Source organism: Tachypleus tridentatus, chromosome 1, assembly GCF_004210375.1.
Source record: "Tachypleus tridentatus isolate NWPU-2018 chromosome 1, ASM421037v1, whole genome shotgun sequence".
Lineage (NCBI taxonomy): Eukaryota > Metazoa > Arthropoda > Merostomata > Xiphosura > Limulidae > Tachypleus > Tachypleus tridentatus.
Window position 1 is genome coordinate 142,846,839 of NC_134825.1, and position 144,179 is coordinate 142,991,017.

At 32.9% G+C, this 144,179-nt stretch overlaps 1 protein-coding gene across 4 annotated transcripts; it reads left to right on the forward strand.

Annotated features, from left to right (window-relative positions):
- The first annotated feature begins 21,760 nt into the window (after positions 1–21,760).
- LOC143225892 (uncharacterized) lies at positions 21,761–61,278 on the forward strand. 4 transcript variants are annotated; one of them, XR_013014192.1, is made up of 3 exons: positions 21,761–22,491; positions 26,347–26,465; positions 27,109–27,738. XR_013014192.1 is itself a non-coding variant. In XM_076456083.1 (3 exons), the coding sequence occupies exons 2-3, from the start codon at positions 26,462–26,464 to the stop codon at positions 61,276–61,278; spliced, it is 1,575 nt and encodes a 524-aa protein (XP_076312198.1). In that variant the 5' UTR covers positions 21,798–22,491; positions 26,347–26,461. The 4 variants fall into 4 exon arrangements, 3 of the variants coding, with proteins under 3 accessions (XP_076312198.1, XP_076312188.1, XP_076312181.1); XM_076456083.1 differs by lacking the exon at positions 27,109–27,738 and adding an exon at positions 59,708–61,278 and having other exon boundaries at positions 21,798–22,491; XM_076456073.1 differs by lacking the exons at positions 26,347–26,465; positions 27,109–27,738 and adding an exon at positions 59,708–61,278 and having other exon boundaries at positions 21,799–22,491.
- Positions 61,279–144,179: the final 82,901 nt, after the last annotated feature.

The window sequence follows — 144,179 nt, forward strand, 5'->3', positions numbered from 1 at the left end:
CACTGTTTGTTCCTTTTGTCCAATTTCGCGCAAAGTTACTCGAGAAATATTTACACTAGTCGTGCCATATTAAGAGAAACAGACTTGAGGAAATGCAGCGATTCAACACTACCAAGTCAAGAGCTACTCGTTATCAATAAATGGTGGGACTGACCGTCACATTATAGAGCTCCTACAGTTGAGAAGACGAGCATGTTAGATGTCACGATAAGAATTCGCTCTCGCAGATTGTGATTTGAGTACTCTAACCACCAGGCCATGACAAGCCTTTTTACTCTCTATCTTGACATGTCATAAAATATTGAAAGATATGTTGAGACCAATTCAATGTATTCTCCAGAACGTGGGTAACTGAGGAGCATAGATAAATCGTGTGTTTGTCTTATAAAAATATTAGGTCATAAGGGCAGGATCAGTACAAGAATAAGAATAAGAGATCTTCCACAAGAACAATTTCTCTTATGAACTATGCTTAAGATTAGAATTCGATCTCTTTCTTTTAAAAACACAATGAAGCTCCCAAATGTTTTTGTTTTGTTTATGAAAAACCTTCCCATAGCAAGACTATGTTGCTCAGTGCTATAATATTATAACTGTTATTCACATTGTAAAATCAGTTTGATTATTTCTGAGACATCTAGAACAATGCACATCTAGTAGAAACAATACTAAATGTTTATCAACTACTTCTTTCGGTTTTCATTGGTTGATGTTTGATCAGACATATCCATATCTGCCTGTCACAGAATAGTTTAAGACAATCAAATTGGTTACAATGAAAAGATCAAATAATTTTATTGGTACTATTATTCCTGCTTTACAATATTTTCTTCTTATGATAGGAATCTAATATATTTGGATGATATTTTTTTCTGATCGCTTTAACTTTCAGAGGAACTGAATTAAAATTACATCCAAAACGTTTCAGGCAGACATCACACGTTCCAGCATGGAATGCGCAACTCAGTGTAGAGCAAACTTGAATTTCATCCATTTTCCTGTGTCTGTTGACTACTTTAACACTAAAAACGGGTTTTCTATAGGGAAATTACCTGTAAATACCAATAGACTTCAAAGTCTTGACAAAAAATGTAGAATAATTCGTTTTCAAATGATAACATTTCTATAAGATGTGAACCAATTTCAACAAGAGTTATATTGTATAAAAACTCTAATAATGGGTTATTGGCAAAAGTTAATTTTAGTGTTTTTTATAATTTGTCATATATTGTACAATTAACTCCCATATTCAGTGTTGAGTAATATAAAAACGGGTTTTCTATAGGGAAATTACCTGTAAATACCAATAGACTTCAAAGTCTTGACAAAAAATGTAGAATAATTCGTTTTCAAATGATAACATTTCTATAAGATGTGAACCAATTTCAACAAGAGTTATATTGTATAAAAACTCTAATAATGGGTTATTGGCAAAAGTTAATTTTAGTGTTTTTTATAGTTTGTCATATATTGTACAATTAACTCCCGTATTCAGTGTTGAATTGTATAAATAAAGAGTTGTTCGCATACTAAATTTGCTTTGTTTTGAATTTTCGCGCAAAGCTACACGAGAGCTATCTGTGCTACCCGTCCCTAATTTAGCAGTGTAAGATTAGAGGAAGGCAGCTAGCCATCACCACCCACCGCCAACTCTTGGGCTACTCTTTTACCAACGAGTAGTGGGATTGACCGTCACATTATAACGCACCCACGGCTGAAAGGGCGAGCATGTTTTCAGAAAAATCTATGTATTACTCTGTTTTCCATTCAAACGTAATATTTTCATGTCATACGTTAAGCTTTTGTCAATTTAGGATTTTTCTTTAGTTTTTGATGGGGGGTACTTGATAGCCAGATAATTGATATTTTATGCTTTAATCTGAAGATCTTATGTGATAGCTAGTATATGTGTTATCACCACTCAGGTAAGTCGGAGATTTTACATCAGATGAATAGGAAATCCTTCAAGTAGTGACACAGACAGGTAATTGAACATCATTGACTTTCTTGAGGTTAATGTATATTTTATTATCCTGTTATTTTTATCTCATTAAAATTCATTTTATATTTTATTAGTTTTTTTTTGCTATGTGTAAATAAAGATTTATTTTGAATTATCTCTGTTTTTTCCATTGTTCTCTCTATTCCAATAAGGATCCATACACTAATCCTTGACCGTATCATTTCATTAGTTAGCACCTGTTTCAAATATTTGCGAAACAGCAATCTACCACTTTATATTTTAAAATAACATATCAGTAGAAGGTGAATCGAGAAAAAAAAACACCAAAGACATTAATTAACACTTATACGATGATTCTATAGTGGTTCTTGAAAAATCAACGAACATAATTCTGAAAATCAAAAGAACCCTGATCTAATACTGAAACATCGAGTTATTTGATGAAAATGAGAAATAATTTTACTATATGTTTTCTTTATATAAATGAAATATTATAGTAATAAGCACTATACTTAAACTATTAAGACCTTTTTAATGAACTCAGTACAATAAAACGTGTTTGTATAGTAGTTAATAATTCAGTTTAAGCTAAATAACTTCGACCTAAGGAAATCCAGCTTTGTTATGAGAATGGCTATAAATGGATCGTCATGTCTAAATGTGCTGATAAATAGGTAACATTAGAATACAAGTAGTAATTCATTCCTTTAAGTTTATCTATCTGTTTAAATAGATCAGTTAAGACTACATCAAAGTTATAAACTTTAAATGAAACTAATTGTTTTCTTTTGTTTATTACGTAAGAGGTTAAGCTTACTTTTTATATGTTTGCAAATTTTCAATGTGTTTGCTGCATCCAAAAAATACATATTTTTATCAGAAACGTTTCGGCCTCATTTCTACATAATGTAGATATGAATCATGCATTATAAATGGTGGAAAAATCAATATCGAGGCATAATAAGAATCATACAACAAAACATTAATGTATTTAAGATATATTTCTGTAGACATAAGCCAATTAAGGTAAGACCTTTTGGGCTAGGTTAGAAAATTAGTTGTAGCCAAACATACATACACCTATGTACAGTTACAACATTATAGAAGTAATTTAATACAATAACATACACGAATCATTAAATTGAAACAATACCTCATATTTCTAGGTTTACTTATTGGTTTCTTGAGCCGTGATAGACAGCAAATTAAGCTTGTTGTTGACCTGACAGCTAAAAAAGCCTATTTTTATACATTTGTTTACAAATGTTCATAGCTTTTCTGTATCAACAAAAAATAGAATTCTTTATCAGTTTTCTTTTATAAATTTGCGTATAATTTATAAAGATTTGTTTTAAAAAGAAGTTTTGTGTTTCTCTTTATTTTTGCCCCTTTCTAATAACACAGATATTTACTCTATGGCCATTTAATCAAATCTCTCATTACTGTAGATTATAGTAATTATATTAGAGTTATAGACTTATTTTATTTATTGTTTATGAATATGTTTGGATCTGTGGTTAATATGTTTATTCATTTAGTTGCGAAATAAATAACTAAATCAATAACAAAGCATGGTGAGATATATTCGGTAAAATTCCTTTTTCTATTCGTACAAAATGATACAAACAAACACTACATGTGCTATTCGTTTCTAATTTTCAGTTTATAGGTTAAAGGTAAAGAACTTAAGTAACAGCTGCCAAAGTTTGGGTTACTCGTTCTTCACTGCACAGTGAGACTTGACTATCAAACTTATAACTCACCCACGGCCCTAAAGCAGAGTCCATAAATTTGAAATAACGGGATTTGAACCATGATTTTGTGGATTAATCAGTGAAACCAAATATGTAGATTAGAAAGATCATTTGGAGACCAGTAAAAAATGATAGAAGAGCAAGTTATAACGTTACAATTTTTTCAGTCGATTGCATCATATCTAAGTTTCTTAACTGGTATAGAGTCATCTTGGTCCACATAAGCCTAATTGAAATTCATATAACATCTGAAATGGACAAATTCGTGTTTTGCATATCAAGAAAACTTTCTATTGAAACGCTGTGCAGTGTTTCTCAAAATCAATTACAAATTATATATTGGTTTTAATACTTCATCACGAAAACTCAACTGAAAAATGTCCTGAACATTCATGCAAATATTATTAAAAATTCATTCTTCGAAACTAATATTGTAAATTAATACAATTTTATCACAGTGGTAACACCGTAGATGATAATCCCTTTCCTGATGTGTTCATTAGTATGTGTCAGACCTGAGCAGAATGTTACGAGTAAGAAACTTCTGTTACAATTTTCTACCGAATGATGGTAAAAATATCCTGAATCACAGTACTTTCTGCTTCTAATTTTGCCGAAGTGAAGACTAAAAAATTTGCTAAAATGACCGTATCTGTTACAAGCTGTAGGGGTTCCCCCCCCCCCGCCTCGTACACCTTGTTTCTATTTCGGTTGTAGAATATTTATACGTCTTCTTACCTGAAGGATACGACTTCTGGGTTTTATTAAAATATTAAACCATAGTCATCTGGCTAAAGTTGTATAGTATACATTTATATGTACTAGCTTGAAAGACATTCAAAAATGTAGGAAACTACTAAAAACTAAAATTTCTCCGTATAAAACTAGCAACACAAAAAATAAACAAAAGAGATGTAAAATTTCCATTCCTAGGAACATGCCGCATATTGCTTCTGAATCCACGAACAACTATATTGGTGTATTTGGATAAAAGATTAAAATATACGATGACCATGTGATTGCATACAAACCTGTTCTTCTTCTGAGTAAAAAACCGTCATCTTCCTTAGAGATAATGGGTATATTTAGTCTGTTTTAGCAAAGTATTCTCTGTAATACTTCCCAAGTATATATATTTGTTCTAAGTTTTGGGTTATTTTTTAGGAATTTTTCTTAACCTTCTTATTCGAGTTTTGCCTATCTTGACTTCATAATGAGGTTCATTGTGTTGTGTCATAAACATAACGCCATGCCTGATTGGATCCTCGGAACACCCTCTTTGACAGGCTGTTATATAGCAGAAAAAGTACCGAGATTTAAGAACTATTTTCTCCTACGTTAGCTATTAAATTCAACTAAAATGGGAATGGGCGATCAAAACAGGAAATATTAAAGGAGAAAAAATATGAAATTGAATTTTTGTAACTCACGGAAATCTGAGGAACTGAGCGCGACCGACGAACACTTGGTTTTTATATATGTATTGGTATACTTCGAAATGAAAACAAGATTTCCAGGCAAGAACAATGGCGTATTTATTACGTAAGTAATCTAAATATCTATTGAGAGCAGCGTATACCATTGGCTGGCAGTTTAAATTCGCAGTCGGAAGTTTCCAAGTTTGTGGCTGGTGTATAGTGTTCTTGAACAAAACACATTGGTATCAGTCAAATATTTTGTTTATCATTACCATCTGTATTTCAGCACTAAGTTCTTGGAAGTCTCGGAATAAAATGTATTTGATTTTGACTTGAATATGAACACTCAAGACACCTTTATTATTCATAATGTCTTCATTGTTGTTAGTATTGATTTTTAAACTATGAGTTTGTGGATTATATATTTAACTTTATTTACCAATTTTATAGATTGGATTAAATTTAATGAGTTACCAATTACTTCTGTAGCAAGTTTTCCAATTTATATCAGAACATTTCCAGAATTTAGGACTTTTGCTCATTAAAAGTGCACATTTTCATTACTTACGATGCCAAAGAGTAAGTGAAAGTGCAGTGAGAGGCTAAGACATGCAAGTCCTCAACGATTATGTCATCCAACACTATATTATAATTAGATATTTTAATGCCAATTTTCCTTTTGTAAGGACACCAACAAGTTAGATATCGGATTTTCTAAGTAATAACTGTTGTATAGAAGTGTTCCTGACGATAGGTTCTATTTTTATTAGTTCTGCACTCTCTCAACGAATGGGATTATGAGATCGACATTTCTCGTATACTTACGTTGTATAGAAACAATATCAAACACTTTATTAGTAAATGTTTGTTAAGCTGGAGAAAATTACTTTGACCAAGTCCTCTTCAAAGTAAATAGCGAAAAACAAAATAAAAGTATACTCAGAGAAATCAGTCATATAACTAGAGCTATGCCTTAAACACGATTGTATAAGGCTGAATTAAGTAAGGCTTATAGTGTGAACGCCTTTCCTAAGATGGCGGAGTCATGTTATAACCAGTTATATTTATCATAAGATATAAGTATTATAATTACAACATTTGAACACTAAATTCTTTATTCATTCTCTCAGAGTTTTTCAAAGATTACATATGCTTTCTGTATTTAACAACAATGTATCCGCCATATCCATACGATATAGTTTGGTTTGCCAGGACTAACATAAAATGTTTAAACAGAGATGATTATAGATTCATTTTTATGTTCAAGGTTCAAGAGCAAAGTGTTGTGAAGTATGTTTACTACACCGCAAGAATGGTGAGCTATTTTTAGTTTTGTTCATATGGTAGATCATAAAGCACCCGCCAGTTGCTTATAATCAATTGAGCTTAATCAAGCATTGCTGTCATGTTACTAATACGAATATATATATATATATATATATACAACTTTGCTCTCTCAATATTTTTTATGACTTAAAACATCCAAATTAATATTTAAAAATAGATGTGAAACACAACATATCATTAGGTTTCACACTTTTCACTGAGTTATACTGGTTTCGGATAATTCCACCCATCATCAGTAATTGTGGAGAAACGCAAATCGAAAGAACAAGTCTAAGCTTCATATTGTGATGAAGTAAGTATAATACGTAAGGTGTTTTAAGATATATTTTACCCCCACACATTATACGTGCCCCACACCCTCCTGGCTGTTAAGTAATATTTAACTGTTACTGGTTAACAAGATTAGCACATTACTTTGTTACTTAGGAGATATATGAGATATTTCTCACGTGATTCTTATGATAAAAATCAATCCCTTTATGAGTTTTAAATGATCTATACAAGTCTTTCATTGTATTTGAGATATCTGATACTACTAACTGAAATATAGAAAAGGGGAGTCATTTCATCTACGAGTATGTTTTATTGTACTGATTTTATCTTACTTTCAGGATTTGACTAACAAGTTAGTGAAATAACTATTAACGTTATTTCCTAATCTCTTACATATCATTAAGTTGTACAGCATATATTTACATTTTCGTAACAACATAGTTTTTATTATTTATTTATCATATTATCAATTTATCATATTAATTAAGCTAGGAGTTGGAATAATCTCAACCTTCAATGATAATAAATATTTGAAGCAATATTTATGGTATAATAGCAACAAAATAATCGACAATGCCTTAGTGAAACTAACCAAAATGTATATTATCTGTGAGAATAGCAAATGAAGTAGTATCAACATATTCATCAGTTATAATAATCTACAACAGAGTTAGCTTGTTATCTCACCAAATACAAATCAGGTATCATCATATTTTATGTACTTTACCCTCAAAGAAGCATTTCAGGTAGTCAGTATTGTTCTGTACAACATGAAAGTTAAACTACAGAGCACACCACAACAGAGAAATGAGACATCTCTTTCTGTAATGGATTACGTGTGAGTTACCAACATTCTGTCACAAGATACACTAAACTACATTAAAATCAATGATCAAACCATTAGAGTGCTATTATGGTACTTTCCAAAAATTACACCCTAGCGAAATGACGGTCTATTTCTGTTAGATATTACTTGCGTAATACGCAAATCATTAGCAAAGTTAGCCTGTTGTTACATGTATGCAATAATAAAATAAGAGAATATAAGCGCTGCCAACTTCTTGCTATTGGAGGGTAAGTATTCGTCATTTTTGGAATAGGACTGAAAGTTATCCATTTTGTAATTTACTACGCTTGCAAGTTGGCTTGAAATGACACTCAAAGTCTGAAAAATTTTGAATTAATTTAAGTAATTATGAAAGGTAACACTACAAGATTTTAGGTTTCCTGTAAAGACCACCTACTCGAAACTTGTCAATTACAGCCAAAATGGACTTATCATTAACTTAGTGAGAATGCAGACCTAAAACAATGAAATTTCTGATCACGTGATGAGAACAGAAATCAGCCAAATAACAATAGTCATTGGTGTGGATGATTTACTGTTAGTCAACATTAACTCTTATGTATTAGCCACTCTTTAGGACAACGGTAAGTTTAAGGACTTACAACTCAAAAATCAGGGGTTCCATTTCTCTTGGTGGTCTCAACAAATAACCCAATATGGCTTTGCTATAAGAAAAAATACACAAACACACATTGTGAAATTCCCGTCAATTCACTAAAATTTTAAAGATTCTCGAATGTAAGAAGTGTTGTCGTTTTAGCTTAAATTTCTAGAATCTCGCCCATCCATATCATCAGAGAAAATTAAAACTTCATCATATATTTACATTTTATTACAATGAGTAAAAGATTATTATATATATATTGAACTTTCGTTTATAATTTATATTCTGAGAATTTGAGGGTCGATGAAAACTTTATGAGATCTTCAAGGAGTTGAAAACTCAAAAAGGTTTAGGAAACCCTGACGAAAACCTAAACTGTTTAATGGAGAATCTAAGACAATAGTTATATGGCACTCAAAAATTCAATATTTCGTTCCATTAAAAATTACAGAATCTCCTCGAGTTTTAAAATCAGACGAAATTAATGCCTTCTATGTGGTTAAAAATTTCTTTGTCTCCTCGATTGACACGCACAACGATCTTCCTTTTACTTATGAGTAAGCAATGGAAACATTATTAAGTAAAAAGGCTCCAATAGCTAGCTATTAAAACTAAATTAAATAAAACTGAAAACGAAACTAAACACGTAATAAAATACTTCAACGGTTATAAATTAGCACGATACCAAATTAAAAGGCCCGGCATGGCCAGGTGGTTAAGGCACTTGACTAGTAATCCGAAGGGCGCGGGTTCGAATCCCACTAAACATACTCGCCCTTTTAGGCGTGGGGGCGTTATAATGTGACGGTCAATCCAACTATTCGTTGGTAAAAGAGTAGTCCAAGAGTTGGCGGTGGGTGGTGATGACTAGCTGCCTTTCCTCTAGTCTTACACTGCTAAATTAGGGACGGCTAGCGCAGATAGCTCTCGTGTAGTAATTCAAACCAAACTAAGAATAACTTCAAAATCACCAGAGTTCACAGTACAGGTTGAACTAATATTCATTCAAAGACCAAAAAGTACAGTAAAATACAAAGTCAAACAAAATGGTGAATAGCAACATTTAAACGAATTTTAAAATAAAATCATAGTTAATTCACAATTACAGAGACTTGTAGATAATGCAAATCATACAGTAATGATACAAAATAAATTCAAGATGAACAGGATCAAATTAAAACATAGGTATAAACAACCTCAAAATAGTTTGGATATTTTTTTTTTACGTACAATAACTTTCATCGAATTTTGCTGTAAAATTAATATCAATTAAATTATATGTCTTGCTTTATATCTACAATGGGCGGAAAGTCATAGTTTAGATCACTGTACATTATTTTTTTTCCCTCAGCAATAAGATTCGTCAAAAAAAAGGAAGATAAATGATCGTCACTCAGTTGTCCAACATGCCACGATGACATATGATAGAAATTCATTCTAATGAATTTGATCAGGGTTGGAAAATCTGAAATGTGTTCACTTGACAGTTTGTACTGTTTGTTCGACAAAGCAATCACATTGAAAATGATGAAGTGCAAACAGTGCAAACTATTGGCTATTAAATACAGATAATTCTTTGATATATTACTAATATGTTACTATTCTTTCAACATGTCAGCGATGGACTGTGCTAATCTATAGAATATTAGATAAATGTCAGTCACTCTGTATATTTATGAATAACGACTAGCACGTTACAATTATCTTTATTTTCAAGCAAAGAAAAACAAATATAACTGGGAATATGTTTTATATAAAAATATACGTTATTGCTCAATGTTGTTATGTAGTTCTGGTCAAAAAACAAATCTACCTCATGTGTGACTCTCCCTTTTGCTTTGCAGTCTTCGTATTAATCGAAATACATAATATCCATTAGGAACCATTAGTTGCATCATAGGTCTGATACCACAGGACTGATGCTAATTTAACTGTAACACATAGCATGCTTATGAATAGTTATATACATTTCTATTCAATTCACTTCTCTGTGTCTGTTTGTTTGATTGAAGTTAAACACAAAGCTACACAATGGGCTATCTGTACCCGTGGTGGTATTAAAATTCGGTTTTTAGTGGTGTAAGATAGTGCCACTAGGGGCGCACTATTTATGATCGTCTTGTTTTGCTTTAATAATAGTTTGTTGGCTCTAGAGCTACTAAATTTTTGAATGCTATACGGTGCCCAAGATACAGACTTTGGTGCTGGTTGCTAATATGTTAGTATTTCTCCAATTATGACCAAAATGGTTTTATACAATAAAGTTACATTGCAACAGAATCATTACCGAGTTTACAAAACCACACGTGTGAAATTCATTAGCTAATTTGATGTCACATAGGCTGTTTGATAATACATTTATTAAAATAATAGCAGCGATTATATTCTTTTTCAATATTCTATTTTCAAATAATACAACTGCTAGCAGTTTTTCCTTTTATGTATAGTTTCAAAATTCAGAAACCATTGATGTAGATTTGTGTGCATTATGGATGTAATGACATGCTTAGTACCATAATGCAACTGTGACAATACATCTCTACCTACGTTATATCCAGACTCAGTATCTAGGATGAATGGAAATTATTAATAAAGTGAAGTCAACAAATCTAGCTACAGGATCCAAGACCATTATTTTCCAACCATGTTCTTGGAATTACTGCAATATTTTTTCAGAAAAACTTGCATACAAGTACACTGCCTTACTTACACAGTGGCCTGGTAAGCCACAGTTAAAGAAAAAACTGTATCCCTGAGGTAACGTCTGAAGTATCAGTATCACATCAATATTTATAATTTATGGAATAAAACAGTAGTTAAATACTTCTGTTGAGTATTTGTGGTCTTTGCATGATATTTGTTCTTTAATTACAGCATCCAATTCAATGCAGCCACCTCAAACTGTACCACCATAAAAACAGCCACTGAGACGCGTATAGTGCCTATATGTGTTTTTAGCAACACTACCACGCACTTGTTAATAAAGGCTTCCTTATAATTAATCAGCAAACTACAATTAAATTAAATAAATGTTTTAACTGTCGCATTTATCACGATTTTAAGCCTTGAAATGAACTATATTGGTCACTCAGTTCAACATATTGTAAAAGCGGTGATACAGCTCAACATCGAATATATCAAAGTAATTGAGTCGTCCCTTAGCTACATGATCCAGATTCAAGAACGTCTAATACTGAACAGCTAATCATTGCCTGTCACAGCACTGTCTATCCCTGAGTCCAACTAATCTAGGAACAAACTTCTTATAAAATAAAAATATCTCAGAACAAAATGTACTGACCAGAAGATGTCTCTAGAGTTTCTATTTAAAATTGAAATGCAACCAGAATATTCTACAGAAAATAATACAATGTTTCAAATAGTGAGTATGTGTTATTTAAACAGATAGTATCTACAAATTTATTTTTAAAGTTATAAGCTTATTTAATGTAATATATTTCATAAAAAATTGTGTTAATACTAATGTAGTGCGATGTATACAGTAATAACCGCTATCATGCTGTTATTTTATATCTAACTCATCAGGTTTTAAATAATGAGGTATATAAGCATACCTTGCGTTTTCTGCTTTTTTTATATTGATATAGCATTATTTGAAACTTATAAATTATTCTGTGTGTGCGCGCGGTCTTCACATAACGTGTAGTCAATAAAATCATCAAGTCGATTATTCTTTCTTTAGTATTTTCTGCAGATAACACCTACTCATTCAAGGGACGCATGTGAAACAGTAGTTAGTGTATGAAGGTTGACGGCAGTTTTCTTTCTTGGTTGGTCAAATAATACAAAATCTTGACGCTAATATTATAGAATTTGGTACGTAATACATTATCTCACACTATCTCTTTCGCTTTCAAGCTTGAGTCCTAAGTTCGGTAAGAGAAGTTTAAGTTATTTCTGTTAATGGTAATACTCTTTTGAAAAGTTTAACCTGTATCGTCAACTAGTCTTAATGAGCCTATTCATAAGTTGTTGGAATAGTTTAGAAACTGTCAAGTAAAGGCACGTGCCTATGTCTGGTGCACTTATTTAACTTTGATTGTTTAGAACGTTAAATAAAGATTTGTATTCCTTTTTTTTACATTATTTTAAGTCATTTCCTTTTCTCAATCTCAAAGTTAGATTATTCAGAATTAATTTGTAACAACTATACTGTTAAACCTCATTTTATTCTGTAATCTTCTCAGGTTAATTACAATGATCTGAATGTACCACAGAGTAGTTAGAAAGAAGAAACTTTTAATGCTGTAACCACAGGATATACTGTTTTGCTCCTACTCTTATGTTATCAAGTTTAACAACCTTCAGGCTTTGTGCTTGAAGAAATGGCATTTTCTATTAATTTAATAGCTTTTAATTAAAATGAAAAGTCAGTTGTTGAAAGGAGGCAGGTGTCTTAAATGGTTACCAGCCTTTGTGAAAAATATTCTAGACCCACAAACTGATCTTATTTAGGTCCGTGACTACTTTTTCATTGCTGCTGCAAACAAAGAAAGAAAAACTATCAGAATCTGGCTTACTAACAACGCGGATCGAGTCCTCTTTTTGAGGATTTACGTCAACTTGAGAGTCATCGAAATGTTGTGATGCCTTCAGATCATTATGAAATATGAAACTATCTAGTTTAAACTTCTAGGCCTATGCCAACAAGAGTCCAACTTTAGCTCTGATAAAAGTCACCCAACGCCAGTTGGGAGAGATTGGAGATCCCATTAACGTACGAAGCCCACCAGCAGTAGACGTTTCACCTACAAGTAGGATGGTGGACACTAAAAGTCGAAGATAAAGGTGGTGAATCATATGATAGCCATTGGGCTCTTCAAGGCAGAAAATATCCTGCTAGGATGACCATGGACTACAATGAGATATGGGATAAAACAAAGCCGATGCATGAGTTGCCAAATGCACTTCTTTATTCTCGCCACAGAGTCCTGACTTTCTGCTCGTCAAAATATGAGGGACTTTACGAACGTCCACCATTTGTGTGCCACCGATGTTTTGGGTATTTCAGCCCATTGTTGATCCCTGTGACTGAGATTATGTTTAAAGTTATAACCAACAAAGGTAAGAACAACTGTCTTAATCATTTTAAACAAGTCTTCGTCTGGAATGAGTAGGTTCAAGCACAGGCAGTGCAATACTTGATGTTGAATACATGGTTTAGTACCTGATGTGATTAAGATTTGGGTAAGAAGAAAGGAACTAAGAGACCTTGTAGTAACGACAAACAATGCCGACAGCCGGAAAATCTGTAGATGACAACATTCTGATTCATACTCCTTGGATTAACCGATCATCAAACAGGATGATGATGTGTTTGAAAGATAAATAACAGAAATAAAGTATCATTTCTTGTTTTTTGAACTATTGGGGTTATTGTAAGTTATAGTATATCAATACATTGTATAATTATAGGTGCAAATATACGCAATGCCTAATGCAGCAACAGTTTACAAAAGCGAAGATGACAGCTAGAAGCTCGAACACTTGGCTGAAATGGCACTGTGGTCTTGTTTTTATAATATATGGGGTAGTATTGTAGAAAATGGTTTGAGTAACACTTTTTCAGCAGAATTAGGACAGTTTGCCCATCAAAAGATCAGCACGACCAAAAGGGTTTTATGATTTCCTTTTGGAGCTACGGAACACTGTCACTTTAAGTGTTGTTCAATTAACTCATTTTAGAATGAATAGTACCAGTATATATGTTGCTTGATACATCAATAGTTAAAAAAAATTTAAATTGAGAGTTTGGAGTTTGAAAAATCAGTTATCACTTGAATGAGTGTTGCACTTTTAATATCCCAGTTATTTAGTGATTTTATATGGTGAAATATCATTCAACATTTCTCTAGAATCACTCACATGAGGCCCCACATGACCAGGTGGTTAAGGTGCTTGAGGGGTCGCAGGTTCCAATCTCCGTTACACCAAACATGCTGGCTCTTTCAGCCGTGGGAGCGTTATAATGGTACGGTCAATCTCACTATTCGTGGGTAAAAAGAGTAGCCCAAGAGTTGGCGGTGGGTGGTGATGGCTAGCTGCCTTCCACCTAGTCTTACACTGGTAAATTAGGGACGGCTGGCGCAGATAGCTGTCGTGTAGTTTTGCGCGAAATTCAAAAAACAAATAAACACTCACCTGAATTAGTTGAGTAGTGAAAGTTCTACTGAGAACTCCGCATAGTTGTCTTTACTTATTGTGTTTCATCTGATAGTACATTGGTATATTTTTTCTAAAAATAACACTAACATTAAGTTCGACTTTTAACTGAAAGTCTTAGTTTAGATAAAATGAGTAGTTGATTATTTATTTTATGGTGCCTGAACATAAAAACGAGACAGAAGAATTATTTCCATTAGGTAAATTGCATCAGGTTCTTATCGACCCAATGTACTCAACTATATTAGTCGAGAGCTTGGTATCACCTGAATATTAATATGATAATCGTAGTTTCACATTTCCGTAAAGCAAAAGAACAAAATAGCATTTTTATTACCTGACTTAGTAGCGTATTTCGCTACCTCTGTATCACTGAAAGTTTGTAAGTTTGATGGTAAATGGGCAGTTTGTACGAGTGTAGCAGCATGTCTGAAGGCTTACAATACTAAAAACTGGGTTTCGATAATTGTGATGGACACGGCATAGATAGCCATTTGTGTTCCTTTGATTATCTGCAAACAAACAAATATATCACATTGGCAAATGTTATTTTCACAACAATATTTGAGTAGACATAAGCATTCCAAACAGAAAGTTTGTAACTTTTGTTTATTTGACAAATACAGAGCCCGACATGGCCAGATAGATGGTTAAGACGATCGACTCGTAATCTGAGGGACGCGGATCGAATCTCCGTCGCACCAAACATGCTAGTCCTGTCAGCCATGAGGGCGTTACAATGCGACGGTCAATTCCACTATTCGTTGGTAAAAGTGTAGCCCAAGAGTTGGCGGTGGGTGGTAATGACAAGTTGCTCTCCCTCTAGTCTTGCATTGCTAAAGTAGGGACGGCTAGCGCAGATAGCCTTCGTGTAGCTTTGTGCGAAATTAAAAAAAACACAACTATACTAACAAAAAAGTTTATTTATTTTGGTTGAAATTATATAACCTTAGCTAACTAGTAGGTTATAGTAGTCTCCCTATAGGTTTGTGGTGTGCATATAAATTTATAACAATAAAATTCGTGGTACGTTTCGTCGTGGTGTACAAATCGCATATAGCACAATATGTAGCTTTGCGCCGAAACAATACCAACAACTAATTACAGAATGTTAAAAAAAAGTCAAAACGCGTCTTTGATCTGAAGAATATCTCGTATTTTTTATTAATTTCGTAATTTTCGCTATTTTTATCTAAAAACAGCTTATACTTAGACCCTAAAATGTAAAACTGTATTTCAATAAGAAATGTTACGCTTGCCACAAACAGATTTTGATAGAAAAAAATATCTATGATATGTTTTGGCATTCGTGAAATTTATCAATGATAAATTTCAAATTTATCGTTATGAACGATATTTGTAGTCGCTACAAAATTTGTTCGATCACACTGCTGGGTTAGATCCCGGTTCGATTCTTCTCTGGTAATATTGTTTGTTTTTTTTTTGTTTTAATTGAAAATGACGGTTAGGAACTTTCCCTTATTCTTAAAATTATTATAATATCACTGAATGTCAAAGGTACTATAACTCAAATTTTCTACGTGATAAATATCTTGATTATATTATAATATTATACGAGAGAGACAGTATTTCAGCTGGTATAAACCTGGCACGGCTTTATGGTTCGGACACTCGACTCGCATTCTGCCGGTCATGACTATAATGCATTTTATTTTTTGTTAATTTCGCCCAAAGCTACACGAGGGCTATCTGCGTTAGCCGTCCCTAATTTAGCAGTGTAAGACTACATGGAAGGCAGCTAGTCATTGCAACCCACCGCCAACTCTTGGGCAACTCTTTTACCAACGAATAGTGGGATTGACCGTCACATTATAACGCCCCCATGGCTGAAAGGGCGAGCATGTTTGGCGCGACGGGGATGCGAACCCGCGACTCTAATATTTCGAGTTGAACGCCTTAATCCACCTGACCATGCCGGGCCCGCGTAATGTATTACATAATATAATTTATCATGTTACGTATGTTGAATTATTGTTATTTCAAATAACCACAAATTTGAATGTAGAAGTTAATTAAATGTTAATATGTTTCAAATTTATGATGTTTGTCATCAAGACTGATACACCAGCTTTCTTTTTTAACACAATTACATTTCAATATACAAATAGCAATACAACTGATATTAACTGTTATTACAAATAATAATTTAGATATACAAATTTTAAAAACTTACAAACACCACTGAGTTTTATATCCAGTCTAGAACTAAATATTGTCTTGACGATCCAGGCCAACAACGAGCAAATTAATTCTGAGTTTATGCTGTCACACCTCGTTTAAACTAGCTAGCTTGGTTGGCCTTGCATCGGTTACAAGCTGAATTTTCTCCGATGATGAAGATATTTAACTTCTTTTAGAAATACTAACGTACGAAGTTAATTCACTGAAATTGAACGGTTTTTAATGTTCGAAATCTATAAACGTTTCTAGTCCAGTTCTGTAGTTTCTCGATTAACAGGTGTTAATCACAGTAATCGCTTTCGAGACGCATAGCACACTGACTGTAACTGCCCAATAATAATAATTGTATCTATGCGTGTCGGTTTTTATGTACCAGTCACGGGAGTTTCTAGAAATTTCGACAACAATGTTCTGGCATGCTAGAGTTTTCGTAAAACAAATATTTTCGATTCTTACTCTCAAGAATCTTTTAAAAACCCTAAGAACCGGTAGAAATTTTCGCAATACATAGTCAAGAATATAAGTCATATGTAAAAAAAGAAAATTATTTTGAAATAAGCGTAGATATTAAAATAAGAGTAAAACGGTTAATACGTTACAATCTACTATATAAGTTTGTACAAAACTTATCATCACGGTAATTGGAGGAGCAGTCTAAAATATGAAAAAAGCTTACAGCATTCTTTAAATTTAATTAAGATTATAGGTTATACTGGAACCACCACTAGTTGGCTTCAAACGCTCTAGCAAAGAAATAGAATATTGGAAACGAAAACTCATTCTAATAATTGCCTGCATTTTTTTTCCTTGAATGCATTTACAAAATGGTCTCTGAAATATCCTATTTGAAGTTTAAAAAAGGAATTACTTTTGTACATACATATGGAATGATTGATAAAGATAAAGATAAACAAATATTTAATTTTTTTTTCTAAGATTTGAGTCAGGTCGGACACATCTGAGACAAAACTTGTGTTTGATCCAATAGTGAATCTGATAATCTCGTGTAAGACTCCAAATTCCATCAAACTTTTCTTTCACTTAAACGAATATAATTTCAAGCAATTTTAAGTAATTATACTCTCAGCTTTAAAAACCAAAGGAAGAAATTCAAATAGTTTTACTCAAAAAATCCCTCGCAACTGATGAAATGGTGTACAAGTCAACACTCAAAAGTTGTCTAAAACCAACACCAAACCTCTCAAAATAATATTTGTGCAGAAAATGAAATGTAATTTATATAAAAAAAATTATAATATTCATGACGTTGGTAAATTTCTTAATAAAAGAGATAAAGTTCAGAGTGCTTGAGTACTTTCAACACTTGAAAATAATTTGTAAATAAATTCCATATTTCACTTTTGAAATTTCATAGTTCGATAATCATATGTTTTAATACCAATTTTGACAGTCAGAAAAAAAAAATGTTTTTGGTGGATTCATTCCAAAATAAAGATTTCCGGTACTCTAATGTTTTTTATTCCTGAGTGACACAACGATATGTCTACGAACTTATAATGCTAGAAAGAGGGTTTAGATATCTGTTGTGGGCAAAGCAGAGATAGCCCTTTTTTACTATTGTAAGATGACTAAATGGGGTAATTTTCTGAACTTGCGCGCTTAAATATTTTGTGCGAGAGAGGCACAGACCAATTAACTCCTTAAACTTTACGTCTTCATGGCTGAACACTCTTTAGAGGTGAATTCTTTTGACGTAACTTCTTATTTTTGAGATTAACAGATCGAACCTTTTATCGGAGTACATTTCAGGAGCTCTAACTTGAATACAAGAAATTGTAACACCTGCTGTAGTACGTTCAATTCTCCAGAAGTAGTTATCATCAAATAGTAGCCTGGATGTTAGAACAATACATGTAGAAACAGCACTAACGATTATTGTATTTTGTTTTGTGCATTTTAATTGTTATTTTAAGTCGATTTTATCTTACCACTTAAGCATTGCATGAAAATAGCTTTGTCTCACTCATAAAAAAATGACGCTTATCTCATGTTTCTAATTAAGTCATATAATCTAAAAGCTAAAGTTTTAAACATCGAAAAAATATGAAGCGCCCAAAACCAATGGGTCTGAGGTTTACGATAAAGATTCTGTCTCAAAGTTTACACCTAAAAGTTAATTTCAAGTACCGTAATTAGTTAAGGCAATACAATCGGGAGAAGACAGAAAGATGTGTTATCCAAAAGAAAAGTAATAATAAAAGTGAAAAACATCACGCAACCTAATAAACAAAAATACACGAATTATGGTCAGTAACTACTAACTTAGGCGTTTTTAAAACTCACCAGGAATTTCACAGTGTTCTTATTAAGCTAAAAATGTACATAAACTAAAACCTGAAACGATCTAAAAAAAGGAAAATTCAAACCAGCCTTTGTGATCGTTCGATGTATCATATACATACTTAAGACTACAATTACAGGTCAAAGTTTTGTTACGTAGTCCGAACAAAGCGTTACCAAAATACATCTTGTTTTTTTACATATATTAGATTATTTCGTCTTCCCAACATATACCCTACTTCTTACTTTTTAGAAGAATTATAAAGAATTAAGATGTAGTTATGAAATGTTGTTTATTGTTTATACTTATCAATTAAAAGAATTATCTTAACTTTTATAATACAATATGAAGAACATAAAGTATGACAAGTTTTATTAGGAATGGCATACTCTTACGTTTGACACTTTTATGTTCTCGTATTCTCTTCGGATTTATAGTTTTAGACGTCTATTTATTAAGTTATTTTTGCGGTTTATAGAATTTTAATATTTGCAAAATATTTCGTTAATTTTGTTTTATTATCTGATAATAGTGTTTTTTTTACTATTTAAAATATTTTAGAATAAGGTTTTCTGAAAATTAACCTAGCTCTGTTGAATAGTAGTTGAAATTAGATCAGATTCTACTATGGGTTATTGAATGCTTTCAACTTCACATTGGTTTTTGTTAACGACAAGATTTTAAAAAAATAGTTATTCAGCAATCGTATCGTTGTTCTGCTAAGAAAGTTCTGGATATTTGAAATGCAGAGAAGTGGTTGCGATTTGCTTATTAATTTAAACATTTTCAGAATACGTTGCGAAAGGACGTTATTGTATATATAGAGAATATCTAGTACGATATTGTGAGACAAGTGCTATTACGATTTTAGTCTTTACGATTACACACTGAGGCTGTTAGTAGTGAATCAGGGCATCATAAGCCCTAAATATTGTTAACACCCTCAAGAATGTGTTGATAGGAAAAAAAAGAACATTTGGTGAATTTCAAAATAACTTTTATTCTACTAACATTGTTCATTATATGAAACAAACGATAAGACTCAGTAATATGTCGGATTCAGAAACGAAAACTAAATGCAATTATGTTTGCCTCTTCTATGACAGGTTTTATTTTAAATGGTCAAGGGGATAGTAAGGTGTCTAGGACTATAACTAAAGTGTTCATATACAAGTCTTTGGAAGCATAATAGGAAACTTTCACCTCAGCTGTAACTCAGACTAGAGTGCTCCTTGGGTGATTAACTCTCCTTCTTTCACGTAGGGTGAAGTCATTCTTAAGCACATAACTCAAAACTGGTTGGGCAAATTGAAACTTCACACGTTGTTTATGGTTGAAGAAACCGTGTAAGAGGGGCTCGAAGGTCCAAGTAATATTCCTTATCTTATCATTCGGTTGGCTTCTCCATTCCTTATGAAGTCTTTACTGTATTTTACTTTGATCGGTGAATAAAAATACTTCTACTGCTAGTAGTGAAGGCTTTAGCGTTACAGGAATATTATTACGAATCTCTGTCTAAACGAAAGTAATGTTATGCCTCCTACCTATAGCTTTTTCCTTGTCATTCTTCATTTCCAGGAACAATTCTATCTTAGAATTCTAAAATCTCTTGCTACTAAGCCAAAAAAAAAACAAACCAGTTCATAACCAGGAAATCATAGAACTACCACTACAGCTTCAGTTGGGGAAAAAAAAAAACAGAACATGAACTTTGATCTTTGAACACGATGGGGATTAAAAACCTTATTTTGTTTTGGAAGAGCATTTGGATTTAGTCATCACAGGTGACTCTAATTTTGAGTGAGTAACCATATGTTGATATTCACATCTGATTTGCCTTTATTATATTATACTTCGTTATTTAAAACATCACTATTATTTGTTCGATTATTTTATATTGTTCTCTTTCTTTGTTATTTGAATTCTTACATATTTGCGACTGGATTCACAAGTTATAGTTTATTCAGGTAAACACCCACATGGATGTAAAGAAGGAAGAAATAACCTGAGAACACGGCACATCAACAAGTGAAGGCCACCACAACATACTGTATTTCAATGGACATATATAAAAAAATTATAACGAGGTCGTATATTTCAACGGCTTACTGCTGTTAATATAATGATTATGCAGTTAAAATTTATGACTGCGAAATCTACTTAATGTTAGTCTTGACTTTTAGTATCTCTACATTTGAAATAACATCTGAGATATTAATATTAAGCTGTAACTGACGTCAAATACATGTAACACTATGACACTATATTTATATTAATTAATATTTCTTCATCTTTGATCACGACTTCGCTATAAACATATATAATAGGCACTTCACACATAAAAGCCGTAGGCTAGAATGTTTTTATTTGAGGTACTGTGCGTGACGAGATGTGTATCCGAAGATCCAAGGTTCTAGCTGCGGTTCGATTGAACACGGTGGACTGTTATAAAAGTGACAATCCGTTGCTTTGTTGAAGAACCGGGAAAATCCTTTGTGATGGCTGTTAGGGCTTCTACCTCCTTACCCTACTGGCTAGTAGTCTAACATTATGGATACTACACCCGAACCGTGGGGGTTTGTAACTTGACCTTTTACAACGTGTGTATAGATGCTGCTATAGTTGAAAATATCAATAACTTTGTTTCGTATGAAGGAAACTTTTGGTCATCAAATCTGCTGTCGTATTTCAACGTTTTCATTTTATGGAACATTCGTGCACAAACATCCTGTATACAACGAATGAGCAATTTAAGCAGTATGATTATTTTCAAAACTCTAACAGAGATTTTTACTGATAAACTAGTTGCGCTCTGTTTAATTTTACGGGCAAATTGTTTTTTAGTAAAACAATGTATCTGTGTCAACCTTATTAACAACCGGTTCAAATTTGAGAAAGGACTAGACATAAGCTTCCTCGAAATAACAATGAATTATTATCATTCCGAAATTCTGGCTTCAGGCATCATGACTTATGTTTAATAGTCATTTGTGTAAAGGAGAGAGAGAGCGAGAAGTCTCCTTATCTAGCAACCGAGGAAGATTGAAGATCCAGCCGGTTATGAAATATTCAATATAGTAAATAATTCCAGTGTTGACCAAGGTTACAAGAAAGAGGTTGATCAGTGATTTTTTCACGACAGCCATTCGAATAGCCATAGTATGGACGTCTACATTTGGCAGGTATTTGTCGGGAAAAGCTGTGACAGTGGTTTGTCCACGCGTATGTATTGAGAAAGAATCGAGAGACCAAATTAACCTATTATTTTTATAAAGGCGAGGTATTAATAAAAATAAAAAGTTGGTACATAAGTGTATGAAGTATCATAGTGTATAAGATTAGACGTTTAATAACACGTCTTTAGCATCACATGTCCTTTCCTTCCCCTTTTAAAGAGTGGAACAATCTAGCCCACATGCACAATTCACTGGATTACGTTGCTTTTATAGCTGACGTGTCGGCCGACGGGTAAGAGAACCGTGTGTCGGTGTTAGACCGTGAAGGGTTTGATGGTATGAATCGTCAATTGTTCTCAGCCACTTCAGCTATTACTGCGGCTACAAACCAGGGTCATGAATGTTTCATATCGTCGTAAACGGTTTGTTATTTCTAATGCTTGTAATAGTAGTTATAAAAAAGTTATAAAAGTTTTTATTTATTTATTTACATTTGATAGGTTTTCAGTTAGCTGGTTGAATAAAACCATGTTGTTCATAAACAGCCCTACTTAATAAAACGTATGCATAGAAAGATAAGTTTCAATACCCAGGTTTCTTGTGATGTGTCGGGAGCAAATAAAATTATTCAGCTCTAGACTAATGAATAAATATATACATAGGATGTAGGAAGCGGTGAGGCCGCTTCATGACATATATAACATAATTTGTGCAGTGAAACTAACTTTTAATTCAATACGCTACGTCATGTGTAAGAAGTATTTGTAGGTTGTGAGTGAGTTACTCAGTGTATGCTTGTCTTTCTAATACACGGATACAGAGATACATCTTAAATACAAGAATCTTTTTTTTTTTCTCCTTAAATATACTTATTCGTGATTTTATATGTTTAAGTACATCAATGTATGCGTGTTCAATAACCAAGAAATATTCGTATTTTATTGTATTTCTCATAAAACGTTGTTTTGTTGTTATCCATGGTGTGGAGGTGCCAAAACGTCTTTTCTGTTTCAAATTCAATATCTACATGATCTTAAGTGTTTGTTAAACTTCAACAGTGATAAAGTGTACTTATAAAATTATTTTCATTTCTCACTAGCAACAAGCTTTTCTTACGTCGTCCATGAAACTCAACATGTAATTAGGAATAATTGCAGATATCTTACGTTAAGTTTTATCTGTGTCTCCCTTTGTTTTGTTGTTATTTCCATTTGTCATTTCTATATCATATAAACTTGGTTTTGCACGTTACTTTACGTCATTACATCAAGCTGTTAACCAAATGTTACAGCTAGTGGACAGTTTGGTGAAGCTTTTAATTTACTTTCGTATGGAAATTAACGGTTACATTTATGTGGGAAAACACTAACACAGCTTAATAGGAGAACTAATTGTTGCACCTACTACAAATCCTTAACATTTTACGTTTACAAACAAACCTTCAGTTTGAAAAGAATCAGTTTGAAGCCCAGAGACTGTTCATTAATCAAAGTTGTGATATAATATATTTTGTTATAAAATAAATTGATTCTCATTGTTAAAGAATTTATTTTTGTTTCAAGTATGTGTTTAAAGTTATTCAGGTCAGTTTCCCACTTGTGTAAACTGTTGCTCATACAAGGCAGGCTTTACTTTGGTAAAGTTCCTCAATTTCCACTTTAAAATATTACTGGGGAATCTGTTGCCAGGTCATCAGTGATATCTGGACGTAATATGTGTGTTTTTTAAAAAAAGTAACGGACTAAATATTTCTATATCTGTGGTAATAATTGAATTCCTGTAACCATTACGCAGTATAACAATGGAATCCAGATCAAAACCATTGTATTCTTGTGTCGTTCACTTGCAATTCACCAGTAAACTCTGTACAGATAACGTTATTTATAAAATGCTTTTGCAACAATCTTGTAGTTTATGCTGAAAAATGATATGTCACAAACAACAAAATCTCAGAAGCTGGTATTAAACACTTTTATTTTTCTAATATGGATAGTATCTTAAAATGTATTTCTTATTAACAGTATTTTAGTTTCTTTATTTGGCGAAACCACAACCTATTGTCTTAAACTTAGCTTCAAGTTTGTATTTTTCTTTGATAAGCAGCATTACTATAATAAGCTGTTTCCGTTTGTTGGTTGGTGATGAAATGTTTTATTAATTCTCCTGAAAACCGGTTTTCAGGAATTACAACTCCATATACAATACATAATTGGACTTGCATAATAGGAATTTTTGTTGTTGTTTAAATCCAGTGTGCTCAAACTATTTAATAGTTACATGTAATAAAAAAAATATATTAATTTTCTTGAGGCGCCGTCTAAGAACAAAGTTTATTTTCAAGATATGTTCAAAATCTACAGAAAATATTTGGTTAAAATTATATTCACAGAAGTAATTTAGGCCCGGCATGGCCAAGTGTGTTAAGGCGTTCGACTCGTAATTCGAGAGTTGCGGGTTCGAATCCCGCTCGCACCAAACATGCTCGCCCTAACAGCCGTGTGGGCGTTACCTAATGACGGTCAATCCCACTTCTTCGTTGGTAAAGGAGTAGCCCAAGAGTTGGCGGTGGGTGGTGATGACTAGCTGCCCTCCCTCTAGTCTTACACTACTAAATTAGGGACAGATAGCCCTCGAGTAGCTTTGAGCTAATTAAAAACAAACAGAAGTAGTTTAATTTCTCGAAATAGGCCGGGTGTGACCCCTTCTTTAGCATACCGGACTGTGAATGGTTTGCAGCTCTTTGTAGCAATAACGTGCTACGCTCTTTGTCGTCATGCATTTGTTACGAAACTGATAGACAAACCTCACTATATTCAGTCAGTCAACAATTAATAGTTTTCAATGGTCTCCTACTTCAATTCTATAAAATCAAAATTAGTAACAACTATGCGTAAATGGCTCTTGTTTAGAAAATTATGAAAAACAAACAAACAATTAGCAATCAATCTGTCTGGTATTATCTGTATTGTCTCTACTTTTGAATTATTTACAAGTTCTTTAGAACAACTACAACATAATTAGTACTTTTAGAAAATATCTGCAAACAGGATTACTTTGGTTTTGACATGAGCTCACACACACACACACACACACACACACACACACACACACACACACACACGCGCGCGCGCGTTCTCTAATTCTTGCACTAATTGTGCAGCAGATACGAATTAAAGTTAATTGTTTAGTAGTTATGACAGTTGATATGAATGTCTAATTTTATACTGACTACTTGTTTGTAGTATTAACTATAAAAATTCATTACTCGTGATGACGAGAGACCCGCTTGAAGATGACCTAAGGTCGAAACGTTGCTCCGTAGTTTATTTTAATTAGTTTTAATACCCTTGCCAGCCATCTTGAAAATGCAAAATTCGTTACTGTTGGTTCGTCTCCAAGTGATGACGTTTTCCTAAATTATCATTGAAATAGCATAACAGAAGTTTCGATAATAAGAACAGTGTGTGTATGTGTGACAAAACTACATTTCTGTTAACTGTTTCTTCATATTTTTAATCGAAATTATGTTGAATGGGACGATTCATTTCATAAGATCTTATCTCAATGCTGTGATAAACTAATATTTTTCAAAGTTGAACAGTTTTATTAAGTTTATCTTCAGATCTATAACTACATTTCGCCTTAAATAAAAACAAAACACAAATATTATACTTATCGAATTAGATTTCAAAATCTCTGTTTGACATAAAAATAATTTGAATTGATGCTGAATGTATTTACCCTCGACTGTGTAGTAAAGTATGTTGTATAAATTGTAAGAACGTTTGAAATTGCTTGAATATGAGATCGTATTGTTCTTTAACTTAGAAAGCACTACTATGTAGCTGAAATTCTTACTTATTCACGAGAATTACGTTAATTACGTCCTATTTGATTTTTATTATATCTAGGATTTTCAGGAAACTGTCTGAATAGTCACTATTTTAAGCTATTATTAATCATCTGACAGACAGCACCGGTATATTTTACTCCACAATGCAATTATAAGAAATACATAGTAGTATGAAAGTGTGTTTCTATAGCATTAAAAATAATATATTTATTTATTTATTTACAGTGCAATGTTAATAATTTTTTTTTATGATCGATGTAATCTGATACCCTAATTATTTTGTGGTAACGTATTTTTTTAATCCATTGTTTCTGAACGTATGCTGCTGAATATTTTGTATATTAATTTAGATCTAGTTATTTGGTTCTATTGTTATTGTAGACTCGTTACTTTTTTCTGCGCTTTTGTTTTATTTGTTTTACAGGTATGAGAACCTGAGCAGGAACTGTTTTGAATTCTTCCTCTATACATAATAAACATTACGATTCCTGCGTCTGTTGTTTGAACTCTAATCAAGATGTACGCAAAATCGCCAAAAAATGGGTAATATTTTTAATTGTACGTAAAATAAAACTAGTTACATTATAAACATCCAGTGAATTTATAATTTACAGCTGTTCAAAAAGTGCAGTTAAACTAATCTGTGAAAACACGTATATAACACTGACCTACGATGGTTTTATTGTCTTAATTTTTACATGTTATTTGACAATTTCTGTACACTGCATCCGAAAATCTTTTTTTCCCCCATTATGTACTGATTTTTCACAAAACGTCATATTCTTTTACATAAGTGAATCATTTTCAATAAAATAATAACATTTTATGCTTACAATATTGGCAACCACTGGCTATAGATTTCTCTAGACCAATCGCGACGTCTTATCGATCGTTCTAGAACCCACGCGAAACAGCTAGTATATAAACTGTTAACGAGATACATGTCTAACTTCCGGATGTATTTGATTGTGCGTGAACTTTTTTTATCTTCATTATTATATACATAAATGTGACAACAAAAGATTGTGTGACTCAAACATGTTCTGTTACATATGTGGTAAATTTGAACTTGGTGTCAAATGCAAATAACATGACTGGCTACTTTAAGAAAATGCAAGAGTTTTGTATGCTGTTTGGTCAACAATTCGGTTATACAAATTTTCCTTTGTTTTTCATGTGTGAATAGGACAGCAGAACACGAAATCAACACTGAGTAAATTAGTTGTTGCACGGTCAGCCTGATATCAGAATCGAAAAACATTGAGTGTGAAAGTTAGGTTGAAACAAAGAAAGCCCTATTACCTCTGTTTCACATAAAACTAGGCTTAATGAAGAAAGAAGCCCAAGACAAAGATAGTAACTGTTTGAAGTATCTATATGAGCAAATTTTCAGGAAACAAGAATGTAAATAACATGCTATATAAATTCAAAGAGTCTGGATGTAATGTAAGTTTAAGTTCATTCTTACACTTGCATATTGAATATTTCTCTGAAACTCTTGGTGCCGTCATCAAAGAACAAGGGGAAAGATTTCATAAAATCATTGAAATAATGGAAAGTTGCAAAGTGGAACATCAGAATAATGGCTGATTACTGTAGTTTTGATACTTAAGTTTAAACTTCCCACGCACAACAAAAGATGAATGAAAATGCATATTCTTTTTACATCAATGCTCTTCCCTTCTCTTCTGTTTGTTGTGTATTTATGTTTTAAAAAATACCAGCAGTAATGACGATGAAAAATGTTAATTGTGATAAAGAAAATAATTCGAACCAAGTTTTCTTTTTTTTCCCAATTTGTAAGAAAGTCCTTGTTCTTCTCGAAATCTGGAAATTCTTTTATTAAAACTGAAGCCATTTCTATGAGGTTCAAATTCGCAAGACTGTGTAATTTATTTTCCTTCCTTAAACATCTTTGGTACGTTTGCTTTGATATCTAAAATAGGTCAAGCGTTCTTGATAAAATTTGTAATTACGATCCATGAGAAAAACTTTCATTTTAAGAGCCCTATAAGGACCTCCACACAATTAACGAAACCGCAACTAGTTTTTGTTCCATAATTGAAACCACGGTAATAAGTATTCTACGGTGTTAGAGACTTGTAGTTTTGAACAATATTTGTTTCGCGTTGAGTGAAGAGTTCTATAACATTCGCGTAACACTTAAACTAGTTAACAACAATATGTATGTGGGAGAATGAAACTATGACAATTATTTTCAGATTCTTTAGTGAGCGTGTGGTGGTGTTTAGTAACTTTTTTTTTTGTAAGTGGAAGTACGCATTTAGTCGCAGATAGTGAGGCACGAGTTTGTTTGTGATCGATTCTTGATTAGGTCTATTTGTACTCGCTTAAGTATCTTGCAGTTTTAAGAATTGGTCTGTTGCATTTTACCTATTCAATAGTTAATACTATGAAAGTTCGAATACAATGACAGTAGGGGTAATTTTAAAATAACAATTGAAATACATAATTTTTAACGATCCAAAGCAACCCATTTTCAATCTAAGGGCTTTATTGGATTGTTTTCTTAGCATATGTTTATTGATTGTTCGTGACGGGAAGCTAAGTGACTAAAAACTATTTCGCTATTTTTTTAGCGCAAAGTTTCTAAACATTGTAATTAGAGAATTGTTATCAGCAGTATGAAAACGCAAGATACTGAAGGAAATATTCATTTTACAGTTAACGTATGACAGTTTCTACAAATTATTTTACAGGCATCCAGTGATAATATAATTATTCATAAAACATTTACTTTCCAAAAGTTAAAAAAAATCTGGAGATGAGTGTTTCTATTAATATTTATTTAAAATATTAGCACATGGATTATTTCAGAATTCAAAGCAAAAAGATCGTTTTAATAAAAGGAAAAAAAAAGACCATATATTTTGATATAACTAAATTAATTTTTAGTTTATTCCAAGTAACAAAACACTGAATGCAGTTAATGTTTAAATAACTTTTAAATTATCAATAAAAAATTTGTATATTAAGAAAAACTATCAAAGTGTAATATTATTACTATTATTTCCTCTTTTATTTTGAAGAAGGTCTTTAACAAATAGTTTTTTCTTACATTAATGATGGAGCAAATTTCATAGAAACATTTCAAATATGCAAAAACAATGATAGGAAAAGAAATCGGCTGTTATAATTATTCTATATTTATCGAACGGAACAGGTTCCTCTGGAAAGAATGTTTGGTGAATAAGAGGCCATAGACTGTGCCAATTCTGATTTTATATGGCTCTTGAGCAATATTGAATATCATTTAATACGTGTGAAAGCTCAATCGCATGAACAGATTACTAGTTACCAACCCTATAATGACTTCATATAAAATGGTTTTCCTTGAGAGGACCCAACTGTAGATATGTAACTTCCCACCCCTAATCATTCAAATGCCCAAACGATACAATTGCTAACCTTTTAGCACTTCTTCATTAACAAAGTGCGAGGTAATATAGCCCTAATTAATTTCTCTTCTCTTCTCATGTCCACATAAGATGTCTAAGTTGCTTCTTTTGACTGTCTTTTTCATTTCTGTCTTGCTTTCCTCGTAACTTGTTTGTTTCTGCACCTCTGACGGTTGGATATAATTTTTAATATTTTTAAATGATGTAGTGACTTTTAATCATCTAGTTAAGTTTCATTGTGCTAAACTTTTTAGTAATAAAAATTGTCATAATACAGATAAATGCTGGGACGAATTTCTTTCCTATGTATTTCTTTCCCTATTTTGCATAGTTCATAGTTGTTTCATGATCACATTGGATTTTGTAACAGGAAACACTAAATTTGACAAAAGTTCTCTTCCTGTATTGCATGGGAATACAAGTGCTTAAACTTTACAAACCACATTGTACCTGCCATATTTCGTGCTGTCCAGTTCTTTCGCCCAATTTTGTGCTCATCAGGTCGACAGGCATACGAAAGACACTACAGTGTTTTGTTTCGTGTGCGCAAAGCTGCACAATGAATTAGCTATCTGTATTATGTCCAACACTGCTATCACACCTAGGTTGTGTTATAAACCTTTATCCTTACCGCTGTGTGTGTGCTATAGCAACTGTTGTGCACGCAATTTGATAATATAAACTAGATTAAGTCGAAGTGTTACTTTTACCAACATTTGTTATTTCAAAATCAGTATTAAGTTAAGGATTAATAACACAATTTGTTTAACACCAATAATTGTCATCTAACTAACACATCTGAGAAATGTATAAAATGGACCGCACCGTAGTTAAGGTTTCATTCCAAACAAAAATTTAATTTCTTTTGTACGGTTTACTAACTTAAGATTATTTTAAATTTGGTCACGCATATCAAATTAATATAAACATGATCACATTCCCACGATATGTTCAACGTATTATAAGAACGGTGAGCGTTTTTTTAATCAAAAAACTTTGACCTTAATTTTAAAATTCCATGGGGACTGAATTTCACTTTATATTTATCTTGTACTCGTATTTGCAAAAATACCGGATGAATGTTGTTGGTATTTATATCTTTTGTAAGAGAGTGTCTCTATTAAACAACAACCGAACATTTAAGTGCATAGCCATTTCAAATTAAGAGCAAATAATGAATTGCAAAATAAAAATGGCAATAAACAGTTAGAAACATTTAACTTTATTACATAATAGCTGAAGTATTTGACCAGTTTGTGTTTTAGTGAACGCTCATGAAGAAACTATAAAGCGAAAACTTGAGTGTCTAATAAAATAAAACTGGTTGGTGTTATGTGATCGTTCATTTCTAGTACTGCTTCAAGTTCCTGTTTGTTATATTGTTATAAGGAAACTGTGGTTGGTTAAAACTTGTGTCCGCAACATGTGAATAGCTTTTATATTAACAAATAACAATGTGAGTCTTAAAGTAATGGAATCATATTATACATTGAAGCATGTTTATAACTAAATACAAGACGTTGGAACACTTTAGAAGGTTACATTAAAGTATACACATTTATTTATTTTGCTTGACTGTATATATAGCCAGTAAATTTACTGTTTGGGTAAAGTTTTACTGTTACATTCTTACCTTGTGCAAATATTATGTCTTTGTTATCCGTTATATTATAAACAGTCGTCAAATTTTTACTTCTTTGAGTTAATTACTTTTACCGTTTGTCTTGTGGATTTTAAATAACTGTAACGTTAGTAATTTTATGTAAATTGCTTGTTATTAAACAAAACTACATAATAGGTATTCTGTGATGTACTCACCACACGCAGTCGAAACCCAGTTTTTACCTCTATAAACTGTAACTTAACGCAAAGTCACTGGAAGCTAGTTAAATATAGATGTTTAATATTTCTTAAAATCACTTTCCGTGAGACGAAAAAGAACAAGATAGCATCTTTACTTTAAATACTTTTACGTTAAAGACTGTCTTATCTAATTTCGATTTAAATCGAGACTATTTTGTTCCTAGGCTTCGGTTATTTCAGGTTATTTCAACCATATTTACTTTAAACTAAATCGCGATAACTTCTTTGTTTTATTTAGCTTTCAGAACTCGTTTGTTCAACTTAGGATCTTTATCGGTCAACTCCTTAACTTTCTTGGTTATATTTTATTTCTAAGCACACTGCACGTGTTATTATACATTTAAAACAATAATAAGATAAATAAAAATAACTTTTTTGCATATTGATAAATTCTTCATTAGTTGTTTTAGCCCTGATGATGGTAAGTGTTAGCACAACTAGTCGGCTGAAATCAATATATCTTTGTTATATCTGTTTACTTTTGTGTAGCTGGCCTATATTTAGTTACTTATTTTAATAGCTCGGTAGTAATGCTTATATTAACCAAACTTGATCTTCATACCATTGCCGGGAGATTTTTTCATGAACTGGTGTTCGTTTGTAGAAATATTAATTGAAAGAAACGTAACAATTAAATGCATTTTCTCATAGCCACAACCTTGACAGTAAGGGAGTAGAATTACTAGCGAATGCAACGAGGCGGAAATCCTGTGCGTGATAGGGAATATAAATATTACATGCAGAGCAGAATGACCGGTTGACGCGGTCAAGGTCTATCCATAGGTGTATGCAGATTTGTATATAAAACTTTTATTCTTTCCATGCAAGGAATTCAGACATTGTCATGAGTGAAACTTTATTTACAGAAAATCGTGTTAGTAAAACTGGTGAAATATTACATGTGATATGTCTCATCAAGAACCTTAAATATAAGTGGGTGTGTTCTTCTTATAGCAAAGCCACATCGGGTATCTCTGAGCCCACCGAGGGGAATCGAACCCCTGATTTTAGCGTTGTAAATCCGGAGACTTACCTCTGTACTAATGGGGGGGGCATTAAATATAAGTAAATAAAATAAAAATAATTGTTTTCCATGTTTACTTTCTTATATCCATGTGTTCAGAATAATTGCATCAAAGCAATCGAGTATGCGTTTAATAATTTATTTTTCTGCAGTGTGTTCATATTAAAATTCTTAGACAAACTTCTCGACTCTTCTTAGTGTTTTCAGTTTTGCTACTCTTAAGAACATCTTTTTACCTGTCTTGTAAACTAATTAACAACATTTTTTCTGTAGTATACTTGTAACGAATGGTTGCATTTAAAATTTTCTTAGCATTTTTTATCGAGAAAAAATGTTTTAGTATTATTTCGACCTAAGTTATATTAGTACTACGCGTGCGAAATCCCTAATTTATAGCAGCTAGACGAAAGGTCACTGGCCGCTAACACTTGGGCATGTTTGTGAGTTCGTATAGTTGGATTTTATCGGTAATGGGACGCGAACCACGTTCATCAATTCTAATGTCCGGAACACTAGCTAGTGAGTGAGCCATGCTCAGCTTGTGAAAAACAGTTCCATGTGTAGAGGTATCAGTTATTTTATGTAGATACATTTGAAAGACTGCAGTTCACGTGACACTCCCAGAATATACTGAAAGTACAGTTTCAAAATGTTTCGTTCACAGAATTAATTGTACAATTATTATTGTTATTATTATTATTATTATTATTATATAATTTTCCTGTCCCGCTGGATTAATTACTTGTTTTTCTCCTAATATTCTTAATCAGACCGTATCTTAACTGCATATTATGTTGCAAGGAAACCTGTGGCTGATTAAAACTTGTTCGAAACATGTGAACAGTTCTTTCGTATTTACAAATAACAATGTGAGTTTATTTTACTGAAAGTTTATTATAGTGTTAATGCAGAAATCCCACACGGTTGAATTTGTTCATTTATAAAATTCGAGTACATAACTTTATCACGTGCTTTCCAAATTATCTTTCACATCAATGTCCAAGAGAATGCGCTTATGTCATGGTAAACTTGTAAAGACTGCAAAGCTGTTTTAAGTATATCGTGCATATTTTTCTTTTTAAGGTGTATCCATGGTTTGCATGTGTTTGGGTTGATACTTCTTAAACACGATTTTGTAATCATGCTACGTTTTTTTAATAAACTGTATACACCAAGGCTATGTTGAACTGTGAAAATAATTCGGCTATATGAATTATTATTTAACTAGGAATTTGCAAAGAGAAAGCATAAAAATTGGGAGGAATATAATGTAATTTTCCAAATAATTCCATTTTACTTTATCGTCACAAGCTTTCAAGTGATCACTGAGTCACCGAAAGGTAGTAAAATGTCAGAAAAGAAAACCCATTAAGATTACGTCTAAAATAAGCTCAATTTATTTTAGATTTTTATGAATGAAATTGAAATTACCAGAAAATTTAATATTTTACAAGTAACTGCAACAACTGTAAAATGTAACTAAATTATCAAAATATAGATCTAGATGAAAATTAACGCTATCTTGTGTACGCGTTTTGCTTCAGTTTGGTTGGGGCTAAAATTCACCGTACTTAATATTGTCAATAGCTAAACCTGTTATTCTATAAACTGACCTTAGACCTTTTTAAAGACTGAGCTTTTTAATGTATTGATGTACACATTCTCTACTAAAGCATATTTACATTGACATTTTGTTAACTTCTGTTAAAATGAAGCGCATGCGCATCTAGATAGTAAGGTGTACGCGTATTGTCAGGATAGAAAATCTAAATATTATAGATTTTTCATAACTTTATAATCTCTAATAGTTTACTGATTTCAAGCTTTACCAAGCATAATCTTATGAGATAGGACGTGAATATTTTAAGACGTTTAGACTTGACGGCTTATGGCGCTAGAATTTGGAGTTCAAACACAGTGCTAACATCCTGTTATATAAGATTTCGCTAAAACAAACTAATTACTATCGTGTTAGTGTTCGTTACTTAATGAGTTCGTGACTCATGCAGCATCTTGTGACAACTATAATTTTTAGCAGTGTACTGGTATGAAATAGTCTGTAAACCAGAAAACATACAGTAGTTTATTATAAAATATTTATTTCAAGTACATTTCAGGCTGACATGTAGGGCCCCTCGGTGGCACAGTGGTATGTTCACGGACTTGTAACGCTATAAACCTAGTTTCGATACTCGTGGTGGGTAAAGCACAGGTGTAGCTGTGTGCTTAACAAACAAACTGACGTATGAAACCTGTTACTGATATTTTATGTGAATGATTTATTTTCATGAGCTAATGAAGAAATTCTCGGATAATTTAATGTATTTTTCTGATTTTTAATAAAAATGTCTTTTTAAATACGTAGTCAACGAATATCCGAGCAATAAGAACCTGAGCTTAACAAACAATCCTGTTTTGTCTTAAACTTCAGCAGTATTATTGTACCTGGCGTAGTTTTATAGTTGGCAAGCCAGGACTGTGACATTGTGGTTTATGGTTTGTGGCTGGTTTCAACGAAATCACGACCTTCATTTAGTGGCTATGAGTGCGCTATAGTGGTTGATCAGTCAAAAATAGCCCTGGAGTTGGCGACAAGTATAGATGATAATCATAGACAATATGGAAAATACTTCAAAACTAGAAATTGCTATATGAAAATTAGATAGCTTTTGTTGTAGTTTTGTGACAAATTTCGAGAACAACGAAGCAAATTTATTAATAATGTGCGTTGAAAATTGAAGTACTTATATATCCAGATCTTTAATTTCTAAGTGAATTTTGAAAGAAAACAAACGTAAACCTAACTTTTTTAAATTTTTTTTGCTCTTTTTCGTAATAACGCCCTCTGTCTTAACTATTTTCGTTCGACAAAATCAATTGGATTTTTTTGCACTATTGTGACCTGTCCTCGGCTGTGATGAAGTAAATAGTTCAGAAACATCGCTAATGTAGAAAAGATTTAAGTTCAAACAAGAACTTCTGTCAGGATAGCATGAAATTAAAATAGAAACTGTCAAAACAAATACAGAACATTCTGTACAACATCTTCGGAAGTGAGGAACTCTAAAATAACTTTTCAACCGTAAAGTATTCTTCGACATATAGTTGCATGCATAAATAAGTCTTTGAATTAATGCTTTTCGCAGATCTTTGCTGACGGTTTTCTTGTACGGAAGTGACAGCTGAATGCATGCAACAGGTAAACACGAAACTTTAGCAAACAGAACTCTGGTTTGGAAGTCTACCTTCCACTCGCATAACTGCTTGGGTGCATTTCTGTTTTACGACCATTTTGTGTACACTACTAAAACGTCTGTCCACTAACATTTAAAGAAAATGCTTTGATAGAACTTTGCATTTTTTTGTTAAAACTATATATACTAAAGAATCAGCAAATAGCCCAATGTAGCTTTGCTATAAAAAAAAACGCACACTAAAGAATAATATTATGCTAACTTGTATTTTAATTTTTACATAAGTTATCATAAAACCCTTTTTTTAATATCATCTTAAGACGCAGTTGTAAATACAGTAAAAAAAAAAAACAAACTCGTAATAAACGATAAGTTGTCCTTTTAGGAAGTAGACCAGATAAAGGTCCACCTTCGGTTCAGTTTCTTTAATTGTGCAGTTAATGTAAATGTACCGAAACGGAGCAGCAGCTGGTTTGGTGAGTTATTTTTTGGATCTACACCAACAACAGGTGTTCTTCTCTAACAACCAGCCTGAAGCTTTCCAACCCCCAACCCCACCCCTCTTCCCGTTCGCCCGCGTTCAGCTTTATCGTACCACGAAGGCTACTTACAGGAGCAGCTGGTTCACATCTGTCTATCGCTGTTCTGTCAACTCCTTTGTTTGAAGTGCTTATTGATACACTTACTGTCTAGAATATTGTGTTCTATACTCTTTTTGAATGAGACTTATTCAATACAAACAACGTATAATAGGGATCGAGTATTATTGGCAATTAGTGCTTCATATGTTTGTTTTTAAACGCCTGTACATCTTGTCTTGTAAGTTAAGTTTAGTTGGTACTGTGCACGAAACTTGTTTTAATGTACCGGTCACTGTTACGAAAATAATCTACAAAAATGACCCAGTTGTGGATTATTCTGCCTTTACAACTAACAGTCCATTGGAATGGTAGGTGTGTGTTTGTAAATATGAATGTTAGTATGATCATGACTTCTCAATTATTAAGGTACATGTAGAGTATGTTTTATTAAACTGTGCATCATGTTAATATCTGTAAAGTACTACTGTAAAACTACGTTTATGAAATATCGTGCATGTGTTTCAATTCAAACCTTAAACCTTTATGATCGAATTATAGGTGTTATTCAGCTTCACAACTAACATTTTCACAAATGAGTTTATCACTTTTTTAAATTAAAATATGAGTTTGTTTTTATGTGGGCATTAAGATTTTTCATTTCTTTATATATTTTCCGAATAGCTCTCAAAGTAATATTTTAAATTACATTTTTGAGAGAGAGCTTAAAACTGGATCAAGGACGCTTCAATCCAACATTATCCCGGGTTTTCTTGTCAAGACATCTTAGACGCTATATTAAGAAATACTTGTTTTAGTGTTATCGGATAGATCAGGCTGAATTGCTTCGTATATTTAAAATTTAAGCTTCCAGTAGATCTTTCCAACAAAATTAATGTTGGTATTGAGTACGAGTGTTTATCTCTTCATTGTCTCTTTTAAAATGGTAACAGGGAAATTGCTTAATTACTAATTTATCAGATGTGTCGAACTTAATACCAATAATATGTAAAACAACTCGCTGACTTTAAATATGAAAATTTGGAAGGTGAGAATTGAATATTGATATTTTTCGCATCTAGATAATTGAGGGTGTGTTTATACGGCTATAAATCTCATCTGCGATTAACTAATGGTAATAAATCATAGCTTTCAAAGTGTTCAGTTCACCACTTGCCCAGTTCAAGACCTCTAGCCTTTTGTGGTATTTTTACGAAAATCATCTAAAATTTGTGCCTCTGCCAAGAACTTACGGTTAGGACGTTTCAAAGTTATTTTTCCTATTTTGAGCTTAAATAAAAAGTGCGGGTAATAGATAGAAAAAATCTCCAGTTTTTATGTTATGTTTTCTGCCAGTACATCTTTTAATCGTGAAAACGTAAAGAAATAACCTACGCTTCGATGATTGAATACGTGAAGAATCTCGTACAAGCTTTTGAATCATATTATTTTAATTACAATGCAATTTCTCTTTTCCAAAATAGTTTAAAATGGTACTAGTTTTAATGTAATTAAACGAATAAGTAATAAATGCACAATACTTGCATTTAATCTACAACTTTTTATTGGTTTTTTGTGTAAGGATATTACAATTTGTATCGTGAATATTAAGTCTTAAATAACAAGAGGATATAGTTGAGACACAAGATATTTTTAATACATGTTTTAATTAGGAAACTTATTGTTCTTGACTTGGGTTTTAATACTAGTGTTTTTCACTCTTAGGCTTGCTTGTTTGTTTGTTTTGAATTTCGCATAAAGCTACTCGAGGGCTATCTGTGCTAGCCGTCCCTAATTTAGCAGTGTAAGACTAGAGGGAAGGCAGCTAGTCATCACCACCCACCGCCAACTCTTGGGCTACTCTTTTACCAACGAATAGTGGGATTGACCGTCACATTATGATGCCCCCACCGCTGGAAGGGGCTAGCATTTTTGGCTCGACGGGGTTGCGAACTCGCGACCCTCATATTACGAGTCGCACGCCTTAACACGTCGGGTCCTCTGTTAGGCAGTCTACTTATTTCGGTTTCTCTTTTTGTACCTTTCTGTTCTTTTTGTGTGTGTGTGTGTGTGTGTATTTGCCAGGTTATTTACTTTTGTCCGTATGTTTGTGTGTTTTCCTCTTATATCAGTCTACCTCCTTATTAAATAAATCCATAATCTTATGTTTTTAACTCTGATTTATAATTGCACCCGTGGTGGGCATAGCACAGTTCAATTATGTAGCCTTATGCTTAGCTCACCATTGTATTCAGTCTTTTATATAAAGTATAGCTAGCAGAGGCAACGCCCTTTCCGGTTGAGGACTATGATTTCAAGAGTTAACACTTTAAGTGCTAAAGATTGCGTCAGTATAGAAGTTGAAACGTCGTCACCATTTCATTTAACAATTATTAGAAGCCCATGAAAGTTATCAAAAGTGCCAAAACTAAAACGGATAGGCAGACCTTAACGTTTCTTCTTGTTTCCAGTTCAAGCCGACTAATCGAAATCTATATTTTTGAATTATAATAGTTTTATTATGCTACTTTATGCTTTTTTTATTAATTAAAGAATGTCCAGAAAGTTTTGTCTACTTCGTTATGAGGTAGTACTCTATCGGACAAAACTAGTTGTTTGATCCTATGTAAGTACTTGTTTTATTTTCCCGATCTTAGATAAGTTTCTTGGTACAGTATACTTAGTTTCCAACCTTCATTCTAAGAAGAAAGAAAAAAAATAGCAGGACCCAAACAAAGTTTGGTAGTAAATCAACGAAGATCAAATTTGTTATTTACATAAGTCTTTCATAGGTTCAAAATAACTAGCGAACCAATAAGGTGGTCTGATCTTATCTCTGTGGCAAGGGGCTAAAAATTCGGTGGGAGAAGAGAATGTTAATTATGAATTTAGATTAAATGTAAAGAAATATGTAAGCATGTGATATACACCTAATAAGCATGAACGACTGCTAACTCTTGAAATATTGTTATCTGACTAAATAGGGGTATTTGACCATTACTCTTATAACGCACCAACAGCACCAAAGTGTAGTCTGACACGCTAACCATAAGGCAGCATTCGACTCGAAAGTATTTACATGAATACTAATCTCTAACGCTTCAACTTGAAAATAAACTGGAGCTTTCATACAATGCTACAAATATCAAAATATACATTGCAAAACATAATACTTTTTTTCTTACTTAACATGCTTTGATATTTCTCTTCAGATAGGTTGTATTACATTAATTTACTGTCAATAGTCACTGGTGCTGTTTTCACGTCTAAATGGAACTTCGTGCAGACCGACATTTTAACTTGGCATTCAAGGACATGTATATTTATTGTATGAAACTTATTAAAATACATTATCGTCATACATTTGTATCATTCTACAGGCATCGTATGTTTAGTTTTCAATGCTAACTACTATGCTATGGTATTACCATGACCTAATTAGCCACTCAGCCGGAGTCATCAACGCAAGGATAGGTATAAATGATGGCTGAGAGAAGAAAATTTGTAAAATAAAACTTTAAACATCATTGAGTTTGTTACTGTTTCTATATTCGGATTATTTTTAGCTGGTAGATTAGGTTTTTTTGTTGTTGTTCCTATGATTAAGCAAACACCGTTTATATAAACGGAAATGGATAATAGCTTCTGTATCAGACTCAAAAGGTACTTCATATTCGTTCATTCGTCAATTTTAATTTTGAATAATCTAGAGTGCCTTCAATTTAAAATCACCATGATTTCGACCACCGCGATTAGGGTAAGTTATTTATTTCATTAGGCTGTTGTTTTGCAAAGGTGTAAGCATTGTTTGTTCGTTTTGGAATTTCGCACAAAGCTACTCGAGGGCTATCTGTGCTACCCGTCCCTAATTTAGCAGTGTAAGACTAGAGGGAAGGCAGCTAGTCATCACCACCCACCGCCAACTCTTGGGCTGCTCTTTTACCAACGAATAGTGGGATTGACCGTCACATTATAACGCCCCTACGGCTGAAAGAGCGAGCATGTTTGGCGCGACCGGGATGCAAACCCGCGACCCTCAGGTTACGAGTCGCACACCTTAACACGCTTGGCCATGCCGGGCCAGGTGTAAGCAAGCTGCAAACTAAAGCTTTATTAATGTGTTTAGTTGTACAATATTTTAGTGGGATGGACTTTATTAAAAATAAATTTTACTCGTTCCTTTGGCCTCGTGCTTAAGATGCTTGACTCGAAATCAGCAGTTTATGGGTTTCAATCCTGTCACCTAAAGAAGTCGCTTTTCTTAGACATGATATATTGTAATAAGATGGTCAAACTCAATTCTCATTTATTCCAAAAAACAAAAAATCCAAGAGTTGGCCATGGATGGTGCTTGCTTGCTGTTTTCCCTCTATTTTATAACCTCAAAATCAAGGATAACTAGATGCCCTCGAAAAGACTCGCGCGAAATTATAAACAAAAAATCCTTCTATTCCTTTATATCTAGTTTAATAATTGAACTTTACTTTCTTAGTTCATAATGGGTTGTTTGCATTTTGTCCATCACTATCAGTTGAACCCCGAATTTTATCTCCCTAAGTCCTCAAACCTGCCGCTGACACTCTTCTCTTGAAGGGGGGGGGGCTTCGTTTCTTAAACTATGAAGGTTATAATCAAGTAGAAACTTGTGCAGGTCATTAAATAAGCTTAAGACGGTCTTTAGTTCAGTAATTGGAGATATACTGACCAAAGTCTAAAGTTATTGTATTAATCAATAATTTCATTTAGTGGGAAGATGCAAGATAAGGAACCATCGTATCGAAATGAAAAATTTTAATTGCGTATCGATCTATACTATCTAGCATACAACAATTCTAAAATGATGGTTTATCTTGCGCTAATATTTCTTCAAAGCATCGTCTTTAAAAAAAATGTAGACATAAGATGCAAAAGGATCTTTTTGTTTCTAATTAAAATGCGTTTTAAACTTCGCAAGTTAATTGGGTTGGACACACTTGAAGAGAAACATGAAGAGAAAATAAATAAAAAAACTCCTAATTCCAATATAATATTCAAGAAAATAAAAGCGCATTAATAATTGATAACAATCAAAGCCATGTTAGTAAGAAATGTACAAGGGTAAAGTCAATAATTTAACAAAACCTCTATTAGACTTTGACAGCTGCATCAGGAATTTATACAGTGACCACTCCCAACATACTATTATAATCAGATTAACTTGGGCGTCATCTATAAATTACGTAAGGCAGATGTAGTAACACACACACAACTATCACAGAGAAGTGTTAATGTTGTGCCCCTAATTACAAAGAAGGTAAGAAGGTAATGAAAAATACTGCCATGAACAATAGTATTTCATGTGATGCTACAGCGCACGTATAATAGATAATTTAAGATATCTATAAAACTAGTAGTAATATTACCTGCATTTGCATTCGTTAAGTTCTCTTGTATTTCAAATGGTGGCGAAATAAAATGGAAATAATTAATTATAATAACAGTTACAGAGATGAACAGAAAAAAATCCTCCTTGAATATTGTTAATTTTATTAAATATTAAAAATATTTATAAACAATGTTTTAGAACGTGCTCGACGATATCTGTGTAAATACAATATCAAATTCCAATTTAAGCACTAGCTCCTATAAATACCTGAATTTTTCATGATTTTAGTTGCACATTCTCATAAAAAGTGTTGTGCACCTGCTGTAGCTTCTTTTTCTAATTAGTCTACAAAATGAGCAAACAAGTTTCTCTGCAATGATTGAACATACAAATGAAACTCAAAATAACAGCAGTTTCATAAGTTTGTATTTGGTCAACATTCTCTTGGATTTCAAGGCTGCTTTTCATTGATGTGGCATGCTTTCAATGAGCTTACGCAGATATTATTGAGTGATTGACTGTCATCCTTCTTTGAGTATTTCAGAAAGTTTATCTTCTGTATTTGGCTTGCGATATTTCGTTGATCAGTTTAATTTGGCCCATATTTTTGTAATCGAATTGATATCAGGTGATTAACCTGACCATTGCATAACCTCAATTCTCTTATGTCTAAAATATCTTTCAAGGGATCCACAGCAAGGAATGGTAGAGATGAGCTTCTTAAGGCCCAGTAATCTACAGCTAATCTCCAAAAGCAATGTTTGAACTTTATTAATGTAAGACATTAGGTGAGACTTTATCCTGGAACTGGTAGTTGGTGGTTGACTTCTGTTGCTTCCAAAAATTTGCAACTTTCCAAAGAAATATTTAAATTTCTTCAAAGCAGGTGGCGCATATTTAGTAACTGTATCTTCTTCTTCTTTTTCAAAATGTGGCTGTTCAATGTATTCGTTACAGTTTTCTGTAGAAACTAAAGACAGTGCAGAAGGAAATTCAATGGGAGCATTTTTCACTCAATGCAATGATAAATGTTTTCACAGCACTTAAAATTGCTGCATGTCTAGTGTTTCTAGTGAACTGACAAACAACGGGTCTAGAAGACATTTGGTATTTTCAGGGTCTATGAGGCTCTGCATGGCTAGATGGGTTAAGGCGTTCGACTCGTAATCTGAGGGTCGTGAGTTCGAATCCCCGTCGCACCAAACATGCTCGCCCTTTCAGCCGTAGGGGCGTTATAAAGTGACGGTCAATCCCACGATTCATTGGTAAAAGAGTAGCCCAAGAGTTGGCGGTGGGTGGTGATGACTAGCTGCCTTCCTTCTTGTCTTACACTGCTAAATTAGGAATGGCTAGCGCAGATAGCCCTCGTGTAGTGCGAAATTCAAAACAAAACAAACACGCTTTATCAAGAAATTTAAATTATTTGTAAAACTATTCATTTGCAACCTTTCCAAGAGCTAGGAAATTTAGTGTGGCTTTTCGTAGAAGTATTGTCATGTTATTGGTCAAGCAAAATTGGTATGATAGGGAATATAGTAATCTATTTTCATATCTTCCAAAACCTCATTTATACTTCAAGCCTTAAGTTTTACAATCTCGTCCGAAAACTTGGCTTCAAGTAAGTTTTGAAGACCTGTTTGTCCACCGAACATGTGAAATTTATAAGTTTTAGAGCGAATTATTATATATATTCGTTGCGATGACGTGCAGGTAATCATATTTATCGGAGCATTTATTCCGTTTAGATATTCTGAATAATATTCAAGCGTCTGACGTGGTCGTGACTGATATTCCTACAGGTTTTCTTTCTAAACGCCTTGTTTTTTTGTTTTTCTGCTTATCAGTAGTGGTACAAATATCATCTTAGTTTTTTTGGGGCTCTTTTTGGCCAAATGTGTTTTTCAATTGGCGGGTTTCTTTTCACCTAAGAATGCATGCCGCACTTCTCAACCACACATTTACTTTTCGTTCAGCAAATAATTAAAATGTTGCCAAATAGGCCTTACTCTTATCGCTTGTGTCGCAGCGTACGCGACACTTGCATTTGCCATGTTCCTCGGACGGTCACACGGTCACAGCGTTAGAGATGTGTGGCTATGTAATGTGTTCGTGTATCTTATTTCCATAACATATATGTAAGAGAAAATCGTGAAATCTAGACATACCAATGCCACGCGAAACCAGACTGGTTACATTATCAAGTAGGGGTGGATGAGCCATCTGAAGTAATTAATATTTCCATTACGACAAGTATCTAATTTCCACGATTTGATCCGCTCGTTTTGTTGCTGTTTTGAAGTTTTAAAGAGACAGTTTTCGTTTCGTTTGAGCAATACCTTTTTAAATTTTTTGTATTAATTTTCATTAACAAAATTCGGCATTTTTTTCGCTTTTGTTAACGCAAATATACCTGTACTTAACCTTTATTTTTTGAACTTGCACGCGCACACGGGAGAAACTGCTAGTCAATATAGAAAGCTGTCTAGAGCCAATTAAACAGTTTAATAAATACATGTATATTTTTTCCTTCCTTTTAATGAAAGAAAAGTGGCCTGAATACACCTATGAAACTTAACTGAATGTTTTTTTTTTCCGTCATTGTATATTCATGTGTAACATTACGAGTTATTGAAACAACAAATATATGAAATTAAACGTTTCTTAATTTTTTTTACAGAATGTTATACTTCAGTTAATTATGCGAGGATCTTCATTTTCCATTTAGTGGATTGATATTTAGAAACTGCTTTAACAATTAGAACAGAATAATAAAAATAGGTCTGATGCAAGTCCAGCCTTAAAGAATCTAAATATGTAATTAAACAACGCAAAATGCATTCTATAGCAGCATGAAGAGAATTCGATACACATATGAGTAATACCAGTGATTGAAGGTGACGTGTGTCTTCCAAAGTAATCACCATTTCATTGATACATACTAACAATCACGTTATTCAGTTTCTATACTGCACTCTGGTGTATGACATTTGTAAGACCATATTTGCTACTCTTTTTCTAAATTGTATATTCAGTGTTTAAATTTAAAGCATATTCAGGAGCACCATTAAACACGTTTAGGGTTTGATTTTATTACAACGCTCTTGAAGAAGCTGTACAGTTTCCAAAATTGAGAATCTTATTGTTCACTGTTCAAGTACTGTTGCAGCAAAGACGCGTTTCGCATATAGGGCCATGGTAGTGTTTTGAGGTACATAAACCCCAAACTACTTAGTTCACACAGATTTAGACTTAATCTAGATTTGTAAGTGTGGGCGGCGGGTGCTGTTTGACTGTCCGTATTTCCTTTAGTTTATCAGTTCAGAATTGTGGATGGATTGCAAAGTTAACCCTGTATAACATTGCTTGAACATCCAAAACGAACACAAACAAAAATCAAATCAAATCCGTGTCGTCAAATTTTTGCGTCTTATTCTTTAAAGGGTGCGTTATATTTTTTAATTTTGTTGTGGATTTTCTATATATCTGATAAACTATAAGGCTTCCATTCGTTTCACTCTAGTCAAAATTTATATAGTTTACGAAAGTTATATTCTGAAGAGATGCGTGCATTTCTTGGCTTTATACAATAAATTTATTATAATTATAAATTTTGTATTCTTCGTTTTAAAGTTTTCAAACTCTAAATATCGTAACGTACAGTTAACTATTTAACTATCAGGGTTTATTTTCTCTATAACGACCATCGAGGTTTAAAAACCTTCAAAGTAAAGTATCTGTTTAAAGTGTTGCATTCTGTTTAGTTGATTTTGAAACGTGTTTTGTCTACACTAAAATTAATTTTGCAACATTTTCGAAACGTGATCTGTTACAGTTTTTATAAGTTCGTCACTTCTAAAAGGTTTTGTTGTTCAGACGGAATGTTTTGCGGATATAAAATAAAGTGTAATTCAACAGTCGTTATATCTGTGTACTTTGTATCGTGTATTTGCAGTTTCCTGGCGGTTGCGTTGATTCACTTTTTACATTTAGAGTGCAATCTCCTTCCCAGCGGTTTTCTTCATCTCACCTTCGGCATTTAAACTATAAAAGAAAAGTTAGACTTAATACAATCATTACATTTTTTTTTACCCTCGGTGGACTCGGCAGATAGCCGCCCCCTTACATATTGTTTTTACTTTTAACATTTATTGAAAAATAAATACATATTTAACTGACATGTAATTTCTATTTTTAAACATGTTTATGATTGTTGAACTGCTTGCTTTAAAATATTTTTACATCTAATTAAAAGACATTATACTTGGAGTCTAGAAAGGTTTTTACAAAATTCTGTTCTACATTTTGCGGTGTATTCCTTCAAAAATACATTTCAATTAATATTTTCTTTGAATTTCAAATAGGAAAACAATTTTTAACTTGCACTTGATGTTGTGAAAAGGGGTTTTGTACAAGTAGCGCAGATTTTTTGGTTATTCGCATTAAAAGAATATATTTAATTTTAAATTTACTAATGTACACACAAAAAATATTATAGGTCAGAAACTCAATAGCCAAAACTTTTCAGTACGTAAGAGTGTAAGTGTTTATAAACAAAATACTATCTGTACTAAGGACAAGGTTTGCTTCATGAAAACTAAAATTACTTTTAATCTTCCAGAAACAAACTCAAACTTTGTTTCACATGCAACAAACAGTATTATGCGTTGTTTAAGTGCATTGTTATATTGTACGTTCAATAGTTTACATGGTCTACAATAGTTTCAATGGTCTAAAAGTTTTTCCTGCAGGCACACTTTAAATTTTGGTGTATTTCATTGAGTTAATATACGGTTAAATCTAAAAAATGAGTATTGAAATGTCATATACTGAGAATATTTTTGCGTTAAGGGTTTGATAAGCATCTTGTAAGGTGTATGCGAATAGAAGTTATATTGTACAAACGTATGTCTTGCAGACTCTCCATCCGTGTATAATAACGTAGTTGTTGACATCACAGGATTAAAGTTATCAAATGTCACTAAAACCTTTTTTTTATTTCAAGAAGGAAAACCCGGCGGATGACATGCACGTTCTTTCATGTAGAAATGTCATGTTAATGCTAACATTCGGTTATATTTTGTAAAGATACAAAAATCATCAAATACGGTTTTAATTTCATAAAATTTATAGTCGTGTTTACTTCTCTCAATTTTTGTTCTATTATTATGTTCAGTTTTATCTTGCACAACACATTTTTCGTACGGTTACGCCCAGAGATACCGACTACATTTACTAGTTCGTATGACAGTATTTTATCTTGTATAGCGGTATTAAATCGACACAGTACGACAGTTGAATAAACTAATTCTTTATTCGCAGTGATATATTAAAGTAGGTAACTACTTTGTTGCACAGCGCACTCCATTAGTAGTCGTGAAATTTATTCAGTTATTCCTATTTAATTAAATAGAGCTTTATAAGAAACATAATGCTACTTCAGCACCAAGTAAATTTTACTAAATATTTTGGTGCTGGCTTTTAGAAAAGTAAAACAAAACTTCATGAACACATGGTGTTCAATGTAAAACTATTTGCTCCCATCATTGAACATGTTTGTCCTTCGGCCGTGAAAACGTTATAACGTGACGCTCTCAATTCTATTATTCGATTAGAGCCCAATAGGTGACGGTGAATGATGTGGACTAGGCTTCTTCCCTCTAGCTCATCACTTTTCACTGGGCATGGTTAGCGCAGATAACTTACAAAGAGATTTGGGCGAAATTAAATATACAAAAAAATTTGTTTGCCAGAGGAGTACTTAGTTATCCTAAGAACCAGTGAGCTAAAAATGCTCGTTAAGCAGAGATTGTCACTGTGGAATATAATAATAAAGCTGATCTACAGTTGGAATCGCCTTAAAAGACTCGACATCAATCAATTGGCTAATTTAAAACTCTATTTTCACAAACACAAACGCTGTATAGGACAAGGGTGAGTGTTTAGTGGGGTATTCGAACTGATAACGGCGAAATGAAAACTACTTTGGAAGCTCACGTCACCTGTTTCCTTCTCTACCCACACTTATAATTGGAACTGAACCTAAACTTGAAGTGAAAATAACCAAACTAACTCCGTGAGTAAATTTTAAAAATATAAAAGTTACTTTAACGTTTAAACAAAAATAACATCAATGGTAAAGCTAGAGTTTAAATATTAGCCATTCTACATATTTAAAAAAAATATCAAATGCTTAAACTTAAGACCTATCATATGAAGACAATACTAACAAGTTGCAGAAATTTTTGAAAACTGTATGGCAGGGTCGTACCTGGATATTATATATAATATAAGGAGAGAGAGCTTTATATATCTATTTCCCATACTAATTGCCAACCAACTTAACGAACTCGTATCTTTTTCAAAAGGGGGAAGTGAAAGTAAATAAATTTGTCCAAGATAAGAACTTATTAATGCGCAATTTTAAAACCATTAACAACTTTAACTAAGGAAGTAGCAAGCACATGGTATCCTGTTCTACAAAAATAGCAAATACTTAGTGTCAGGTTTATTTTCTGAACAATACCTATTGCTATTTTCTTAATTTGCTCATCATGGTCTTGGATCGTCGATAAAATATTCAGTTCTAGACCGGACATAAGACTCGGTGTTGTCTGTAGAATTCTAAAAGTGTTGAATATATAATTATTTGTAATAATCGTTAATATAAATTGTATTTTGTTTGTACATTAAAATATTTGTTTTAAAAGCAAAAACATTGGGCGTATCAGTCGTGGTGGCAAATACTGTAAATGTTTCCATAATCACGGTTAATTAACTTTTAATTTCAAATTCAAATTTCTGGTTATTTGAAATGGTAATACATTAAGGTGCGTAACTCGTCCGAGGTAAATTATAATACGTAGCAAGTTTCAAGCTATTGCTTGTATTAGTAAACACTTATAGTATTAGCATATATTAATGTGTAAAACGTGGTTTAAACAGTTGCTTTTCAAACAAGGAAAACGAGAGCCCCCACAATAAAGTCATCCATATAGATTCTGTAATATTGGTGAAAGCAACATAGTTTGTTTCTGGACGTGTGTATGCATGTTATAATGGATTTAATGTTATTTGAATGTGTTGTTTCTTGTTTCCTATATATGTAGAAATACGTGTAACTTGTTAAATGTTTATTGTGCAAGTTCTGCTGTTCTCTAAATTTGTAGAAGATTCTCTAGAATAAGAATCAACAATGTTTTACGAAAGCACGAGCGTATCTTTCAATATTGTTCCCTTGAATGTCGCCTTAAAGTTTATAAATCGGCATGCAGAGAGAGTTTAATAATAACAATTATTGTTGATTTGCTACTGTCATGATAAGCCTTGGAATATAATTGTGATTACAGCTTTATTAATTGGATAACTACAGATATATTTGAACAGGAACTTCTATAGAGTTCGAACATTACGAACACTTGAACTTGAAAGAATCGCTTTGGACATTAGTATTTGTTTCTAGTTGTGAGAAGTTTAATAATGATAGCTGTATAATGATAGTTGTTGTCGAAAATATTTATAGTAATCCTTAAATTCTATTGTGATTTTATATTGTAAGGTATTAGTATTGTAAAGAAAATCGTCTATCAAACTTTATGGGAAATATAATAAATTTAATACATGTCAACATTCAATTAACTTTAACTTCAAAATAAAATGTCCACTTATTTGCAATCATAATATTTAACGTAATAAATGGAGACTCGTCTGAGATAAATTAGCATAGATATGAACGGAAAGTTTCAAAATGAACATTCTCATTTACTTGAAGTTCGTGGTTACTAAAAAGTACGACTTTACACAAAATAAGTTTAAATTTTATGTAAGAACGTTATTTTACAAAACTACGAAATGAATTTTTTTTTTCTATTATCATTATTTCCTATTTAGGTGTTTTTGCTTCACTAGAACATGACAACGTGCGAGTGTTTGTTTGAAGCAGAAATTTCGAAGTTATGATGAATACAACCATGTAATCGGTTAAATTCTCCCAAGTTGCTTATTTCTCCACGATAAACAAACCTACACATTATACATGAATATTATTTTATTAGACATGTAATTCTACTAGTGGGTTTAAAAGCATGCTGAATAAAATAATTAAAAGGTGATTTGAATGTCATATTTTAATTATGACAGAAATGTATTATATATCAATGTCATTTACTTTTCTCAGTTATATTTTACGCATCTGAAGTACCTGATATGTTTATTGATTTGAAAGGCTATTCTTTAACCAGTGCAGGCACCATCAACATGTCACCATCCGTTGAACGTATGTTGAAATCTTAGTATGAATTTTGATAAGAATCTTATTCACCATCTAAATAGGTACTCTTTGGCTGTAGTGAGCGAGGAACCATAGAAATATGTAATCCGCTTCATCTTTGGATTATTATCTGCCTTAAATAAGTGTCCAAGCGAACTTACCATTGTATTCTGTTTGTTTTGTTTTTCCGCGCAGCTAGCTGCACTAGCTGTCCATAATTCAGCAATGAGTGACAAGAGGAAAGGCAGCTAGTCCTCATCTACCGTCAACTCCTGGGCTACACTTCTAGCAAGGAATAGTGGGATTGACCGTCACTATAAACGCTCCCACGATTGTAAGGGTAAGCATGTATGATGCAACATGGATTGGAACCCACGACCTTCAGATTGCGAGTTGAGGGCCCTAACCATCTGTTCATGCCGGGCGTCGAGAAACGTTGAAATATGTATTGTGAGGTTGAGGCACATTTTGAAGTACTTTGAACTCTGCAACAAGACTGTGTAAGATCACTATACATATCACATAAATTGCTACCGGTAGTTTCACTTCAGATGACTGCTTATTAGATGCTTTATTTACGTAACAATAAGCTGAGAGATTTATTGACCTTATTTCATAATGCATACTTCATCGTTCTTTTAATCACACTACTGCACGCTATGATTATCATTTAGTTGTGCGAAGTGTACATGCAAACTTCAGTTAGCCACAATGACATTAGACAGAGTCGTATATCTCGCGTCTTTAGCCTTAACTGGAATTAGGCTTTCAGAAAATATTTCTCGATAAAATCCGACTTACTTTGGAAATGGATGATACGTAGTTTCATTTTATAATAAATTTGACTTTTGGAGAACATAATAAAGAAATATATTTATGATCAAAGTGCTTACTCGTAGTATCAAACTCAAAATTTGTATTTCTGTCTTTTAAACAATGTTATGCTTGTATTTTTCTATTACAAGTTACTTATTAAAATAAATCAAACAAACTGAAGTCTCAGAGTAGCAACAAGTCACTCTGAATGAACCTGATGTATTGCCTGTCTTTTGAACGTCTCTAAATGTACTTAAAGAACAGAACGCACACGTCTTCATGTTTCTAGTTGCAAGAAGTTTGATAGCTGTATAAAGATAGTTGTAATCGAAAATATAAATGTATCTTCTTTTTAATATAAGTGTATGTAAAAAAAAAAAAATTAATAAACATTTGTATGTCTCATTTAATCTTGAAATCGTACCCTTTATAATCTGATACTCCATTAAGTTTCGGAGTTTTGATGCTTTTACCCTTATGTCGATCAACTTTATTTTTGCTTTTTACGTATTGCGATCAGGCGTTAACTCGTAGATGTACCAATCAATGTAAACGTAACAAATTACTGCTTATTAATATGACCAGTAACGCATAGATTTAGAAAGTCCCACATAGTTTCTTAATGGAAACATACTACTTTCTTTTTTCTCTATTCTCGGTTTATTCGTTCTTCCTAACGTTTCATGGTTTCCATTTTCTCTTGTACTTCGTTATCTTTGTTAAATTCTCAAACAAACGCTGCATCATACTAATTTTTTTCTGACCTTGTTATTCTTTCCCACATATACTGCATGTACTTCGCAGAGTATCGGAAATTCTTTGGCTTCAAATAACGGTAACAACTGTTTTTTTTTCATGCTTTTGAATTTCATATGGCATGCAGTGCTATAGCCTACAGAGTACATAATTTTTTTTTTGTAATTCTTGGCACATGACATCATGACAGTACATACTATAACGTTAAGCGTCCGTTATGTGACGCCATTTTAGTGCTTGCTAAGTGACGTATAGCACACTACTATAGTGTGGTGCGAGTGGTTAAAATAGAATACCATTCCAGGCGTTATTCGGATTCATTTTGGGGAAATTAGATTATAACGCTTCATAAACAGAGGTCGTATAGTCTCCATACTGGCTCAATTTTGAAGAGAGCCGTTATTTCCTCGTGAACTAGAGTACTGTAAAACCCTAATTTCTTATAGAATGACGAAGGACTGGCAGCTTTTTCACACTTCCTCAACTTCAATCGCTGTTACTTTACAACGAATTATATAGCATAGTAGCTATCTTCACACAGTGTTTCCCGAGTATTACCTGGACAGAGGGCCTACATACAGCTATTTTTGACGGATTCTTTCACTGTACCTTTGAAACTGCCATTCTTGTTCAGCCTCGCTTGACGACGAGTACCTTGTCCTTTTCGTTCGCTATCATGGAGTCTTTCTTTATTGTGGATTCTCTGTCGCTTTTGCTACTTGATTGACAATCAGAACTGTTTTTGATTTTCCCTTCTCTCGCCATTTTACTCTGGTATGTAATAAAAAATGTTTATCATGCAAAACTCCCTCTCCTCTTAGTGAATTAACAAAAGATTGCTGAATTTCTTGGGATCAACTTGTATATTTTATATTAATAAAAATAATTGTCGTGTTCAAAAGACAAACAATACTGCATTTGAATTTTTATAAATAACGACACCACACCTTTATAAAATACACCATACATTTTTCGGATATTTCCACTTGGACCAAATCAAAAATCCACTCAGTTTTCTTTGAAGAAAGTTAATTACAAAGGTTTCATTGACGCTAAGAATGTGATGTCACAGACATTAAATCTGAATACACTGATTCCACATCTTTCTAGTCTATTATAGTGGTTGAAAAAGTAAAAACAACCAGACTTAGCTTTATATATTACATTTATACTTAAATATGTTTTCTAGCTTTTATATTGTTCTTCTGTACATATGTACAAGCTTTATCATTTTTCTGTTTAATATTTCCAGAGTAAGTATTTTTTGTACAAGTAAAATGATTTTTAGTGAATTATAAGTACCAAATTTAAGTAATCCATATTTCTATCAACATTTCAACTTCTTTAAAAAAATTATATTTGTTCACTACTGAAAACAACTGTAAGAATTATGAAAATAAATGATTCGTGTATATTTGTTTATTAGAAGTAATTTCCCAATAGTGTCCAGTGGTTAGACTTTTATTACAGTGGATGACATTCCACAGAAATTACTTTTTTATTTCTTTCGTAAACAGTGTGTTATTCTTCTATGAAACAAATTACAGAAATTTCTCATTTGTCAGCTATATACAGTAACTGCAATATACTGTTTTGGGGTATACAGTTCTTTATGTACTGGAAAGTGGACAGCCAATGACAATATCTGGGATGAATGTTGCTCTCTGTGTAGACAGGTTTTCACTTCCTGTATGTATGTTTGTTAGGAATATTTCTCAAAAACGGCTTAATGTAATTAGACAAAAGTTGGTATACTTTTGGCTGTGATCCAAATTTAGTTAATTTTTGGAGTCTCCGAGGATAAAGGTCAAAGTCATAGGAAAGGTTATAAAAATCTAAAAAAATTCTGTTTAACACGGGACCGATGTTTTACATCATATTGCGTAATAACTCAGTCAAAAACAATCGGATTTTGATGAAACTTGGTGGACATGTTAGAACAATGATGAATGATGTACAAAAATTGTCTCAGTTACTAACGATAGATAAACGGAAACTCTTTTGTTGTGACTGAAACATAATAAATTCACGTAAAAAACAACAACAAACAAGTTCAAATAATTTTGAATTTAAAGTTCCTCCAAATCGGGTGAAGAGAAAATGGCCTGCCCTATGTTATGTATTATAATTTATCTCGGACAGTTGCTGATTTACAATGTTACGTATTACGATTTCAAGCAACCGACGATAAAATATTGTTTATGTATATAATATGCATACACGCACGCGGAGGATGGCCGATGTGAATTTTTAATTCTAAAATACCATGCATTGTACGCAATAATTTAAATAAAATTATTTACTGCTAAAAGAAAATATAAATTGTAAGTACCCCACGGCTGGGTACACATTTTAATGTTGGCATGCCTATCTGAAAGGCATGATGAAATCTACCATTACACATAAATAAATAAATGGAAATTCACCATCTACCTTTTTAAGCGCGCACACAGATATATAAAATTTAAAAGTAACGCTAATGTAATACATCTTCACATCTCATGTACGAGTTGACTAGTTCCGTAGATGTGGCAGATGGTTAGGGTGCTTGACTGGAAATCTGAGAGTCTCGGGTTCAAATCTGCGTAATACCAAACATGCTCGCCATTTTAACCGTCTGGGCGTTATGTGACTGTCAATTCCACTATTCGTTTTTAAGTGTAGCCTAAGTTTGCGGTGGGTGGTGATGATTAGCTGCGTTCCCTCTAGACTTACACTGCTAAGTTAGGAACGGCTCGCGGAATGCTACATTAAGGCTGTCTGCGCTAAATTCAAAAACAAACAATCCTTTAATATAGCACCAAAAATATTTTGATACTGGTAAATTTTACCTATCTTACCTATATTGTTTATTTATATGAAAGAGTATTAAATAAGAGATACGACAAAGATCAACACAAAATATGTGAAGACCATAAATATATTCGCAACTTGTAAATGGCTTCTTTTGTTATAGATATTGATTATGTTTGCTCGTCACGCATTTTTGGAATGATAGTTATTTAAACATAATAAGATATGGTGTAACTGTGACTGGTGTATTACTCCCAAAATAAAACCGTACTGCTCCAGTAACGACTTCTGTTAAATGGTCCTCGTGTTGTTGGACGACATACTTCATAACCTGTGGTGATTATATTTCAATCTGATTCAGCTTAACGAAAGAACAGGGTACAAAGTTGATTTATGCTTATAACAAAATGTCATCAGCTTAAACTATGATATCTCCTAGATGCGTTATTTTTCAGAAAAATAACGCGTTAAAACAAAAATCTCGTTTTCAGAAGAATAAATTATCCATGTTTCAGGGCTGTAAATCTTAGAATTTGTGACGTTTTAAATTTTGATGTACATCAAAAAGTGTCTTAACTGAAATTCGTGCATGTGTTATTCGAGCTATGCTGTTAAAAATATCGTAATTGAAATAAACATTAAAGCACGTTGAATTTTCTTGCTACTTTGCAAACTACCCTAATACCTTTCCGTGAAATTTTTTTACGATTTTTTAAAACCCTTCAGAGAAATATAGGTTTAATCCACCGATAGTGAAATTCATTGAACCAAACACTTTAATTTTTAATTTCGCCGAACTGAAATCGCATCAAGTGCTCTTTCATTTACCGAACCGAAAGCGAATAACTTTTACTAGTTTTCGGAAGGGAATCGATGATAGAATATTCACTTACACTAAAGTTCGGCGTGTAACTAGTATGAGCTTCAAATAGTGTCTTTTTAATACGATATACAGACTGCTTCAGTTAACAAATGCATTTACTTGTATACTGGGGGGTTGGGAAGTTTAATTATAAAAAGTTTTCCCAAACTTTCTTCTTAGGCCAACATTAGTTGTAACAAACGTATTATTTTAGTTTCTGTGGCCGAAGTGGAGACTAAAGATTTGAACTGTTAGTCACGCCAGAGCTAGACATAAATTTAATGTAGGTCAATGTTGCTAAAAATAAACTTTTGTTGAACTATTGAAGGATAGTGCTTTTGAATATTTTTAGACACTTTAATAGTGTTTTTAAAAAAAGTCGTAAAAACCCTTGATTGAGGTACTATACGGTACAAGTAATACACATTATCTGAGAGTAAAAATAAATCATAATGATACGAAGTATGTTTGTCAGAAATAAATTGTGAACAATGATTAGTTATAAACGTTAGCTTTTGTTCTAAACATTATACTTGTATAAGTGTGCTAAAGTTATCATTAGATCCTGCTGGGTCATCTTTGTGTTAATAATTCATCATTTCTTTATGTTTAACTGTTTTAACTTTTAACTGTTTTATTATTTATTTATTGTTAATTTTCAAGACAAATACCACAAAAAAAAAACAACAAAAAACAGTTACGTGCTGTTCCGTTTCACTTTTGATACCTGTGAACCTGACGATGACCGAAGAAGGTCGAAACGTTGTTCGCTCCTCTACATAAAAAATTTTCTCATATTTTTTACATATATATTGTGCAAACGTATACAAAGAGATATTCTACTTGCAAGTCGTCCCTAATTTTTAAATAATAGGTCCGTGGGGGTAGGCAGGTAATCATCAACACCCATTACCAACTTTTGATATGCAATACGATCAACACCCTTCTAACGCAGCCTTGCACAAAAATACAAGCACAATTTTACAAGTGTCAGTTTTTGACTTCAATTCTAACTTAGTCTTTAATTTAAATGTGCAGTAAATCATGTACATGTAAATTAATCGTATACACATACTAAACAATGTGAATAACTCTAATTTGACAGGATGTGTTACCTGCACTTAGACCCACTAACTGGCATTTTCGCAGATCTAACATTAGAATATAAGGAAAGAAATAGTTAGTTTGTTTTATTACCAGTTAAAGTAGCTTGGAACAAAAAAAGTTAAGTTCACCTGACATTTTTATATAATAAAAACGTAGGTGTTTATTCTATAAAAATAGGTTAAATAGGATACAGAGACTTCATCTTGATTGTTATCACTTTTAATAAAACTATCTCTAAGGATAAAGTAAAGGTGACATCACATCAATAATTCTGTTATCATCAATTTTAAACCCTTTTGTAAGCATGTTTCCAAGTTTCATTATCTTTCAGATTACGTAGATAAACTTTCAATGGTAGATGGTCTTCCTACCATTACATGAGCTAATCTTGTTAGTTAGATAAAAATGACTTTTATGAATAATTTTCAGTTACTTAACTCCCGGCTACCAATGTCACAGCGACATTTCTACGGACTTGTAACGCTGGAATCCGGGTTTCGATACCCGTGGTGGGCAGAGAAGATAGCCCATTGTGTAGTTTTGTTTTACCTCCAAATAAACAAAATAAAACCATGTTAAACATGTTTAATCTAGAGTAGTATCCTTGCCAGCTTATTACGTGGTTAACATACTGTTATGCTTTCGCTCTTAGAAATGTTAAGTAAAAAAGTTAGTCTTAATTTTGACCTCATATATAAATCTTATTTAGTATATTTTTGTATATCACACTAGAGTGACTAGACCTATTAAGAGGTTAAGCATAGTTCGCTTTTTGCGTATTTATGAAAATTTTTTATTAAAACAGGCAGGTGCTAGCATTGCCTATGTAGAGGTGGGTCGAATTGTTCATCAAAATGGTAATTTCATATTTAATCTTTTGATAGTTCATTATAATTTTACAATACTATACAATGTTTTCTTTTATAACAATATCTATGCATCAGAAGTTCCAAGAATGTCTGTCTGTAAATAACATTGCAAAAGTCTGAATTTCTTGTTTTACTTTCTTTACTACATAACTCAAACACAAAATAATGTCAACCAAGTTCAATGAGGTACAACAGTATCAAACGGAGTATTCGCTTTTTATAGGTATTATTAACTAGTAGTTAAAAAAGTATGGTAATGTAAACGACGTTATTGTTCCTTGCAGTTAATTTTCTTATGGAAATTGTGCTTCTTTAAAAAGCTTAAGAACAAAGTTAACCTAGTGATGACATAAAAAGTTCGAAACGTTGTTCTCTGCTTTATTAATACAAGTGTCAATAGCCATACCAGTCGTCCTGAGACCTATTTTTACTTCAAATGGATTCCCCACTAGTAGAGCGGTAAGTCTACGGATTTACAACCCTAAAATCATAGGTTCGATTCCCCTTGGTGGGTTGCAGCAGATAGCCCGATGTGGCTTTGCTACTATACACACACACACACACACACACACACACACACACACACACACACACACACACACACACACACACTTCAAATGGGTCCTTTGTCATCACGAAAGTGAAACGGGAACTACCAGCTAATAATGGACGCGAAAATTACTACAACTAGAATCTCGTGTTTAGAAGTTAGTTATAAATATAAATTCAACTCTACCATTGCTATTAAAAGAAAAGTAAATAAATGATAACAGGAATGACATGTGGATCATCTATATGATACACTAGCCAAAATTAGCACGTGCTCTATTATGTATAGTTAGTGCATAATACTTCCATCTTGTTTTTGAAAGATTGGTACTTGTCATATTAACATTAACTTCCTTTTGTGAAAAATTTTATTTACTTGTAGATATATTTAAGTATGGCCCTTGTAGTCAAAGTAATTATTTTATGGATTAAAATTAAATGCACCTTTAGTAGTTTGACTTTAATCTGATACCAAAATTATGAATTCTAGATACAGTTTCACTCTGTTCGCTTTTAATATTATTCATTGTTTTTGTGTTCTAATAGCAATAAAGTAAAAAAAAATCACGCTGTACGTAAAACAAATCTTTCAAAACTCACTAACGTTTTTGTTTTGTATTTTTACAGCATTACGCTTATCGTGTTTGATTGATGAAACTTGTATACATTGAGTTTCTGGTATGACTAATCTCAATGTTTATATATGGCTACATTACTACACTAAAAGGGACATTTACCACAATGAAGTAGTTTGGCATCTCGTTATTGACGGAAACTAGTATTAAACTTTTCTATTACCCGTCCTCACTGACAAGTCCGATCAATAGCCATTTCCTACGATGTAGGAAGTAGCTTAACGGAAGACTCTACCGATCACTTCCGCTGCTAATGGGTCGGTCACTGTTTAATGTGTTCTGGTGTTGTTTTTCTGAAAGAACTTCAAAATCACTTCATTGCACAATCGTGTTATTTCAACTTTTTAGAAGTCGTATTGCTCAGGAAAAATTGCTCATTGTTTCCTTCTATTCTTGTCTTAGTTTCATATTTCCGATTTAACATTAATGCAAATAACCATTTTAGTTTCGTTTAACTGTTTCTTACTGTAGTAGTAGTAGTAAATGTTAGTGGATATAAGAGAGATACCGATACGATAGTTTTCGGTTACGCATCGCAATATATTTTCGAAATTAATTCACACACTTCCATTGCACGAAACTTATTACTTTTGGAAATTCCGTGTCACTAGCATTTTCCATTAGAATTGCAAAAGAATGACTCGTATAATGACATTAATTTCTTTAATGTAACCTCGTTTTTACAAAGCAGGTGGGAGTTTCCGTTAAATATATATATGACCATGATAATTTTTATGTATTAAACAAAAAATCTCTGAATACAATTATCTTATTTGACAACTGTAGCTTAAAAATAAATGGAAAATCTATTATCAGTATGTTTCCAGAACAAGTTTTTAAATTAGAAAAATATATATATATATATATATATAGCAAAATTAATGTCTAACACATTTATATGGATAAAACAAACTTTATTTTATTTTAATATAAGATAAAATGGACCTTTTTATATTCTACTACTAAATTTTAACCACCCAATCTTCTACTTTATCTCCAGTGATATAATCGAGCCTGCCATGGGCAAATGATAGGGTACTAGAGCCACAACCGCGGGTTCGAATCTACCCTACCACCAAACTTGCTCGCTCTTTCAGCTGTTGAGGCGTTATAATATAAAAATCAATCTCGCTTTTTGTTGGCAAAAGAGTATCCCAAGAGTTAGTGTTGGGTTGTAATGACAAGCCACCTCTCCTCCAGTATTTCACTGATATATTAGCGAGGATTAGCGCAGATAGTCTTGTAGCTTTTTGCAGCATTCAAACAAATTATAATAAACTACATGCTTATTATTCAATGTGTTGTATCTTCCTCTTGTTACTGTTGGAGAACCAATAGAGGATTAGTCACTCTGGTTTTTTTTAATTTGTTGTGTATTTATTTATTTTAAATGTATTTCGGGTTTTAAAATTTTTCGGAACGTTGTAAGTGAACATATTTTATATTGTTATGTCTCTTAGAAATCTTGGATAAACATAGTGAAGTTTTACGATTGACGTTTTTTTCTCAAAATATTAAAAATCTGCGAATAACAATTCATTGTGCAGTTCAAGCTTCTTCACTTTCTAAAGTTTTTCTTAACTTTGGTATTTAGTATTTTTAAGAAAAAACTACATCAGTAATAATTGTTTAATATTGTTACAGTTCAACCACCCAAATGTGTTTTCTTATCGAAACTTTTTATTACAGGTTTTGAATCTTTACGAAGAGCAATGAATCGATTGAGGGGATCACCGTGCATTATTGTACTGCTATTTTACTTCATATGTTTGTGGACAGATGCCGTTGCAATGTGTCCCGTTAAATGTAATTGCGACGATGAGAATTTGCGAGTTGTATGTGAATCTGCAAATCTTGATGTAGTACCAATAACTCTGAATCCTGAACTTCGCGAGCTAGTTTTGAAAAATAACCATATAAAAAGCATTATGACTTCTTTCAGTGTTTATCACAACCTTGAGTACCTGGACATTTCGCATAATCAGTTAATAACAATCGGCAGAAATAATTTTCAAAAGCAAAGTCGTTTAGACTATCTTATATTGAGCAGAAATGTGATTTCATCTATTCAGAACGAAACATTTTTAGGCTTAGAGAAATTAACAGTTCTTCACATGAATGAGAATTTTTTGCAAGAAATCCCACCAAATGTATTTAGTATCCTTTCGAGCCTGGAAAACTTGGATCTTTCACAAAATAGAATTTTCTTTATCTCCAATGACGCATTTGTAGGTCTGAAAAGTTTGAGGGTTCTTTCTTTAAGAGATAATAAAATTACAAGCATTCCAGTACTTGCATTCCATAACTTACCTACGCTATTAAAGCTAGATATCGGTCTGAACTCGCTTAGAAAAGTACCAGAAGAAGCCTTTTCATCTCTTAGGCAGTTAGACGAATTATCACTCGATGGTTGTGGTATAGAAACGATAGAACTTGGAGCCTTTCGATGGCTGAACTCATTACTCGTACTTCGACTCCAGGATAACGACCTGGACGAAATCCCGACCACTACATTGTTTGATGTAAGACGTTTGGAAGAAATTAATATTGGACAAAATAACTTGTTTGAATTAAAGCCATTGAGCTTCAAAAGATTAAAGTATCTTCGTGTTATTGAGATAAGTGGAGGTCGAAAGTTCTTAAGGATCCAAAATGGTGCTTTTGCAGATAATAATAACTTGCAGAAACTGGTATTAAACCACAATAAGATATTTAAGGAAATTGATCTTCAAACTTTTGATGACTTGCCTAATCTGAAAATTTTAAGTTTAAGGGGTAATGCATTTACCACATTTCAGTACGATTTGCTTCCTTGGGACGAGTTAGAGAGTTTTGATGTTAGAGACAATCCTCTCATCTGCGATTGTGAGCTGAAGTGGTTATATAATCTTTTGAAGAAAGATAATTTCACATCAGGATCTCTAAATGACGATCTTACAGCAGTACACTGTGCCAGTCCTCCAGCCTTGAAAAATATGCTCCTAACACAGGTTACTGAGGAAGATCTGGGTTGTTTCTTAGAAAATAGGCGACGTAAAATTATTATTGGCGTTGTGGTAGCAGCCGTCCTTGCAGTTGGTGCTCTCATATTATTGGGCATTCGTTACAGAGAAAATATTTCTCGCGTATTCAAAAAGAGATGGATATCGAGGAGAAAAGACCCTCAGTATCAAAAAACTACATGTGTCGAAGAAGAAAATAATATTCTTCATGCTGCAGCCCAACAGTCTTTGAAAATGGCGCCAGTGACTGAACTATAATTATTTTTTTTTAAGATAACATTTGTCGATAATGAATCACATAAGGTAATGACTTCGCGGGAAATTTGACTTAAGACGGTGTGAGATAAAATCTTTTAATATTTTGATCAATAGACCAATATTTCCCGTCGAGATAGAAACCAACGAGGTTCCTAACAATCCCGTATATGTGGTTCAATACCATCAAGCGAAAATAAACAATCGTATTTGATTAAAAATACGTTCGAAAAATGTTCGTTGTTGTTTAGGCTAAAATCTACTATAATATTTTGTATACATTGTTCTGTCCATTTGTTGATAGTTGATTACATTTAATAGGTAAAGGGCTTGTAAGGTAAAATAAACAGGAATATATTTTGTAACAAGTCCCGTATTTGAACGTCATGATTAATAACTTAAGGTAAAAAATAAATAAAAACAATTAAAAGAAAAAACTGTTACATTCGAAGGTTATACTTTATACACTCTTCGAAAAAAGAAACGCAAAAGGGATATTTTTGTTATTTTAAAGAGAAATATATGTAATAACGTTACAAGCTCAGAGTATGTGATGTTGCACGTGTTAAGGCACTGATTGTCAGACCAAAATGACAATAAAAGTTGTGCACATTGAAAACGGAGGAAAACATCGGATTTTTCGCCAAAACGCATTCGTGTCCAATAAATTTGTTTGAGAGATCCTCATGTTCTGCAAGTGCAACATGTGCAAAATCCCTATAAAAGTGACGGGTTCTCGGTTTCCATAGCTCAGTGTTAAGCCACCGACACGCAATACAGTTACGCCAAGACTGACTGAAGCACAACGCAACAACGCCATTGGTCACTTGGAAGCAGGCGAATCTCGATAAGATGTTGCCAGAGCTGTGAATGTCTACCCAAGCACCATCACAAGGCTATGGAATCGTCACCAACAACATGGATCAACTTGTGACCGTCCACGATCTGGCAGACCTCGTGTGACCACGCCCGCACAAGATCGCTACATCCGGTTACGTAACCTTCGGGATAGGAACACCACTGCGACGTCTACTGCCTCAACCATACCAGGGCTGCGTAGGATTTCCGATCAAATCTTACGCAACCGTCGACGAGATTCTTAGGCTCCATGTATAACCCATCATGGTGAACGTCAACGACGTTTTTCAACATGACAACGCCCGTTCTCACACAGCCCGACTCACTACCGTCTTCTTGAGACACCACAACATCAACGTTCTTACCTGGCCCTCCAGATCAACAGATTTAAACCCCATCGAACATCTTTGGGACGAGTTGGACCGACGTCCGCGACGGCGACAACCTCAACCGCAGACTCTACCTCAGCTTGCAGCAGATTTGCAGGCTGAGTGGACAGCCATTCCACAGGATGTGATTCGTTATCTCATCGCTTCCATGGGCAGGAGATGCCAAGTAGTTATTGATGCTCACGGGGGTCATACTCGTTATTGACGTTGAGTGACGTTAAACGTCAACTAGTGAGCGTGGACTTCGCCTTTGCAGACTTTGGATGTTCAGCTGTGAATGTGCAAAGTTTCACACATGTCATACAGAACTACCCGGAATAAACTTGTTAACAATATGTCTCAAATTTTGCCTTTTGCGTTTCTTTTTTTGAAGAGTATATAATGATGCTGAATATTATATTTTAGCTATTACGTTCATAATAATGTGCTTTAAATAGTTTCTTATTTATCACTCTAAACATTGATATCTATACTTATACATGCAATTATCTAATCTTCTTTTGAAAGTGACGTAAAAATGTTGCTTTCAAGTGATGAACCATCTATAGGTGCTAGTTACCGTTGAATAAGGAAAATCTACTGATGTTACATGAAATAATACGCATTGAAATTTATCTTGGACCCTAAAATATCAATGGAAAACTAGTCTTAAATGTTTTGAAACGGTTTTATGCCTGTTAGTTGTGATTGTGTGATACTTTTGTTTTCACTTTTATGGTATCTAAGTGCACTCTTGTAATGTTAATTTATGATATAAACTTAAAAACAGGAATATATAGGAGAGGGTCAGATATTTTACTGTTTACATAGGAACAAGTACGCATGGTAATCTTAACGATCTGTGATAGACATTATACCATCTTTTAACAAACCACACATTTAGGTGTAATATAATCTGTTTATGTACTGAACTGTTCTAAACGAAAACTGGTATTTGTCTGTATTATGTAGAAGTGTACAATTAATTGGCTTTGAATGCATTTGTAAGAAGTGATAAAAATAAAAATTGACAAAAATGTAATAAAGGAGCAAAGAAAATCTAGTGTGAACTTCTATTCAAAAATAAATATTTCTTACTAATGAAGTGTATTTAAAATTAACGATTTTGTTTTAACACGGTGTTTTGTAACAAATCGAGTATTTCACAATCAACGTGGTATTTCAAAATAATCAATTTAAAAACAATTTTATTCAGACCCCTTTTTTGTTTTAATTACCAAAGTTACGACTTTAATATAAATACCGTAATTGCAATTTGCAATAAGCCTACATTTCTATGCGGCTCAACAGAGTGGCTCCTTACAAATAATACTAAAACTTTGAAATGGCTGAAAGTAAACAAGTAAAGTGTGATCATGTAATTAATATATTGTTTTTTGGCTGACATTCTGACGTTTATAAACTTATACCATCATAGTTAGTATCTGTTATAATATTTCTCTAGACCTATCTACAGATACTTCAATGTGCTTTTTACTTAGTTACAAAATACTTACAACTAAGTAGAATAATTATGGTTTTATAAAATTTCATATGAATCTCACATTTAATTTTCTTTTTTGCTGTACGTCAAAGTACTTTTTAACTGTTGTAACACATTCTTAAAATAATTTGTCGCAGTAATTTTATAGTGAAATCATCATTCGAATCCAGATCACTTACACGTAACCCGTTTTATTGAACAGTTGTTAAAATAAATTTGGAAACCTTCATTTAAACGATATTATTTTATGAAATTTTAACTACATTTAATATTGCATTTAGCAGTATTCAAGTGTCTGATATTTGAATACGCAAACTAATGTTTTTCTTACATAAATTTTTATGCCATTCTTTATTTTAAAATTAAGCACATGTATATTCGTTTAAAAAAACAAACAAACTTTTAAAACCATCAAGTTGGATGAAACTTTTATTTAAACTAAATAAAGTATTGTGTATTTAACATACACGCAAGGTTTGCTGAAATGTACAGTTTTCTTCACCAAATGATCTGCTGTTGTTGTTGTTATTAGACATGAACAATATTATCACTTTGTTTTGGAAACTTGCGAAAAAACAACATCGAATCTCATTCATGCCTGAGAATAATAAATCGCCAAATATAAAAATATATGTATATAACTGGGAAGGATTCCTGGCTTCATTTTTCTCCTTTAAAATGCTTGTATCCATTCTCTTAACCTTTTTTTGTTCTACTTATAAATATTTCTGTATTTCTACAAACTCCATCTCGACCCTTGCTGTGTCCATAAATGGGCACTGAATTCCGTGTTGCTTTTCTTTGTTGGTGTTTTGTAGTGGTGCACTTTTCTTCTGGTTATTCTGAGTGTATATGTATTTGGCTCCTATTAGCTTTGCTTTTCTCTCTGCAATAAAATATCAAACGCATAGGTATATGTGCAATTCTTCCCACGTGTGGTTAAATCAGTCTCGTAGTTTGTTGTCTTTTTTTCCCCTGTTTTATCAGGTGGTTTCTCATTTATCCATAATCATTCGCATCCTAACAAATCTTGGTACAATTTAATTACTGAAGAGACATGCATGTATGTATACATTACCGACTATACAAAGAAGTTAATCGTACTTTATAAAATTACTTTGATTTAATTTCGTGTTCCTGAGGATGCAAGCCTTAAAGTAACAAGTTTAATACCCATTTATTTTGACCAAATTGAGTAACGACCATTTAACAGTGCAATACAACTAGAACTAGGTTTATGGAAAAAAGATGTCCTTACAAACGAAATATTCTCGAATAAGGAGATTGTTTAATGGTTTTGGTCCTAAAGACATGACATTTTGTAAAATAAAGCCTTCACTGTGCGTTCACCTTGAAAGTAGAAAATCGTGTACGACAAAGTTACAACACCGAACCCCTAGACAATGCAGAGCAATGTCCTCATAAGAATGAAGGTAGAAAAACAAACAAATACTTGAATTAGCGAAGGCTCGCAAGTTTTTAGTCACAACTTAAGGTCAACGTTTCCAGGTGAAAAGATGATCGAGGAAACTGGAATCCTAGGAACCCATCATGTCATATATATATATATCTAATGCAACCTTAGTTCTTCGATTTACCGACCTGCGACCTTGAAAGCTGACGTCCACACGTAGTGGTTGAACTAAATTTATGTCTGATTGAAAGTTGTCCTTACCGCAGAAGGATGTATAATAAATTGCGATGCCAAGCAAGGGCATACAACCATGAACAAGAAGAAACTGAACGCAGTCAAGGATTCAAAGAGCTATTTCAGATACAAAATATTTTTTTATAAAATATGGTAAATATTCAGAAGAGTAAACTACACAGTAATTGCCAGACTGAATTAGAAGATAATATACATTATTCCATTTACAATCAATTTGTCTCCCTTATTTCAAATCACTCCCCATTTTTCTTTAGATATGATAAAGGAAATAAATAAAATAACTTCCAAACTTGATTATATGGGAATATATTATTCGAAGATTTTGGGTACCATCTACCAAATAAAACGTTATGATTAGGCTATGACTAAATTCAGCAATTCTAAGCTACAGCCAGATGGTTAAGACACTCGACTCGTAATTTCACCCTAGCTTATAGCCCGTAAGAAATGATGGGGCAAGTACTACCACCCAACCCCACAGGTTTGTTTGTTTTGAATTTCGCGCAAAGCTACTCGAGGGCTATCTGCGCTAGCCGTCCCTAATTTAGCAGTATAAAACTAGAGGGAAGGCAGCTAGTCATCACCACCCCACAGGAAACCGTAATTTTACATTCAATAGCTAACTGAACTAAATTTTGCGAAATCAATCTGTACTAAGAATGAGGCAGAAAAACGCAGTACAAGCAGTAAACAGTCGGTAAATTCTTTTCTGAACCAATTAAAATTCAGATCATTCATAAAATAATTGTTGGTAAAAATCAGTTAGATCAATAGCTTTTGATGTGCGTTTCTGTATCAATGGTTTTATGTCCTACAAAGTTATCTGTGCTCTGTTAACTACGGTTATCGAAACCCGGTTTCTAGCTTTATAAGTCTGCGGAGAAAATATTTGTTGATTTCTTATCTTGGAGTCTCCATTGATGATATAAGAAAAAAATAAATTCATAAGCGATTTAACTTAAAAAACTAAATCGATAATTTTACTTTCATGAACATTTTATGCAGTTGATTCTAACACTACTTTATTACGTCAATACTTATAAGGTTTTAGAGTATTCCTCACAGCCCTTTTAAATCTCGTTGACTAAAATCGTAATGGACATACTGTAATCGAACTATTCTGACAGTATAAATATATTTCGGATTTTGTAACTCCTCCTATGTCGAGAAATCAAGCTTGACGTCAGTTGACATACACCACTTTTGTTGGTTTTTTTTATATTAGTTAGATTTTGAGTTATGTTTGCTTAAGCACCTACATTTTTATACGTCGAAATTGTATTTTTTTCTCGACAGAAATATTTAATATATCCAGATGCAAAAAGATTTAGAATTTGTAAAATTTCTCAGACTTAAGGAAAAATCGATTTCACCTCCACATTCTTGAATCAAAAAAACAACAGCACAAAACTAAAAAAAATATTTATTATATTAAATAACGTTTAAGCGCATGCTACATATTTCCTTTTTTGTTTGAAACTGAAAGTAATTGTTTAATGAATCACACTCACAAAAAAGGTTTTCAGTTGATGGGATCTTCTAAGTAATCTTTAAGGAATTGGATTACTTGATTCATGACTCTCACTCTCTTTTAATAGCTTTCTCAAACGTATTGACAAAGACAGATCACTGTTTTGTTTTAACATTCCATTTTATGATGATTTGTTTGTTTTGATTGTCGCGCAAAGCCATACGAGGGCTGTCTACGCTAGCCGTCCCTAATTTAGCCGTGTAAGACTAGAAGGAAGGCAACTAGTCATCGCCACCCACCCCAAACTTTCGGCTTCATTTTTTATCAACGAATAGTAGGATTGACCTTCACTTTAAAATTCCCCCATGGCTGAAAGGACGAGCATGCTTAGAGTGATAAAAATTCGAAACCATGGCTATCATACCGCGAGTGGATTGCCTTAACCACCTAGTCATGCCGGGCAATTCATGATGAATTTCATTGAACTTGTATTTCATAAACACATTTTACGTAATATTTTACCAGAAATATAGACCAGCATAGTTTTAATTTTTTTTCATTCTACCATTTGGTATACCTCCCACAATCCTATTTCTGTGGATTTACGATTTCATAACGCAGATAGCTCATTATGTAGCTTTGCGCTTGAAAACAGACAGTTTCTTATACGTAGCATCATTTAATTAAATCTCAGATATGTCCAGAACTATATATATAATAACTGTTCATGCATTTAGGATATGTACACCTTAAATAGCTTCAACATCGCAGCTCCAAACTGTAACTATGCAGAAACGAAATATGGCTGTTGTGAAAACCAGCTTAAACAGATACGTCATATTTCGTTCGAACTTAAATTAAAAAAGAAGGCACAGAGCATGTTACTTTTTGTTGTAATTTTTAACCCTTTCAAACAAAATTTCAACATTTATTTCATACGTAACAGAACTCTTGGCATCATTGTTAAATTACATTACACCATAGTACATCTCTCTGAGCTCAAAAACGAACGTTTTCTGCAATTTTTGCTTTGTTGTTGTAAAATAAAAATTAAACATTGCATCAAATGAAACATTATTTTTAATGAGAAAGTGCAGTCACGGATATGTGATACTGAAGAATCAAATAACTCCATGTCAAAAACCTTCGGCTCAGTATGGCCAGGTAATTAAGGCACTCGACTCGTAATCTGAGTGTCGCGGGTTCGAATCCCCGTTGTATCAACGCCGTGGGGGGCGTTATAATGTGACGATCAATCCCACTGTTCGTTAGTAAAATAGTAGCTCAAGAGTTGGCAGTAAGTGGTGATTTTGCATCTGAGCGTGTGTTTATGATCCGAGTACATTAATATTTTGTGGCGGAAGGGCTAGCTACATACCTTTTCCAAGCATATTAGGTCCTGGTCCTTCAGATATGCACGCATATGAGTTCGGTAACATACTGTAACTATACTTAACCTAGCTTTATCTGTCTCATATTTTCATACTTTGACCCACAAGCAATAGGTATTCAAATAGTGCAAAGAAAAGGAAACATGTTAACCTTTGTTTGCCACAGCATTCATTAGTTCTTAATTAATCATATCTTTCAGTAGTCACTTTTATATAGAAAGGGAAATATCTTGTGAGGTATGAAATGAATGATTGAGGAATGAGCCGTCTAGGCAGTGGTTATAAGCTTCTTAACGGTATGTGCAAAGGAATCAACATCTTTAGTACAAGTTAGAATCGAAGAACAGAATGGACGGTAGCAGCAATGTGATGGTGGAAAGAACGCCAATCAGTTTTATGCAAATTGATGCCAAAGGTCAAAGAAGGTGAAAAGTGAACTGAGAAGATACACATTTGAAAGTTTTGATTTGAAACAACTGGAACAAAGGAGAGATAACAGACATATTATGAAGAGTAGAAGGGAATTTATGTAGTTCTGATGAAGCTCGACAATTGAAAATTACGTTCATCGTCAGATGTAACTCAGAAAAAATGTAGCCCTTTTAAGTTCGTTTTAGAATATATCACTCGAAGCTGATGATTCATATTTGTGGGAGAATTTGTCATATGTTTTTACGCGTGTGTTTGTGATGAAGATTTGTAAAGCTAGATGGCTAAAACTATTTTTCAATTTGAAAGATTAAATAAAGGGGTTTGCAGCAACAAAATCTTTCTATTACATTTTATGAAATAGCTTTTCGGGTATTACTCAGTGGAGGACTTTTCCTCGCTTTTAATGATGCAGTATAATGTAAAGGTAAGGTATAATGAAGAAGGTAATGTAATAGTTGATAGGAGAGACTCGAGATACTCATAATAATACTTCCTAGAGATATTCCAGTCTTAACGACGTTTCGGCACATATGCTAAGTGCTTCATGTGGGATTATAATTTCGTGGGATTAATTTGAAAGCTAGGTTTAAAATCAGTGTTCACTCTATCAACGACAACGAGAAATCCAGCTCAAGGCCGTATTAAGGGGGATCTGAAGTAAGCCCTTTCGTGGAGTTCGGAGCGTCGTCAATGTTAAAACCACAGACAGTTACTGGCCATAAATAATTTTCCTAGAGTTTCTTCATTCCCTAGACATCCTTTACGAAATACCTAAGACTAATACTTTTACTCTAAATCAGAAGCCTCCCTAGTAAGCAACACGAACCTTAAAATGTTTTATGATGTGGCTGAAGGACTGTGAAAAATTTATTGGTTTTAAAATACAGATACATAAAATAAATCGATTTATACCTTTTTTTTTTGTTTTACAAAGCATGTTTTATAGCTTATTGTGCTACGTTTTTGTAGATTTTTTACACGAATTATAGAAGAGTGTAATTAAATATGTTCACGTGGAAGGAATGATCTAAGGCCTCAAACTTTCAATATACTTGGTAATACTTACTCCACCTACCTTGTTACTACATTTACGTTAGTTCTTTTATCATAGCGGTAAGCCTATTGACATACAGCGTGAGAAAACTGGTGGATACCCTTGGTGAGAACAACATAGCTCGCCCATTGTGTAGCTTTGTCCTTAACAACGAAAACAAACAAACGTACTATATTTTTCTGTAATGAAAACAATATATATATTATTTTACATCTGCTTGCCCTTTTGCTGCATTTAGATATAATAAAGGATTTATAAACATATTTTAAGATTATGTTGTGATAAAATATCTAAAAAGTGAGACGTATTTTAGATTAAGTCTCTGATAATATGAAAACAAATTACCATTAACTTTGCATGCAATACATTCATAGTCACGTGATAGTGTCCGAGTAAAAGCCCTATTATTGTTTTAAGTCATATATGACTCAGATGTGACGTAATTAATGCCTGTCAATTAGCTCATTTAAAAGATTCTGATTGTGAATAAATAAATATCAACATTCATCTCGACACCCACCTGAATCATCACGATACGGTGTAATCGATGTTGATCACCGTTCGTAATAACATGACTAAGAGCTTCCTTTACTAGGTAGGTATTATTTCCTACTCAAATGAATAGTAATGGACATCAGTATTGATCCAGAATAGACTCTTAGAAAAGTCTTACTTAGACTTTAATTGATGTTGACGGACTTCAGCGATACGTTGGCTGACAACAGCTGCACCAGACAGGATAAATGACATATAATTTATTAGACATGGGGATACAATGATTAGTTGTATCTCCCTGGTCAAATGATCTACACTCTCACCCACACGTTACATCAGCTCTTTCACATACGCTTTACATCTCGGAGTTCTATCTTTCAAGGTTTCAATATGTCTGGCATAATTTAATCCAATAAAATAATGCATCTTTTAAAACAGTTTAAAATAAATTATGATTTTAGGACCGACGCAACTTAACCTACTTTGCATCATTTTCAATACCTGTTCAGTATGCATATTAATACTCAGTTTATGATAGAAAATAACAATAATTCTGTGTTATTTTCCAAGATATAATACATCTATATATTTCTATTTACTTGTTAAACAACCTAACAATAAAAAGTGTCTTTTATTTCTTAACCCCTACCGTGATACCATTAGGAACATTGATACTTTTCAAAAATAAGTTCACAAAAAATCATGTAGAAATCATGACTATTGAATTCTATTTTTTATATTCCTGGTCGATGAAAACATTAAAAGTTCCGTTTATAGTTTTCACAATAAAATTTATTTTCTTTAAAAAACAAAACAAAAAAGCAGTCATAAAGAGATAACTGAAGATGAAAGGCAGAAGGAAGACTTTCGAAATGTCGTTCTCTCCACTTGTGTCTCCACAACAGGCAGTTGCCGTCCATTCTACAAAGTTTCATCAAGAATACTCTGCCTAAACAATCTACCAAAGAGATAACTAATTGTTAAAAGCACATTCCTTCAAATATTAATGTTTTGAAACGTTGTGTATGTAATTATTTTCCAATTTCTTTCTGATTCGAAATGCGAAACGTGAATGGCAAATTATGACACAACCAGAATAAATTTTAACACTTTTTTTCTGTACCAGCAGTTATGGAAAAAGATAAATAAGGCTTAAGTGCGCTTATCAGTCACCGTACAATTTAATCAATAGAACCAACGACATAATGTTTTAGTGTTTTAGAGTATTTATAGTAAAATATTGATCTACATTATATCGTAATAGATTTCATCCAACCTATTTAGTTCAATACATTTTCATCATTGATAACCAACAAAAACTGTCTTTATCTTACACTACATTAAATAATCGACTGCATAATGTCATGGTTATTTTTCATATAAAAAATATCATATATTTATCTGTAGTAAACCCACAGTATCTGCTCTCAGGCTTTATTATGAAGCAGGTATATATGAAGTATATAAGACAATATATTATAATTCTTTACAATGTTGATGTTCACAGTGCTGTGTTGAAATTTCAAGCATATAGTTTACACAAATTGTAAACGAAGTCTATTTCTATATATAATATTTTTTTAAAAATACTATTTTTTTCTGCACATGTTTCACATTTTAATTGCTTTTCATTTTACATTTTTCTTAACAGCACAATTTCAGCTCTCTATAATATTAATATAAAACTTACTCAGTCATGTTAACCATAAATGTGATCGAGAAAGGGAATTAATGTTTTAACAATTTCAGTTCTTATAAGAGCTTTCAATTTGATTTGAGAATTGTATTACAAGATTGAAAGATATACAATGTATTTAATGGCTCAATACTTTATATATCAATTGCATTAAAGGGTTTGAGAGTTTTACTCAGTACTATTACCAAAATGGTGGTGCCATACTTAAATAGTTATTTGGAGAACTTTTCAGATTAATAAACAATAAGCTTTTCAAAAAGAAAATAGAAACTTTTCAAGAAGTACATATATAATGATTGTGTGAAGTTAAGCACAAAGCTACAGAATGGAACTTCTAATTTTAGCGTCGTGAATCCACAAACTTACTGCTGTCTCACCTGGGAAATAATATACAATGAAACGAATGAGATATACAGTATATTGTTAATGGATATTAGGGTGGGTGAATACAAGCAAACAACGCAATAATTTTTTTTGGTTTGTTCTTTTTTAATTTCGCGCAAAGCTACGCGACGGCTCTCTGCACTAGCGGTGTCTAATTTGGCACTGTAAACTAGTGAGAAAGCAACTAGTCATCACCACACACCGCCAACACACGGCTACTCTTTTACCAACAAATAGTTGGATTGACCGTCACATTATAACATCCCCACGGCAAGTTTGTTGCAACGGGGATTCGAACCCGCGACCCTCATATTACGAGTCGAACGCCTTATCCCACCTGGCTACGCTGGGCCTTAATACAATATATCATATATCATTATTTCTAATTTTTTATGGGACTAAGTTTTGACTAAGAATGGTATCGTAAAGCTAAAATCCCCAAGGAAAGTCACTAAATCTTACATAAGTAACGCTATAAGGGTGAATAATTCCATTTATGACAATTGAAATGCTTACCTTTATTTTATTTGTGAATTTATTTCTAATATTATCTGGTTTGGCTTTAAAATTAGATTTGTTTGCAGAGCCCTGAGTGAACCAAACGTATCAGGTTTCTTAAAAAAATCAGTTATAATTTGTATATTCACATATAATCGTACATAAATATATTCATTTATTGTTTTCTCAATAATATGATGTATTTTTCAGTTTTAATGTTTGGTTAAGGAAGTTTTTAGATTTCGTAGCTTCAAATATCATATACCTTAGCCCATTATTTAGGTATTTCTTAGTCCTGTTGTAAAGGGCTTATTATGACAGTTAATATCATTTATTTAACTTTCCAAGCTCTTTTTTGCCTTCTCGCGCCTTTAAAATATTTTTGAAAATGTTGATAAACCTTGTGCTCATCCTAAATTGCTAGGATATTATTAATAAAAATATAATCCTTCTTGTTAGTGATAAAAACATATTTGTGACTTCCTGATATTATTTAGCAAAAAACAAGTAATTTTAGAGTGGTAAAAAGATTTTACATACGAATTGTTAGCAACTAAACTCATTATGAGTTCCATCAACTTTAAAAAGAATATCTGGGCTCTAATATTCTCTAAAAATGTTTGAGACATTTATATTTATATGCGATTATTCATACACATATGTATGTGCAGATATTAAACATCAATAAAAACCAAATCGTAGCGATTTAATGTTACTGTTCTGCTTATCTCGCTTGGAAGACTACATTCACGTTCTTAGCAATAAATTAAAATCTACATTATATATATTTTACTAAGTGTACTTTGATTTCTTCCTTTTAAAATATACCAGTTACTAGGACAGCTTCATTGAGCACCATTTTATCATGGCTACTGTGCGACGATTACTGCATTTTACTGAGTTTAAAGGAAAGGTTAATATAGCATTGGAAAATTGCAATAAAGTTAGTGAACATCTTGTTTCATTTACAGTGTTATAAACGTAGTTCAGTGAACACATCATACTAGCTTATAGTTTTTAACACTTGCTACCTGTAAACCATTGTATTAAAATTATTTTAGGCTATATTATACTTTTTAAGAAACAAGAGAAACAACAAACTATTAAACATTTTGCTGTCAATCGGCTTTCTGTGAAATGATTTTTAATCTAAGTCCAGAATAGTAGCAGCCTTAAAATGGTAAATTAAAATGAGTAAATGAAAGTAAAAAAGTGAGTGGAATATATTTATGTTCTTTAAGTAGAAAATACAGAACGATGTATCTTTTATCGAATATGAAAACCTATATAACAAACTCTACTAACATTATGTATGTTAAGTCATACAGATGTCAAAACTAAGATTTTACGTGTAACGCTGAGTATATTTTAACCTTTTTTGTTTGTTTGTTCTATGAATTTAATTTTCTCTGAATTCCCTATATGACAAGATTTTATTTATCTGTAACAAAATCATTGATAGTTTATTTCTCTTCAGTGAGGTAATTTCATTCGTTAATCGCTGGGAGTTAAATTAGTTGAAAAAAGGGGAATTGGATAATTTAAAGTCCTCCATTTCTTTCTTCTAAACAAATCAAGCGGTAAAGCTAAAAACAGGTATCAGCATGGTAACAAAATTATTTCTAATGTCGTTCCTGATGGCTTTAAATGTATTAATAATTATCTTCCTCGTAGTTGTTGGTTGTTTTGTATTAAGCACAAAACTACATAAAAGGCTATCTGTGCTTTGCCCATCACGTGTATTGAAACCTGGTTTCTACTAGTAAAAAGTCCACAGAGATACCACTGTGCCACTGGAGAGCATCTTGCTTATATTTCCTTTTCTTATTAAAATAGTTTTATATTAGAAAAAGGAAAAAAAACAAAACAGTCTCTAGATTCTTCCGTCTATAGTGAATGCTGTTTTACCAGTACGAATTTAATTAGAATATCAGAAAAGAGCAATTTAGAATTTAAAAAATGGATATAAACCTTACTTACACTTTTGTGAGAAGATAAAACTAGTAATATCATCTTAGTTTTTTCTAATTTAGTGTCATCTATGAGAATATTTAACAGTAAACTATACGTTATTCCTTAAACACAATTTACTGAGGTAAATTTGTGTTCCAAAGTACTTTTCACATCGTAAATTGTTACTATTGTTTTCAACAGGAATATTTTTCAATGTATTTATATCTGTACAATGTAACTAAAAAATATAATAAAAGTAATGATAATAACAGATAAATGGAGGTTCTCAAACCTTCAAAATATCCACAATAGACCATTCACTGCATATTATATTATATCTCTACTTTATCCAGAGACAGTCATGTATACTCGTATAATGTACCTTATACTTCAAATAACGTTTAAAAGTTTCAAGCCAAAATAATTAATTAGTTTTATTCTTTTCTAAGAGATAAATTTTGCTCACTATATTTTTGATTTTTTTTTTACCACAGCTAAAGTTAGTTCTCTGTATATTAAAACAGTATATTATTTTCTCTTTACTAAGATTATAAGTAAATATTTGTGTCAACTCTGTTTATTTTAAGACATATTCTTTCAACTAAAATGTGTTCAATTAAATAAAGAGGAACAAGGGGTTCTTAAAATTTGAGAGAAAATAGACAAATGATAAACGTATAACTGAGAGAATTATGTTGTTTTTCTCGATTTTTTGTTACATTCGTAGGTTTATTCAATGTTTATATCATTTAAATAAATCTTAAAATTTGTACTTGTATCCACCAACAACAGGAGAGAAAAGAAAATATAAAGATGAAGTCAGAGTCTAATGGGATAAGTAATAAAGGATACATATCCTCTTCTTATAAACTTGAGCATTTGTTTTCAACTATTTCAAATACCGGATATTTTGTCATGAAATGTTGGGTTTTGAAGAACGTTTCCCGAAAGTCTATAATCAGTATACAGTAAAATAAATTGTATTTTTATACATTGCAATCTTAGACCTGGCCTAATCTGTTTTCACTCAAGGTTTGTTTGTTTTGGAATTTCGCACAAAGTTACTCGAGAGTTATCTGTGCTAGCCGTCCCTAATTTAGCGGTGTAAGACTAGAGGGAAAGCAGCTAGTCATCACCACCCACCGCCAACTCTTGGGCTACTCTTTTACCAACGAAAAGTGGGGTTCACCGTCACATTATAACGCCCCCACGGCTGGGAGGGGGAGCATGTTTGGCGCGACTCGGGCGCGAACCCGCGACCCTCAGATTTCGAAGCACACGCCTTAACGCACTAGGCCATGCAAGGTTTACCAATTTTCAGTTTTTTAAATATTTCATTCAATGAAGATTAAAAAGTAAAGATTACTATTCGTTATTATACTAGAAGTAACACCAATATAGAATTACTTGTGAAGCGAATAAGAAACGATTTTATGCTGCTAAAATTTTGCTTTAGATTATTACGTTGGTTTTAACTTTATATATTAAGCTCCAGCATTACTTAGCTAAAACTTGATGCAAATAAAGAAAATCAAAACACTATCACATCTCGAGACAAAACTATTTCCTATCTTAGAAATATGAGTTTTATATTTTTAGTATTTGAACAATATTATACTTGAAAGTGATCACTGATAAATGTGTAGATTGTTTATGAACTGCTAACAAATAATACACAAAAATCAAAACAAATATCAAATCATTTTCACAGAGACACGGTTGCCTATCTTAAAAAGGTTTAAGATTCAATGCTGTACTTTCACATTAATTTAATGTCCAGGAGTCGCTGAGATGCACTATTTTCTGTATATTATCTATATCTATTTTATAACGACTTCCCCAACAATGTGTTTTTAAGTCACCACTTGACAACAGATGTACATGCATGTTGTTTAACACTAGACACCTATTTCTTTGTGACATTTCATATCCGCTTTTTAAACCTCCCATTTTTAGAAAAATTCATCTTTGGGAATTTCACCTGAAGATTAAATTATTTGGTCAAAAGCTATTCAATAATAATTTTATGTTTATTTGTATATTTTCATGTAATTGTATCAAGCTTTATACGTACTGATTTAAAGACATGTCTTAGTTAAGGTTAGGAGAAAAGGTTTTAAACTTTATTTTTTGTAATTTTTATGTAATAGTTTTCAGTGTAATTTTTGTTGTTAACATGAATGGAATTATTTATTTAAATTATTACGTATTAAATAATTTTTAAGTATTATTTTTTTAAAAGCTTTATGTATCTAATGATTGCTAATATATTTATTATTTTAACTGCTGGGCCTGGCATGGCCTAACGCGTTAAGGCGTGCGCTTCGCAATCAGAGGGTCGCGGGTTCGCGCCCGAGTCGCGCCAAACATGTTCACCCTCCCAGCTGTGGGGGCGTTATAATGTGACGGTCAATCCCATTATTTGTTGGTAAAAGAGTAGCCCAAGAGTTGGCGGTGGGTGGTGATGACTAGCTGCCTTCCTTCTAGTCTTACACTGTTAAATTAGGGACGGCTAGCACAGATAGCCCTCGAGTACCTTTGTGCGAAATTCCAAAACAAACAAACATTTTAACTGCTAAGGTTTTTTAAACGAAAAATATTTGTTCAGATTACTCGATAAGTGTGTGAAAATTTAATTCTTGGCAAACTTCATAGATTTGTTATCTTAAATAACAGAGATGTAGACAGAATATGAGCTTTTAGACTTTTCAGATGTTTAAGGCTATCTAAATATTTTTTCCATTTTAAAGCTTCTCGCTTCTGATATAACCATTTCTAATACTGCCGAGAAGTTTGACTGAAAATCTTAACAGAAAAATAAAATTTTAAAGAAAACCACGAAACATTTCGAAAAGCAATTATATAAATTTAATCAAAATCTGAATAAATCTAGAATTTGGAGGTCTTCTTTCGTCTGCACAAAGTGATTATTAGAAATAATAATAATAATCGGTTAATCAAAATTTAATGAACGTGACTAAAATAAATTACCTTTTTAATTTAGTAAGGAGATAGTTTTGTTTATAACATTGATGACATGTCCATAATTTATCGGACTATACGTTAAATGATTTCGAGATAAATATGTTTGCTTTATCACCTAGAAAACTGTTTTGTTTTATGAATTTGTGCCATTTTTCGGAAACTTTCTGAACGATCTTAAACTTGTAAAACTTATCCTAAATCTTAAATTGGTTTCACAATGTCTGAACACATGATAGCAGCATTATATATATATATATATATCATCGATTTTATATGTTTGTAATTTTTACTCCAAACCACGGAATTTAAGTAGTAAAAAAGTTTAAGTTTAAAAGTTTTGTGGTTACAAAACTAAACAGATGAAATATCATTGTTGTTTAAAGTAAATATTGTCATAACAAAACATTTTTGACGTCTTAAATGATGAAAGCAAATTTATATAAAACGGGGCAGACTTCAGTTGAACAAATTGAAACTGGCCTTGCATAAAGATAATTGCCTTACGAGAGCTATTATATTAAATATTAGATGTTTTTATCAAATTTTGGCTCGAGTGTGTGTGTGTTTTAATCTTATAGCAAATAAGAGCCATTTGCTGTGTTCACCGAGGAAAATCAAACTCCTGATTTTAGCGTTCTAAGTCCAAAGACTTACCGCTGTCGCAGTGGGAGACATTTTGGCCAAAATTCTAAGTAATATTTTGAAGAAATATGTGAAAATTGAACTAAATTTAAAATGTTTTGAATTTTCCAACAATACTAAAATCTCATAATCAAGTGTTTCTTTTTAGACATGCTGTTAAATCGTTTTTAACGAATATTTCTTTAGAGGAAGCAATTAATACCTGTATAGATTTAGTTTACGACGATAAGCATGTTCTTCGTGATATCTCTATAAATTATATTAAAAATGATGGACATAAGAAAAAGATAATTACTTCAAAATTTCAACAATGAATTTCAAAAATTGAATTTAAATAGAAAGGTATAAAAGTATGGGTTTTAGTTTAGATTCAGTCATGGTTAACATCTTTATGTACCATTTTGAGAAAAATGGAATAAATAATGTTAGAGTTATTGTCCCTCTTTGTACAATAGGCATGTCATAATGTTTTTCTAGAAACCGTGTTATGTAAACATTGTAATGCTATGGAGGTGACTGTCTAAATTGAACAAAAACAATCAGAATTAACCAACAACAAGATAAAAACAAACACACAACAATTTATTTAACAATAACCACACCAGAATATAAGTGCCTGGCCAGAACTTTACAGCAATGTTAATAAATACTATCATAACTAAAAAAAATATTAAAAATGGAATAGAGGAAATGAATTAAAAGGAAACAACTAATTAAAAAATTCAGTAAAAACAAAATTTCAACAATACCTTTGAATATCAATAACGAGTAACATACAGCAATAACCACATCCTTCAATAACTATCTGGTGACTGACCGAGTGACCAATATAATCCAATGACGTAAATCAAAGTCTAAAAAGGAACTTACAACTGTTGAAATGAGTGTTATGAAGCAAACTAATAAGAAACATGCATAGGATTTTCTAGGTGTCCTGTCATAATGACTTTAGACTAGGCAACAATAAGTGCTTCACTTTTGTATCTTGCGATTTAAGAAGTGATAAATATTTTAAACCACGATTCTTTATCGTTATAAAACATCCTTATTTTCTAATTACAAATTAAATTTGAATAATTATGAATTAAAAAGTTAAGTGTTTATAAGGGTCGCCACAGTTGTATTCGGGCTTTAAATAATTCTCTTTTACGTAAAAAGCTCACACAAACTTGTTCAGTTCCCAAGTGACTCCACGAATTATTCTTCTCTATTTCTTTTGTTGTTCAGTTACTTTAGAACTCAAGTGACTCCACGAATTATTCTTCTCTATTTCTTTCTAAATACGCTCGTACTTCAAAATTACCGCTATAAGTGTTCGTTACAACAGTTGTATCCAGAGTTTTAAATAATTGTCTCTTTTTCGTCAAAGTCGACACAAGAGGGTTTCAATACTTTAGAACAATCTTTGATAAATCAGATTATTCTCCTATATTTCTATTATTACAGTATAAACTGTGAAATTCACATTAAATATCGTCCATCGTGTCTAAACTCAGTCATGCAATCTAACTTTACTTTCTCTAAATTACTTTTAATGTATTTTCTGTATCTGCACATATTTATAACACACGACAGAAAAATCTATCCCTCTAGTGACAACAATAACACTGTGTGACACAAGTTTTGTTCCTGAATAGTTTGTGTTATTTCTTAATTGTTTGTGTTGTAAAAGTACAAAAAAATGGCCATTATTCCCTTCAAACTTTGCTTTTGTGACCTGGATAATGAAATTTAAAAATTAACCTATTTTCTGTGTAAAAACGGGCAAATTTGTACATTCCAGGAATGGCCATACTGGTTTAAAAACAAAACGAAATAATTGTCGGTTTGATCAGAGTGAATAATATCCCAATCATTAAGAATTACTGAAATTTTTTTTGCTTTAAAAGCTACTGAAAACATTATTGATTTATTAGGAGACAGCAGTTAAAATGTTTTTATGTCTAATTTCTAACATATCTGTATTTACAAAAAAATTAGAAATAACTACACTTTATGAAATAAGAAATACGGTAATACACGAATATGTGATAAAAGTTATGAACTACACTTTCAGATATTTTTTTCGTAATAAAGGTGAAAATATGCAAACTTTACGATTACAGCGGAGCACGAATTATAGAAAATAATATCTAAATATCTCATTACTTTCATTTGCCTGTATGTTATTCTGAAAATGCAGTAATTACGTGCTTAATACCTCTAGTTATTCTCGCCTACTGTTGTTTTTATTGTAAACTAATATAGAGATATATTGTACTCAAAATAGTATATTTAGGTCATGTATACAACATAATTAGGACTGTATTCAAACACCCGCGCGCTGATTATAATTAGTTGTCTCAAGTAGTTTCATGAAGTGGCATTAGAGGGTGTGTAGCCGTAAAGTCACATTGCTAGGGGTTATAGTTCCAAGAAGTGGCACCAGGGAGCACGCTGATATAATGATTTTGCAGATAATTTGTGAGAGAACCGTGTGATGGATTTACTATTATATGTCTATTTTTCTATCGACGTTTCTGTCAGTTAAATTTATATTTAGAAATGCATGTAACATACACTGTTAAATGTGTATTACGAAATTCCCACCGATTCACTAAAGTTGTAAAAGATTCTCGACTGTAAGAATCGACAATATATATGAGTATGTAAATACCGTTATTATTGTTTAAGCTGAAATGACTAGAATTTCGTCTAAAGCTTATAAAAGGTAACTAACGCAATGCGTCAAGAGACAGTATATACTATTAGTTTGCTACACATGATGCACTATAAACCATGAAAGCTATACCCGTGATTAACACTTAATAATCATATGTAGAGTTTGAACATTACAAACCGTTTAAGTTCAGCGGGTTAACGCCGGACATTAGTATGTTACGAAGACATTATATAATTTCAGCGGTGAAAAACACACGGGTTATTAACGACGAGCAAGCTAGCTCCCCGTTAAGTAACTTGCATCTATATGAACTTAGAATTAATTCAATCGTTGTGGAACCTCAATAAGATATCAATGAGACTTTGTATCGAATAGATGACTTAGAACTGTTTGTTTGTAAAACTTTCGTATATAAATCATTATTTATAATAACTATTTGCAATAACCATTATTATTAAATTGTGTTATTGTTTCTATATTAAAATATATTTGGTTTAAGAAAGAAAACTGCGTGCATCAATCTTGCTGGCAAACATCATTAATTTTATAGATCTCTACATTTAATTAACTTCTAAATTTAATTGTAAATTAAATTCACGTTCAGGCTGTTTGAAATCGTAATACGAACAACCGTCAGCGGGTGATTTAGACTAACGTGTATCAACATGTCATCAATCAGCTTTAGAGTAACAACCAAAGTATTAAGGTTAATAATTTACTTACTTGCATAATAATGTATTTTTAATTATCGATACTGAAAATATTATATCACAATTAGACTTTCATGTCATAAATAAGATCATAAAACTAGAATATTGTTGCCAAGGTTCTAAGGTTACATACAAGTACGATGTTAATAAGATTCTATAGATGGATGGTCTTACGAGGCACATTATGTGTTTCTACAAAGAAGGAATTCGTTCCTTCAGACGAATAGTGTCACTATAGTCTCTTTGGACTGCATTCAGATTTCAGCTTGTCTCAAGTTATGTTTATAGTTTTCTGTTATATACTTAATTATGTTGCATATAGTGTACAAAGATGGATGATGTTACCAAGGTTCTATAGGTAGACGGTATTATTAAGGTTCTGTAGGCCGATTTTGTTACAAAGGTAGTGAGTGAATTGGCTAATAGTATTATTCGGCAAGTTATGTTACTAAGGTAAGTCTTGCTATGGCGGATGGTATTTCAATAAATGGATAGCTGAAAATGATTATGAGTGCACTAATTACGTTATTAATATTTAGATTTAATATGTCCTAAACGTTACAAGTAAAACCGTTATTACAATAAAACAATTATTATACCATAATGTGTTACATATGTCAGTTTTTACCATACATATTATTTTAATTTACTGAGGCAAATGCTTAGAATAGCCAATAATTTACTTTATATACTTTTGCAACCGACAGTCCTAAAAGGATTTTTCATACCTAATATTTCGTTTTTAGAAATAATGAAACGGTTATATTTCTATTCTATAGCTGACTACGTTGTGTGTGATTTTGTACACATATAGCACACCTGAATAGTTTTGGTTTCTATATTTAAGTTGCATAACATACTTTTTAAAATTATCGTCCTCAAAAGTAAGGATGTTTCATGGTCACTAAATACTATATAATAATTAAAGATAAGAGCTTACATTATCATTCTTTAAGTATATATAAATATAACGCATGTTTCACTTGTCATAACGTTTGGTTCATAACATATTCTTATACTTATCCTTGTTTACGTAGCTCTGTTTTCATTCGTATTTCTAATTCTTTAAATAAATGGTTAATAAATGCGATATAAACAATTTTGCTACAACTAAACATGATAAATGAAAAACTTACTATTTAACCACACATATTTACTACTATACAAATTATATAAAGTACAACATTTACTATATCATAATTTTCTATAGAACAATCACTTGAACTAAAAAAAACATACTACACAATTAAATTTCATAAAACGTTGTGGTTTCAGAGTACAGATTTCTAACTCACACTAACTGTTTAATAGGTCCAGCTCAAATGGCGTTAATAAACTTTAATTTTATGAAATACAAATTCCGGGAGCGGTTCTCACGTGGGATAACCTGACCCCACTTAAAACTGGCAGAACGAAAGGTAATTGAGCCATAGAGTCTGAAGGTATTGCTTTAGAAAATTATGCAACACACAGACATATGCAGTATTTGGTACAATATATTATTTCTAATGAACATTACAAACACGATAATACCAAAAACATGCTTAATTACGGAGGTTTAGGAATTATTTCAAATTCCATAATCAGCGTTAAAACTTCAAAAGCTACTTCACAATATTATCAATACCAAAGCAATATCAACTACGTAGTGAATAATTCCTTATTGAATTGGAAGCTTGAAAAGAACAAATGTAAACGGCAACAATATCACAGATTGTACATTAAAACGTGCTACATAGACGTTTAATAAATAACGTTGTTATTCTCATTGTATAATCATAAACATGGCTAAAGTAACTCATGTTCGCTTCTACCTGAAATTCCCATGTACTCGTGTGCGTGTATTTGTACTTGGCATGTTTGAATTTTTGAAATTCCTGAGTAAAGACAAAAGTACTCAGAACAGATATTACACGTTCTGTTTAGAAGAAGGTTATCTTTGAAGGAGTCAAGTATAAAACTGTCGAAACGAGTTGTCTAAGGCAGTAAATGTTTTCGTACGGTAAATAGATGTGTCAAAGAAATTGTTTATCTTGGACATCTAAACAATGTGAAATTAAAGCCAGGACAAACAGGGCAGAAGTAAAGTAAAATAAAATAATAAAAATAGATAGATTTAAAAAAATAGGTTAAAACTTTTCTAGTCTGTGAATATCATTGTTTTTGAGCATAATATTTTTAACTATTTGTAGTTAAGCACACTTTTCTCACCACAGATATCATTATCCGGTTTTCAGCGTTAGAAATCCAAAGACACTCCGCTGTGCCACTAGTCGGTTTTTATTGTATTTTGGTTTTTATATTCATTTTTTTTAAATGTTTACTCCACTTAGATCTCTGCCAAAATAAATAAGTTATATTAAATATGGGCAAAGTATACCGTATGGATATTAACATATACGAAAAGTATGGAAGTACCAAAAAGGTCCTTAAAACAAAAATATCAAAGCATATTCTATAAAACGCTGGTTTGTAATAAAGGAGACAATTACCCAACTATTGACGTTCGTAATAACAGAGAAAAATATTTGACAGGGTCGGACCTAGATGTTATTCCGTCGCTTCTTCATTTATTTAGTAATAAAGCTTACCATAAAAACGGACCAATTTAAGATGTTCTAATTTTTGTTGGTTAAAGCTAGAGTACAAGATATTTTTGATTGAGAATAATTATTTCTTCAAGTGTGATACTAGTATATAAAATATGAATATTAAAGCTGGTCATAACAAACTGGCTAGCACTAGGAAATTTACATGCCTCTTGAGCAAAGGAAAAGGAATCCTTAACAATATATTCGTTCTTAGTTAGTGAACTTAATATAAATGCAAGACATTATCAAGTGTGGACCAAAAGCAAATAGACCTGGGTGTAAGCCATTTTTGTGCATTTTTGGGAAGCCATACATGAGATTGGGACGAGGTCCCGTAGAATAAAGTTTTGCGAAAGGGGTTTCAGAGATACGTTTAGTCTTTTAAATATCGTGATGTCACTTAAAGAATTTTTTCACGCTTGGGTGTAAGCTTAACCAACTATTACCCTTGTTATGTCATTTAAAATATCTTTCATTTTGAAGACATGATCAGACCTACTTAAAATCATATCTCCGCCTTTATCTGGCCTTATAACAACATCATTTTAGTAACCGGCAAGTTCCTATAAGCAGAAAGCAGAACATGTGTAATAGAATAGTTTTTTTAACGGGTTGAAGTTAAAGAAGGAAGAAAATTCTACATTTTAAAGTTAATTTTGATAATGATTCTATATTTGGCGTGTAACCTTTGATAAAATTATAAAAGTATTTAAAAGCTCTGTAGATACATTCAAATGAAAACATGGTTTTAGAAACTAAGTTTAAGGGAAGGTAGACAAAAATCTAAACTTTTACAGAATATTTTTGTATTGTTAATTAAGATAATATCACTGAAATTAAAAATATTATTATCAGAATTTATCCAACTAGATTTTCTCACTGAAATTGGTTTTTAAGCCTGACATTATAATTGTGCAAAAATCTGGTGATGGTACAAAGTTTCAATGAGATTAGTGAGATAACAATAGTCGACCATTCTTCTTAAGTTCAAGACCGGCTGTAGCGTTGGTTTGTTAAACACTATTTTTTCCTACGAAATTTTATCCTATTTTCAATCATTTTTATTTTATCAAAATGATAAGCTGAAGAGCTTGAAGATTTTGGATAGTAATCGTGAAGCTTAGAAATTTTGGAATCCCAAGTTCAAAAAATAACCGAAACATATCATTCACAAATTAAACTAGGTTCAGTATTTACGTCAGCGTTTAGAATTAAAAATAGTTAAAAAAAAGAACACTCTACCCATTCCCATGCACTCGTACGTAATTTATACATACCACTGTGGTAGCTGTAAAGCTTCCTATATTGAAAAACTACCTGTAAATAACAAATAATGTGCACACGCATACACAAACTATTGAGATAGAGGTGGACATAAGCTAACAATATCTACCTGAGTGCTGTATCTGATTGTACAGTGAGAATAATGTTCACATCATACTTCTAGAAAACTTTAAAATTGTCGTCCATGGAACCACACATTATTAGGTATTTACTGAAAGAAAGCGAAAGTCTTTTCGTTTTTAGTGTTCCCGACACTAAATAATAATATCAACTCATCCCTGTTGTCCTAAACATAATAAATTCTAGATTATCAGTGTTTTTATTTGATAATTATCATTGTTGTTCTTTCAAAAATGCATAATTTATATCCACATTTAATACCTTCTTTATAATGTTTTCTCTTAACAATGTCATTCATTAAAGCGTATGTTACACGTTTTATCACATTTTACTTTACTATTATCGCTTAAATCTGTTATTTCTAAACTTCTGGCTTCCAATGGCATTTCTGCGGACTCACACCGCTATAAACTGGACGTTGATACCCGTAGTAGGCAGAGAACAGATAGGCGATTGTGTTGCTTTGTGCTTAATTCCAAAACAATCAATCAATCTAAACTTCTGATTTAGTATAAAAGCTACTTGCTATATAGCTAATATTGTTGTTGTTTTTTTGTACTGAATTTCGCGCAAAGATACACAAAGTCCATCTGCGTTAGCCGTCCTTAATCTTGCAGTATAAGACAAGAGGAAAAGGCAGCTAATCATCATCACCCACCGCAAACTCTGAGGCTACTCTTTTAGCAACGAATAGTGGGATTGACTATCACATTATAACGCCCCCACGGCTGAAAGGGTGAGCATGCTTGGTGTGACGGGGATTCGAACTCGCGATACGAGAAGAGTGCCTTAACCACGTGGGCATGTCGGGCGTTTGTTTATTGTAGGGAGAATATTGAGAATTAACACTTGAACTAACTTTGAGGAACTAACACTGATTATGGAATTCGAAGCAGCTCTGTAGTGTACATAAGTAAATATGTTATTTATAATTTGTAAAGTGTACCGAACTAAAGTCATGCCAGTTTATAATACATCAAACGTATATATTAAATAATTTTGACAACTCAGAAATTCTAAACACATGTTATGCCGTAAATAAACAAACAAAGAATTAACAAATATGTGCTTCTGGTCAAACATAATTATTTTTTGATACCAACAATATTATTTGACCACACTTCATATTCAGTATGTGCAATATTTCAGTTTTTTATTTTAAATTTCAATGAAAGATTATTTTTTTCATTTAGGAAAGGAACAACGCTTCAGTAACATGTATTATCTCTTCCTTAAAATCATGATTGATGATTACATATCAAACTTATTATTTTGTTATAAGTTATACACATTGGTATTATTTTTTCCTAAACTTAATAATTAGCGTTCAAGCCTAATTAGCTGTACTTATTTAACTTTATTCTTTGAATTTAGTAGTGAGTTGTTCTTAGAACTTTCATTTCTGTTTCTACTGGAGCTATTTTAACGTTTTCAACCACATTATGTTCTAGATCAGGAATAAGTGGATATGGTTTTGCGATTTTTCATAATGACATTGGTACTCGAGAGAAATTTGCACAAATTTGAAAACGAGGAACCTCATTACAAATATTATTGCCGTTAAGTAATAATATCAACTATTATAATGCAAGTTGAAAAAAGGAAAAAAATGTTGGCGTTACTTCTACGCTGAAAAGTAAATAAAGAAGTTAAATCTGAAATTTATGGATTTTACACTTTTTAATTTTTAGCGTAGAAATAATCCCTCATATATAAAAAATAGTTTTATATTCTAACAGTTTCATGCAAACAAGTTAAAGTTTTCTTACTTCAGGCTTAGGAAACTCAATGCTTATTTCTTTTTCTGAATAGTAACTATTCACTATTTGAAACCAAGCACATCACTGTATATTGGCAGTAATTTAAAATCTTCCCTTCAAACATTGCCTTCTTTATCTTATTTTATAAGTGAATCTCAGCCGACAGTCACTGAGCAGTCACGTTTGAATTTATCTAATTAATATTTCCATTTACCTGATTAGTTTTTCATTGTATTCATTGCTTTATCTTTGTGGGTTTGTTATTTGAAAGAGGTTTAACTCATTCAGCACAAAATTTCCGTTTATACTGTTTTATTTAATATAATTTTTGTTAAAAACTTTCCAAAATCCAGAAACAATACTCGTCCCTTAATTAGGACAAACTTGCATAAAAATATGGTAAACTGGAAGCTTTAGTTATTATATTACACTGTTTCTAGACCAATGATATGAGAATATAGCACATTCTGTGAAAAAACGTATTATCGTGCATGTATTATCTTTTATATTACCTTCTTCTTCAAACTATGAGCTGAAGAATAAGTGGTGAAGTGACATGCGTAGATACACAGTGGTGGTTATAGCTACAAATATGCACAAGGTGCATATTGTAGCAGAGTATTTGGCAAAATCCCAGGTGAATGAACAGCTCTTTTTAAAGGTACAACTGCTTACATTTTGATAATGAGGAGCTATAAAAGGTGCCTTGAATATTGGTTGTTCTACAGCATCTGACCAACCAACTACAGTTGGCATTTTATTCAATATACACTAAAAAAACATGAAAAAGTATTTTGAAAATATGGAACATCCACACATTTATGGACAAATCCAATGCTACAAGATTGAAGAAAGAATGACTCTTGCTCCAAGAGAAATTATTTGTTATAATATTGATATTCCAACACTTGGTGAAACCAGATTAATTGGGGAAGGTTACGCTTTTTAAGGTGAATAAAAAAAGAAAATGAAAATACATAACACAGAGTCAATTGAGACATAAACACTTCTTTATTGAAATGTTTGCCTGACTTCATTGTTTAAAAATAAAGTTAATAAGGCTGACTGTGGTAACTATTGGAAATTTCTCTGTTCTACATTGTAGGAAAATTTGTAACGATTATTCTAAACTAGTTAATTTTAAACATATCAAAGAACATATTACCTGAAGTTCAATGTAAAATTAGGACCAGGATGTAGCACAAGAGACTAGAGTTTTGCAGTGAGGCAGTGTAGAAAAATGCAAAGAAAAGAACAGGTACCTTTATGTAGCCTTCATTAATCTCATAAAGAGGCCTTAGATACAGTCAACAGAAAAAAAAAATATGGATAATCCTCTGTCAGCATGGCTGCCACATAAATTTTACTCTTTTTCGCGAAGGCATAACAGATCAATTCTTCTCAATCTTATCCATTGAATTTACAGCAAGTAATGCACTGATGCTGACATCTTCCTTATGAGTATCTAACCGTTGGACTCTATGTCACCTCCGCATAACACAGCTTGAGTAGTTTCACATGTGGCACCTGAAACATCATGATCATTAGTTAGAAAGACAAAGTCTCAAACAAGAGATCGCCTTCCTATCTAGGAATGCCTTTTCGTAGAGTCTTTAATTTTGCAATTTTAATCAGAAGATCTCAAACAGTCAGTCACATACAGGCATGTATAGAATTCTATAGTGGAAATTGCATGCACACATTTGTTAGAAAATGATAATAACAGGAAACTTCAAAATACCTGCATTAAAGAACCATTTCTGCTTTAATTGACTTTCCATAGTCCCAATTTCCAAGACTGAGTGTGTCAAGCCTCAGTTTCTCAAACCATGTACACTCCAAAAATGATATTAAATCATGGACAAACTGCTACTACTTATTAGAGTTACATTTAATATTAAGAATAAATATTTACAATAACTTGTCTATATAAACTGTGGATACCATTTAGTTAATTCACTTAGCTATACTATAGTTTCCTAAACCTTTGACCAAAATCGGCTATAATATGACACAATACTTTTAAGCTTGTCTTTTACTTGTAATTTGGTAGCTGTCTTAATCAATGCACAAACATTATCCATAATTTACAGAAAAAACTACTAAAAGCCGTGTTAAACTCGAAATATAAAACACTAAATGACATGCAGAAACAGAAAAATGAATCTTGACCACCAACTTCTTTGTTAACCTGAAGATGACCTAAGATCATCGAAACGTTGTTCTCTGCTTTATCAGTAAAAGTGTTTATACCTATAAAAGCCGTCTTCAGAAACATTTTTACTTAGAGTGGGTTTCTCATCTTCACGAATTGGTAACTGTCTTTTTTTCTCTTTAACTTTAGCCATAATATATTTGCCAGACCCTTTTTAAATTAATGTTACTCGTATTTGCATTAAAGCAAATTTTCCTGGTTTTAATTTCATACCTACATTTTTTATTTTCTGAAAACTGTTTCTGTGGTTTTAGTCACAACGTGAAATTACAAGCCAAATATTGAGTATGTAATCAACATACGTTAGGTACTATTTGCATTGCAACTCTCATAGCACTAGTTTAATTAGGCGCTCAGAGACTAAAAGGCATAACTCACAACTGCTAAATAATCCAGCATGATTGCAAAACATAGTTTGTAATACTTTATTTGTATAGTTGAAATAACCAGTAGCCACATGTAAGATATACTGCTGAACCGTTTTGCCCCTCTAGTGTATCTAAGCATCCATCTATTCAAGGAAAAAGAAATAAATACATTAACCATTATTACTTTGTTCACTCATTTTAACTCAAAGTCCATAACGAACTTTGATAACCCTTTCTTTTTTCGTATTTTACTGTCAATAACCATGGAAACTCTGATGGTTCAGTTACTTCATTATTGAACATCCACGATACTTTAATAAAACCTGTTTAATAAATGACTCCCTGGTGTTTGTGTGGTAGCGGGTTAATTTTTTTCTTTCCTGGCAGCCATATGATCCTAAAAATAAAAGTTCATTTTGCCAAAAATATGCAGATATGTTACTGCTGTATTTTAAAGTCGTTGTTTGCAGAACTCTCAACAGCAACCCAAGGTAGTGTTACACCTGTGGATTAGCCTACAAACACGACATATTTAAATACTTACTAACTATTTCACTAAATTAACTCTCTTCTCTTTCTCATAACATGCTTATGCTTATGTCAGTTGCAAATCATAGTTCACTTTCCATAGTTAATCATTACCAACACAGATTTCTCCTGGATATCTGATTATCAATGGAAATGCAGCTTGTTGTATGGACAGTAAGTAGCATATTTCACGTTAGGTTTCATTACTGCAGTGTATGGTTAGTCACATATTTTATACCGAATGTAATTTTGCATTAGTGGTTTCTTCATATTATCATACATAAAAAGTCCTTAACTAGAAACTATGTGTAGCAAAATGTTTTTGTTAAGTGTCAATATACAAACCCAACCCCCTTCATAAGAGGTAAGTTATTAACATAACATTAATTTGTATATAACTCAACATTGTGGTAAAGTTCAGATTCTTCTCAAATCTACTTATTGTTTCTATTCGCTAAAATGAAGTTCATATTTTTTTACCACAAAATAATTTAACTTCACATTACCTGGAACAATAGAAGATCTACTTACTTACATATGTGTCATTTAACTAGCATATATATATACCAATATATAGATAGAGCCAGCTACTATCTTTTGTTTTGGTATTAATCTTGCTTTCTCTTGAATTGGTGGTCATGTATAATCCAAAATGTGGAAGTTTAAATTATCTTATATTACAGCTATTAAAACCTACCTCAAGTTTCTTAATGTTGCTCTTTGGTCAAATAAAAATTTGTCCGTCATTTTTGTTGTAAATACCTTATGTTGTTAAAAGCTCTGGTATTAAAAGCTGTGATAAAGTTTGCTTTTGGTGGTTATCACTGATATCTAAAAGATAAGTTCAAAAGTGTACTCAAAATACAAATTGAGGTAATACTTTGCAGAAAAACAAACATAGACAACAAAGGAAAGAAACACAAACAAAACAGCATTTCGTTAATGCATATTATGCAAGTCTTCAAACTTATTGATTGCCTTAAGTTGTCTTCTACAACTTTCCTGCCTGAGGGAGTTTAGTGCTTTAAACTGATAAACTAGACAAGAACTGAGGATTGTAATTTACCACCGAATCTTCGAACTACTTTAAAAGTGCGGTACACCAAAATTCAATGCTGTTTACGTCATTGACTATTCCAGATAACAGTTACATGAGTGAAAGAATTAGTAAACATTTACGATCTTTCAACGTCTGTTTAACACGAATGCCATAATATACAGTACTGCGTAAAAGTGTTAAAACAATGTAATATTTTGCCATTATTTTTATTTAATGGGACAAACTGTTTCACGCTGTTACAGAGCGTAAATGTCATCACTATTCTTCCATTGATGATGCTTCACTGATCCATATTGACAACTAAATTAATCAGGGTGAGAATACTTATCATTCTTTGATTTCCTATATATTTGAACCAAAGGCATGTTATAAGGGGTCAGCTTGAATGAACATACTGATCAATTTAAGGTCTGAAATAACTGTCATAGTACCATATGAAGTGTCTTAACTATACAGAAAAACTCTTGTAAAGAGCTAACATATAATAAGAGTGTATCCTATAAAAATCAATTTAATAGCACTCCACAAATAAATATTGATAGAAATAGTGATTGCTCCCCAATGGCACAGCGGTAGAAACCGAGTTTCGATAACCGTGGTGAGAAGAGAGCATAGATATTCAATTGAAGAGCTTTGTGCTTATTTACAAACAACAACAAAAACAGTGATTCATCCTATATTTTAAGTTTTATTGTCGCAGATAATTGACATCAGAGAAGAGAGTTCACATGAAAACTTTATATGATGCTGGTTGCACTCTCCGACAAATTGCTGCAGACTTGAAATGTTACCCAAACGCCATCGTGAAACTTAGACATGTAAATTTGAAAATAACAAAGGAAGAAGCAAAATACCAAAACCCATTGATATTGATGTTAATTGTGTTCGTTTACGCAGCCTTCGGGACAGAAGGTAAGCTTCCACTGATTTCAAGCATGAGGAAAACGACCATGTACCAAATGACTGAAAAGATCCAGATCTGCAGTATAAAGAAGGCACAACGAGAATGTAATATTTGGTCTTGTAGCACTTAAAAACCTTTACTTCAATCTCCAGAAATTGCTATTAGACGTCAAGAGACTGAAATATGTTAAAAAAGTAAAAAAAAAAAAAACAGACTGTTGATTGTTGAAAAACGGTTTTATGGATGGATGAGTCAAAGTTTGAAATAGGTTTTCAAAGTATAGTTTGTACTTTTGGTGGAAGAAAGATGAAAAGTACTTTGTTAAATGCATAGCACCTACCATGAAGCATGGATTGGCAACGTAACGATTCGGGAGTGTTTTTTCTGCTGAAACAACAGGAGATATTTGTAAATAGATGTAATAATGGATAAACGCAAGAACCATCATATACTGATCCGTCATAATATACTCAGTATCACAGGTAAAAATTTGTACTACGTAAAAAATAATGACCCCAAACATTCGTGCAAAGTATGCATAAATTACTTCGATGTGAAAGACGTGGATTTAGTTATTCAAATAATGCAATATCCCACACAGTCTTGATATAAACCCGATTGAGCAGATCTGAGATTTGATGGATTAAAAATTTGACAAATCAAAGTTATTTCCAAAGAAACTTTATGGAAGCGTATAAGAGACATTTTGGAGAAACATCTCAGAGGGCATTTTGATCAAGTATGTGACCATGATGGCTGAATAACTGTTTGCAGTTATTAAAGCAAAAGGTGTCACACAAATGGCTAATTGTTTGCTGAGCTCAAGCACCTCCACTGAGTTTATGTTGTACTAAATGTGAATATAAATGACATTTTGACGTTTTACCCATGATATATTTACCTTACATCATTCATTGAAAATAGCATGAAATGTAATTTTTGAATTTGTTTTAACACTTTTGCAGAGTACTGTATATAGTATATAAGCATCACTGAAGCCGACTCTTCTGGGTGCATCTGAATTAAGCGGTTTGAAACATCATTTGCATTATATTATTGAGATTATCTTGATAATTTTCAAAGGGATTGGGCTATTGACACGTAATTTGATTCTAGTACATTTAGCAAACTTGCTTGATAGTTACTGTTGGCAGACTGATGACAAAATATTTTTCAATGCCTTTCCTTTTTATAGCAGTGGTTATGCTATACATGTACCAATTGTAATACTCAGATGAAAATTTATTCAAAATAACAAGAGCATGACTGACTATATGTGCATTTCAAGAGCTTAAGCAGTTGTTGGACGTATCGCGTGATCAGTCTATTTAGGTTATGAAAATCAGTATATTTTTGTTCAAGTACGGTAAAATTCATAAGAAGTTGGTGACCCGTCAGTGGGACAATGGCAAGTCTATGAAGTTGCAACGCTAAATTCTGGAGTTCGATTCCCTATTGTGCATACGACAGATATTCAAAAGTGGCTGTGCTCTAGAACGAAAACAAACAAACTGTTAGTTTTTTACGTCAAGTCTGTAAACAAAGTTGCAGAAATTTCAAATTCTCTCAAAATCATAATTTAAACATAGAGAAACGCCTCTGGTTATATTCCACTTGCAGTCTTAAACGTTATTGTGAAATATAGCTGAACAATTTATCAGACAGAAAATTCTGAATCCTGTACCCTTTATCTTTGTCATAAAAATCATTTCTCAGATATTTATAACAAGATTCTAATTTTCTAGTTCAAAATTAATTATGTTTCCTACTTTGGAACTATTTGTGGAAATTCTCTTCTTGAAACTTTCAAAATTTACAAATAATAGTTTATCATCACATATTTCTGTTTCCAAAGTCACCCAAGAAAATATTACTACTTTACAAATAAATTTCAGGAAATAAGCTATTATAGTTATCCAAATGACGAAATGATCTCCAAAGAGCCCCAGTATTAACCCAAATCAACCCAATCGAGAAAATCTCCGACTTGCTAGATTAAAGACTTGACAAATCAGAAGCTATTTCTGAACACACCTATTGATGTAGGTGTATAAAATATTTATTAAGTACTTCTGTGTTTCTACATTTACCCTAGAAAATGGTACTAATTAATAAATAAATATCAAAATATTTTACATCCTTAATATGTTGTTTGTATACAAGCGTTTTAAATTAATAAATAATTATATAACTAATTAAAGAGTAAAATTAACATTATTCGAAGTGGTTGGTTGGCGTTTATTGGTACAAAACACCTAGACTATCTGCGACAAACAACTAATAAAAAACGTAAAAGTTAAACGTTGCAAAATGTAAAAATGAATCAAGACAAAGAAACTTCAAAAAGCAGGTTAGAAAATAAATAGAATGAAAAAGGCTCTTGGCCCTTAAATATTTAAAAACCAAATGTGGATAGCGTCACCATGGCTAATGACACTGTCCAGCATCAGTAGTACACCGATGTAGAAACCGTGTCTAAAATGGTGTCATCATTTACAGTTGTAGCGATGGCACGACAATAAAACGTGAGCTATTGTGACTTGAGAGTCACAAAGGCTACACATTGCTGCATCTGTACCAGACAATTGAAAATTTGCTTAAAAACTGTGACTGATGCATACATTAGCCATAACAACTTCCTCATTGCGATCCTTATGTTAAAAAAATGTTCAAAGAACAACAGCAGTTTTGATCTGGAAAAGCTTGTTATCATGTTGCACACTTCAAGTCAACTGACGCAGAGCCGAGCCTTCAATATATTACTATAACCTATCTTTGGGACAACCATGGACAACAAACTGTGGTATTAACAAGCTTGTTCTCGCAAATATCGACACATCCTGGTATCTTGAAAACGGGATAGAAATGGAAGATAAAAATAAATGGGCCAGTCAGTTTTAAATATCGATGAGAACAAGGTAAGAACTAACTTTAAGTAATTTCAGGGCCACTAGAGAGCTAAGTGAGCCGATTTAAATAGTAAAATTCGTGTACTACATAGCTTCTATGTGATCCAAGGCAAGATAAATGACATACAACTCAGCAGGAAACGCAATAGAACTGTAGAAGAATCTTGCAAAAAACCATTAAACCAAAACAAAGCATTTCAGAGCCCACAGAATCACTTGATTTCGTTTCATACATATAAACGGAAATAGAAGAATAGTTTGAAAGATGCTTGGTAAATAGAAGATAGTATTTCCAATCGCGAGTATCAGCCTTCCTCAAATATCTCAAAGAAAGGTCTCAGATAAAAATTTTAATTAGACATGGTGAGATGGACTGATCAGTAAGACAGCATCATCATCCCAGGACAGACCAAAGTTAGCCAGCTATGCCTGGATATAAAGGCCATAAAGAATAATAAAAGACCATCTATTCCAAAATAGCACAGTCCACTGAGGAAGGAAGACCTAGATGAGATGCTGTGGTAAAGATTTCTATTTCAAAACTTACTGTAAAAAATGTTGCAAGCAGCAGAGTTGAAAATACTTGTGAAACTTAGTGTCAAACTGGAGAAATACAGAAAGTGCCCATGTAGATGTTGAATGTTGTCCAATATCTTCATATCTGTGGTTTTGGCAAAAACATAGACCAGAGATCCATAGTCCAGCTTGGATTGAATGAGGGCATGATAGATCTTTAGCATAGAACATTGATCCACTCCCTAAAATGTAGAAAAGAATATTCAGGGGATATTCAGTGCTCTTGTACACTTGACTCATAGCTGATTTGTGTGGAATGAATGTTAGCTTATGGTCAAAGATAAGCCCCAAGAACTTTGACTCAGGGACCAGGGGAAGAACAACATCACCAAGATAAAGTTGGTTGTGAAAGTGCATGTAAACGATTTTGTAGAAAGAAAATGTGAAACCTTTCTTTGTGGTTCACTTCAACAAATAGTCGAGGGTAGTCTGAAGCTGAAGCTCAATAAATCTCATGTTTGACGACAAAAACGAGATGTGGAAGTCGCTACATAGAACCAGTTTACAAGAGTAGGAGGAGGTGGTGCAGTGATAGCAGTGTAAAGATTAACAAACAGTGTGATATTAAGGACATAGTCTTGAGGGACTTCAAATTATTTTGGAAAAGAATGAGAAGGAGTCGAGCCTACACGGACTTGTAATCACAAGTGCATTATAATATCTTATATTAAATCGGTATAAAAACCATGCAACCCATATGATTTGAGGTTTCGGAAAATGCCATACTCCACGTAGCATAGTAAGCCTTCTCAAAGTAAAAATACAGAAAAAATATGTTGTCGTTTGATAAAGGTTTCCCTAATTGACGTCTTAAGTTGAACCATATGTCCTCGGTGGAACGGCGTCATCAGAACCCACACTAGGTGTGCGAAAGAAGGTTGTTTGATTCGAGGAATGAAACAAAACGAGCATTAACCATCCTTTCTAAGACCTTATAAAGACATCTCGTCAAAGCAATTGGTAGTAATTAAAAGGAATCTTGGGATCATTTCCAGGCTTACATAAGGGGAGCAAAATAGCCTAGTACCAACCATCAATTTGTTTGTTTGCTTGTTTTGAATTTAACGAAAAGCTACAAGAGTTATCCGTGCTATCAATCCCAAGTTTAGCAATGTAAGTCTAGAGGGAAGGCAGCTCAGCTAGTCATCATTACCTACTGCCAACTCTTGGACTACTCTTTTATTAACGAATAGTGAGATTTACCATCACATAGTAGCACCCCACAGCTAAAAGAGCGAGCATGTTTGATGTGATAGGGATTCGAGCCCGTGACGCTCAGAATACAAGTCGAGTGCTCTAACCAACTGGCCATTCTGGACCTGCCAAGCATCATTGCTATTCTTTTAACTGAATCGAGGAGGAGAGAGATGTCAGAACATCGCATAGTCAATACCATCAGGTCTGACTGATCTACTGTAAGACTGATGAAGAACAAGATTGAGTTCTACCAGTGTAAAGGGACGATTATAGTCATAGAGATGACTAGCATGAAAGGAAAGACACAATCACTTTGCCCGAGTCTTGGCCAAGATTATGAGGTACAAAACATAAATGCTACATGCACGAGAAAAGCTCTCCCCGAAAGTATGGACTTTCTAAATTTTGTCCCATATGATTTTACAACTTGTGGTTGAAGAGATGCTGGTTGTGAATTTAATCCAATATTCCATCTATCTTTGACGTCTTACCTGCTGAGCATAGACATGGACATGTTGGTAAAGGATGGGGTTTAAAATTGTCGAATGGCTACAAACGTATCCCAGGCCCATTTTAGGGCCTTTCATGCCATTTGTCAAATATAATTCTACCACGGACGAGGATAATATGGGAAAAATGTCAAGGTTTCAGGAATAGATTAAGTAGTTTCCTAAACGATACAGTCACAGTAATTTATTGATATCATACAGATAATGATAGGATGAAATCTGAGAGAGCAGTGAAAGAGAGCCAGTTGGCCTAGTCTAACTTTCACCGTGGCACGTGAGTCAGATGTCATTGATTATGGCAAGCCTCCCTCAAAATGATAGGAGAGTGATCATCCAATAAAAGTTAGATAACAGTGAATAGGAGCAAATAGAGAGACCAATAGCAGTAAAATACTGACTAGGTAGATGAATAATAGTACCAGAACCAAGTATTGTTATCTGAGAGCATACGCTCTACAGAAAGACTCCTTCAATCAACATCAGCACCACTCCAGAAGAGATTATGTCAATTAAAGTTCCTCAGGATTAGAGAAGTCGGCAAATGTTCAATGAGAGTATAAAGATCTGATATATTAGAAAATATAGATAGAGAGAACAAGCAGTGATGGTAGGGCCCGTGAAACCACTGATAGCTACGACTTCCAAGAATGTATCGAGTGGCAAAGACAAGGTAGGAACGTACTGGTTGACCAGCATTACCATCCTTCCATGAACTCATACGTCCCACAGCCTGTCATTCTGGTACTTAAACTGCCTGTAAAGAAAGACACATAAAATGATAATGATAAATCAAAACCTTAATGTTACCCATATTATAAATGAAACCTCGACAGTTCAACTTTTTCAGAGTAGACACTTTTTCTTAAATGGAGGAGAATTGTGAAGAGAATCCTTCTGTTTTAAAACCACAATTTTTTAGTAAAAGGAAATCTGTCAATTTCCATGGTTCCTGCCTGCCCTAAATCCAGTGAGCAGTGAACATAGATTCCAGTGACTGAAGGTGTGAACGGATAATCATTCTGAAAATCATAACCAAAGAAGAAAATGACCCTGAACAAACATCATAAATCAGACCAGAATGAAGTTGATGTTCCACTGGAAGGAATGGTGGAAACAATGATAGGAGTAGACTCGAATCATCAACTCTCTTAACCACAAAGAGCAAAAGACTCTTCACGTGGCTGAAGAATGACTCTGTCAGAAGAACAGAAAGATATGTCTGCACTCCGACTATACCAGTGGAATGTTCTACAGCAGCATATGTCCAAGTTGGAGTGGGAAACAGTAACTTCCAAGTCTTAGAGTAGTAAATATTGCTCAGATTTTTAAACATTAGACCTATTTCTTCTCCACCCACTTAGGGCAAGAGCTAAAGTAAAAGTTGTGGGAACTACTGGAGTTAACACAATGACTTCGTGGTTTTTGCCACCACAAAGAGCGTTCTTCAATGAACCACGAAAAGATGCCTTTAGATGACCAAACCACTGACACTGGAAACATCAGAGAGGGTTGAGAATATATGGCCCAGTAACCCACCTTGTGACAGTTGAACGTGGTGATTTGAACGTCAAAATAAGAATATTTGTAGGAAACATGTAGGCCCAAACACCAGTATCAAAGACAATATCCACAATACCCACTGAGAACGTCCAAAACTGGTACTCAGATAATCCTATCCCAACAAGACCAACTATTTGACCCTGAGCAGTTACACCAAGGCCTCCCGTCAACAGGAATTCAGAGCCAAAATGGTGTGTTGGAGTTTGACCCTTCATCTACCAGGGTTTTCTCATCCCCTTCACGAGTCGCCACACACGGCAAACACGTGGGTGTATACTGAGATCCCAGGAAAGGTAAACTGAAAGTACAGAACCTTCTCTGGGAGGTCCTCTCACCATACAGGAATCCACCTCTAGAGGTTATTTACAATAATCAACTCTGAAGTATACTCATACGATATTGTTATAACTTACTAAATTTAATTCAAGCGTAATTTTTAGTATATATGTTTTCTACAGAACATTGAAGCCTTTAAACAAGATATATAGTAGTTATTTATGTTCCATAACAAAGATAAATTAATATGCAGAATTAAACACGGACGAAATTACAATCTCACATGTTTCTATATAACTTATATGTACTCTTGAGTGTGTAATCCTCCGTAAAATATATAGTAGTTGTTTTTATAAACACTTTACAACTTCATAATCTCCTATATTCTACTATTTCTGATTTGATAAATAAATTTTAAAATTATCTTTATAATCAAATTTATTTTTTGTTTCAAATACATGTGCTACGTTGTACACTTGTAACGAATTTATCGTTATACGTTTATTATAATAACTACGCTTGTTTCTGTATGGGTTTTCTTTTCTGCCTGTGACGTATATTCTTAACCGTGTATTGCACACAGCCCACCTGTTCTCTAACGTGTAGACAATTCTGGAGTAAGGATCAACAATGTACTATGTGTGTATATATAATATTAGTCACTGACAGTATTTTCACGAGCTTCGAGAAATTTCTAAAGTATCGCGTGATTTTTATAAAAGGCACCCAGCTTATAGACAGGAGTAGTAATATATTCTTGGGCTGCTGCAGACAATACACTGTAAGTATAGGTAGCTATAATTGTGATGAACGTCTATCAACTGGAAAAATACAAAACTGGACCAGACACGTTTATTAATTTCTAACATTACGAACAGTTCAACTTCAATGAATATGTCTGGGCGTTATTATTTCTACGAGGACATTAAATATTTTTGCTGAAAGGAGTGAGGCTAGCCAAAAAAGACGTCGTTAGCTCAAGCGAAGTACAACAATAACAACTCAGAATTAATTTGTTCGGCGTGGACTTGGATCTTCGGTAAAATATTCAGTTTTATAAAACATTGAATAAAAGACTCAATGTTGTTTAGAAGTTTGTAAAACTGTTGTATATAAACCCTCATTTCTAATAGCCATTAGTAATAACCGTCAATTTAAACGGTATTTTTGTATGTTTGTATATTAAAATATATTTGTGTTAAAAAAGGAAATTCTGTGTATGAATCTCGTTGGCAAATAACATAAATTTGATGCATAATAACAGTTGATTCACTACTGAGCTCAAATTCAAATTACCGGTCACTTGAAAAGGTAATACTTTAACATATGTATTTTTTTTTTAATTTCGCACAAAGCTATTCGAGGGCTATCTGTGCTAGCCATCCCTAATTTAGTAGTGTAAGACTAGAGGGAAGGCAGCTAGTCAACACCACCCACCGCCAACCCTTGGGCTACTCTTTTACCAACGAATAGTGGGATTGACCGTCACATTATAACGCCCCCACGGCTAAAAGGGCGAGCACGTTTGATGTGATGGGGATTCGATCCCGCAACCCTCAGATTATAAGTCGAATGTCTTAACAACCTGGCCATGTTGGGCCCTGTACTGAGCGTGGTCAAGTTATATCTTCACAATTCCATATCCATTTACAATTACTCTAAAGAATTATTACACAATATCCTACACAATACATTACTTTAGTGATGGATTGATATGTTTATAGATTTTCATATCGTCGTACTTTCATCTGGACCCGGTATGGCCAGGTGATATGTTAATGCTCTCGATTGGTAATCTAAGGATCAAGGGTTCGAATCCCCATCACACCAAACATGCTTGCCATTTCAGCCGTGGGTGCGTCATAACGTGACGGCCAATCTCACTATTCGTTGATAAAAGAGTATCCCAAGAGTAAGCGGTGGGTGATGATGACTAGCTGTCTTTCCTGTAGTCTTTGACTACTAAATTAGGGACGGCTAGCGCAGATAGCCCTCGTGTAGCTTTGCGCGAAATTCAAAAACAAACAGACTTGCATCTGCGTGTTGCTATGTACAGTGAATAAACTTAGTTCTATTTAATTTAACGTTCATTTCATGACCTGACCTATAATATGATTTTCTTTGTACAAATGTATATTATAAGATTTCATTTTCTACAAACACCTAGAAGATAACTAGCACTTGTGCTCAAGTCACGATATCAGAATATTAGCTTCTGTATCAGAATTATGTTATAAAAGAAAATCGATCTTCGCTACGAAACAAATTCTGGTGATTTAGGTATAACTTCTGCAGTCTTATCTTGTTAAAAACATAATATAGAGACCTGTCCAAAATTTGACAATTGTCGTTAAAACTATATATGTTTGATTTAAAACTATAGTAATGGTTCAGGGAATCCTGATGTTTCTATTCGTTTTTGTTATATTTGGTACATTAAATGACAGCCATATCTTCACATGTACAATTTTTCTCTAATCGCTTGCTGAGATACCATAGCTCTCTCTTTATACATTATTACATACATTTAGGGAATAACACGTGTGAGTGTGTCTATTCTTCAGAATATTGTTGTGAAAGAAGTTCGTTTGTTTGTTGTTGTTTTTTAATTTCGTGCAAAACTACTCGAGAGATATCTGCGCTACCCGTCCCTAATTTAGTAGTGTAAGACTAGAGGGAAGGCAGCTAGTCATCACCACCCACCGCCAACTCTTGGGCTACTCTTTTACCAACAAATAGTGGGATTGACCGTCACGTTATAAGGTCCTCACGATTGAAAGGGCGAGCATGTTTTGTGTGACGGGGAGTTGAGTGCCTTAAGCACCTGGCCACGTCGGGCCGTGAAAGAAGAAGTAAAGCAGGTTTTAATTTAGATACAAAATTAAATTTGAAGACCTTCGCCGGAACAACATGGCCAAGTAGTCAGGGCGCTCGACTCGTAATTTAAAGGTATTAGCTTTGAATCTCTGTTACACCAAACATGTTCGTCCTTTTAGCTATGGTAGCGTTATTATGTGACGAACAATCCCACTATTCTTTGTTGAAAGAGTTAACGAAGGATGGTGAGACCAACTCCCTTCCTCCTAGACCTACACTACTAAATTAGAGACGGCTAGCTCAGGTAGCCTTTGTATAGCGTTGTGCGAAATTCAAAAGCAAACAAAATAAGACCTTACCTGATAATTCAATTTTTAATTATTTTTTCTATATAAAATAATGTTAAATTATCTTCCCACCATTGATTATTTTAAGAAAACAAAACTTAAATCTCACGCATAAACTTTACATAATTTCTTTGTCTGTCTAAAACCAGCACACAATGATGAAAAAAGGGCAGTAAACATGACCATCAATCTGTAAAAAAAAATAAAGTAAATATCCAACAAGAGTACATAACTTATTTTAAAGCCTTTAGAATTTAACTTCGTAGTCTACTACTATTTAACTAAAATTTATAAATGAAATGCTTTTAATTTAGTGTGATCAGTGAAGAAAAGTGAAACTTTTTTGTTTGTTGTTTGGGAATTTCGCACAAAACTACTCGAGGTCTATCTGTGCTAGCCGTCCCTAATTTAGTAGTGTAAGACTAGAGGGAAGGCAGCTAGTCATCACCACCCACCGCCAACGCATAGGCTACTCTTTTACTAACGAATAGTGGGATTGACTGGGAGGGTGAGCATGTTTAGCGCGACGCGGGCGCGAACCTGCGACCCTCAGAGTACCAGTCGCGCGCCTTACGCGCTTGGCCATGCCGGCCGAAAGTGAAACTAAACTTGGTTGTTATTCTTTTCTTAGTGCAAAGATACATAATGGACTAAATATGTACTCCGACCACAGTGGAAATCGAACGCTGGATTTTAGTATAGTAAGTCTATAAACCTATCGCTGACACACTGGGGAATAGTAAAATGGTAAAAAACTATTAAGCTATTCAAAAATTTAATAACGTAAAATATACTCTGTGATAAAACAATAAGATTACCAGCGACATGTTTTATTTTTGGGCAGAAAGTTAGCTCATTCGTTTGATTTACATTACTCTAAAATGGGAGAAATTACATGGTATGGGATTAAGGCCGTTAAGAGTAAAAGCAAAAAAGAAAGTATTTAACTTATAATAACATTGGGATATAAAATTTTTACCTCACAGCTGCTAAAGTATTTGATTTATTTTAAAATAATATGGATATATAATAAAAATGAACAGACCAAAAGTACTAACACATGAAATCACTAAAACGTTTAACGCACTAATAACCGTTACTTGCAGGTCTTGTATGGTCAGGTGGTTAAGTCACTCGAGTGGTAATCTAATGGTCACGGGTTTGAAACCCCCTCACACCAAATATGCTGGTCCTTTCAGCCGTGGGAGCGTTATAATGTGACGGTCAACCTCACTATTCGTGGGTAAAAAGAGTAACCCACGACTTTGTGGTGGGTGGTGATGACTAGCTTTCTTCCCTCTAGTCTTACTCTACAAAATTAGGGGCGGCTATCGCAAATAGTCCTCGTGTAGCTGTGCAGAAATTCAAAACAAACCCGTTACTGGAAAATATACATCGATTCGTTTTACACAAGCATTTATTTCAAAGGAACTTAATTTTTTTTAGCTAATTTATTTGATTTTAAAATCGCCAAAGCTTACGCGAAAAGACGCAACAATATAATAAAGAACAACTGTTTTATAAAAATATGTTGACAACATGGTCTCATTACCTTTTGTTGTAAAATCTGTTTAAAATTAAATATATAATTCAAGACTCAATCTCTATTAAATATTAAAAATAAAATTGTAAATATTTAATGTGTAAAATACTTATTATATTATCAAATCTGAAAAATAAAGAGATAAGGAAATTGCAAAACATATTGTTTTATTTATTAATATTAAAGTGTGTGTATGCTCTCTTATAGTAAAGCCACTTTGGGCTATCTGCTGAGTCCACAGAGGGGAATCAAACCCATGATTTTAGAGTTATAAATCCGTAGGCTTACTGCTGTACCAGCGGAGGACATATTAAAGTGTGTATGCGTTTTATAATTTTGGAAAAAAAAATTACATGCTATAATCCGACAAGTATTTACAAGTCTGCCAACATAAATATATGAAATTTCATTCATTGAAATGTTGTTAAAAACAATCATACTGTGGAGGCGTACAATAATTGAATACAAAACAATTGATCAAACTGTTAGATATATTTTTGTTGTCTGGAAATTAACAAGTCTAAATATTGAAACGGATTTACCGTTGTACATTTATTTTTGCGCCTACGTTTGTTTATGTGTAGTTTTCCTTTTCAATGTGAAGTATATTCTTCAATGTGTATTGCGCAAGACCCGCCTGTTCTCGAAACTTGTAGAGAATTCTTTAAAGTGAGAAGCAACAATACTTATTTACGAAAATACGCTAGAATATTGTTGAAATGTTCAGAAAATTACGTGATTTCTATAAAAAGCGGCTAGTCGAGAGACGGAAGAGGAAAATATTCTTGGACAACTTTAGTCAGTGTGCAATAGGTATTGGAAACTGCAGAACTTGAGCAGGAATGTTTCCAAATTTCGATCATTACGAACCATTCAATTTCAGTGTATTAAATCAGAAGTTATTATACATAACATGACATTAAATATCTTTGCTGGAAATAGTCAGTTTGCAAAAGGTGCATGGCTGGCCAAGATAAAGAGAACGTTAGCTCAAACGAAGTGCAACAATATCAACTTAGAATTAATTTGCTCGTTGTGGACCTAAGAACATCGATAAAATATTTAATTCTAGACCGGATATAAGACTCAGTATAATTTATAAGTTTGTAAAACTGTTGTATATAAACCATTATTTGTAATAACTATTTAATAATCTTTATAACCTAATTAATAACCTTTATTATAAATTGTATTGTTTTTATGTTTGTATATTAAAATGTTAGTTAGTTGCGGATTCTTCAACATGTATTTAAGTGAGTAGGTTGTTAGCGCACTGCACCGAGCCGTCCCTAATTTAGCAGTGTAAGACTTGAGGGAAGGCAGCTAGTCATCACCACCCACCGCCACCTCTTGGGCTACTCTTTTACCAACGAATAGTGGGATTGACCGATACATTATAACGCCCCCACGCCTGGGAGGGCGAGCATGGTTGGCGCGACGCGGGCTCGAACCCGCGACCCTCGGATTACGAGTCGCACGCCTTACGCGCTAGGCCATGCCAGGCCCCATATTAAAATGTATTTGTGTGAAAATGTAAATTGTGTATATTGATCTTGCTGGCAAATAACATAAATTTAATACATTTTAACATTTAATTAACTAATAATCTAAATTTAAAATTCCGGTTATTTGAAGTAATAGCATATAACGATAAATTAAATAATATTTAATCACAATGAAAATTTTAATATATGTACATACGCACACACAAAGATTTACTTATATAAAAAAAAACTGTAGATGTGCTCTTGTAGATTTTCTGTTGTTTGTAGATAGAGTTCCTGTTGTTTGTAGATGGAGTTTCTGTTGTTTGTAGATGGAGTTTCTGTTGTTTAATTGCAACTTTTCCATACTTTTCAACTAGGGATCGGTTTACTTTATAATTTTTCATGATTTCCGGCCTCCACAAATACGAGGGATGTTCAAAAAATACGCGGACTGTTTGAATTGCGCGGCTCCAGTTGGTTCCAGGGGAATCCGCTTGGTGTCGCTAGGTTTGCACAAATCAGCTGATTACGACGCCATTTTCAGATTGCAGATATCTTCATTTGTGTATTAGCTACGCGGTTTTAAGTGAAATGCGATTTTTTCGTTTGGCGGATTTCAGAATGAATGACCTGAAGGAGCAAGGAGTTGCTGTGAAATTTTGTGTTAAACTTGGAAAATCTGCGACTGAAACTTTTGCTATGCTTAACACGGCTTACGGTGATGTAGCTATGAGCGTACGGCATGTTTCAAGTGGCATGAACGTTTTAAGGATGGTCGACAGTCCATTGAAGATGATGAGCGTCCTGGACGTCCTTCCACGTCAACTGACGACCCACACGTCGACAAAATCAACACCTTTGTGCGGGCAAATCGACGTATGACTGTCAGGGAGCTTGCTGAAGAGTGTGGGATATCAGTTGGATCTTGTTACGAGATTTTGACCGAAAAATTGAAGATGCACCGCGTTGCTGCAAAATTCAGCCCTCAGAACTCGTGAGTTTTTGGCCAAACACTCATCACTGTTCTTCCCCACCCCCCTACTCACCTGACCTTGGTCCTTGCGATTTTTTCTTGTTCCCCAAACTCAAAAGACCCTTAAAAGGAAAAAGATTTGAGACGATTCCCGAGATTAAGGCAAATGCGACGAAGGAGCTGGAGGACATTACAAAAGAAGCGTACCAGGACTGTTTCAACAAGTGGAAACACCGTTGGGATAAGTGTGTGCGTTGGGGAGGAGAGTACTTTGAAGGGGTCCCAGACCTGTAACTTCTAAATAAAGTACATTTTGTTTTATGACGTCAGTCCGTGTATTTTTTGAACAGAATCTCGTACTTAACTAGACAACCCTGTAAGACATGGCTAAGACAAAGTTGAAGCAATAGTTCTATCGATACACCATCGATTATAAAATATTGTTTTATAGTAGTATTGTGTAAAAAAAGCAATTACACTTCGTTGTTATTTAATCTTTACATTAACTGTATATTTATTAATGATATTTTAATGAAAAGGATGATGTTGTTTTCATCACTCAGCAACTTCAAAGAAGTAGGAAAAGAAGTCAGTTTGATCGTCAAATCTGTCTCGACATCTAATCTGTTCCTGTACTTGTTTTTAAAGAAAATCAACATAAAGAAGCCTGCTCGCATATATAAACCATGACAAAGAGCATAAGAAATTTCACTGCTTTTTCTGATAAATTTCGATACTCAGCAAAAAGTAATTGAGGATACCTAATTACAACGGTTTTTAACTGCAGTGTCACAGGACAGTTCAATAGTAGAATCAATTTCTGACTCATGGAGTTGTAATCTTTCCTTATTTTCCGGATCACATTTTACTGCTTTCAATTGGAGGCATATATTCTTTCTAACGCCCCCCGCTGGGACAGCGGTAAGACTTCAGATTTACAAAGCTAAATTCAGGGGTTCATTTCCCCTCGGTGGACACAGCAGATAATCGAAGTGGCTTTGCTATACATACATTCCTCCAAACATGATTTTAGTCCCAAAAGATACTCTTTGATTGTTGAGAAAATCTCATCCTGAATATTACTTTATTCATCTTGTCTTTGTAATTATGTTAAAGTAGAGATAGACTTACAATTTCCCTTCTGAACTAGATGTACCCATAAGTTATTTTTATAGCTGCTTCAATCTTTTCCTGAACTTTAAAAATATATATGTTAGCACCTTGTAAATTTAGATTTAACACATTTAAGACGCCAAAAATGTCACATAAATAGGCCACCTTAATTAATAAATGCAAATTATGAAACCTGTCTCTAAATTCAAATATTGTATCCTTTGATGAATTACAAAATTATTGATTAAATTTAAAAAATTCGAGAGTCTTTGTTCTTGTTGAAAGTGGTTTACCAAACAATAAAGCTTCATTAATTGTGTGTCTTTCCAATCATATCTCACAAAGCACATTAAATTGGTATTATCTGCTACGTCTGTTTCTTCATCCACTTCTAATGAAAAAAAAACTGAGTACAGTGAATTCGACGCATAAGAGTTTCTTCAACACTTTTGCCATATCTACAATTCTACCTTCACTGTATTATAAGATAGCGACAGCAAATTCAAATGATTTTCTAGTTTTTTATATACACGAGATGTAATTACTTTTACTGCAGGAAGCATTAACGTTTCACCAATAGTATGTGGATAACCTGTCTCAGCTATTGGTTTTGAAATTTCATATAAGGCCAAAACCAAGTCTTCATTGGAAGATCTCGTGAGAAAAGTGTGTGAAATTATTTGTTTGGAAAAACTATTCCATTTTTTATGACAAAATCCATTGGCTTACTCGAGCATTCTGGATGTCTGGTATCCAAGTGGCGTTTCAGTTGCGATGATTTCATTTGATAATATTGAACAACAAAAAACACAGTGGTGCCCCAATTGCTATCACCACTTATAGAACCATACTCCAAATATTTATCACAATACTGTCGAGTCCAATAGGTCTTTGTTTTTCTCTTTTTTTTTTTTGCTATCAAGCTGCGTGTCAGTTGAACGTTTATAATTAGGCATATTATTTTCATTAACTTCACTTCACTCGAACTTGGCTCCATTTGCGCATAACATGAGGTTTTCTTGTGTGATGTACGTTTCTTCAGCCATCTATCCAAATTGGTGAGAGAATGTCTTCGAAACGATCAACTTAAAATTTTTATACTTAGTACAAACTAAGACACAAATAATTCTTTTTTCTCTCAGAACAAACTGACACTCTAACACTGGCCAACAGCAACTTGTCTGCTTGTCTGCTGCCACCTGGCACTACCAGACGTAAGACTCAGGTCTCGCATACTTGTCAATTTCCATTAACAGAGTAACCAAATTTAACACATTTGGAATAAAATTCCTAAAACTTTGGTGTCAAACAACTGGTTAACTTGAAAGGTAAAACCCTTTCTTTGATCTTACCTGAAGACAGAGGAAGATCAGCTTGGAGTCAGTAGGAGAACATGTCAGGCTAACATGTGGGGTTTAAATTTATGGTATTTCACAAGGATCTCGAAGTTATCAGCACCATAAAACTTAATCTTAGGCTTTCCAAATTGCACTATTCAAATGAAAACACTTTAATTCCTGACGGACTGCAGGTATAAAGGTAGCCGTCAACTTATGAATTCTGTAGTTTCGTAGCCTTGTTTGTTTGTTTTTGAATTTCGCGCAAATTACTCAAGGGCTGTCTGCGCTAGCCATCCCTCATTTAGCAGTGTAACGCTTGAGGGAAGGCAGCTATTCATCACCACCCACCGTCAACTCTTGGGCTACTCTTTTTTCCAATGAATAGTGGGATTGATCGTAACATTATAACGCCCCCACGGCTGAAAGGGCGAGCATGTTTGGTGCGACAGGGATTCGAACCCGCGACCCTCGGATTACGACTCGAATGCTTTAACCACCTGGTTATGCCGGACCGTTTCGTAGCCTTAAGTACAAACTTTCACTTTTTCTTCATGTTATATTAGCTTAGTTAAAATATTGAGGAATCCAAGTTACACAAAATGAAAATTTAAATTATAATATATTTGAAAATATTAGTTTCGTTATGATATATTTGTACTAACTGATTTAAATACATTTTTAACATACAACAAGAGCTTATAGAAAGTTTAAAAATGGCGGTTGGTAATAAACGGGTTAAAATTAATTATTATTATTACTATTTTTTTTTTTATAGTTTTCTGTGTCCCGGCCTTTTTTTTTTTTTCATAGACCGGTGCCATGTCATGCACCACATTTTGAGAAACGCTATTTAAGGACATTAAAGAAATAGTATTGAATTTAGTAGGAGCGCCTTGGGGTAAAAAAATCACAAAATAGAGATGTTTATCGTCTTATAATAACTGGAATCATTAAGAATTTATTGGAAGAGAGAAACATGCTAATTTTTCTCTATAATTTAAAATTGATTTAACCTATATAAAAGGTGATGCAGATATATAATCGTAAACTATAAAAGCTACTAACAGCAGTAAACATGTTTATTGTAATCTTTGAAATAAATGCCTTACTACTGACACTGACAAATAGTTGGTGTTTGTTTAATCAGTAACATGCTTAGCTCAGATTAATTGTAAACAAATTAAAACACTAAGTTATCTGAATAAAAAAGTGACCCGAATACACAGAAGTCTCACTTCGAAGGTACTTTGTTTATTACTGCTATTTTGATTATTTTCTGTTACTTCGTTCAGTACAATGTGTATGTCATTTAACATTTAATTTGCTTTATCTTTCCTCGTGTCGACTTTATGAACAAAGACTAATCTCTCTGTTGAGTACAAAAGGAACATATCAGACAAACTTTGTACAAATTGTACACAAGCTCTTTTTTAAAGACATTACATGAAAATATTACTGATTCTTTAAAGGTAAACATGAGTAAGAGTGAGAGGTGAACACCAAAAAACGCTTTTATCGTTGTACGTCGACCAACACATAATATTTTCATTTTCAAGTGAAGTCAGTTTAGGAAAACAAAATTTAACCCGAAACCAATGATCTGTGTTGAATGTCAATAGAGCCCGGCATGGCCAGATGAATTAAGGCGTTTGACTTGTAATCCGAGGGTCGCGGTTTCGAATCCCCGTCGCACCAAACATGCTCGCCCTTTCAACCGTGGGGGGCGCGTTATATACATTTGCCTCCCGCTAGTACAGCGGTAAGTCTACGGATTTACAACGCTAAAATCAAGGGTTTGATTCCCTTCGGTGGGCTCAGCAGATAGCTCGAGGTGGCTTTGCTAAAACACACACGATGTCAATTGTTAATGCCTTCGAAACAAAAGTTTATTAAAAATATCAATATCGACTTAACTTCTAGGCTGAAAACTTGTGTTTCTATAACCATAAATGTTTTATAGTTCTTGCTACTTATTTCCCTCTGACAATAAATCTGGTTTCCGCAATATTAGTTCAAATATAATACGAAAATAGACAAATTGAAATAATAGTAGTTTTATTTCTGAAAATTTATGAATATTTGTTGTACATCAATGTGAAATCTGATCAACACATTGTTGTTAACTTTATCAGCTAATTTGCTTTTTCATTTATTCCTTTCACTTCGCTTATGTTTATCAGACATTATACGACTCTGTATTTATTCAGCGATGTAGATAAAACATAATATTCCTCCCTCTTCGCCGTTTGCTTTGTTTATTTTTTAATTTCGCCTAAAGCTACACAAGGGCTATCTGCGCTAGCCGTCCCTAAATAGGAACGTAGCTTCTTCTTTCTAGGTCTCAGTTTTGCCGACTAGTAAGACAGGTCTACTATATCTATGTGATATTTATTATTGATTTCTGTATATATTTAGTTTTAGGCTATAATGAAAAACAAACAAATAAAGTAGTAACAATCCAAACAGACTTCTCCAACAACTACGATGCATTGCCAAAACCTATTTTGGAAACTCTCTTACTACTGACTATTTAGACTTGAAATTGAAAGCAATAATCGTAAACCTTCGGTCTGTAAAACAAGATGTCTTTTCCATGAAATGAAACTAAAATATAGCTAAGTACACATGTTTTCTTTTGTCTCATTTCCTAAAGATAACAAATTTAATCGATGTTGAAACGACGCTACTTCAAATTAAAAGTAAAAAGAATGTCACAGGTAAATCAGTTTTTTTTGCACACGTTGTTCAAATAATTTTGAGTCACAAAGCTTAATTGTGGGGAGACATACTAGTAACATATGTATGTGTATTATTCTCACAAAACAATATTAATATGAACATAATGACGCAAGGTGGTGAGCTCTATATAAATGAAAACCTTTTTTATCCAAGTTAATTTCTCGAAATCACAAATTATTGGAGAAAATCCTTAATCTCCAGAGATTATGTTTAAGCTGAAAACTGATAATATATCCTAGTTGGGTGATACGGATCTGTCAGAGTACTCGATTTTGTTTCAATTTGTTTGTTTTTTGGGAATTTCGCGCAAAGGTACTCGAGGGCTATCTGCGCTAGCCGTCCCTAATTTAGCAGTGTAAGACAAGAAGGAGGGCAGCTAGTCTTCACCATTTTGTTTCAAAAGATGTATACTCGTATTCTTCATCGTATCTTTCTTTTACTGTTTTCGTAATATTGTACGTTTCTTCAATTTGAGTTTAGTTAGAACTATTGTGATCACATAAAGAAATAACTATGTTGTGTGAATAAATTTATTCTTAACTTTCTTACTAAAGTACATATCAATTGTAAAATTGTTTTGAAAACAAAATTAAGACCAAAGTCTGACCGTGTGTAAATAAAAAGCAATTTATGAGGTTAGACCCGACCTTGAAAGCAATCATATTACAATGAGTACAATAAAGATAAGCCATTTAATTAAATGGAATTATCTAATTCTTCCTACTTTACCTTCAAACATTCAGTTGTAAGGTTATATATTGCTCTGCTTTACTGCGCAGATCCCAAGAAAAGTTTCTAGTAACTTGTAAATAATTTACTCAAAACGCTATTCATGTGAAAGTTATGTTACTTCCAGTAGCATCATTTCATTAAAACTCTCAGAAGATATTAATACCATACTTTGATATAGAAACAAGCACGAGGTCTCCTGTCTAGAAATAAAAAAGGTAAGATCAAGTGACTTTGCTAAGTAAGTTTTGAAGTAATTATACTTGTAAAATTATCATGTTATTTCGTCAGTAACCACGATTAATAAGGTGAATATCATATATAGTAAACAACAAAAACACTCGTAAACTGTGCTCACTCGATTAGGCACATTTAAATTTAATAAAAAATATATTCTTTAATTAATAAAATATCGACATAACAGTTTTTGTTAATGACATTGAAATATTTGTTTTTGTTTTTGCTAATAAATATACTGTATTTCTTCAGTACTCATTAGTGCACTCTCTTTTAAGTTTTTTTTTTAAATAAGTTTAGACTAAAAACAACTGTTGTTGTTTGACAAAGTAAAGTTGCACTACAGTTTCTGAAGACTTAAGATCCGTTATTATTTTTTTATCTTTCAAAGAGATTTTTACATATCACTGAGATTAGAAAGCTATGCTTAGCTAACTATGCTTATGTAATTTCCTAAAATCTTTTATAATTTTTCCAACTTAAACCCTTAAATATATGCTGCACTCTGAACAAAATACATTACACACGTGTTTATTTACACTTTTCTAAAAACTGAGAAAAAATAAGTAAAAAATAAGTAACATTTTCAAAATAATTTACTTATATTTTGGAATTTCATTAACTAAACACACAGTTGAATAGTAAACTACATATTAAATTGAAATTGTGACACACAATTCAACATTTGTCTAACACTTTCACTATACTTTAAAATGATAAATGTGATTAATACATAATTTTTGTAATAAATTAGTTTAATATTTTAGGAAAATGTTATAATTATTGTTTGTAATATCATATTGGTTCTTCAGCTTTGTTTAAAACATAATAGATGAGATATTAACAAATTATTGCTTTGTCTGAAACAAATAATTTCCATTTATGAAAAAAAATGTAATCTATTACGTTTAGTTAAAGTGGCTAAAGTTTTATTACTCTAAGTTTTAATTATTTATTTCAAGCGAAAACAAATTATAAAAAAGTTTTTAACCTTGAGATTTTTAATATTATAGATAATTCGTAAAATTGAAGAAGCTTAAGGGGTATTTTAACCACACGTATATTTTGTTTTAGCACAAGCTACCCAAGAAGCTAATATCTTCTGTCCGTTACGGGAAATGAAGCGCTATATTTTTATTGCTCTAAGACTGTAAATTTATTTCTGACCCACTGGGAGGCCATGTTTATAGATATCAAAACTATAGTATTGTTAGCTTAAAGAGCTTAGGTACTTAGGCAATGGTACTGAACTACGGCTTTATTAGCACAAAGCGATGGTAATGGTAACACATCCCCCCATGGACGAGATGTTAGTCCTTTGCAAGTTAAACTTTTAACTAACAGTTGGCACCCATCGGTTGGGTAGACTAGAATAGTTTAGGTAAAGTGCACATAAAAGCACTTCGCGACCAAGCATTCGACTATGAAATTAAAACGCGAAGTGTCGCTGACACTTTAAAGTATTAGTGTTAATTAGAATTTTTCCTGTTTTTAATCTGCCTATCAGGTTTTATGTGTGTGTGTTCTTATACTTAGGAATAAAGTCCTAAATCAATTAAAAGAGGACGTTTGGAAATAAACATATTACAAAGCAGATGTCGTTTCCCTCGAAGATAACTCAAGTAACACCCATCTATCAAAACATCCTGGCTGCCCCTATATTAATTATGGCGTTAAACAATATTTAAAAAAAAGTCAGATGTTACCTCAACCAACTTTGAAAGAAAGTGAACCAACCTTTTCTTTTATAATCTGGTCCAAAGTTCGTGTGTTCGGAGTATGAACCAACGGTACGTGGTTCACATTCCATTGTCGTGAAAAGTCGCTCTGCAATTGTCGAAGTTGTATAAGTCAAACAAGTAACGGTCAAATCCCACTCTTCAGCCAGACGTGACTGATCCAAGTACGATTCTGTATCCATCCAATAAGAATAAAGAATCCTTGATAGTTTAACGATTTTTCTTTAACTTTTCAGATATTTTCCTTTTCTTTGTCGTTGTAAGAGTCTAAAATACTTAAATAAGATAAACTGTAGTTCATCTCATGTTTATGATAAAAACTGGCAGCCTAATTTACAAAAACGTTACAGACGTTCTTTCACGTATGATTGATGACATTCTTCAACGAAACCAGAGTATAAGTTAATTACAAAATGTCAAATTAACGGAATTAGTGCTCTGAATTAAACTAGCTTCATTTTGTTGGACAGTAACTCAATCAATGCACTTCAGAAGCCATTTTAATGGTTTTAAAATGTAATTATTAGACCTTAAAATTTTAAAACTGTATTAAATGCTTTTAAACTAAAAAGTACATTACCTGCCATCTGTAGTTGATTATGGAAAGCTTTGTTATTATTGTTTCAATACACAAATAATAATAAACACTGTAACGGATTCATCATTATACTTTTATTATAACACCTACGCTTGTTTCTGTATACATTTCTGTTTTGCATGTGACGGACGTTGTGCCTGAGTATTGCTCACGTCCCGCCTGTTTTCGAAACTTGTGTTGAGTAAAGGTCAACAATGTACAATGTGTGTACACATTGTTTTTTTTTTCAATTTTTCAGTTTTTTTTTCAAAAGAAGGTCAAAGCAACAACATTAACTGATGGTGGGAAGTTCACTTCCAAAAGAAAAGACAGTTCTGAAAAAACTGAAGCTTGCAGCAGTGATCAGACTGTCTGTGTGAAAAAAATATACCCGCGATTTTCACAGAGTTGTTAAAGAAACTTGGTTTTCACAGTTTCCTTGGCTGGAACATGTTTCTCAACAAGATACATTTCATTGCAAATCATGCAGAGACAACAAGAAGACAAATATTTATGCTACCACTGGGAAAACTGCTACTAAGCCTGAAAAAGACGACTTGGTGAAGCATGCAGCATGCACGGTCAGAAGATCATCGCAGTGCAGTAGCATCACAAGTTTTGAAGAAGGACATGTCAACTGCTGCTGTGAATGTGTATGTGGAGTGTAAAGGTGGTATTCAGGCACAGATGGCCACATTACTTGTACAAGCAAAGGAAGCCATCCCAACTGTGAATTTTCGTTTCCTCCTTTCACTACAAGTATTCAATATAAGAATATTCATTCTAGTATTAATAAGATAATTTCTGTTTTCTACAGTATTTTCTTAAAACAAAAGGCAATTTGACAATTTGATTGACATTATCGCGCGCAAGAATACTGTCGAAAGTTTTACAAATTTGCGTGGTTTTTAAGTAACGCGGCAAGATAAGTAGCGATAATTTGTTGGACAGCTATAGTCAGTTGAATATAGTCCTAGGAAACTATATCTGTGGTAAACGTCTATTAAACGGAAAACTACAAAAGTTAACCAGGAACATTATAGAATTAAAACATTACCAACCATTCCGACGTTATTATTTTCACGACGGCTTTAAACACCTTCGCTGGAAGGAGTGAAGGCTAGACAAGAAAGGCATTGCTAGTTCAAACGAGGTGCAACAATATCAACTCAGAATTAATTTGCTCGGTGTGGAGATGGACCATCGATAAAATATTAAGTTCTGTATCGAATAAAAGATCTCAGTATTGTTTGTAAATTGATAAAACTGTTGTATATAAACCATATGTAGTAATTATTAGTAATAACCGTTATTTCAAATTGTATTGTTTTTAATTTTGGTATAATGAGATATATTTGTGTTGAAATGAAATTGTGTGTATCAATCTTTATGGCAAATAACATAAATTTAATACATATTAAAATTTAATTAACTACTAAGCTTAACTAGAATTTTCGGTTACATGAAATAGTAACACGTTAACATACGTAATATAATAAATAGCAGACTCGTCCGGACATAATTATAAAAACGTAATAACACAACATTAACAACAGGAAAAAAAAAAAGAGGATGGTATTAAAATATTGAAGTATATGAAATTTTGTTACATAAAAATTTAGACAATATTTTCACACCGAAAATTTCTAGTTAAAATAGATACTTTCAGCGAGAAGCCACATAATGACATATTTTACTGCTGTAGCAAAGAACGTCTAGTTACTGCTGGTGATAATAAATTAACTTCGTTTTTATATCATTAATTATCGTATGGATCTTGTTTATCATAAAATAATATTTTTTATATGAAAAAGGTAGTTATTCACAAAGTAACTAAATGATCCCTAGTGTTTCACTGAACCCATGCTATTTGTAATTAGATTGCTGTATTATCATTAATATTATTGGTTCGGCATAGTCAGGTGGATAAGACGCTCAACTCGTACTCTGAAAGTCGCGGGTTCAAATCCCCGTCATACCAAACATGTTTGCCCTTTCAGGAGTGGGGCATCACACATAACGATCAATGCGTTGGTAAAAGATTTGGTGATGGATGGGGAAGTGATGACTACCTTCTTTCTCTCTAGTCTTACACTGCTAAATTAAAAAAGGTTAGCGCAGATAACTCTCGTGTATCTTTGCGCGAAATTCAAATCAAACCAAAGCAATTTTCTGTAAGCTGTCGCACGGCATAGCCAGGTGATTAAGGCATTCGGCTCGTAATCCGAGGGTGACGGGTTCCAGTCCCTGTCACACCCTTTCACCCGTGTGGGCGGAATCTGTTACGGTCAATCCAGCTATTAGTTGGTAAAAGAGGTGGTTATGATTGGTTGCCTTCCCTCTGGTTTTACACTGCTAAAGTAGGGACGGCTAACTCAGATAGCTCTCGTGTAGCTTTGCGCGAAATTCAAAAACAAGCAAACATCTCTAAAGCTACCATTCTGTGACGGCAACAAAATAAAATATTATAAAACTTATTTCAATAGTATCTTCATTTGAATGAACCTTGAGCTTCCGTCATGTTGAAGTTGGTAATGAGTATTTTCATATACTTTAGTTGAAGTATAGCATAAATATATCTTTAGAAGACAAAACAAAAGTGGTCACCTTGTTTTGTTGACCAGAAGCAGACTGGCTCGGGATGTCGTTTGCATCCTGGCCTGTGCTGACATTTATTTAGTGTGCTTGTGTTTGTATTTCTAGGATGTAAGGTATTGCTTTACTATGGCAAAATGATTTGAGCCGAACTCCAACAGGAGTCGGGATAACAGTGTTAAGTCTCATAAATTAATTTACAGATTACTTGTCATCTCGACTTTAATCGTGAATGCCTAAATTTATTCCCATAATAAAGTACTTCAAGATAGCGCGATAAAACAACAGCAAAAAAATGTGGCTTCTGAGCAGTAAAAACGTAAGGATAAAGAAATATGTTTAGAATTAGAGTGGTGAGTGGTATGGTAATCAGAGCGTCATAACCCAAGGCTAATTAAAATAGCTTTAATTCGTATTCGGTAACTTTGATAACAGTCAGGCTATGTGAAATAATTACTTTCTGTCGTAAATAAACATATTTTATTTGAGTAGCAAACTCCATAGATTAGGACAGGGTTATACATCATACTGCATACGCGTTAAAGTAATTGTAAAACCAATTTCTGCCTGATCTGAGTGATAATTTCAGAAAATCACAGAAAGATGTGTTATTTTTTCTGAAAAGACTTATCTTCCCAGTGGCATAGCAGTATATCTGCGGACTTACTCCGATAAATATTTTAAGCGTGTTCATAATGTGTTTAAGTCAAAAGAACTTAAGATTAAATTTCACACTTTTTTAAGTTTGCATTTTATAACATTGATATCGCCATCTTTCTTGTGAGGCTGTTTAAAGGATACCCATAAAAGACAGAGAATCTTATTTATCTTTTCATTGTGGGCTCGTGCAATTTGCGGAAATTGAATAACACATTTCACTATTACGACAATACATGCGGTAACTCATATCCTCTCAAAAACTAGTATGATTTTTTGAAGTTCATAAGTTTTTGAACACAAATAACAAAGGGAATAAAAGATGATATTCATTTTAAGTATAAAACTACTTGTCTTCATTCTGTAGTTTTCATACTTCATTTGTATAATCTCTACAACCTTCTGAAAAATATCAAATGTTTTTTTAAGGTAAATGTTTATATTTTATTTTTCATTTTCTATACCATGTTACTAACTCTAACTATTATAATTAAGTATAATCCAATGAAATGAATAAAATTATTAAGTGAAAATAAATAAATGTACCTTTTGACTTTTATAGAATATCTTTAAATATGTTGTTTTGCTTATATTTGTAACTTTAGGTCTTTTAGCTTTATTAGCTAATTTTAATGTTTTATTTTCCATTATTGTTCTTCGCCACATTCATTTCCAAACAAGTCAATGGTGTTCTTGAGACGTATTACAGTTTTGTTTTTTTTTGAGACATGAGCAACCCTTCAGCAAAATTTCGTTCAGCTTAATATCATAAGTTTTGTGAACGGATGCAAAGTGTGATGTATATTTAAACAAAAATGTTTTAAACCTATTAATTATGCATTTTAAAACATACCTAATAAATAAATAACTAAAATGTAATAATGGCACCTAAATACAATTTCATCTGTTTCTCAACTGGAACATATTTACGTAAGAAACAACCATTAATGCTATACTTGATCAAGCTCGTCAACCATGCTATAGCCAATTTTATTTATCTCAATGCAACCATTTGGCGCCAATAGTTAGACATGTGTATGTAAGGTCTACATGAAGATTATAAATTTCAAACAAATTTGTTGAAGGCGAGTTAAGAAAAATTGTTACTTGATCCAACTATATTCATTCAGAAAATTTAGAAATGGAGTGTCAAACACACCTGTACAATACTGTTGTTGAATTGTTGAAGATTTATTTTCCAGTAAAGAACTTAATACTTGATAAAATACAACTTTGCATGATAAAATACATTATAATATTTAATTCATTCATATACATTAATACTATAGGTGTTTATTTACATTTTTAATGTAACACAGTGGCTTGCACAGAAAATAATTTTAAGGGGCTCCTGCTGCAAAAGGGTTAATAAGTATAATTTTACAAAGGAAATTAAATTCAGATATGTGAATTCTGTACAAGCATTTAAAAACTTACTTTTCCTTTGCCACTAGATGAACGTTTGACTCCTTGGAAGTCTGTATGCCACCGTCACTGAGTGTCTGTAAAAGAAAAAACAAACAAAACTGGATGAGATAATTTTGTATAAATGTAGAAAATCGTGTTAACCTATATAAATAATATGAAAACAACATACAGTATTCAGAATCTCTATGTATGTATAAATGTAGAAAATCGTGTTAACCTATATAAATAATATGAAAACAACATACAGTACTCAGAATCTCTATGTATGTATAAATGTAGAAAATCGTGTTAACCTATATAAATAATATGAAAACAACATACAGTACTCAGAATCTCTATGTATGTATAAATGTAGAAAATCGTGTTAACCTGTATAAATAATATGAAAACAACATACTCAGAATCTCTATGCTTTCATTCTTCTCAATAATTAGATGTCACGAAAGTAAATAAATTTTGCTTAATTCCAGACACTACAGATTGATAATATTGAAATAGTTCTGTAACACTACCTGTTTCATTTAGTTTAGAAATGTGCTTAAAACATATTCACATTGTACGAGTTGTCTATAATTATCACTTGTAGAATTATAAAATGCAGTAGTATCTTGAATGTTGAATTTCCAGTAATTGTAAACTAATTTGAGTGCCATTTATATATGAACAAACTACCCAAACTTGACTATGTGTTGCAAAATAGACTTGAACAACTCAGAACTGACCTCAACTCATTAATCATGTGTATATATGTAAGAACCTGCTATATTGCTATGCATAATTTCAACTTATATATAGCAACACTCGGGGCCTCCACTAGAAAAATAACTCTCTTAGCCACTGTGTCTAAACAAAGTACTTTTCTTTTAGCCACAGTGACAGTTGTTTAGCCACAATTTTAGGTCGCCAAAAACTGTGTTGTGCGTGACTTTTAATATGCATCAATTCCATCCAGTAAAAAATAGTTGTAATTATGTGAAAATCTACAAGACATTAAGTTTTGTACTATTTTTTATTCCCCAGCAATCTTCCTCGCCAAAAAAACAAAACAAACAAAATAACAAAATAAACATGATAAAGAGGAAAATAAAGAGCTACATTTCTCAAAATAACACAGAAACAAAAAAAATGACTTAAAACTAGAATTCTCTAGCATGACTAGTAAGTAGATAAATCCAATGGCAGCTCTTCAGCCAAATCATTCTCAACAGAAGATGTGGTAGAAGTTGACACCTGAGGTTCCGAAGCACATTTCTTCAACAGGGAATGGTACCCACGTCTGAATGCAGAGTCGAAGTTAAAATGATCTATGGGTTTGGACTCCATGGATAAGTTCAGTAACATTTCTGTTTTGGTCATAGACAGACTGTTCCTGGCATCTGTTTTGGTGTTGCTGTACCTGCTAATTCCCCGCTCACAGTCAACAGGTGTAACTAGAATTATTAATCCAATTTCTGCAAGCTGAGACAGATTTGGAAAAGTTTGACAGGTCTGGTGGATGCATTCCTAGTAGAAGCTCTTCATGTTTCTGTTTTTGTGAGCATCCTCTTCCATTATGTTTCTTAGTAGCAGCCATTCAATCAGTGTCTCATCCTCATTGATGAAAGAAGAGAAGTGCTTGATGAGTTTCTTCAGATCATCCTTATCAGATACTGCTCTGCTGTGACTTGGGCTAAATATTGAAAAAAATGACATGATGTTAGTGTCTGGGAATGCTACTTGTAGTCTTGTGACCACCTCTTCAACAAATTACTCAGCAGCTGATCTGTACTTTTCACCTTTTTCCATCAATATCTTTGATGTCAAGGCCTCTGTAAGAAGTGTAACCACTGGCATCAGGAACTTGTGAGAGTTACTTCAGTGCAGTCTGTGTGTAAGGACCAGAGATGTGTACCAGCGACTGAATTAACAGAATTGACCCAACAATAATTGCTTTAGCCTGATCATAATATAAATCAGCTCTCTGTAGAGATCTTGACAAAAGTCCAAGAATGTCAACAGCGTCAGCCAAAAAATGTGTCATCATGACAAAGCTGTAACATGACATTTGCTGGACTAGACCATGTAGCAAGGCTCGTCCTGGAGTACACGTTCCATTGCTACGATCTGCGGGCAGCTTATCACAGATGCAATACAGTTGACTAGTGCTTGGATGGAATCATTAAAAGAGAGCCGTCGTGTGAAGAACACTTGCTTGATTTTGTTGCTTTTCTCTCCATGCAATGCTTTGCTCTCTTCCAAAACCCGACACAACTTGGGAGAATAATTTAGGCTTTTTGCAAACTGGTTCAAAACTAAAATATACTTCACAAGGTATGGCACCTGGTTTGCTGCCTTTTCAGCTGCCAACTGTAATCTATGTGTCAAACAATGACTTGTTACTATCCAGGGGCATTCCTCCTTAAATTTTGTAGTAACACCTGTTTTTATTACTACCATGACATTTGCACCATCAGTTGCAAGTCCAACCAAGTCAACATCAAACAATCCTCGATTTGCCATGACTGAGCGCATTGTGTTGTAGATAGAATCAGCCCCAGTGTTGGTCAGCTCACACACAGCAAGAAATCGACTTGTTGCCTCACCTGATGATGAAAGATACCTGATATAAATTATCAGTATAGAGGGTTTCCTGCATCAGTTGCTTCATCTGCTTCAAGAGCAAAAAATGGGAAAGGCGATGCCCGAAAGTCTGCCTGCATTTCATCCTGAACTACATGATTTAGGGCACTGTACATATCATCCAGAGACTGGCTGTGGGTGAATGTGAAGCTCCCTGTTCCACTTTATGACTAAGTCTGTAGTTTTTTTAGAGAGGTAACTCCCTGTTAAAAATATATAAGAACTTGTGCTTTGAAATAAGACCATCGATTAAAGTAATAAATAAAGATATTTGAAAGAGTTGACTAGCTACTTAATTTTTGATATTTTCAAAATGTTTCACTTTTAGAAACTTGTCAAATTGCCTTTTGTTTTAAGAAAATACTGTAGAAAACAGAAATTATCTTATTAATACTAGAATGAATATTCTTATATTGAATACTTGTAGTGAAAGGAGGGAATGAAACTTTACTTGTACAAGTAATGTGGCCATCTGTGCCTGAATGCCACCTTTACACCCCACATACACATTCACAGCAGCAGTTGACATGTCCTTCTTCAAAACTTGTGATGCTACTGCACTGCAATGATCTTCTGACCGAGCATGCTTCACCAAGTCGTCTTTTTCAGGCTTAGCAGCAGTTTTCCCAGTGGTAGCATAAATATTTGTCTTCTTGTTGTCCCTGCATGATTTGCAATGAAATGTATCTTGTTGAGAAACATGTTCCAGCCAAGGAAACTGTGAAAACCAAGTTTCTTTAACAACTCTGTGAAAATCGCGGGTATATTTTTTTCACACAGACAGTTTGATCATTGCTGCAAGCTTCAGTTTTTTCAGAACTGTCTTTTCTTTTGGAAGTGAACTTCCCACCATCAGTTAATGTTGTTGCTTTGACCTTCTTTTGAAAAAAACTTGATATATCTAACTGTTTAGACGTAATTTTATCTGATATAGGAGCTGTTATGATCTCAATTCAAACACATGTCAAATGAAACTTGGGATTTCCACTTTGATACAAACTATGTTGGTTTGACGAAAGTCAGGTTTCTTCTGATTACTGTTTGTGTACCACGGGCAGAATCAAACATGTAGCATAAAAAATGAAAATAAAAGAAATCATTAGCACAGCTGAGTAATAATATTTAAAAATTTAATTTGTTAGTTGTCATGTCCCTGAATCATAAAAATACATATATAGAGAAAATATAGATTACAGTCAGTAGCAGTTTTTAAAGACGTTTCTTGTTTATTCAACTCGCTGTGGGATGCCTCTGGTCATTTGTCATCATTAATGGCTTGGATGGCGATAAAAACCACGAAAGCTGTTCAAGACCGAAACTTGAGCAGAATAAATAAAGGAAAACCATCTAAGACCAAAAAATTATTATCTTTCGCCACTGCGGCAAAACCAACACTAGATTTTTTTAGTCACAGGCTGTTTCTTTTCGCCAATGGCGATGTGGCAAATGGCTAGCGGAAGCCTAGAACACTGAATATTAGGCGTTGTCATTGCATTAAACTGGAATTTTGAACAATTATTCACTATCATTTATAAACTGTATAAAGTTTTACATACTGTGCTGGAATGAACATAATTTGTATGAAAGCTAATCCAGTAATTTATAAGCATAAAAATTTTGTTAAGTTTGTATTATAACATATTATACTATGATGAAACGTGAATTATATGTAAGAACACTGAATTGTATAATTCATGTAACTAAAACATTGTGTGGAAATATTTTAAATAACAGAAGTATTATAATTAAATGTCTTTTTACAATCATGTTCACTTGTACATTTGAAAAACTAATTAATTTAGATGAAGTTTGAGCATGTACAGAAGTAGAAAATGACTGATTTGTAGAAACAAAAATATTACTTGGTTTAGACGAATATATGACTAACTTTCCAATTTACTCATCAGTAATACATGGCCATGTTATGCTCTTTGCATATCCTAACAAACAGAAGTATTGATGTCAGACAGAGGCTTATTTCAAGATTTTATGAATAGAACATCAAGAGAATGGTAAGTGTTGCTATTTTAAATAATAATAAAGTTAAATAATAAGTCACTCGTTTATTATATTAGTTGTAGCAAAATGAAATCTTACAAATGAAAAATATAACATACATTATATGTGAATAAATACTTATAAAAGGAAACTATATGTTAAATTATATAGAGAAATAAAAAGCATCCTTTTAAGGATGGTCAGAGTATGTAAAGTAATTTATTGGTTATGATAACTGCCCCATTGAAATAATGGATATATATGAACTAATTTACGTTATTATAGATATATATTTTGATTTGTGAAATAGAAATGTAGTTGTATTAAAGTTCTATGGAATATTGTCTGCTAAAATAACACTATTATTGCTAAATGTTAAATTAAATTACTGCATGGTGCTAAATAAGCATTATTTTTATGACAGTAATTTAAAAATTGTATGCTTGAATATTTAAAGAAAACTATATTCAGTATGTTAAGTCAAAATTGGTTGGTATTTTCTTGTCCCTTATTTTACAAAGTAACCACAAATTGAAATATTTTATCAAGAACAATAAAATCACATTTATATGGATAGCATAAGGACAATAATTAATGATAAGTAACTTACATATAAAAGGCCATGAAAAGATATGTAAAGAAATTAGTTAGAAAGTGTTTTATACATAAAGTATCTGTATTGTAATTAAGTCCACTCATTGATTGTATGTTGAGGCATCTATAATGAGATAGATCATCATGATAGTGATTTCACTTCATGAAACTATGACATCATATCTGACATTTTGTTGTTATGTCCGCCTATTATTGTGGCTTAGCAATATGCCGATTGGTAACTTTTTGTGGATCTATGATGTAATAATCTTTGGTGACATAATCACATGGTGCCAGCGCTTTCTGGTGACACTTTGTGGATGTATGACGTCATCATGTCTATATCTCCCCTTGTGTCTCTTTCTGGTAGAGGGTCACGCAACAAGCCCTATAACTACCGTCATACCATCATATAATTTTCAGAGTTGTTGACTTTATTTATTTTTGTTTCTTTTTAATCTAAATGTATTGATTCTGTTATTCTAGTTTTTAGGAACTTCTGGTTTTAAAAAATTCATATTAAATGTTAAGGAAATGAATTCAGGAAATAGATAGAGCATCTATAAGAGAATTATTGAGAAATTCACAAAGAAATAATAATGAAATAAGGTAAAAATAGTAACCAACGGCAGCTTTCTGTTTGCAAACCCAATCATTAATCGACAAAATTTGTTTGTGCAGTGAAAAATAATGTAATATCCCTGTTTACATTTATGATATACATATACAAAGTAACAGAACTCCAACTAATGGGATCACTTCAGTGTAAGCTATGATAGACGTAAGCAGCATATGTACGCACTCTTCTACCATATCTGTTCAGTCTGTTGTTGAAGATTGTCTCTTACTATTTAAAATGGAAGAAACAGCTTCATCAGATGTTGAAGTTAACAACAATATTGAGTATTTCATGGCCAATGAAGCCATAAAAGTAGGAAGTATTTGTTTTTCAAAACAACCTTATCATCAGACCATCCATTGCTTCAGTTGTTGAAAATTGAATTAAAAAAAAATTGTAAGTATTTTCCTTTTGACCCCGTGAATATTTTTGTAATGCTTACATAACATTCTCTGTCTTGGTAAAAGTAGAAAAGCTAAATATTCATGTTGCCATTCAATAGCTGTTGCTAAATAATGGTTGCTAGAAACGCGAAAAAATATTGAATGCAAAATTAATAGAGAAGTAGCAGATTTACATCAATTATTACTATAAGATATATTTTTCTTAGTAGAATTATTGAGACAATTCTGTATATTAGAAAACAGTGACAAAGATACAGAGCTAACTATAAAGAAAAGGCTTACATACTTGGGAAGTAAAAAAAACAAACCATGAGGATTTTATGAAGTTATTTAATTTGTCAAAATTTGACCAATTGCATGATGAGCATTTAAAGCTGCGCACTGCTTTCAACAAAAAATGAAAAAAATCATGTTCAGGATGAGGTTGAATTACATTCTTTCAACCACAGACAAAGTTCAACAACATACTGAGTATTATCTATATCTATTAGGTTATTCAGAAGTTAATTGTTATGAAAACAAAAGTAGGTTGCTATAATTTACGGTCTAACGGATGTTGGAGATATTGATCAGGTGTCATTGTCAGTCAGATGTATGAAGAAAACTGATATTAAGAAACGATTACTTATATTTTTACTTTTCACTACTATTTCAGAACCTCAAAACATGTACAGATTAATTAACGCCATTACTTAAAAAAATCAAACTTGCTTGTGGTGATGTACCAAACATGAGTGGAGTAAAACATTGTTTCAGAAGTTAACGAGGAACAAGATTTCTAATTCAATTTTCACTAAGTATTATAGTTATGTTCTTAACCAGGTTTTAGTCATAGCTACCAGTGTTACTATTACTGTAAATACGTTTGGGTTGTCTGAAAATTATCTTTCTGTATAGACTCTTACATACGAAAGAATATGTGGAAAACACTAAAGATTCAGTTGCTGGTAGTGATGAGAGCCTGCAATGATTACAGAAAATAGAGAAACAAGAAGGTAGAGGCGAGAAATTACCCTTGTATCTGTACATGTCTTTGATAGTTTTGCCAAACATGTTTCCCAAAGAAACTGGTTTGGAATAATCAAATATCTATCTTAATGATAATAATGGAAGCAAGATGCAGCACTCAAGTTAAATGCAAAGAGTTTGAAGAAGACAAAACCACTAAGAATCATTTGAAATTTCATCAAATTATTAATCAAGGATCTTGCTTTAGGTCCTTGTTTTAACAAATCAATTTCTAAGCACGAATAATAAAATACATTTATAAAGATGGCGACTTTGTAAAATTTGAAAATTATCTTATTTAAAACTCCGAATGAGTTTCAAGTTGTGTATTCTCAAGAAAATAGTTGGAAGATTTGATGGATAAAGAAATAATTAAATATTCTGGAAGTGATTTAGATGGAAAAAAGTGATTTATATTTCTCCCTGGGAGGAAAAGCCGAAGCAGTAAGTGCTTGTTAGGAGAGACTCTTCAGGTGGAATATTATATGTTTGAGACTGTAAAGAAATGTCAGCGACTGACGTGTGCAAAGCTATATTTAACGAGTCTGTAGCTACAGTTGATAACAAGTTCAAGGCTTACAAAAGATCGTGAATGATGCCTCAGTATCATATTCTGGAAAATATAAGTATTTTGACTGAAACTATGGAGGATTTTGTCACCAACGTTACTTTTGATCTCCAAAATGTAAGGAAATGATTAGCTTTTAATTGTGGTTTCATTGCAAAAGTCTGATAGGAAAAAAACAGAAAAACGTTTAAAAGAGGATAATGCTGCACTGTCAGAGCTGGGAGATGCTAAGTCTGAAATGTACGAGAACACTGATAGGTATGATTACCTGACTGCAATGTAACGTCATGAAGTCAAGAAAGTAAAATATGCATTATGTGCGTGTATTGCTGCATTCTGCAAATTAATGTGTTTAGTCTGTGCGCTGAAAATTCTTTCAGTTTTACCATTCATCCAAGTTTTGATTCTATTATATTTAAATTAGATTACATTCTCTGCTGAAGAATGACAATTTTGAGTCTTATGCTTTCAAACGTTGAAACAGAAGTTAAGATCATAAACAATAAGATCACCAAATATCTATGTACTCCATCACAGGAAAAAAGATGCTTGCTCTACTTTTATGTACGTCACACGTGTAATCAGTTGTCAGATACCTGAACTCAGTAGCTGCAGTAGCAGTCGAAAAATGTCACAATATTTTCTTGGGTAATTCTTTATAGCGGTATTTATCAGTTATTTATATATTTTTACTAAATGTGAGACTCTTGTGATGGTTTAAAATAGCTGCTATATACGTCTGCACTAGCATACCGGATGTGACCCAACCAGTCTGCCCCTCTAATTGATTGTAAGATTTTAACACAAAACTCGTTTCGCATAACAGCATGTAAAGGTGTATTTATGTAGTTTTTAAATATATTATACGTTTTTACGTGTGCTTACGTTCTTTATAAACTACAACTTTTGAAATTCCAGTTCACTGCTAATAATTTGGTATTATAGCCGTACATAAACAATCACATAATCAAAGTATTGAAGTAATTACTTATTAATATTCGTTGAAGTAGTGTGTTTGTTTTAAAACAAACTTAACTCAGTGTTGTTAACAGTGGTTTACATTATTCCATCTTGTAGTTAGTAGCAGTGGCTGACAATGAGGCAAACGTACAATATCCTTTCAAGTAGAGAATATCCTGACCAAAGATAGGTTTTTTTAAAAATTAAGCTCGTCAACGAAGTAGTAAACAAATTATTTCTCTTGTAATATACATATATATATAATCAATTAATTTAATTTATTTATGCATTTATTTGACTCCTCCTGTTTAAGTCCAGATTATAAGCTTAGTTTCTTAATGCAAAATAATGTAAACGTAGTGGGAAATTATATTTATTGATTCTTCTAAAAAATAGTTTTATTTTTTATAACATATATGAATGTCTATTTTTATTTTAATGCGCTCGAGTTAGGCATCTAAACTTTTGATCCAATAATGGTATTAAAATGCTGATTTATTGATATATTTAATCGTGAGTTTGTATTGAAACAAATACAACTTTCTAATTTACTCATCAACAATACATGTGACGCCATTTTTGTTTCCTATTTCTTACTAAACATGAGTACTGATGTCAGACAGAGGTCCATCTCAAAGTTTTGTGAACAGAGCATCAAGAGAATGATAAGTATTGCTATTTTAAATAAGTAGAGTTAAACAGTAAGCCACTCATTTAGTATATTAGTACTAGGAAAATGAAATCTTACACAGATGATTAACAAACGAAGATTATAACATGCATTACATGTTCTACAGTAAACTGTTCTATTGTTACTTTGCTTAGTAATTATTATTGTTAAAACATTATACCTACACCGACCTTTTTAAACCAAATTATTCATACGCTCAATTCATGTTAGTGTCATGTAAAATATTAAACCTAAATATTTAAAACTTTAATTCGAGCTTTATTAATGTAATAAATATTTTGTTATATAAATATTTTTCCGATGAAAAATAATAAATTTGGTCTTATTAGATTTGAGTAAATTCTCCAGAGTTAACATCATAATTCTAGGTTAATTACACCTAACTGTAGGCTTTCTGTTGTTCTAAGTATAACGGTTAGTTACCCAAAATGTTATATCGTCAGCGTATTGTGCTGAATCTGAGGGTCGCGGGTTCGAATCCCTGTCGCACCAACCATGCTGGCCCTTTCAGCCGTAGGGGCGTATGGTCGATCCCACTATTCGGTGGTAAAATAGTAGCCCAAGAGTTGGCAAGGTGATGACTAGCTGCCTTCCCTCTAGTCATACACTGCTATATTAGGGACGACTAGCGCATATTGCTCTCGTGTAGCTTTGCGCGAAATCAAAAACAAACAAATAAACGTATTGTACTGAATTGATATGGCCTTTATTAGGATCTTGATCAATAACAACAAATATCAGGACCAGCCTTCAACCTTAGAAACAAACTTTCTATAAACGTATAAAAGATCACGTTTTATACTTCCTTACACTACTATATTTTATTTTTAGTTCAGGTTTTAGTTTACATTTCTATATTTATTTCCGTTTTAATTGTCAGCTCAGGCTCTGTTCGGGTAGAACTTTTCGGTCCCGACAAGTAAAAATTAATGTTTTCTCATTCCCTTCCCCCCACATCCACTTCTTGTGTACTGGATTATCCTCATCCTCTCTGTGGATTTGGATACTTTTATTCTTCACTCTATAAACTTCTTTTTTATATCCATAATGCAAGCGATCTATGTACACTTTCAACATCAAGAAATGGTAAAAGAGAAATCGTTTAATTTCTAAGCTGCCTAGTTCCTCATTCATGAACAACTGAAACAAATGAGACGATGATAATGTACATGTTATCAGATCTGAAGTACTTAACACATATACTGAAAAGTCATTAGGCAAGCAAAATCTTTCGGACAGAAGAACCTGAGCTCATTAAAGAAAAGAACTTCAAATACTTCTTTGTTATATTCTGTAAGTTACTGAGAGATATTCCTGGATTCGTCAAAAAATATATCGAGTTCGAAGAAATAGCTATTGTAACTTATAGTCTTTGGTTTATATGTAGGGTGAATCCATAATACTGCTATGATAATATTCCAGAATACCTTGTTCTTTTAAATCTACATAGCTACAATCTCAGTAAATAAAAATATTTCTTCGGAAAAAAACAGTGAATTATCTCTTTACCAGTAACATTGATGGTCGAGGATTCGTCACAAGTCATTTCGGATATCTGGCGACATAATAAAAACTGGTTTAGCTCATATAAGTCATTCATATGAAATGCGATTAACACTTTTTATTATCTAAAACATAAAACTTGTTTGCCTGATATGGGTTTTTCTATATATCTTCTGAAATTCTAAAGAATAGTTATGAATAATTTTAAAGCTCAGTGCTTAGTTAATTGAAGAGAAATAGTAAAACACACATATATATATATATATATATACAGGTATGAATACTTTTGGTACCCAGAATCCAGTAAAGTTTGAAACTGCAACTGTTTTAAATACTTTTTATTCCGAGTCTACTTTCATATAACACTAATTTGTTTTCAGTATGGTATCATGCCATGCCACCTATAAATGTAGTTTGTTATATTAGCATAAGAAATGCTTATCACTATAACAACAGTTAAAATAATAATTTAGCTTTGACTTTAGGGAAGGCATTCAAACATTACATTCAAGTTTTAAAAGATAATCAACCCTAAATTTAATCATTGCGAAAAGAAAAAAATAATTTCATTGATAAGAAAGAAGCAGTAAAACAGAAATTTTGATAAAGATGAAAGATAACATTGAGACTGCATTAAGTGTAATTTCATTTAAAGATTTATGTAAAAACGTTTGATATTAGCTGTAATAATCTATACGGTTACAATTCACACTATCTCAAACGTTGTCGCAAATCGATTATTCTAACTGTCATACGAAAATAAAACACTGTGTTGCCTAGACCATTCCCTTCGACGGAGAAAAATCCCTACAGAACATACTGAGTTGAATTTTACTCTGATATGAATTTTATTTATATCGCAATATGCAAGGCCAGAATATAGGTAGTTTATTGTATTAAATATAAAACGATGATTTATAATATTATAAAATAATGCTATGGGAACAAATAATATATTTATATTGAGGCATGTATATGATAATGTTATTGAAGATTTAAAATATTTTAACTTATATAATCAAAAGTAATTTATGGTGATTTTCATCTCTGCTTTTATATTGATTTTAGTTCTATAATATTTTCAACATTTTTCTTAATATAATTTTTATTTCTTATACTCTTTCTGCTGGGCACACATTCCTCGCAATTTATCCCCAAAATAGTTGTTGTTGTTTCGAATTAAGCACAAAGCTACACAATGGGCTATCTGTGCTATGCTCACAACTGGTATCGAAACCCGGATTTTAGCGTTTAAGTCTGCAGAAATACCGCTGAGCCACTGGGGGTCCTCAAATTAGAATATTAAACTAAAAAACAATTTGGAGAGTATTGTGCTTTGAATGATGAAACTTACAACTCGTTTATCAAAAAGCTTTATATAGTATGGCGTTATGTCTTCTGAGTTAGAACATTAAAATTAGGAGCTCGATTCCTCTCGGTGAGCTCAGCAGAGAGCCCGATGTGGCTTTGTTATGAGAAAAACACATGCTTTATACATAGATATTCAATATTATTTACTGCATTATTGTGTTTCACTAGAACAAGAGAAAAATTTCAGAAAGATTATTGCCCTCCCGCTAGTACAGCGGTAAGTCTACGGAGTTACAACGGTAAAATCAAGGATTTGATTCCCCTCGGTGGGCTCAGCAAATAGCCCGATGTGGCTTTTCTATAAGAAAACACACAAACACACACAGAAAGACGCTCACCCTTTCAGCGATGAGGGCGTTATAATGTGACGGTCAATCACACTAGTCGTTGGTAAAAGAGTAGCCCAAGAGTTGGCGGTGGGTGGTACTGACTAGCTGCCTTCCCTCTAGTATTACATTGGTAAATTAGGGACAGCTAGCGCAAATAGCCTTGGAGTAGCTTTGCACGAAATTAAAAAAACAAACAAACTTCTTATCATTCTGTTCATACATATGTTTATTAAGTGATAAAGGGACATTTTAAATGTTACAAAATACAATCACTGTCTTTGTCACACGTCGTCTTTCACCAGTTCCCCGCTGTTACAGTGTTAAATGTACCGATTCACAACATCAAATTCAGGGGTCGTTTCCCGTCGGTGGACTCAGGAGATACCTGCTGCTGTTTTATTGTAAGAAAACACACACACTCGCCTTTCATAAGAGGATAGATGGAACGGAACACGTCATTCTTTATTATTAATTCATATTTCTAAAGTTACGTATTGTGTCTTAAATATAAAAATATTTTAGTCAGTAAAATAAAAAGTTGATTGTACTTCATGATAAAACGAAAACGTTATTCGTTAGTTTGTAATTAAGCACAAAGCTACTCAATGAACTATCTCTGCTATGTGCACCGAAGATACTGAAACCGGTTTATAGTGTTGAAAATACACAAACTGTTGCTGGGAAGCATTAAAGCCAAGAACTATCCTTTTAAAGGTTCTGATAAAATAAATCTAATGAATTATATGACGTACAAACACTAAATAACTTAATGAAACTTTTTGCAATATTTCTAGTGTAAATAGTAACCCAATGCCATTTATTTATTTAGTGTGTCCAAGTGTTTATTTGTTTTAACACAAAACTTCAAAAGGCGATACTTGCGCTACATTCATCTTAGAAGAATGAACTCTCAATTCTAGCGAAGAGCGTGCCGGTCCGGCATGGCCAAGCGCGTTAAGGCGTGCGACTCGTGATCTGAGGGTCGTGGGTTTGCATCCCCGTCACACCAAACATGCTTGCCCTTTCAACCATGGGGGCGTTATAAAGTTATGGTCAATCCCACTATTCGTTGGTAAAAGAGTAGCCTAAGAGTTGGCGGTGGGTGGTGATGACTAGCTGCCTTCCCTCTAGTCTTACACTGCTAAATTAGGGACGGCTAGCACAGATAGCCCTCGAGTAGCTTTGTACGAAATTAAAAAAACAAACAAACAATAAGAGCGTGCCATATTCATTTCAATTTGTTATTATTCGATATTGAATAATGTTTTTTTTCAATTTAACTTACAAAAAATCAGAAAATCTTTTAACTTTTTTATTTATTTCGTTGTTTTTTATGAAATATAAATTACGATTTTATATGTACATTTTATACGATTTTAGCTTATAACAAGAACTGGTGGAAAGCAATTAAACTAACAAAATCTCGTCACGTGATCACAATAAAAATAATAAAATTACTATTAATTTGACATTGTCATCCATTAGATTAAGTAAACCTCTAGTTCTGCCGTAAGTTGGAGACAAAATACTTACAAGAATAAGTAGCCTTTTAATGTTTGCATCAGCTATAAGTAGAGACACTTTGTCATAGATATTAAGAAATGAATACGACAAGTAAAGTTAGAAATCATGGAAAATATTTCACGCAGCTTAATTTGATGAAATATCGATGTTCTAACTTTTAATATTTAATAAAATATAACTGGTTTTATACATATAGTCTTGGCCAAAGTGTTTTTGTGCTGTTCTATATTGATGTTATTGTTTACATACATGGAGTAGCTAATGAGTAGTAACAGAAAAAAGTAGCGTACAATCAGAAAAAGAATTACGAGTTGTTATTATGATCTGTATAATTTCTTTTGAGCATTTTTTGTTAAAATATGTATAAACTTATTTTGTATGAAAGAGTGCGGTTTTGGTATAACCATTTTCGAAACAGATCAACACTTTGTTCAGACAGTTTTGCAGTACATGATGTAGAATCATATCTCGTCATGTGTCAAAGTTAAAGGATGTCAAGTTGTTCGAATATCGAGACATGATATGAAATGAATGTTGTTAGAGCGACTCCGACATTTGTTCAGGTTTGAAAAAATGCATTTAAGAAAAAAGTGAAAGAAAAAAGGCCCTTGGAGGAAATAGGATACCCCAAACTTTTTCGTGGACAGAGTTGAAAAGCTAACGTCTCAGCTTAATGTCTTGATTCGTAAAATATGTAATATTGAGAAAATCCAAGTTTTGATAAATTTCGTTATTATAAGAATATTTTAAAAAGTGACAAAGCAGACTATGGAAGTCACCGTGGCGTTGTTCTGCTCTCCATTGTTGGAAAGATATTTGTTCAGATCCTTACCAAATACTTGCTACATCTTACTGAAGAGCCTCTGTCGGAGTGGCCTTAGACCATACTGTGAGACAATGGTCAACTTCTTTACCACATGTTAATTGTAGGATAAGTACCTCAAGCAACACATACCACTCCTTATAACATTTATTAACTCCATGACGGTCTGATAATATCAAGCTTCTTGCATACCAGAACACTATAATTTCAACCCGACTGTATGTACTGAAGACTTGGACCACATATCAAAAATACTTTAAGAAAATCAAGAAACTTCATCAACACTGTCTTTAAAAGATTATTCGAATCAAATGGAAAGACAGAAACACCAATATCAACATCCCATACTTAGCTACAACCATCATCATTCAGTAAAGACCATCAGTACAGAAGGTAGACAAAAGAAATAATTCAAAGATGTTCTCAAGAATAAACATGAAAGAATGCTATATTGCAACCAACACATGGAGACACTTGCTCTCAATCACTCTCAGTTCCGAAGTAATTTGTGGCATAGATCTTGTTACTGTAAGACTAATCAAAAACTTATCAAGAAGGAGAAACGTGATAAAAGTATAGATGGAAGAATTACATGACACAACATTCTTAATTTTCTCATTCTATTTTGAGACGTTTGTCCCTACTGTAACAAAATGTGTGAATTTCGGATCAATATTATTAGTCATATACGAACTCAATAAATTAGATAATCTTACTTGCTTGCGAGTGACTACCAATGACCATCCAAATTTCAATTGGATACAGATATAAAACACTTCAAATGCTTTGTACAAAACGTGCTGAATACAAACAAAAGTAATGGTTTTATTTGTTTGTAGCTAAGCACAAAGCTACACAAAGGTTTTTCTCGTTCTGCTCACCCCACCTAGCGTTGTATTTCTGCAAACACACTGAGGAATGAAAGTAATTGATTTTTATATTCAACAATACGTTGTTATGTTAATAAATAGCCTCAGAGTACACAACATTATATCTGCAGAGATACAAAGCTAGAAACCGGCTTTCGATACTTGTAGCGGGCAGAGCACATAGAGCCCATTGTGTAGCTTTATGCTTAATTTCAAATAAAAAAACAAACGATCATAATAAAAAGCTTGAAATATTTTACACTACTGGTACTTAAGTTTTTTCTCTTTCTTCTTCTTTGGTATATTTTATTCTTTAAAATATAACCTTGGGGAACAATTATAGCAAAGGGTATTATAATATTTAATTAATGTCATGAATCATGAAGTTTTTATTTTAACAAATATTATTAAAACATAAAAAAATAAACTATAACTGTAAAGACACTCCAGCACCAACAGTTTATCCAACTGAGTTATTCAACAGCACGAGCCTTCCTTATTTCCTCTCATTCATAAGGCTTTTTATCTATAAGTATGAAACTTTATACAATTTAGTGTTCTTGTGGTCACGCAATTATTGTGTTGAGTTTTCATCACTCAACTTTTGTCCTTCTTTTGAATGTAAAGGAAGAGACATGTAATGGATAGCTCATTTTGATAGAACATTATCCCTGTTAGCCAAAGGTTCTGGGTTTAAGCCCTGCTTCCTGTGGTTCTATTTACATATCGGATTTTTTAAATACAATAATGTTTGACGTGAATTTTTGTTCTCATTGATAAACTTAACAGTTATAGATAAATGACTGGAACATAATTTTAAAAAAAATGAATACATCAAATAAAAGAAGTGTTACGTTAATATACCAAACCGAACATCATTTGTTTTTGTGAATAATTAACTTATTTCGGAAATACTTGCCTAAAACGTCTAATAATAAATGGCATTATATATTTATATATACGATTGTAATGTGTTACTGTGGTTACGATGGTGTATCCATTCTTATTTGGTACAATAGAAGAGGTATTCCAAACAGTGAGTGCACAATACTATTTTAATCGTGCTTTTTCCGTCTCAGTCCGTTGTACATATTACAAAGTATTTTGCTTATAGTGGAATACACTAGTTTGGCTGGTTTATTTTAGATCGAAACTAATTATTATTAGACTTATGGTACGATTTTCTTATTTTTTATTAAAATTCCTTTTTTATCATTAAGACTTTCGAAACTTCTACGTGTGGTTACTCTAGTCAATTATTTACATCAAAGTCTTCATCTTAACATCTCTTTCTGCTAATAGTTCATTACAGTGATAATATGTTAGACAAATATCCTAATTATTACATTTAGAGCAATTTAGTTGTAGCTGTATCACTAGTAATATTTTATATTCTCTGTTGTATTACAGTTGAATGTTAAAATATTTGCATTACGCTGTGATAAAAGAAAGCATTGTTTATACTTTTAATTTTTAATAAAAAAATAGGTTTGAATTTTTCTCTTTTCGTAATTACATTACACATAAACAAGAAATTAATAAAATGGCTTCTGAAGTAATGTAAGATGTGATATGTCTCGAAGTCTCAGTTTTCATTTATGTAATAATTTAGTATGCGATTACTCGCTTCTGCACATTACCTCCCACGTTTTGTATTAAACATCAGGAGGACGAACGAAAAAGATTATAGTAATGATATAATGTAAGTTTCATTTTCAAACTTGACAAGCCTTTAGTCATACTGGAGTGAAGGAACGCTATTAACGAGCTGAATTGTCATTTTACGCATGTATACTTAACCCTAAGTTATAATAGCCGTTATAAGTAGCAGATATTAGTAGTACTTCATGTATATGTCAAGTTTATTTACTATACCTATTTATCAGTACATAGAAAAGCACAAAGGACCTTCGAAGCACACAGGACTGCACAATAAATTTTGACTTAGTTTCTCGCTTGGATGATGATGGGCTCATGAATTTCATCACTGTATTTTCTTTGAGAATATGACGGGACTTTCAACATCTCGTATAATGAAATGTTTACCTTTAGAAATAACACTTAACAACGACTTACTGCTGTACTTCAGTAAGAATTACATTAATAAAATTTTAATGGTTAAATTTTCCAGATTCATAAACATTAAACATACAAAATCTGAAAATTGAAGTAAGATTTTCATTCAGAAAAACAATACCATATTTTCTGACTCATTTATTTAAAACTATTAAAAGTAAAATTATGTAAAGCGAAGTAGATTGAATATTAGTGTATACAATATTTAATAAGCTGATTTAATTAAAATTAAGAAACATTTGCAGTTCATGAACATAAGTAGTATTTCTCTTTACATAGCACTTTTCTTCTGTTACAAAAATACAACCGAAATCTTACTGTATTTTACCTATGATTATTAATTTAAAGATAATTAAGTTTTAATAATATAACTAAGTCATAGATGTTGCCAGAGCTGTGAATGTCCACCCAAGCACCATCACAAGGCTATGGAATCAACAACATGGATCAACTCTTGACCGTCCACGATCTGACAGAACTCGTGTGACCACACCCGCACAAGATCGCAACATCCGGTTACGTTACCTTCGGGATAGGACCACCAGTACGACGTCTACTGCCTCAACCATACCAGGGCTGCGTAGGATTTCCGATCAGACCGTACGCAACCGCCTACGAGATGCAGGAATCCAACCTCGACATCCAGTCAGAGGCGTCATCCTCACCCAGAAACATCGTCAAGCACGGCTGCAGTGGACTCGGGTACATCAGGTATGGCCTCATTGACGATGGAGGCATGTTTGGTTCAGCGATGAATCACGTTTTATGCTTCGTAGGCAGGATGAAAGGACCCGTGTTTACCGTCGCCGAGGTGAACGCCCGTTCTCACACAGCCCGACTCACCATTGTCTTTTTGAGACACCACAACATCAACGTTCTTCCCTGGCCCTCCAGATCACCAGATTTAAACCCCATCGAACATCTTTGGGACGAGTTGGACCGACGTCTGCGACGGCGACAACCTCAACCGCAGACTCTACCTCAGCTTGCAGCAGCTTTGCAGGCTGAGTGGACAGCCATTCCACAGGATGTGATTCGTCATCTCATCGCTTCCATGGGCAGGAGATGCCAAGCAGTTATTAATGCTCACGGGGGGCATACTCGTTATTGACGTTGAGTGACGTGAAACTTCACCTAGTGAGCGTGGACTTCGCCTTTGCAGACTTTGGATGTTCAGCAGTGAATGTGCAAAGTTTCACACATGTCATACAGAACTACCCGGAATAAACTTGTTAACAATTTGTCTCATATTTTGCCTTTTGCGTTTCTTTTTTTGAAGAGTATATATCAACATGGAAAATTAACACTGCCGTTATTTTACTAGAAACGTTATCACGAGTTAAAACTTCAGAACACAGACTAATTTTGATATTCTTGAACTAGCTCACACAAAAGGTATTACTCATTTTGTCTTGTGTGGTGGGTATACGAAATAAAACATACTAGAAAACACTCAAATATAGTTTTTAAACTTGTGTCACATAAAGTCATTTGAAAATCTACACAACATGTAGAACGTCAGAGTGATTCAAAGAAAAAAGTGGACCAGCAAATTACAATAACTGTGAAATTCGAATCACTTATCGAACAGATTACAAGTGAGATTACAAGTTAAAATGGATACATTTTTTCTTGTTTCATATTTTTTAATTGACAGAAAAACAAAGTTTTTCTTTCTGTTTTAACAAGCCTAACAGCTGTGTAATGTATAACAACAATGACCACTTAAAATATATACTTCTACAAAAGTCTACTGGCTAAACGTGCAAACATATACCTCAGAAAGCAGTCAATCCATCTGCTATTTCAAGCTTGTTTTCAACCTTAAGCAGTTGTGAACACTTGCCTAAATTAAGGCCTGAAGCTATGAACTTGAATTTAATTTTCACATCAAAGTCAAACCCAACCATGTACAGCTAACTACAATGAAACAGCCAGTAGCTGAAATTGAATGTTTGCCTTTGGCTGAAAATTTTGGAAATTGAAAGAGAGTGAAATCGACAAGACTACATTAGGTATTTCATGTGACAGTTTTATATTTAATTTACTTTTAATGTTAATAAACCTAGATATATATTTTAATTTATTATGCAATTTAGTAATTATACTTCTTAAAAATGCTTAAGACAATTAGGGAAACTAGGAAAATGTGTATGGTATATTTTTTACAGCAATTATTGTTATTTGTGAATATTTTTATTATACTACAAAACAGTTGATATTACCTCTAAGTAATGAGTGAAACAAATGTATCTGTTGGTTTAAAGTAACACACAATAGCATAGAATAATTAAATTTTATGGATAGCAAAGCAATGAAATATTTTAACCTTTTAGGCCATCAAACATAGATAATTAAAATATCATAGCAGGATAAACTGCAGTGAAAAGTAAAAATAGTTAGCGATAGCAGAGAATATATTTAAAGTGCACTATGAGAATAAGTGGAATACATATTTAGTGATAAATTGGATTTTGTTCTAAATAAATAATAATAAAAATATGTTATGAAAAATTAATGAAGTAATAATAATACCCATGTCTTAGGAAGAATACTAATATTGGAGGCTAAACTAGAATTCGCAAGCACAAATAGAGATAAGTGATCAAGTCTTTTTGTCGTGTCCTGTCGTATTTTAGCAGAATATCTCTCAACTGTTGATTTGATATCGTGGATTCATGGATATGGTAGATATAGCACACTAAGATTAAAGTGGTTAATGTATATATGTATGTTGTAAATCCGTACTGCATTTGATCAATAAGAACAACGAAAGAGTGATTGATCCAAATATTTTATGAGAATAACACTTTTTAATCTAAAGTTTTATACAAAGCTCAAACAAGAATGAAAAACTCAGTGTAAACAAACAAACAAGTTTTGTCCACTGATTATTCACAATAATTTAATATAAATGTTTCTATAATATATAATATATTTTATTAACATAAAATAGATGTTATGAAAAAAGAGTGTGAAAATATTCTCAAGGGAACAAACATGAGAATTTTAAAGTTATTATACTGTTATTCATAACAGTACCAAAAATAATCAGTAATACACATTGAGTAGGAGTTGCTATATCTTTTTCTTGGCATTACATACTACTTGGATATGGCCATACCTTTACAAATTGATTAAGATGGAAACTTTTCTTCTCATAGCATTTGGAACACGAGTGGTTGAAACAAGTGACTCTCAAATTACAAGGAAATATTTAAAATATTTTAAACTCCACTTAACTCCAAAGACGAACTTGTAACCCGTGTGGTATGGGAGGATATTATTATACTTAAAAAAATATTATTATTTCACACAGAATTTCGCGTTGGCCTGACATGGCCAGGTGGTTAAGGTACTCGACTCGTAATCTGAGGGTCATGGGTTCGAATCCCCGTCGCACAAAACATGCTCGCCCTTTCAGCCGTGGGGTCGTTATAATGTGACGATCAATCCCACTATTCGTTGGTGAGAAAGTGGCCCAAGAGTTGGCGATAGGTGGTGATGACTTGCTGTCTTCCTTCCAGTCTTAAACTGCAAAGTTATGAACGGCTAGCGGAGGATTGCCTTGTGTAGCTTTACGCGACTTTCAAAACAAAACCCACTAGAACTTCTTCAAAGAAACCTTGACCATAAGTCATAGCGTAAAGAAAAAGTGGCTTTACTTGTTAGTATCATTAAAACAGTTCCATTTTCATTAATTTAAAATGTCCATTCTTTGTTACTACTTCGAGTTTTCTTTACAATTTTAATGAAATGGTCATATCCAAAGCATTATTAAACTTATTTCTAATTTCATACCCATATATCAGATTTAATAACCATCCAGCTAAATTACGTAATATACGCCAAATTTACTATCAGTTCACCTATATTAAACAACATATATCAGATTACATATCCATTCAGCTAAATTAGGCAATGTGTAAAAATTTAATGATTCTCCTTTATGTTTTATGTTAATCTTTAACAAACGTTGTTGGTTAAGGGCATTCATGTATGGGAGCTAACTACTCGCGTTCAAACTATTTCTAATGTATTCAACTATGTACACATGCCTGAACAAAGACATAAATTATTGAGCATAAATTCATATTTCAATATCAAGGTTAAACTCGACCAAGTTTAGTTAGTTAACAATGAAACAGAGAGTAGCTGAATTTATACTACTGCTTAATATTTCGAATTGTGGCTGAAACTCTTGGAATATGAGACAATATTAAATCACGTAAAAAAATAGCAGTTGCTCGAATTAAACAAATAATAATAAGTAGTTTAATTGTGATATTAATATGTTGAAGTTTATGCTTCTACTTCTTAAGCAATTTAGTAATTATAAAAGTATGTTGAGTCTCATAGTGAGGCTTCGAGAATTAGGAGAAACTAGTCAAAGAATCTTGTATTTGTATATTACATTTTGTTGTAATTAATGTTAATTATTTTCACTTATATTATAAAGCAAGACAATTAATATTATCTCTAACTAATGAGTGGAACAAATGATGAAACATTAAACAGATTTGAGTAGAGGATAATATACATTATATTAATGGTATTACAGTAGAATATTGTATCTTTTTTGGCTATTAAAAGTATCTCACTTAAGTTAGAAATGGCAATGAAAATAATTTGTTGGAAGTAATAGAAAAACGTAGCTGAGTTGGATGTTAAGAATGAATACAATAAAATATAGTGACAGTTTTCAAATTATGTTGCAAGGGGAAAGTTGCCTAAATAATAAAATTTATGTCTCATGATAAAATGAATCGAGCAAGAGAAGACCTGTTTTAAGTACCAACAAAAAAGCAACTGTAGCGGATTTACTGTTATATTATATCTTGGTTTGTTTCCGTTTAATGCATGTTTAAATATGTATTACGCAAGTCCGGCATATTCTTTAGATTTGTAGAAGATTCTAAAGCGTAAGAACCAACAAGGTACGATATGTGTTAAATAGTTGTGATTAAGTCAATTGAACTTTCTAGAATCTCGCCTTAGAGTTTAAAAATTGACACGCCAAGTGACGTTAATAGAATAAATATTCTTGGTCAGCTATAGTCAGTATACTATAATCCTTGAAAGCTGTAATTGTGATTAACTCTTATTAATCGCAAAACTACAGAATATGACCACGAACAGTTATAGATTCTCGTTAAAAGGTTTATAACCGCTCGAGACCAGCTAAGAATAGAGCTAGCTAGCATTCCTGTCAAGAGAAGTGTAACAATATCAACTCAGAATTAATTTGCTCACCGTAGACCTGAACTGTCGATAAAATATTCAGTTCGAAACCAGACTGAATATTGTTTGTGAATTTGTAAAATTTTGTATTTATATCGTTATTTGTAATAACCATTATTATAAATTATATTGCTGTTTGTATATTAAAATATATTTATATTAAGAAAGAAAATTGTGTTTATCAATATTGTTAAAATTTTGATAAATTTAATACATATCGACATTTAAATAATTTCTAAATTAAAATTAAGTTTCCAGCTATCTGAAATCGTAATACGTAACGTACGTAACATAATAAATCGGAGGTTCCTCCGAGATAAGTTATGAAACGTAACACAGCAAAGATAAGTAGAAACAAGTGATTAAGTCTGTGGCTATGGTTTGTCGTACTTCAGCAAAACATCTCTTAGTAGGCCCGGCATGGCCCAGCGCGTAAGGCGTGCGACTCGTAATCCGAGGGTCGCGGGTTCGCACCCGCGTCGCGCCAAACATGCTCGCCCTCCCAGCCGTGGGGGCGTTATAATGTGACGGTCAATCCCACTCTTCATTGGTAAAAGAGTAGCCCAAGAGTTGGCGGTGGGTGGTGATGACTAGCTGCCTTCCCTCTAGTCTTACACTGCTAAATTAGGGACTGCTAGCACAGATAGCCCTTGAGTAGCTTTGTGCGAAATTCCAAAAAACAAAAACAAACAAACAAACATTTCTTAGCTTATGTTATGACATCGGAGGTCCAAGGTTATGGTAGATGTTGCACATT

Coding starts and splice junctions, on each gene's coding strand:
- LOC143225892 (XM_076456066.1), top strand. CDS start 36,320: ATGACCCAGTTGTGGATTATTCTGCCTTTACAACTAACAGTCCATTGG. Junction 36,372..59,707: donor ACTAACAGTCCATTGGAATG/GTAGGTGTGTGT, acceptor TTTTTATTACAG/GTTTTGAATCTTTACGAAGA.